This window comes from Myripristis murdjan, chromosome 22, assembly GCF_902150065.1.
Source record: "Myripristis murdjan chromosome 22, fMyrMur1.1, whole genome shotgun sequence".
Lineage (NCBI taxonomy): Eukaryota > Metazoa > Chordata > Actinopteri > Holocentriformes > Holocentridae > Myripristis > Myripristis murdjan.
The window spans coordinates 9848559-9990370 of record NC_044001.1 but is presented as its reverse complement, the minus strand read 5'-3'; the positions used below and the strand labels follow the sequence as shown (position 1 = coordinate 9990370).

The window sequence follows — 141812 nt, the reverse complement described above, 5'->3', positions numbered from 1 at the left end:
GATATAATCAAAAGCTTAACTAGGAACTAAATTCCACCGCTGACCACGCACCACAGTGACCTATAAACTAAACTTACAAGACACAAGCCTTGCTCAAAATACTTCAGACCATGTTACACGTCCAAATCTGTAATTTGACCAAATTATCTGTCTGAGTGTGTATGACAGTGAGGAGAATGAGGGCTCCTCTGGCGTCCACTCTCATCCCTGCTCTCTCTGTAGGAAGACAATTCCTAAGTATTACACGTGGTCGTGAGCAACTTTTAGTCACTTCTGAAAGCCCTCGACCCGGCTAAAACTAGGACTGAGACATAAGGGATTTCTGAGACCTATCAATTCTGATTTTAGAGGGGGAAAAAATCATTAATTACCAATATGGCAGCAGTTATGGTGAATTTTTCAGATGGAATGATAATTGACCTTTTCTATGTGGACTGTGCACTGATTTTGCACCAATATGACTTTCATATGACACCAGTATCTTCACTCTAGCTTCAAAATTTAGCCCGCTACAAATGTGTTTATATCAGTCAACATACACTGACACCAATATGATACTGATATATCTGTGATGGGCCAATACTGTCCGATAATGTCGGCTGACCGATATATTGGTCAGGCACCAGCTAAAACATCATTTTGTTTTTGGGCTGGAAGGCAGACACAAGCTGTTTACAGGTACCAGATAGTGGTGTCAAGAGATTAAAAAAATTGAGAGATTAATTAATTATGATCTGTAATTAATTGATCTAATTAATCTCTTTTTTAATCTCACCTAAAATTGCTGAGAAAAGCCCTGAACTTGAGGTATTTCCCTTTAAATTGATTACATTATTGTAGCAGATCAGTCCGATGCGGGTCGGGGGGACGACCCCTCTTTTTCAAGACCCTTTTTTGGAAAAAAAAAAATAATAATAAAATATATATATATATATATATATATATATATGGACAAAATCTTGTTTGAATAAAAAAGCCACCGGTCGGCATCAGGCGAGCCGGCCGCGGCACCGGGTCTGGTCTGCCGGATCTGACAGGTGAGCGGCGCACACATAGCCTAGCCTACTGCCATATCAATTTTTGTTCATACGCGGCTGCAATGACTGAGCAATGCGGCCATTCGCTGGTAATCGCGGCATCAGGCGAGCCTACCTACTGGTTTACATATGCACAATACATGTGTATTTGCTTAGACCCCCAATATTAGACGAGGGCGTTTTTTCAGGGCATTTTCAATGGAAAAAATATCGTCTTATATTCGGATGAATACGGTAATGTATTAACTTCGATCACGCAACCTTTTCTTCCACCTCCTCTCCTCTCCTCCACAGTCAGACACACACACGAGTCGCGACACCCCCTCCTCAACATGCGCTGCCTGTTTACAACGGACTCGGACTGTTGGGGCGGGTGTTAATCAAAACAAACCAATCATGTCTTGACCTCTTCACAGGTTGCTGGCCTCTGATTGGCCTGGCCTGTCTCTCTGACTTAAAAAAAAAAAAAAAAAAAAAAAGATCAGACTGGTGAGGCCAGCCGGACCGGACCGACAGCTGATTGGCCTGGCCGGCGACCTGTTTAAAAAAAAAAAAAAAAAAAAAAAAAAAAAAAAAGACGGTCAGGCCACCGGGCCAGTGACAGGCCGGCACAAACACAATGACAGCCAATCAATGTCCACTTCAGGGTGTGACTGACCATTGTTTTCCACCCCCAACAATTTAAGCACAGGAAGCCCAACGCCTACAAACCGATTTTATAAAAAGTAAAATTAGAGATTAAAAATTAGATTAACTCGATTAAAAAACATAACGCGCTAAATATGACTGTAATTAATTAATCTCAATTAACGCGATAATTTGACACCACTAGTACCAGAGTTAAATTCAATATGTTTAAAGACATTTTTAGGGTAAACTGTAACAAAAATGAATCCTGGCTTTTCTTATTCAAATAAACATAGCAGCTATAAAGATACACACAAGTGCAAGTTCAAGGTAGGATATTTTAAGTCATTAACCAGATGATTCTATGAACTTTTACTGCAACAGTTTTATTTAGGCTATACTGCAGGATGCTACTGCAAAAAAAAAAAAAAAAAAAAAAAAAAAAAAAAATTAAATTAATAAATTAATAAATTATTAATTAATTTAAAAAATCAAACAACGATGTTTTTCCCTATATAGCTTGGTACAGGTACACAAATAAAAGCATTATTAGGCTCAGTAGGCTGAGTTTTATAGTTTTATCAGAAATGTTCAATCTGATGCAAAAGAATTTGATTAATTTTGACAAAAAGAAATAAGACAGATAAATGAAATTAGATAAAAATATTTATGGTGAATGTGAGACATCATAAATTTCAATTTATTCCGAGAGATTTTAAGATGATCTGAGGGCGTGCAGACTCTCACCTTGTACGTAGGGGCCTTTCTCCGGGTGCTCTCGGACCCTTAGGGAGGCTCTCTTCTTCTGCTCTCCCCGTCTCAGCAGGTCTCGCACGCGCTCATTATAGATCTCCAGGAAGCTGCAGGAACAGGGGGATCATGGGAAATTTTCCTGCATTGAGAAATCAGTCTAGATACAAGGTGGGTATCTTTAAAATGTTGGATTTATAGACCCAGACAGTCACACAAATTGTCAGGCATACAGTACCATCTCACAAATGTGGATGAAACTTTAATGTAATTTCTGCTGTCACAATGTGGGGGAAGATACAATATTGTTTTTCAACATGTGATTATCACAAAGTTGCTAACAGAATTTTGAGAATGCCTCCAGCGTTGATGAAAAGCTCCTGTTGTTGTTTGCACTGCCCTGCGTGTGGTTCCACTGTGTATTGATCTGGCTTTGCTGCAGGAAAGCCAGGTCTGATTTGAATTAAAGCGTCAGGGAAACACTGAAAACCACTGACTGGAAGGAGCAAGGCGATCACACAAAGACAGAGACCGACAGACAAACCCACCGTACCTTATCTCCACTCTGCTCGAGTTCTGTCCTTCAGGAAAAGTGTCTTCAGACCTAAAGAGACCCTGCGAGGACAGGACAAAAGAGTTACTCATCAGACCATATAAATTAAATATTTTATATGACAATTCAGCTCTCAAACACCCAGTGCTGATCTCCATAACCTTCATGCTGAAACACTAGAGTCTCACCTGGCAGATCCTTGGGGTTAAGCCTATGGAGTCCTGAAATGATAAAAACAGAAGAAAAAAACAAGAGAATGAGAGTAAAGCAGGGATTAAATTAAATGACACAGTTCATCCAGCCAGCACAGCAATGGAAATGTGAAAGATGCCATGAAAAATTGGGCCACCGATAATGGAAATACTTTGTTTCACAGAGTGTTTACTTTAACTTACTTGCAGTGCAATGTGGTTTACATTTGTACTTTGTGGAACAGTTTGGATTGCCTACACTGTGCGCAGTGAGATCAATTACTGCCTGAAGAATCGAACGGAATCTACTAAAATATTGTCTGATACCATGTGTTGATTAGGCTTGGGCTGATATCCAAATATATATATATATATATATCACTGAATTTTGCAATACCTGCAGCCATATGCAATATTTTCCCCTTCACCGGCATCTCTCCATCCAAACCTAACCCTCACCCCCACAGACCACCACCCTGCAGTGGTGGGATCATGTGTTGTTTATATCTGAAATACCAATTTTATTGGCGGTGCAACTGTTCAAAAAAATCCAGCCAAATTCCAGTTGTTTTGACACAACGCATCAATATTTGGCATGTATTTATGAACTGAACAACGTGTAATCACGCTACCTAAGATAAATGCTATTTTACCGTTTAGGTTTTATATTGCAGCAATTCATTAGGAGTGTTTCAAGTAGAAACCAATAAACTTTATTAAATGCTTTTTTTTTTGTTGTTGTTGTTGTTTTTTGTGGGTGGCGGGATAATACTGAACATTGAGATATTTTATTTCATGCACAAAATAGGATTTCTAATGCATTAATTAGGGTTAATGCACATGCTATGACATAATGCAGATACTTTTTTAAATATCTGATGCACATATTTTTCTATTTCTTATTTCTTTTTCTGTTTCTTATAATTATACTTATGCTTATATTCTTCTCTTGAGAATTTGAGCTGACCCACTTTCCCCTCTGGGATCAATAAAGTACTGCTGATTCTGATTCTGATTCTGATGGGAGACAATCGCCTGACCCCCTGCTAATGTCACGCCCCGTCTCTCCCCCTCACCGGCGTTCCCATCATGGTGTACGTCTTCCCAGATCCAGTCTGGCCGTAGGCAAACAGGCACACGTTGTAGCCCTCTGAAGCTCCGGCCAGCACCGACACACCCAGGTCCTGGAACACCTGAGGCACATTAAACACAAGCACACACACACACAAGCATGAATACACACCCAAAATCCAAAATACACAAAAAGGCCAAATAAGAGTCGGCTGTGTAGAAGTGGATGGCCACCTATATCGTTATTTTTTTCCCCCAAAATGCCTAGATGATTACACAAAATTCATGAAGATTCAAATATACATGATGAGAGATAACTGTGTGTTACGCAAGTATCATGATTCCCAAAAATCATCTGAATGCTTATTTTGAGGAAAACAGAGTAGGTGTTGTGGTGGGCTGAGGTGTTTACAGTGTGAGCTGATGTCCTTGATCTGATAGACATTGTGCTGCTACATGGGTGCACACTTAAATCAAGGTTTCATTATAACAATAATGTGGCGCCCGGCCAGTGCTGGGGAGGTAATGTTGCTTCCTGCTGAGGTGTTTGGCTAAGGAGCAGCGAGGTCAGCTAATATGCCGCGTAAACACCCAGCAGAGTGCGTGCATGTGTGTGAGTGCGCGTGTGTGCTTGCCACAGGGAGCGTACACACATGAGGGCTGAAGGTGTATGGAAACTTTGTGACTGGGTCAGGAAAATAAACTGCGGTGGTGAAGCTGGAGATTCAGGGGGGGGGGTCGCCGCACAAAGGAATCCACCGCGGCCCCTTGTTTTCCTTCAATCTGTGTGTGTTTCTGAGAGCCAGGGCCCGGGTGCTGTCAGCACCACAGGGGGCGGGGCCAAATCACAACCGCCTACTTGTCAATGAACAGACACATTTTGGATGATGAATAATCAGGATGTATGATATATATTGTTTTATTCTGTTTTTATTCCTTGTTTTATTCTGTTTTAACCCCTGTTTTATTCTATTTTTTGCTATTTGTATTGTAATTCTGTATTGTTTTTATGGTTGTTGTACATTCGGCATCATTGTAAATGAGAGCTTGCTCTCAATGATTCCCCAAATCCAAATAAAGGTTGAATGAACATCATCGGTATCAACTGACAAAGTGAAATAGTGGTATCGGCCCCAAATGAAAATCTTTGCTGATATGCCTAATTATACCTAAATGCTCGATGCTCAATATAATGTGAAAAGCACTGCATTTTATGTCTGCATCAAGAAACAAGCAGGCATAATAAAATACTAACTCCTCTAAAGGAGAGGCTTGCTGTTCTTTGCAGTTAGGTGGAAAAAATATGTTTGTATCAGCACTGATGTCAGCAATCAGTCAAAAGAGTTTGAAAATATCAGCATATCAGATATCAGTAAAAAAAATCCGCTGGTGCATCAGACCTGGGTCATGGGTCCCTGGTGAATGAGATGCATTTCATTGTGTGTGCTCACAAAAGATCTGACTTTAGGTTACGAGTAAGGAATGCAGGGCGGATCATCTTATTGTGATGCATTGGAAATGCATTATTGCCTTGTGCACTCTCGGGTGTCAACTAACGATTATGTTCATTCATTATGGCTTTTTTTTTATTATTCAGTCAATCATTTTGTCAAATATGATGACAAAAGCCCATCAGAAGCTAGCTTAGCCTAAAGTCATGCCTTAAAATTGCTTCCTTAGTCTGACCGGCAGCAGTGTATTCCTGATAGGGGCTGTCATGGTAGCCACAGTTCAATATGACATCAGTACTGCAGCGAAAGACTGGAGTCGATATGCGATTCTATAAATATTTAATGCTTTAGCCACATGTGTGCAAAAGGCTGGACCGCCCTTGATAATTAATATTAACACCTTGCTACACTATTCACATTATCATGGTGATTTATCTGGGTATGTGTGGGTGTTTACAGGTATAGGTGGTGGAAATCATCAATCTCTGTGAATGTTTTCCTGCTTTGTTTCTGACTGGTAACCAAAAAAAACAAAAACCGCCATCAGAACCAGTTCCCACCCAGAGCTAAGGACATGCAAACAGCAACCCAGAAGCTCAGTCCCAGGTAAACACAGGGCTGAAGGGGGGTGTGTGGAGGGGGGGGCAACCTGATCTGGACCAGACCCCAGACACAGCACATTCTCCCCAAAAACCAAAACACACACTGGGATCAGTGAGGGGGGCCCCTCCCTGGCCCCCAGCACCCAGCATTGACCATGGAGCACAAGGAGGAAAGAGGAGGAAGGCTCTCCCTGTATCAGGATCTCCAGGGATCAAATACACAGCACTTTCATCATACCTCCCATGTGTGCCGTGCATGTGTGTGGTGGTGGTGTGAGCTGTGTGTGTGTACAAACCACCGTCAGGAGAACCTAGAACCTGGACCCAGGCCTGTGTATACTCTTGGCTTACAAAACGGTGGGAATGGGTTTAGGTTGGACGTGGTTGAAAGCCCCCGGTCTTGTGAAAGCGCCACAGTTGGGATTCGCTGGTAACACAACGGTCAGCCGGTTGTTCACAGGAGTGTGTGAATCTGTGTGTGTTAATATTCAACAGTCTTGAGATTTCTCCGAGCGAGGTAAAATATTCAGCATTGACGCAGCGGGGTGCAATTCACACAGAGAGGCTGACTTTCTTATCTAACCGCTGTGGCCGATGGATAGAGTAGAAGCCAATGAATTAACCAACACAAAGGGCTGGGAGGGATACATTCAGAATATAATCCGGTTCAGATTACTGGCTGCCTGCTTGACATCTGTATCAGCACTGTAAACCATTCGAAAAGTGAAATTAATAACTTTGGGTTACTTTTATCTGCAGTTAAAAAAGGAGTTTATTTGTATTCATGGACCATCTTTTGTACAACACACACACACACACACACGATTCATTCAGTGCATTTTTGATCAATTCTATCAATTCAGCTGCATCAATCTGCTAAAAGAAGAGCGAATCTTTCCTTATGCAATCAACTACCTTTCATTCACGAGGATCACCGTGCAGCCTAGCCGACCATGTGCAGGCTGCATCCACGTGTCTCTAGTAAAACTGCTGCCATAACAGCTGTCGTACTGAATGACCTTATAAATCGCACAACAGGCGCTGGAGCACGGTCCATATCCAAAAACTTCATTACTCACAGCCGTAGGAATCTGCTATGAGCTTTGCATTTTTATTTAAAATCCTTGATTTTTGCTATTGCTCCAGATAGTAAACATTAAAATTGCCAACAGGCAGACATGTACTTTAACCAAGACACAGTTACAGAAAAAGTTAAGTCAAAGTGGGACTTTTTTCTGTCTTAAATGGATGAATTTAGTGCAGGGGGAATTTTGCAATTATTTCTCAATATGTGGGATTCTCACTTTACATGTCCCGCGTATCCAGTCCAGTGAAAACCAGACCACCAAGTGTTGCCCCCTGCCTCTTGGCTGAATAGCAGCTCAAATACAGACACAAAGAGCCGCAACACCCCTGTCTTGTCCTCATCCTAGGATTCAAAACACAGACAGGAACCCTCTCCTCCCTCAACAGAGAGAATCAATACAGCCCTTGTTAAAGCTGACCCTCTTAAATTCACTCCATGGGGGCTACGACAAGGCTGAGCGTTCCTCTTGCCTTCCTACAAAGAGCAGGAACTTCACTTTAACCATCAGCTCTGTCTGTGAACCTTGCCTCTCTCTGTCTCTCTGTACAGTATCCCCATTGTTCTTGCAATTTTTTTTTTTTTTTTGAAAATCATTTTTATCTGTTTCTTCTTAACAACAGTGTGGAAAATGCATCAGACGACCTCGGACTGAGCACAAACACAAGTGGAAGCGTAAACTTACTTCAGCCACTTGAACGAATTAGGCAGGCACAAGCCTCTTCAGTGCTATACAGGCACTGATAGGCCATATTCAAATTTAAAAAAGGTCCTGTTATATATCATCACTGTCATGTCAAATTAATTCAGCAGAGTACAATTTGTGCCTTTGTACTTTGGCAGTGTTAAAATGGACACAATGGCCCTCCCTGTCACAACCTAGTTTCACAGATTACAGCACCCCACAACACTGGGAGGCATTTGGGGTGAACAAAGCAGGTGAGGTAAGAGGCCGAGTGCATTGTGGGACTGGAAACAGGCTGCAGAATAAAATTAATCAGGAAAAGAAGAGTCCAGAGGCGACAACACTAGTTAGCGACTTTACAGAACTGCAGGCCGGTCGCCTCAAAACATGCTATGGACAGACTAAACACTCTCATCAACAGGAAGGCTCCAGACGGCCTCTGCACGTGTGTGCATAAGTTCGTGTGTGTGTGTGTGTGTGTCGTGTGTGTGTTCGTGTGTGTGTGTCCAACACGTCATGGAGCTGCTCTCGGACCAGCCAACCAGCTCAAAGGAAACAGCATCCAAAACAAAGACAAAGGCCTCCGAGTTCGCGTTCTTCCCTGATAAAGCACAAACCAACAGCTAAACAATGAGAGAGGAAAGCAGAATATAGATTTTATTTTTGGACAGGAAACACAGGTCAAATTCATCAAGTCAAAACTGGGGATGAGGAGGGCAAGAAAAAGAAATGCGGGGTTGGGGGGGCCAGGTTGAGGAAAGGGTCCAGAGTGACTCTACATCTAAAAGAAGTCAAAGTAAAAAGGAGTCTGCAGATGCATTAATTTGGAAATGTGGCTGCAAAAGCATGTAATTTGCTCTTATCACTATGATATCTTCAAAACAAGATACAACAGCAGTCAAAATCAAATTATGATAAAAATTTCAAGGAATACAGCATAAAGCGATGAAAAGGGACAGCAAGCAAAAGTAATTCAGTGACATTTAAATGATTACAGCCATTACAGTTGTATAAAATACATTTTCAGACAAAGTGTGAACATACAGTACTCTTGATCTCACAAAATGTTATCTTTAGAGTCAGATCTCAAAAACTACACCGAAAGGGGCGAGTGCGCCTGCAGCCTGAGTCGGACCAGACCTTTGTGAGGAGAGTGATGTTTAACAAGGAACCAGCTGGTTTTGATGCCAGAGATCTGGCACGTACCAACAATAAATAGCAGAAATCTGAACCGTGATGTGATCCACGTTTATTTTGAATCACAGAAAACATTTTTTCAAAGTGGGTCAACAGAAAAGGAAAAAAAGGGGGTGAGAAAGAGAGGAAGGCAAGAGTGAAAAAGTAATGATGTAATGCCTTTATAATGGGTTAAGTCCTCTAATCATTGGCTGTGGAAAACTTCAGTTGCTGGTGTGGTTTTATGTGGCCTGCTCTACACTCAACCTTGGAGAGGTCTTTATTTATGTGAGTGTGTGTGTGTGTGTGTGTGTGTGTGTGTGTGTGTGTGTGTGTGTGTGATGTCGTCAGGGATGGTGGCTGAAGGCCAGCCAGGCGGAGTGAAGTACTTCGCCACATTTAAAAACATCAGCTCCCCATTGCCTTCACCGGCTTCGACGCAACAAGAAAGACCAAGATTAATTTTCCCTCCACGACCACACTCGCTGGGAGGGCGGCTCCAAGCTGAACGCAAAGAAACACAACAGAAACACAACAAGAACAGAGGAAAAATTAAAGATGCACAATGAGGAAATCTGTTTCACTAACAAAGAAGTGAGTCGCTCTCTTCCAAAGGAGCTTCTCTCTCTCTCTCTCTCTCTCTCTCCTTGTCTATGACCGAGACTGCACAGCTGCAGAAGAGCCGAGGGTCGCTCAGTTCCCGTCCCACGCTTTCCAACTGGGTTAGACAAACACAACAGCTGGGCCCTGAGCAACGCTAAGTACTTTTGTTTAGACAAAGGGAGAAATGCCATTGGAGATTCTTGTCCCGCTTCCTGCGAGGAATCTGTGTTTAAAAGACTCGAAGATGAAAAAGAGAGGATAAGGTGAAGAGTGGATCACACGGTGGGAAGGAGGAGACAGGCAGGGAGAGAGAATCCCCAGCAGAAAGAAGAGATAGAGAGGAAGTTGTCTGGCTGGAGTTCAGCAGCGCTCTCATTTGTCATACTTTGACAGAATTTGTAGGTCAAATTAGCATGGAAGGGCAGAGAGGCGACACGAGTGGGAGGAGGGAGAGCTGGAGCTGCTCTTCATTACTCAAATGGGAGAGAGGGAGAGTGGGAAACAGAGAGAGAGAAACAGAGGAGGGGAGAGTGAAAAAAAGAGGAGCATGCTGGCAGTGCTTCCATTTTTTTGCATATGGTCCAAACCCCCAACTGTTGCTGCAACTGACAGTGGGGCAAAGGCTAGACTTTAAACAAATAAATAAAAGGCGTATATCTGGAGAGGCTTTGGGGTTTGGCTGCTCCTCCCACAAAGCTTGTTAAAGCAGCAACATCAGAGCACTGTGGAGCAAAGCAGAACCGAGTGTCACAGATTTTTTTTTTTTTTTTTATATATATATGGCACACTGGGAATGACTTCCCCAGCCTGCAGACTGACGGGAGCCTATAAGCCACATTAATACGGTGTAGGCTGCATCACTGGGAGATAAACTGGAGAAAACCCTACTACCGCAGCGGATCGTGTGTTATCCCACCTGGGCCTGTGTCACATTGTGGCAGATCTGTGTGTGTGTGTGTCTTATTCGGGGCTACATGTGCGTCGCATTACTGTTGTGCTGAAAAATGTCAGTTTCAAGTTTATTCGTCATACGCGTAAAACAAGAAGTGGTATTGGTGCTTCCTCTCAACACTGTGGCATTAAACAAATAGTTAAGTGCGGTGTCATAGTAACACAACTGCATGTTGTCCCAAACAATATTAAATAGAGAAAAGCAAGCAAATCTCAGAATTTGTGAAGATGTAACCACCAACTGTATATAGTTGATGAACTACATAAATGATTAATAGATTATCAAAACTATAATCCACTAATTTTCTGATTTTCTGATCAACTAATCAGTTAACTGGCTAATCATTTCAGCACTATTCACGACTGATCTCAAATTTCCTGAAAGCCCTGTGGTAAATCCTACTCATCTGGCACTCCATGCATATTAAAACATACATTAAGGATGATTTGCAAATGCTGTATGACCCAGGTCTGATGCAATATGTATAAACTACCGCTTGCAGCATCACATCTGACCGCTTCTGCTATCGTTTTCTATTTGATACTGTTCCTCTCATCCTCTGCCAGAAAGCAGAATCTTTCTATGAATAAATCACAGGTGCTAGACCTGTGCTCCTATGGGCAAGATCTCATGTTTCTGTGCTGATAGCGAGCAGCATGTGGTTTGTTTGGTGTCCTGTGTGCAGTTAATGAGATCCAGGCTGTACTGGAGCTGCAGCTCTCAGTCCAGCCTTGTGTAAAGGAGAGTTAAAAGCTCTGGAGTGTGTGGAGGATTGCTCACATGCACAGCTGCACAGAGAAACTATTCTTCCTCCGTTCTGCAGCACCACTGACACACAGACCCAGAAACACAGAGAGCATAATCAAATCTCGCACTGCATTGACAAAGGCAGAGTGAGAGAGAGAGATAGAGAGACCGAGGAGGAGAAAACGGACAGGGGAGGGAGGAAAAACCCCAGCAAGCTGACGGCAATAAAAACACAGCATTGTGCTCCGAGCTGAATCCTCAGCAGTGACGTCCTTGCGCTGAAATTTAACTGCAAGAAATGACTTAGCGAGGCAGCTGTGAGTTTGGCAGGCGAGAGTCAGGGGACTCCAGAGGCCGGTGGACCCCCTGCCCATTTGCCTCCTCCTCCTCCTCCTCCACCCATGGAATTCACTTCCACACTTTCTCTTCGTCTCTAATCAGCTTCTCTCAGCAACCCCTCTCTCTCTCTACCTAAATTCTATCTTCTTTGTTTCTCTTTCAGTTCTCTTTCATATCTATCCTACTTTCAAAGTCAATAATCATAGTTAAGTGTTTCTGCTGATTAAATAGTGGAAAATACTATGTATTAAACCCCAAATCTAGGCCCAACACAGAGGCTGTGTTTAGACAAAAAGCCCCCCTTCTCTCCTGCATTAACTCAACAGCTGGCTTCCATTATGGATTATAGTTGTGTGTCTACCCGATTGCACAAAACCCTACCTCTCCTCACCTAGCAGAGTCTCACTGCTTTCTCTCTGCTCTACTACTTTCTTCCACAAACTCCTTTTCAGTCCAAAGATCAAAATTGAATCTTACCCTGCAACACAGGCTTATTAAAACACTCTATTTATGTGGGGACCCACCAGCGTCAGGACCGCAACCCAGTTTGGGTGCCAACCTATAGTTAAAGACACCACATTCCCCTGGAATACAGTGTAAGAAAACAGAAGCCTACTGGAGCATCAAGTGTAAACTATCAGTGATGCATGCATGTCTGTAATATAGATAGTATGGAGCAGCCGTGTGGTGGGAGGTACCAGGGCCAGTCTCAGAGGGGCTCTGGGTGTGGTGGGAGAGCACAGGGCTGGAAAAGCAAGAGTTAAGATCCAGTTTCCCCATGTTTCGTTCCGCTACAGGCTCAGATGGTCTCAGTCCCATGAGGGGGGCTGCAGACTATGAAGAAGCCAGGGCAAGTGCCTCTTTGTCTTTTTCTCACAAAAAAAGTATTCTAAAATATATTTAGGAAGAAGAAATCATGAGAAAATCCAGTACTGGAGAAAAACAGTATCAATTTACTGGCTGAAGGAAGCGCTGGAAATATATGTATTTACATGGGCAGTTGCACTTCATAAAAAGGGAAAATAAAATCCATGCAAGGCTCGGTTTCATATATATATATAATAGCATCAAATATCACAATATTTGATGCTTATGAGTGATACTGCAATATTTAAATATGACCATATCCATGCCTGATCCATACTCTCACTCTAGAGTAAGATGAGATAATATGGTTGTAATCAGTGTAACAATACTTATACATTGTTTCTTCACTTAATTATATATCGCAATATGACTCAAATGGCAATGTTAGGTGTGATGTCAAGCAAAACTCTAAATAAAATTTCCGAATTTTGCCAGATTAGAGCAGCAGCACTGCGTCACTAATGCACCATATCCCAAAATCACCATGTTATCACAATATTGTACCAAGAGATGATAAACAGTTTTATTGAAGTATCGCCCCATCCAGCTCTAGAGCAGTCACTTAAATGTAATGTGACCATGTGAAATAAAACAACCAAGAAATTAACACCATCCCCCAGGCAAAATGTTGAAAACTCATGGCTACGGATAACAAATTTGCGGCTAAGACATTTACTCAACTAGACAGGCTCTTTTATATTCCAAGGAGTAATTTGTCTGGTAAAATACTTAAAGTGCCTCTTGAATGTTAAAGTCCACCTGCTCCATTAAGTTGGTTTCCTGCCCTGCCGGTGCTACACAAAACAGATTTTCTGCTGCGTGGCCCTTTTACACCAGGCTCTGTGGCTTCAGATCCCAACTGCACTAGAGCTGCAACAATTAGCCTGGATGAATAATTGAGTCACTGCCAAAGATCACTCAATTAATCATTTTGAGTCAATTTTAAGAATAAAATTTCCAAATTCTCTAATTCCAGCTTCTCAAATGTGAATATTTTCTGGTTTCTTTAATCCTCTGAGACAGTAAACAGTAAAATCTTTGGGTTGTGGACTGCTGGTTGCAACAAAATAAGACATTTGAGGACGTCACCTTGGGGTGTGGGAAATTGTTATAAATATTTTTCACTATTTTCTAACATTTTATGGACCAAGCACCTAAGCCATTAATCGAGGAAATAATCCGGATTAAGTGGGTTATCAGTGAAAATAATGGTTAGTTGCAGCTCTAAACTGCACCGAAAACACAATACACTCTGTTTAATTCAAATGTTTTCTAATGACGTGTGATCACTGACGTGGTCATCTAACCAGATTCTTCATCACTGAGTCAATCTTTTGGCTGCCGAGGCTGAAAAAGAGGTCAGATTTAAATCCAGTGGCAATTCCCTTCATTATTGTCCTTTGTTGTCCCACTTCGCCCACCCCGGATCACCAGAGGAATGTCTGAGGCAACAAGGCCACTCTGACTGGACACAATTCTACCAAAAAGCGAGGCAGTCGAAGCGAGAGAAAAAAAAAAAAAAAAAAAAAAAAACAGGAGAGAGGAAGAAGTGCTGTGTTGTGTGTTGCACTGCGCTGTGCGTAGGCCGTCATCACAGCCCTGTCTTTCTCAAACAAATACAAAGACAGCTCTGAGAGGAGGGGAGTCAGTCGGTAAGGGAGTGGCAGGAGGCGGAAACTCCATGGACAAAGGATGGAAAAAGAGGATCTAATGTAAAACCAAGGATGTGGCTATTGTGCCAAACAAGAAAAATGTGATGGGGACAGAAATTATTAACAACTGGAAGACAATTCAAGTTTGTCTAAAAACAGAACTCCCAATATGAATAGGTTTTTGAGAGATTTCCTGTAATGGAATAAGGCACCACTTCCTCTTGATTTGGGGCCCTTCTCAGCTTCCAGCAACACCCTCCAATCAGAGCAGCACAAAGAGATCTAATCACCCAATCACAGCAGGGACATGAAAGGCAAGCTGACTACAGCCATGCCAGGTCTGAGGCACAGAGACTTCTGGGTAACAGATGGAGCTGATATCATATTCCCTGAGTGGCCATCTGTAAAAAAAAAAAAAAAAAAAAAAAACATAGCACATACTCCCACTTGTTATGGGTTGCCTTCAAGGGCAGCATTTCCCCTGGGCTCCTTTGTTGGCACAGAGGTTATGATTGTCTGGCCAGTCTTTTGATTGGCACGCACACACGGCTTTCACGCAGAAGTGGGCACGGGACATGGCATGACCACGAAAAAAAAAAACGAAAACAAGGTAGTACCACACAATTAGCTGTACATCATCAGCTCCTATTACCTGTTATTTTACAGGAAACAAATCTATCATGTATCTCTAACAAAGTGCATGGAGATTACCTCCTCCTGCGAGGCATAGTGAGGGTCCGCAGGGTCGACCGACCAGTAGCAGTAGTCAAAACCAAACTCTAGAAGCTTCTCCCTCGGGTCCACAGCTCCATCCGTACGTCCATCCAGCTTTAGGGAGACAAGGAGAAAAAACAGGTATGTAAGACATGTACAGTTTATTTATATTCTATCTGCCATGGTGCGCAGAGTCACAACTAAGCTCTTTCCATTCATTAGTAAGTTTCTACTACCGCCGGATCATTATTAGTAACAGTGCATTAACATGAACCGCCCTCCTGTTTACGGCAAGCTGGTTCCAAAAGTCAGCACAGCAGAATTTGGACATGTCTAGGCACAACAGTTGCTGTGGATGGCATTAGCCTCGAACATCTGAGCATCACTTCTGACTCAGTGCATTCAACATTTAGTGCAGAACCGACTTGGCTCTCAGCGGCTCCTGGGCATATAAACACAGCTAACTGGCCAACCCAGTTTGTGAACACTGGAGCGCGTGCCTGTGATCGTGTCTGGTGCCTGCACTGTATTACGGTCGACTGAAGAAGCGACTGTCAGGGGAAAAATTGCCATCTCTTCCTTCACTATAATGGATTTCTCTGTATGACGTCTTGAGGTGATGCCATATCTCCTTTTGGCAAGTTATCCACGGGGATAAGACACATAAACCACCACATAATAAAACAGTCTGAGAGCTGCAACAGGTGTACAGTAGGTGATTCAAGAATAAATTTTTTCCATAATTGCAACATATAAATGAATTATGCAGCACTATCTCACATATAAACACCATCTTCAATACTAATGAAAAAATAATGATGATAATCAGATCTCAACTGATACTGGATTTTTCATGCCAAAGCCAGTAATGATGTTCTGGGGTAAAAATTTAATTATCAAATAGTTAAAATTTTACAGCTGCAAAATTTTAATTCTGCACTTCCATCTGCTCAGCCGGAATACAATATTCAGCCGACTCCTGTGCTACGCACAATATTGTAAAAAAAAAAAAAAAAAAAAAAAAAGGATTGTAATGGACAAATTATTATTTTATTGTTTTTAAATCATGTTATTTATTGCACATCTACTGGCATAGCCTCAGCAGATAATATTGGCCAGCTGATATATTCGTCAGGAAATATTACTATTACCATTATTACCACAACTAATGATTAATTTATTAATCCCCATGGGTAATCCGGGTCCTCTGGTCGTTCTTATGCTTCAGACAAAGCCATGACAATTACCCAATGATGACCCCACTTAATTGTCAACCTCAAATAAACTTTTCTTTTTTCTGATTGGGAAACACTAAGCTCTGGGTATCAGTTTCTCCCAGCCAACTGACTGGCCTGAGAGCATGATTGTTTAGCCCCACAGCACTGTTATGAAACTTGACAATGGCCTTGTAACACCAGGCATTAGCCAAGATCAACACTGGCCACAGGCGATTCTGTAGACCACCACAGCTCCAACCTCTGTTAGCTCTAGGAAGTTATTCTTTATTTTAGTTCCCATTTCACCCTTAACCTCTTTATCGGTTAATATTAAATTCAGTAGGTCTTTATATCCCGTTTCTTGCTTGTTTGTGATCCTCCAGTTTATTGTTCTGTAAAATCCACCCTTTTTACTGTCACAGATCCTCCAAAACTGTCCCACTTTCCATAAATAATTATTCCAGTGGGACCCACAAGAGCCTAGGAGTCTTGATCCCGTTCCCCACCAGACGGAGGCCATATGTGGCTCGTCTCCGTCACATCATTTGTTGCAGCTTTCCTCCTCCCCCTTCCTCTCTCTATGCTGCAGCTTTTAAAGTCCATATGTAAACAAAGCAGCCAATTCTGAAACCATCAAAATGATCAGCAAGGCTCTTAATACAATGTGTTACCAAAACAGGTGGCTAAGTCGAAGTTTTTAAAATGATTTCCAAATGCCCTTTTGTTTCAAGTCTGCATCATCTGTCATCACAAGAGCCGAACATTTTGAGTTATGATGTGATGCAAAATTTGCAGGAGGTGCATTGCATCTACAAATCATTAAACGACTCATCGATGCAATAGACCTGTTGCAAATTTAAAAGTCAGAAGTTACCCACTCAAAAAAGGAGTTATATTTCCAATCGCTGGCACTAGACAAACATTAGCGTTCATTTAAAAAATGGCACAATACTTTTCCCTGAGGAGACTGGTGTAACAGTAACAGGCTGTGCTCAGCATTGCTACACCAAATTGACAGTGGCAGTGCGGCTTCAAAGCTATCTGACAATCCCTGCCACTCAGTCATCTGACAGAGCAGGTTTGTAAATACCTTCTGACAAGGAAAGCATGAGCTCACGAAGCTACGTAGCTCACAGGATAGAATAATCATTTCCAAACGCTCTAAACTTACAACAGAATTTAAAATTGTAATTGCCTCAGTTCCAAAAATAAGCTGTTCACGCGACAAAACAAACGACCCATTCCAGTTAAAACAGCTATGGTCTTGTCACCATTACATTCTTGCTTCAAACAGTCTCCCTGGGATCGTTATTCAACACTAAAGCTTTATCATGAATCTTTTATGAATTTTTGGAAGAAAAAAAATTCCACTGTAAGACTACTTAGAGGAGCTTTAATCTCTTAGTTACTACAGCACAAAGGATTTAGGAGCATTTGAAGTATGTCTGGGCGGATGTATTGATGTTATGTTAATATTCTAATGCATGTCTAGATATCTGCAATTTTAGATACTGTAATACGGCATAAGTCTTGTCTTTTTCTGGTTCTAAAGGCTGCATTACAGAAAATGGAAGCAACTTTTCTGAAGTTATTCAGCTGTTGTAGCTGTTCTATTATTTGCTTCTACCTGCTTGGTGATCATATCTACATTACTAATGACTGTTTTCTAAATTTCCTTGTGTGTATATTGTGAAAGCAGAAATGGTCAGCCCTTCAATATCGTCACAGCAGCGATACTGAGGTATCCAGTCAAAGATACCGTGATATTTGATTTTGATCACCCAGCCCTAACATCTGACGTGTGCGGTAATTGTGTTGCTGTTTACAGTGGTGTGCGTGCCGTGGAGTGTGTCAGTGCATGTGTTTGACAGGGAGGGTCCATCTAAGTGTTTCAGAGGGTGTATGTGTATGTGTGTGTGTGTGTGTGTGTGAGAGCGGGAGAGGGTAGCCTCACCGCACTTATAATAAACAACAGAGGAATCAAACAGGAAAAGGCCGTTTCCAAGACTGTAAACATCCTGTTACTGAGACAGATACCGTATGAGCTCTCCCACTTCACAAGCACCTACACACACACACACACATCGAAAAGACAGACAACGTGTACAACGAAAACACTCACCTTCACATTTCGGATCCTCACAAACTTATCCTCCACCTGCACAGCGAGCCTTCCTCCCTCCGCACTCTCCCTGTGAACAAGAGGAGAACAAACGGTTTTTACTCAGTGAACTAACGAGAGATCCATATTAGGAAGTGTAACCGTGATGAGTGCTGACAAGAGGAGCAGAGCTCAGATTAGGGGAACATGAATGCACGCAGAGGTTATAAAGAAGATCTAAGAGGCACAATCGGTACTGATCAGTGTCTCCAAAAACCAAATGTAAACAAGAGATTTATCAAACGTTTCATTCTGGCGTCAGATACCGCTACATTTTCACTAAATTGCTTTGCTGGCAACAGATGATATATCTTTTTTTGAGCGGTTGTTGTTGTTGTTGGTGTAATTGAGAGGCTTTCCAGACAAATATAGGCTAGTTTCACATGACACGAGACTCTCACATGATGGTCACAACAATGTAATTGTGTGTGTGTGTGTGTGTGTGTGTGAGATCCGTGAAATCGCCGAGGCAAAGTTGTGTGTCGATGGCCACTTTGGATTCAAATGAAAACAGACCCTCACACTCCCTCCACAGAGACGTGCACTGATGAGGCAACTTGGTCCGCTTCCAGAACAAAGTTGAGCTTGTATGTGTGTGTATCAGAGCTTGTGTGTGTGTGTGTGTTCTTGCATGCTTGCTTGTGTGTGCGCGCGGGTTTGTATTAACAAGGTCAAATGTGTGCGCTTCAGCAGCTGGACCAAGCACATCTGATGCAACAGAGTGAAACCGGAGGCAACCACAGCGCGGAGCAGAGTGAGTTTTAATCTCCTGGAGCAATAATCATGACAAACGCAGCCGTGGTGTGCAGCAACACACTGTCTCGCTGTGCTGCGTCTCTGTGGTGGGTATCGGACAGGCGAGGAAACTGTCGTAATCGTCAGCTCTCTCTCGGGCTTCACCATGCGGGACCCATTTTCCCAACCCCAGCAGCGGCCCAACCCAAAACCACAGCCTTCAGTCTCCAACCAGCATGAGGCGGAGGAGCTGTTGGATGGAAAATGGTAAAACCCCTGAAACTCTGGTTTGATACAAACCTAAATAGAGCAATTTCATGATTGGGCTGACATGTTTCTTGCACATGTGGTGGGATGTCTGCGCTCTCTGAGAGGCCCAGGCTGTGCACAGCAGCCTATTGGGGGACTAACACAAAGAGCAGCGTACTTCTATACCAGGCCCTGTGAAAAAAGTGGCTGGCCAGGACTGCTTTAAAATGTTATCTGTGACACAGCAGGTGCTCAGTGAAATTTGTCATAAATCACTTGAGATCCATCAATAGGCATGCAAAAAAAAAAAAAAGAGGAAAGATGGCAAGGCTATCAAAATCAGCATCGGGAAGCGCAGATTTGCATGACAGTTGAACATGAGGTGTAAGATTGTCTTTTGTTATGCAAAACACCAGGAAGAGCAACTGAAAGAATCATTGTGCGGGCATTCATAGTTTGAATAGAGCTTTGTTATGGTACTGTAGTGGCCTCTAGATAAACCAACACTGGATTTTACAGCTCTGTAAAATTGGGGGAACTTTTTTTTTTTTTTTTTTTTCTCCAATGAATGCTTCCCATCAAACGAGAAGGACAGAGACAAAGAAATGAAAACTGAGGCCATGCATCACTATCATAACACATATTTGATTTACAGAGAAAAAGCATGTCAGATGATGTGTATGCTTCATCATTCTGAGCATTTAAAGGGGTTTTGATATAAATAAATTTCATGGTACCCAGCATAAAGTCACCCCCCCTCTCCTATTCCCCCCCTTCCTCTGCGGGACAAAACTGACAGCCACAACTTTGTCATTATTCACCATCTATCCCATTTACAAAAACATCACTCCACAGTGAGTTGGAAGCCAGTTTCAGCCGAGACTTCACTCATGAGAGAAAACATTATCGACGATAAACCCGCAAAAGTCAACATGGGCAGCTCACTGTGTTTGCGTCTGGGATTTCAATGTCAGCGAGCAGCGAGCAGCAAGCCGCAGCCCAATTCCCACGGCTGACAACACTGGCAGCAGGCAGGCGGCTCTGCTTCTCCCTGTAAATATACCCCGCTGTCTATTTACACCAAAACTTCTTGAATGAACTTCACAGAGGGTTTTAAGCCGAGGCTGTAACGTTACCTGGCGCTGAGAGGACGGACTCGAATGGCAACTTTCACGTTTGCCATGATGCGTCTCGGAGGTTTTAACGCGCAGTTCAGCGGACGGTGTTGCGGGCGGGAACTACCCGTGTGCGCACATCGTCTCCGTCTCCTTTGGCATTTTTCTCCGGTAAAACTGGGCGGAATTGGTTTGCCATTCGCCGTTCACGCTGTGTCTTCGCCCCGGCTTGTGCGCCTGGCTGCCCCGCTTCTCCCCCAAACTGTCTCTCCGGAGTGGACGCAAACTTCCTGCTGGGCTCGGAGGGGAGGGGAGGGAGGAGGGGGGTGCCGCTGCTTACTCCTCCCACTGTGGCATATTCAAATAAGTTTTACGTTATTTTTTGAATTTCTCTATAATACAGTGTGAACGCCGATAATTATCTTCTGGGGTGCAACGATATATCGGCAGACTGTCGATATTCACTGATATCAGCTTAAAAAAAAACAATGCTGTTAGTCCAATATTTGGAAGATTGTGATACTGGCACTCCTGTGACTGTTTTAAATACTGCCAAATACTGCCAATACTGAAAAAAAAAAAAAAAAAAAAATGTTGATAATATGTAAATAAACAAACAATTAAATATATGAAGAGTTCATTTGCAAAAACAGATAAAAGCCATTCTTAAAATGAATACACCTTTTTCACTGATACTGCTTGGAGTACACACACGCACACACACACACACACACACACACACACACACACACACACACACACAAAGCATGATTTTGGATAATAAAAATTATGCCAGGCTAAATAAATATATAAAAATAGTAAATTTTAATCAAATTCCAAAAAGTTTAAAAAGGTTTTAATAAATTCAAATGGAGATATCTGTTTTTGCAAATGAGCTCTTCATATAATATATGCATACTTAACTAGATGTGTCGTGTGTCACTGAAATAAATGAGTTTTGTTGGTGGCAGCAGAGGAAAAGTCATGGGGTCGCACAATCACTGGGGCTCTTCCTCTATGGTTGAGATTTTGAAAAGAAAAATAAATTGAATTTGAGTTATTACATTCACAGCCAGGATCTGTGACAAATTTCGGGGTGAATCCATAATATTATATCATGTCATTTTGGGGGTTTACAAATCTCTGAAGACAGCCTGTCTGAAAAACTAAATCTGTTTTGCACTTGCATTTATGTATGAGTCTTACAAAAAATGCTTGTAGCTGATATCTGATTTCGGTATCAGCCTCAAACATTTGTGCATCACCAACTGAGATAAGTCATGGCGATGTCTTATCCTCCAGTTTGTCCATAATAATCAAGTTTTATGTGTTATTGTTATTCGATGATTTTTCTTTGCCATACGCTGGGCTCCTACGGATAACTGTGATGTTTATATTCATGGTCACTTTGTACAACTGGTGTTATGCACTGCTAAAGACAAAGTAAGCTTTTGCAAGAACACATCTTTATTATCATAATTTCACTTTGTGACAACATAAAAACATTTGATTTTTAAAAGCAGCAGAGAGTATAGCACGTTCAACATGAACTGAAAGTATTACAAATGCATTCTTGCATTCATGAGATAAACATGCAGTCGGTCACTAGTGGTGGCGGTCAAAGGCAGTGTGTGTAAAGTGCCACATAAAGTAAAGACATATTTCTCAAAACTAAACGGCACATATTTCATATTATTTTTAGAGCACTGTCTCTTCAACTATGGCTTGTCTGATGGGTCCCCACGTGTCAACTATACCAATATATTTCATGTATGTTATAATGAGCCTAAATCTTGATGTGACACTTAAGTTCATTTAGTTTGAGCCAAGAAATGCAAAAGATCAAAATCTAGGTAGTTAAGACTGTGTGGTCATCCGTGTGTCCCTGGCTACTAATCCTGACTGGCAGGACTGTCTGGCTCCCACTTGCACTTTTACAAAAGAGCAGAGGGTTTTGTGAAGAGCGTCTGTCACATAACAGGTGCAGAACAAAACTGTGAAGCTTACAGAGCCTGATATGTGGTAAATTATGGAACAGCTGTGCAAAAATATCCATTAAAAGAATGATCTGCAACAGTAGGTCACCCTGATCTGTCTCTGCTTTGATCAGCACACTCTTGGCTATGGTATAAAACACTGTGGTGATCAGTCAAAAGATGCCAATGGATCTTGGATATCATTCGTTTGGTCAGGTAGCTCCCTCTACTGTCTGGTGTGAGACCTGCAGCATGTCCATGTGCCTCTGTAGCTCAGGCAGATGCAGGGAGGGGTTGACAGCCTGTGATTGCAGCTGAAACTTTTCAATCAGCTCCTGAAGGAGGAAAATGACAGAGTGAAATGACAAGTAAGCGACATGAGGGAGTAAATTTTAACCCTGCAGCAATTTCAAAAGAAAGCACGATGATGAGTGCAATTAACGAATCAGATGAGTATCCCTCACCGCCGGCAGGGCCAGATTTGACAGCCTCTTCCAATGAGATATCACCTCTTCCTCTGCCAAGAGCCCTCTGTCGACCAGCTGTCTTACCAGGAACAGGTAGTTGTTCCACTGAAAAGGAAAAGGGAGGCACAACACATTCACACATTTTTTTAGTAAAAGTGAATACCACAGAAAACCTCAGAAATTATATAACAAAAGAGAATGCCATGCACAAAACAGTAGCATAATGTATGTCTCAACTACTGTAGGTAAAATCAGGTGACATTACATGAATGTGATTTACAATAAAACTAATTTCTAGACAGACAGTGGTTTGTGATTTTTGTTAATATGACTGCTTTGTTCCATTTTTTCACAGCACTTTGTAGATTGAATAAAACTGCTAAAACGGAAAAGGCTACAAGATGAGAGAAGTACAAAATTCCTAATAGTGTATTAATGATAACAGTAGTGGTGGCAAAAGTATAGATGAATAACTGTACAGTAATAATACAAGAAGTAATTAGATAAGATGAAATTTTAATGACTCCCTGGCTTATCACCAAGTGCCTAGGAGGCATATTTGGTCCAAAGATGAGGATTATAAATCACCGTAAACTGTCTGATGGTGAAATTAACACCATTTTAATCATAAACAAAATTAAAACAAAAGAAAAAAATTTGTGCAAAACAGACATAAGGGACACTTGATCTGTTTTTTTTTTTTTTTTTTTTTTTTTTTTTTGCAAGTGTGTTACGTTTCTGAATGGTAATCAGAAAATTTCCAAACTCTATTCTACACCCTCAATTTATATGATTGGCACAAGACATGCTTAAAGCTATATTACAGAATTTTTACATATAAATAAATGAGCTCACACAATGAAAACCTGTTATCTACCAATACCTTATATTCTGCATTAACGCAAACATTGCAAAGCTGTGGCAACAGTCCCGCACTGGTGCAGAGTTGACCCTTAGTGAGATATGTCACCTCACCTGTACTTGCAGTAGTAGTAGTATGAGTAATAGTTTGTAACAGGATTAGCGGATGTACCTCGGCATCGCTGGCCTTCAGCACGGCGGCGACACTGAGAGGAGTGAAGAGCAGGTGGAGGGGTACAGACCAACAGCAGTCTCTTTCCCACAGATCTGCAAACTGCTTTAGCACTGCTCTGATAGGAGGCTCAGACCCTGAACCAGGATCCTCAGCGACCCCGCCACCTCCCCCATCTCTGCTGCAGTCCTGGACACACAGCGCTGGCAGCTCTGCAGACACTGAGCAGACACACAGAGCAGCTACTCAGTCTAATAGACGGTATATTAACCCAAATGAAGCAGGCTAAATGTGGATTCTAATTAAACAGCGCACAGTAATTTTGCAGCAATCCAACAATAATAATCTAAAAACTAAACACTAGTATTCATAAAGCACTGCTGGGAATTAATCAGCAAGAAACCTACTAATGAAACAGTATTAATAACACCTGAAACAAAACACTACCAAAGTGCAGTGTGCAGTGTCCTAGACTCTTACCCAGTTTGCAGGCCAGTAAAACGGTGGACCGCAGCAACATCTGTTCTGACACTGGGGTTAAGAACTACAAAAGGAGATGAGAGAGGACCAGAGAATAAAGGGGGGTAAAAACCAAAATGATCATATGGAGGCGCTCATTTGATGCACTACTGCACTGTGCATGTCTTTGTGTATGAACTTTGTCATTCTGTGTCAGCTTGTGCCTGGGTCCTCTGCATATTTCCAGAGGCCTCAGATGTAAGATGAACCGTTTGTGAGTTACAGTTAATGGCGTACCTTTCTGCAAACCAGTGTTTCTCCCACTCTCTCCAGCAAAGCGCTGAGCTGAGAGTCTGTTGGCAGCTCCTCGTCAGTCCTGGGGCCGACTGCGATGCTCAACACCTCCTACACAAAACCCAGTGACACTTAAATTAGCAGGTTCTCAGATACACTGCTACTCCATTTTAATTCCCATCATCCACTTTTACTTTAATCAGAGATAACCTTCAAGTGGTACTACTTGTAACTCCTGAACTTGATTTCAATAATTTGTGTAATGCAATCCAATGAGATAATATTGAGCTCTCAAAATCAAGGAAAATGCAAAGTACAACGGATAAAAAAGGTGAAAAAAAGGACTTTGTAGGAAAAGTCCTCATTTCCTGAGTCTACTGCAGAATAATAACCATAAGAACTGTTAAATTCAGGGTAAGTCCCCCTAAATGTGACCTTAGTAACTAAACAGTTAAGACAAATAATAAAACCCTAATTTTAAAATGACCTTAATCTCAATGAGGATGTCGGAGGGCAGTGGGGCAGTGTGTCTGCAGTCTGCAGGGCAGGTGGTCACTTTCTGACATTCCTGTTTTCGCTTTGGGGTGACGGGCTGCTCCTGAGTTGCCAACTCATCTCCGACGCCCTCCACATCCCCCAAGACTGGCGACACTGGGCTAGCCAGGGCCCTCATCACACGGTCAAACCTGCTCTTCCACTCCCGCTTTATTAGCGCTGGCAATGAGAAAAGAGGAGATAACAGAAAACCTCAAGCAAGAAACTTTCACTGCAGTTTCCACCGCCAAATAAGTGTGGATGACAGTCCCACATCTGAAAATGCCCAAATACAGATGCACTTAATCCACACTTAATGAACTCTTACCCTAATACCACTTTGAGGCGGTATTTAGGGATAAATGTATCCCAAAAGTCATAAGCAGTTTGTATGCGGAAATGATTTTATTGGGTCATCGTACTGGGCAAATCCAGTATAAGTTAGTCAAATTTGAACTTTTTTTTTTTTATTAATTATTTATCTTTTTTTGGCTGTTTATTAATGTACTTATTTGTAATTTTTGGGTACCTGATTATGTTTTGCTTCCTAATTGGGCCTTCAATTCACATTTATTTAGAAAATGTATCTTCTTTACGTAACCATGATGGGAAACATTTTCTTTTTGCCAAATGTGCCCCTGTGTGCACTGACCAAACCCTCTAACACCTGCAGTCTCCATGCCTACTTAACCAGGTCCTGGAAATAGACAACCCAAGTGGCTGCTTGGCTAACCACAAAGACCACAAGTAAATATTGCTGCATTGAGCATTTGGGCGTGACATGGCAGCAAATACGCTACAAGCTTGTCAAGTGACCCGCTCCGTCTCTTTCCCATCTACCTGTGATGTTGGCAGAGAGCCAGCTGCAGGCTTTCTCTGTCGCCAGACGTTTAGTGATGTTTTCAGATGTGGTCAGGACCTGCAGAGAGATACAGAGGCATACAGATGTGACATGGCACTCCATCTCAAAGAGGCTTAAAATGTCTGATGGGTTTCTCCTCACTTTCTTAATCAGCTCTGCTGTTTTTGCAGTGTGATTTTATGGGACTTACAGCGGGGGAGGTCTCCTCAGGAAGCAGCATTCTTATGGCTTCAGGACTCTTTTCACTGCAAAATCTGCAGGATTATACGAGAGTGTATGATCAAAGAGAGGAGACTGCCACACAAGTAAAAAACTAATGCGGTGTAGTAAGGAGCATAAAGGAGCAATTTGTATTTTTTATGTTACATTATTAAAAAAAAATAAGTCCTTTCCTAAACATCAAACACTCATTTGTTTATTCATATTGCTTCAGCAATTAGTCTTTCGACATGAACTCGTTACCACCACTCTATTGAATTTATGGATTTGTACTACTAGTAGTCACGGGTGCAAGAAGCTGTTGTACCTGGTGGCTCTTGCCAGAGCCTCCATGCCTGCGTCACACAGCTGAGCGCAGATGGAGTCGTTGAGTTTTGGAGGACTGGACTTTGGCAACTCCAGTCCGTCTCTTAGCATCTTCTCCCCTCTCTCCACCAACTCGCTCACCAGTGTAGCCCTGAGGAACAGCAGCAACAACATTTAGACAAACACACACATGCACACAGACATCTGACTATGGTTGGACATTTCTGAAAATTTCATTAATTGAGTGGTTTGGATGATTCAACATAAACAGTGGACAAAAAGTTACTCCCCTCCTTAGATACACACAAACACCCACCGCTCTGTGATACCTACTTCATATGCTTGACACAGTTGGATCCAACCCTCTCAGCAACAAACTCCACAGTGCGACGCAAAGACGGCGGCTGGTTGTGGAAGAAGGCTTGCTCCAGGTCCACCTTTGCGAAAATTTACACAATCGATTCAAACCCTCACACACAGGCAACTCAATCTCCTTTTCCATCTCTCTCGATTACCTCTCTCTTGACTCACCTGTAGTTTCTGCTGGGACCTGTTAGCGGTCGGCGTGTCCCTGATCTCAGCAGAGGTGGGGGTGATTTTGCGGATAATTCCTCCACTCTTTGCTGTGCTTCCAGACACAAATGCAGCTAGGAGCTTACGGAACTCACCTGGACAGAAAAAAAAAAACAAACAAGGAAAAACTTCTATTCAGATTGTTTGCACTGTCTCACGACACACTGGTGGCAATGTTGTATAGTTTTAAGCTCTGAAATTGAATGTCATTTGAGCTCTTTGACTCCCAAGCTGATCAGATTGGACTATTTGGCCCGCTAGATAATGTTAGAAAATAGAGCCTGAAGCATTATGCACAAGAATACTGAAAAGCACTGCTAATACAACGTCCTTAATTGTAAAATTAATATGCATCGTCTTGGAATGATAACATGTTGCTAAATACTGTTCACTGCCATTTACTGCTGCATCTCAGCAATTCATGAAAACTGATGCGTGAAGGGCATGGAAGTCAACTGGCTTGCTGTGTGCTGTCATGTGAAAATAATTATGAGGATTACAGCCCATCCCGCTCCCTGTAACTTGAGCTGAACAGTGTTTATTCAGATCCCTATTAGCTACTAGAAAGGTAGCAACCATTCTTCTTGGAGTCCACATAAAAACACAAAACATTAACAAACAACATACAGGGACTATTCACACTAAATCACATATACCTCTGACCCAAAACCCAGATCCCCTCCTTCTTTCCCAGTACCGTTCCAGATCTTTTCATGCACACGCAGTGCCTTCGTCCCAAGAAAAACACAACCGCAACAATAACAATGGTAATTCTACCAATAATAATAACATCTATTGTCACTCTCTCAACCCACTAGTCCAGTTGTGAACAGCCACATATCACAAGAGATGAGACATATTACCACAACATGAAACAAAAGAAACCAAAACAAAACACTGTTTTACCAGAGGAAAGGATTGTGTTACTGTCTACACTCAATAAGTATTATTCCAGACTGCGGTTTGCGCTCAAATTTATTGTTTCTTTTTCAACAACTTGTTATGCTAAGCTTTCCAAGGCTAAGTACACAATATTTCCTCCTGCCTGTTCTCCCTCCTGACAAACTGCACCACAGTTCACTTGGAAGAAGATCGAGACCTGCACTCTCAGGTGGCCCTGGTGTGGTTATTTAGATGCTCACATGACTTCAGATTGTGTTTCCACCTGTTCAGCAAAACTAACTGAGTCAGTGCTGCATGGGTCAAATAAACTGCACCACACATGCCAGGTGTGAATGTGCTCTTGTTCCCTGTGGGGAATAAAGAGTAATAAATGTCAGTCAGTGAATATCATCGTCAATGTACTCACCCAGAAAAGGACAGCATGTATAGAGAAGCTGCTGATCCACCAGGGGAATGGAGTCCTTAAGATAAAAAAAAGAAGAGAAATCTCACTATGCACCAAGAACAGCCGGAGGGAATTTTCTGGACAGGTGCCTGTTGAAATTGAAATTTCACTTACAAGTCCCTGAGAACTTGTGCTGCCGTCCTCCAGGTGAGCCACCTCAGTGAAGTCACTGATGAAGAACATGTCTTCAGGAATAACTGGGATCTATAAGACATACAGAGTTAAGTTACTTACATTCATGATACAATTACTGAATTAAAGTTACTTTAGCTGTAACACAAATAATTACACAGGCATTCTAATTTGGATTGGAATAATTGTAAACCATGTAAAACAAATTAAAAGACAAACAGATCAAAACATGAAGCACTTCAAGTCTCACCTGAAAAAGCCAACCCAATACAGCCACCATGAGCACCTTATTCAGGTTACACATTTCTCCACATCGGCCCAGCAGCATTCCCCTGAAAGCACGAAAAAAACAAATTAAACATATCTGTCTGAGAGGGGCAGTGAGAGGGGAAACGGCAATGAAACACAGACAGAATGTGTGTGTGTGTGTCTGAGGCTTTTTACACAAGTTGAACATTTGTTTTAGATTGGCGCATTTCCAAACTTTCCAGGGCGGAAATTGGGTGAAACTGTCCTTCAAATTCACAAATTGGGGGAATAAAAAAATAAATAAATAAATAAAGGTTTTCCACTGAGGATGAAGAACTGTCAGTGAAATCTGTGTGACTCTATATTCCCCACTTAATGGATCAAAAGCATCACATTCTCTAAAATGCATCTCAGTAATTTCATGCTTACATAAACAAAATTCAACAGATTAATTCATTTTCTAAGAGGATAAGAATCTGAAAAATGTCCACACTGGCACCTAAAACCTTTATTTGGCAGTCAAGTCGTCTTCAAAATCAAGTCGTCAGTGGTTAAAAGTTCAACTGGCACATTAAAAAACAAAAAATATAGCTATATTTTATTGTTGAATTAACAATTACGCAATTATTTCTCATCCAGTGACATGAACAGAAGCCAAATGTGGTTGCTAAACAACATATAAATACCAGTATTAGTGGCTGTAACCGATAAGCATATGAATATTGAAGTTAACTGTTATGTCGTCAAAAGTGTGTGTTTATTAGGTAATTTTACAGTGGCTTTAACTGTGGCAGAGCCAATCAGAACTCTCTCGTTTGTGGCTAAAAGAAAAACAAACATTTATTTTAACAAGAAATGGAGCCTTACCTGTAGAGGAGGAGCAGCGTGCCCAGTGCGGTCCTGTAGCACAGCAGCAGAGGACCAGTGAAGTCCAGCATGGAGAGAAACTCCACCAGCCAGGGCACAGTCAGCACGGTGCGCCTCCTCCGCACACAGCTACTCAGAACAGCACACACGTCCAGCACTGGAGCGCTCTGACCGGCGAGGAGAGTGCAAGAGGGGGGTATTTTTAACCAAATAAAAAGCCTGACAACACATACGCACTTACAGTATATCCATAAAATCACACAACAGAGCATACCAGATATGACTCAAATCATGTAAATAAATGTTTGTTTGGCTCCTCATCATCACCAACTGATGCAGCACAGTAACAACTCAACGTATACCCAGTTTGTGAGAGCTTTCACATGTGCTGATCTAAACAATTCAACGTCAGGGAAGGTTTTTACTAGAAAAAAAATGTGCCTACACTGCACAGGTTGTGATGAAATTTCTTTTTCTAATCATAGCAACAGCAGTTTTTTTTTTTTTTTTTTTTTAACACAGAAGAACAGCTAGGTAATTTGGGTGACCTGTAAAGGAAGGAAAAAGCATCACCTATCATTTTTATGAAATTGTTGTATTTTATCAGATCAAAAGAAAGAAAAAAAAAAAAACAGAAAAAACAACGCTATCAGCATTATTTATCGGCCACGCTGCTCTCTAAATACTGACATCGGCTTCTGAAAAACCTGTATCGGTCGACCACTAATTTTCTAGTTTGGTATTTGTCCTACTGAGTGGGACACACAGGATGAGAGTGTAAGAAAGTTTAGGAAATACAAGGAAAGACTATTTCATATGTGACCCTACCTCAGCTGCCCCGATGTGGTAAACTTATCTGTGAATTTCGTGAAAACATTCCTTTAAGACTGGCTTCTCTTGGCTCTATTTGATCCAGGCCTGTGGCATGGTTTATTCACATCCATCCTGTGTTTTCTCACCTTGCTGCGAAGGGCTACGGCAGCCTCCTGTATCTCCCTGGATGGCCTCTCAGACGTTTGGTAAGGCATGAAGGCAATGAATCCCAGAAACTTGGCCAGGAGACGAGCCAGCAGCAGCACGGAGGCGAACCTCTGCTTCTCATCCTGATGGGGAGAGAGAAATGAGACTTTAACCTGAATCCACCATGCCAGTAAGTGTCAAGTGGGATTGGATTCACATGTGAGCACAAAATTTGACCAGGTACGTCTTGGACCACAGAAGGCAAGAGTAACTTTTAAGGACATTCAGTCGAAAGGGGGCGTGGGCTACCACAAGAAGGAACATAATGGCCTACAAATCTACATAACAAAAAGATAGAAAGGTTTATTTTAGTTATCCCAATGAAATTCTTGGTGATTTTACCCTCCGGCACCTCTGGAACTAGGAAGAATTTAGCTGACAGAAATCTGCAAGACTCTGGAATAAGTTGCAAAGGTCCATAATACAGCTGAGTAATGTCTGCATATTCAATGCCCATATACCTGCTGCTCCATGTCCCCGTCTCCCTCCACCTCTCCCTCCCCGATGGCAGCAGCAGGACTCAGGATGGACACCTCATCCAGCTGCAGGAGCTGCTGACACAGGCTGTCCTTCAGGTGCTGGTTCAGCTGGCAGCTGGAACAAAGTGTGTAAGACATTTTAGGTCACACAGGGACAAGATTTAAACACCTCTAACAGGGGGGGAGGTAACGCGCATGAGTGGCCCAGTGATGCCTGTATGTATCTGCGAAATAAGAATTCAGTCTGGATTCAGTCTTGTCTTCAGCTGAAATCACTAATTTGTTTCTAATTTGTTTATTTCTTTGTCATGTTTGTTTGCTGTGATTTTTTTTCATTTCATTTTAATCCAACACTCAAAAGACTTTGCAGCTTTTTGCCAGGTTGTCACTAAGGCTGGATGATTATTGCTAAAATGTGAATCATGATTTTCCATCTAAGAATTGAGATCATGATTCTTACTTTTTCAGTAAAAATATACTGAAAAAAGATATATACAAGACTTTAAACAGACAACATATCAAAGCACTTGACTTAAACTTAAAAGTCACTAGGGATACGTTTAATTTGATTTTTTAAAAAGGCTATATCTACCAACTGGGAAAATACTGCGAACATTAAAGTAAGGCAAATGAAGAGTTACTATGCAAATTATCAGTCAACTTCAGGCCATTGCTTTTGTTGAAAGCATTTTATCCATGTTTTGGGATGAAACCCTTCATGAAATGCTTGATTGGATCCAAACTGGCCTGCCAAGTTAGGCAGATCTTAAGTACATAAATTGTTTAAATGCCCAGTGGCAACAAAATGCTTTTTCGAGACACTGTAGTTGGTGCTATTTGCTTGAAGACTCATCATCTCACCAGCTGGCAATTTGCAGGAAGTCCCTGAAGAACTCCTGGTGTCCTGGGAAAGATGGAGGGGGGCAGGGGCCAACGATACCGTGAGGCTGAATGAGACGTTCCTCTAGACGTTTCAGACGGCCCAGGCTGTCTGCTCCCAGCATGCCGAGCAGGTCAGCATCAGGGGTGTCACCAGGAGAGCTGTTCACACGGGGGCCTTTACACATCTGGACAATGAAAGCAACATTTTAATGCATTTCGGTTCCTTACTATGCTAGACAGAGCATGCACGACGTATAATGCTGGGAAAAACTATGCTAGAAAGATCTACCGAAATGTACCTGAACAAGCTGCTTCAGGAACAGGCGGGCAAAATGGGAATGGTTCCCTGCAGAGTTCAGCTGACTCACCATTGCTCTGAAAAGCAGCCAAGCCCACAAAGCCAAACCTCATAAATAAGATTGATAGACAGATAGATAGACACACACACACAGACAGACAGATCGATCTTGTAGACAGATTCCTATCAAGAAAAATGAGAAAAGCAACTTGAGGCCCAAGCAGAGCTGGTCATTTTTAATGATTTCTATGCTCTGAATAGCTTTCGTGTGCTTTCAATAATGATGCTGCCTATTAAAAAATATGTTGTTGCAAATAGGTCACTGGTATTACCTGATCCTATTACCCAGCACAGCCTCAAAGTTCCACCCAGGTTCCTTGTGAAAGTCCTCCCATTCTCGCAGCGCTTCGTAAAAAATATCTCTGAGAACAAAATAGCAAAATTTCATACGTAATGGATCAGCAGCCATTCTCATTTAGCACTTGGACTCAGCCTGTCTTGCACCCTGGGAAGGATCCAATACTTCTCTGATACTTTGATAAATGTATACCAAGTGGCCATATCAAACTGTTTCAGCTACATTATGTCATATAGATACTTTGAATACTGGAAACATGGCAAGAGGGCAGCTTTTGACGAAAACCAAAACAACAAAAAACAGTATTGCGTTATACCTCTGTTTTTTGAAAGTGTGGAAGGCCTTGTCACTGCTGAAGTTGGACCGATTGTCAGTAGCGGGCTGGAAGGGGACTGAGTGGATGAATGTGGAAACTGAAGGAGACAGCTGGAATGGAAAAAACAACACTGAAAATCTCTCAGTTTAGCAAATAGGGCTGCACTCAGACAATTATGAATTTGACCAAAAAACATTTTTTATTAAGGAACTGAACAGGGCGCAAATGATTCTAATAGGAAATGCAAGAGGAATATGAATTTATCTAACATAAAATATTGATTTTTTGCAGTTTCCTGTATGTTTATTATGCTCTGTTTTGTTGTGTGAAGCTCTTTGTGTTGCATTCAGTTGTATGAAAATTGCCAAACAAATAAAGTGTGTTTGATTGATTGATTTGATTTGTTACCTTGGCTGTGCTGGTGTCCTGGGCCTGAGTCAGGCGCTCCCTAAGAGCCGGAGAGAACAAGGCCACCCTTTCATTCTCTGCCAGCAGACGCAAGGTACACTTGTCCAAATGAGCGATCAACCTGACGATAACAAGACGAGGTTATGAACCAACGCGGAGACAGTCAGAGCACAGGAGAGTCGGTTGATATATGGGATATTTGGGAGCTCATTTATTTGTGTGAGTGGATACATGAGTTTGGAGGACAGAGGAAATGAAACACTCACTGAAACTGATTCTCCAGCACCCTCACTGCAAAATGTACACAGTTGTGTACGGGTCGGAGGTAACCTCTCTCCAGAACATCTGAAAAAGTGAAACAGAACGGCGTCTCCATTGACATTCATTCATTAAGAATCAAAGATGAAATTGGCCACATTTGTCTTGGTAGGCATATGTTATCGGGTAAACTTGGCTTGCTGCACAGGCCTTTGAAAGAGGTATTAACCTGGATTCACCACACACAGACTTTCCTCTTTCTCGGAAGTGGGAGGGGACCAAGATGTCAGCAACTGCATGACAAAGAAAAGCTCCAGGAAAATGTTTGGCACCAGGTTTTCTGCGAGGGATGAAAAAAAAAAAAAAAAAAAACATTTTCATGAACTGGAAGAGGTTTATGTGATCAGAAACCAATGTCATCTTTAAAATGACTTCTTAAACTTACTGACCATTTATCTTAAGGTTTTTTTTCTATATTTATCACTGTCTGAAATGCGATACAGATAAAATAACTTCCTTATCTTACATACTTCATCTTCAAGGTTCTTGGATGAAAGGGGAAACTGTCAGCCAGTTATCTTTTTTTTTGGCACTTTAGCTCCCCCCTGTGATCATTTACCAGAAATGCAGGTGCAGTACAGCTCAGCCAGGAGATCCAGTTCGGAGGCCAAGGTGACTTTGGAGGGCTCAGGACAGACAGTCTGTATGTCTGGTGTAACCTTAGAAGTCGTTCTCAGCCCCGATTTGGTTGGGGTGCACGGCTCCAGAGAGGACGACAGAGGAGAGCAGACCTGCTGGGCACGCTTAGTCCTGAACACAAGCAACTCATGATTATAAAACAGCAGAAACAGAGCTGAAGCTGCAACTGACACTGCAGTGGAAGCAAAAAGAGCACACACTATTAATAATTCATAGGAAAACAATGAAATTTGCCACTGGGAGAAATATACAGAAATTTAAAAGAAGAGAAGAACTGCCATATGGAGTTAGAGTTTTTCACCACTGTCTGAGTCTAGTTTGCAATTTCCCCAGTCGTTTTGCATTGCATGCTGCAAGTAATTATTATTTTTTTCAGCACTGCCATGACATTTTAAAAAATACAATCTTAATGGTGCCAAACCTTGCTTGAAATTAACTACTATCCCAGATAACGAAGAGGCACCGAATTGGAAGAGATAAACATGATGGTAAAATTTCTATGGTGCCATATTTTTCCTGGCAGAGATTTTCATGTCTTCCTGTGAGAATCATGTGCCACTGGAAATCAGGTGAAACAACATCACAGAGGATGTCACTGATTGGTGAAAAGCTGAGGCTATATGTCGTCCACATCAGGAGCCCTGGCTGACACGGTGAAAACGTCACCAAATTTGCAGGCCAGCTCAAATCCACTTACTTCTCCCTCTTCAGCAGCTCCCTCTCTTCCTGCAGGCTTAAGGGACTGCCCGTTATCAGTGACCCCCCTAGGGCCTCTGCTCCTACTGGGGGACTAGAGGGCTTGCTGAATGGGGTGGAGGTGAAACAGGTCTTTGGTTTTGAATGTGGCCGCTCGGCGCTGACCGGTGTCGGGTTTATTCTTCTGGATGGTTTGGCCGTTCTGCAGGATAACGGACAGAGTGAGGGAAATGTGAAATGTGAAAAGAGAACCAAATCAATGCTGACTTCCTATTAACTAATGATGATGCCATGGTCTGTGGGGAAATTTTAACTTCTGGGTGGAACCCACTGGTGCTGTGGCAATACACAGAACATAATGCAACACTCGTATGTAGTAAGTGATGAGCAATATCCTTGCAATATCCTGCCCATACAAACAGGAATAAATAATCTAAAATGGTCTACCTGTGTCTGGTCATACACAGTGAATTATGTTTTGACAGCCTCATCTCAAGATACTTGCACTGTGAAAGCACTGAATAAGGTAACACAAGAGTGTAAAAATACTGAAATAGGCTTCTATAAAAAGTGCAACAGTGACTCACGCAGGTGAAATAGGTGACGACCCAACAGGAGGGAAGTCCTCCAGGTTGTTGAAGTTCAGCTGGCTGACAGTTGGAGGTGAAACCTGTTCGCTCATCTTATTGTACCCCCCTCCTCCTCTACCTGATCTCCTCCCCCCACCTTCCCACCGTCCAGTCTCCTCATTATGGTGTCCCCCACGCCCTCCTCCGTGCCTGCCCTGTCCCCCTATACCCATGCTGCCTCCACTCCTCTTGCGGCCTTTCTGCGACTGCAGGCTGGGGCTGTGCTGGGGCTCTGGAGGGGAAACCATGTAGTCCCCCAGACTGAGTCTCTGGGGGGGACGCCGCTCTGAGCCTGAGGGCCTCGAGGCAGGGCTCCATGCCGAAGTGAAAGAGGGGCTGCTAAAGGCACTAACACCACTCAGGCACTGGGACCCAGAATGGCCGGCAGGATCCCATTCCGCTCCGGGGGACACAGACGGAGCAGGGGAGAACAGCTGGACCCGGCTGGTGCTCCGAGAACCGGCTCCACCTCCAGCAGACCTGCAACCCCTCCGCTCAGTGAAGAAGCCCTGAGACTGAGTGGGAGGCCTGGGGCGGCTGGGGGTCTTGGCAGGCGTGGCAGGGCCATTGGTGAGGGCTTGGCTGCTCTGCTCTCTCAGGAAGTTCAAAAGGAAAGGGACGAATTCTTGTTTCTGGACTGTCACCTTGGGTTCACTGAGTGACAGCGTGTCGCCCTTCTGTTGAAGAGAGAGGCATGGCTGTAGGATGGTTCACTTGTAGCGGGTAGCATTAAACACAAGCTTGCACTGGAAAATTATAAGCGCCGGGTAATGGACCCACGATGCGACCAGTATAATAAATAACCAGGTCAACAAACATTAGAAACCAGGCATGTTTGCAGAGTGTAGCCACTTAGCTAACATTAAGCTGGCGAACATCTGCTGATCTCCACAAAGCTGATCAGGACACATGATGGTCGCACGCAAGCACAGTAACTTACACGAATGTTTTCTTTTCGAGTGCATGATTTCTCTCGTTTTACAGAAAAGTTGTCGACGTAACTTCTGGCCTACAGCTGAGATCACTCCATCCAAGGCGACATTAGCCCAGCTCGCTAGCTTGCTAGCTCAAAGTTTTGTTTACATCACTTGTGAGCGATGTCATCTCGTCTCCCGTGACTTTCAAAGGCAAACGCACACCGAATGTCGCAACCACGTGGCGTTTAGTTACTGAGCACCTACCTCGACATTCCTCAGCCAGTCCAAGGCCTTATTAACGTCCACTTTCTTCAGGAGAAGCGATTCCAAAAGAGCCGCCATTCTGCCCAAGCGCTGCGCGGCTGCAGCACTGGAGGGAAGGGGGCGGAGCCAGCGTGTGCGCAGGCGCGTGTTACCAATGACGTATGAGCGCCGCACATGCATCTCAGAGACCAAATGATAAAACAAAAACAAAAATGACATATCTAACTATATAACGCATAACTGCTGTGGCCTAACACGCACGACCACCACTTAATAACAAACACAAACATACATCAAGAGATATTATATTGTCTGCATGCGGAATGAGTATTTTATTTATAACCAGTTTATAAAAATAAAATACAAAATAATTTTAAACCAACAGAAAAAAAAACACTGTACAAGGCATTGATATGATACAAATGATAGAGTAAACATAAATAATTACAGTTATGTACAATGCAAAAACTTCCACTTGTTACATTCTTTCCTTGAGACTGTACAGTTACATTTCAAAACCAAGACATACGTTACAACACAAAAATAGCAACCATTCAGAAACAAAGCAACAAAATAAAATAAAACAAAACAAAAAAACATCCAACAAAGTCATACTGATGGATGGGCAAATTAGCAACTGTGACAATAAATAATTTCTGTCCAGTATTTATAATTTATAAACAATTAATCCAATGTTATGACATATGACAAGTGTGCCAGTGCACACCAAAGCTTTCATTAGTTTCCACCTTGACTATCAGTTCAAAAAAAGGTTGGTTTGTTCTGTTGGCCTATGGGTATCTGTAGCCACAGCAACCTCACTGGACTATAGATACAGGCAAGCTACTATATACTATATGACACCTTGCTATCAGCAGGCCACTCAGAAAAGTGTCAAAAAATCTCATCTGGAGGGCAACACTAGTACTACAACTACACACCACATTGTGCAATAACAATAAAGAAAACCATGAAGAAATCTGATTATCTTCTCTTTAAAACCAGCAGCACTGTTTAGTGTCTGTGCCTCCCTTTGACTGAAGCTCGTTAGCAAATAAGTTATGGTTTACAATAACGACTTTGCTTAAATAATTACTTTGAACAGGTTACAGGTATATATTAAAAGTCTGCACAACAGCGTTCGGAAGTTGGAAAAGCTTGAAATACCTTGAAATCTGTACGCCTGAAATTGAGAGTTCAAAGAGGAGAATTCAAATATTGATTGCTGGCGACTTATGGAAATCTGCAAGCGCCTGGAAGAAGGCATACAATTATCATACGACCAAATTCTGCACCCGCGACTTCTCACTTTCCACCAGTTTAATCAGTAAATAGTTGACACATTCTCACAGGAAAAAAAAAAAAAAAAACATAAACAGGGAGCTCTCCAATGTAACCGCAGCTTTGCGAGAGCAATACTATCAGTCTAACAGCAGAATCCTGCGTTGATTTCAGTGGTAATTATTGACCACACACACTGACAGGCATGGTGGCACACGCCACTCAAAAACAGAGACAGTTGACAGAAGGCTTGGCTGGCCTAATAGTGGAATGATCTCCAACACAGACAAGGCTCAGTCATCCCTCGCTATGCACAGAGGGGGGGGAGAGGAGACATTAAGGCAGCTGACTGACTGAACACTGTCTGCCTTCAGGATGAGTCATCATAGCTGCTCTGTGAGACTAGCGTAGGTACCTGCAGGATCTGCATGAGTCAAAACAGCACATTTTTACATCTACAAAGCAACGTGCCCATTGAAATCCTAAGCACTCCAACATACTCCAATGTTTATCATATTGCAATTCAAACCACAGTTGCAAAACATATCAAAATACTGGCAATTTGATCTTTTTTTTTGTCCATATGTGCAACCATAACTGACAGTCAGTCTTTCAACCCATGTCGTTTTAAGTGCTTAAAATAAAGCAGTCTATTCCTCTCTTTTTCATGGGATAATTGTTTATGCATTATGTATGCCAGATGGAATTCAGACAGTCGCACCGATCAAAAAATACAGTCCAGAATTTGTAAGCTACACAGTCGTCCAAAGACAAAGTAGGTAGCGCAGAAAACTACTGTTATAGAACAAACGGGAAGAGGACAGCGAGAGAAAATTGAGATTCGGCGGAAAAGAGAGAATATACAGGTTCATAGAAATTAAACTGCTCACCCAACAGGAAAATGAAAATCCCTTTCGGTTTGTAATCTTCACAAGATAAATGGCATGTGATGGTAACTGGTATGCTGCTTTTACTTAAGAGTTTGTTCTGATTTTTTTTTTTTTTTTTTTTTTTGTCTGTATTCTCTGTAGAGCATGCAAAGAGTAGCACTGGAAGCTGGAGTTATTTTACAGTATCTTACAAGCAGAGGAGTGGGAAGAGGAGGTTGTAGAGGAAGGTTTGAGTGAGGAATGTGAAATAAATTAAAGAGTGGTTCTCAAACAATACAATGGTTCTATTGCCATGTGTACAAACATACAGTATGTCATTATTATAAAAGACATTCTCTACCGCAAGAGAAACTGATAAAAAAAAAAAAAATACCCACAGAGGCATGGAACATTTTGGTGTGAGAAATACATATGGCATACGTATCGTCTGACATTAGTTTCTTGAGGTCTGGATTTCACATTTGTTCAACGTTTTATCTGAGAGTCTGACACTGACCTGGCATCACAAGGTCATACAGGACAGCTAAAACTAAACATTTCACTTAAAATATTTCCTTTTGTCTGCACAGATAACAGTTATGCTGACTTCAAGTAAATTGTTCCTCAAATTGTGTTTCATTTACACACATTCTTGCTGCTCCCTTCTTTCCTTAAAAGAATACGGTTAGGATCCAGGTGAGAAGGGCTGTCTTAACCACTGGCACAAATCACTACAGGTCAAGTTTTTTGGCTCCCTTTTTTATAATCACAAAAACACCAAAGCTGCCCAAAGTGCCAAGGCACACGCTGAAACAAACATCTGTGTCTATCATTGCTGATTCAATTGGTTTATAACAAATGTACCTTGTGTTGTTTAGGTTTACAGACACTACTACTAGTGGGAGGACGGAGTTGAGAAACATGTTACATCGATGCACTTCTAAGGACTTCTGACCTGTAATTCAGTCATTCATTCAGTGTGACGTTCAGATTCTCCCTTAGCAACACAGTAGGCACAAGTAGGTGTGTGTCTTCACACACTTTACATGATTGTATAAAGGATCACTTTAGAGTAATCCCCTCCGTTAAACATTGCTAAGCATTAAAATAAATAATATTTTAATAAATACTATTGTACACTTATTCTGGCTGTATGCATTCGCATATAGTATATAAAGTAAAAAGTATACCCTGCCTGCAATCTCCAAATCAAAGCAGAAGAGATAACTGAGTCAACCCCAGGCCAATATTTAATTAAGTAGTGATCAGCTACACTGATATTCCATCAGTATAACAAGTGCATTGATAATGGGGTTGAATGGATTACTATATATCGTGGTGCATCAAAGACTAACAAACAGGGAGCTGATTTATAAGTTCACTGGCTCAACTATTGAGTTACTAGAGTACTTCCTGAATTAGGAAATCACTTTGTGTAGTATTACAGCTGTTCTAGTTTATTCTATAACATGGTAAGCTCTTTAAATTGAATAGCCTGAAATGTCAACATCCCTTGTTTGATTAGGTACCATACAATTAGGCAATTAAATGAGTGAAAAACATAAAAACTGTGCAAATGGAAGGACTGAAGAGAACAGTGTGAGGTGGGGAGACACAGGTGAGGTGCAGACTGACAGGGAAAAAGGGAAACAATTCTTGTCTATTGATACTTGGGCAGGAAGACTCAGGCCTTCATCCTGACTGTGGTCTTCCCCATACTGATTGTAGTCTTCCCATCCTCTGCTGTGGCTGTGGCAGAGCATCCCAGTGGGCAACTATCTGCTCAGCTTGCTGGAGCACTTGCCCTCTCGGCTGCAGCCTTTTCCCCTTGACAGGTGGAAGGGGCCTGTGCGGGCCTGGCGGCTGCAGCAGATCTCCTGATGGTGGGGGTAGGAGCGGCGGGGAGGCGGCGAGCCAGAGAAGCTGGGAGGTGAGCGGCTACGACCCAGGCAGCCGCCTCCCCCGCCGCCACGGTGTTCATAGCGCGAGGGTGAGGAGCTGACGGAGCGTTGCAGGGAGGAGGAGCTGCGCGGGGAGGCGCTGGAGCTGCGGTGGTGGTGGGGCGAGCTTGTCAGACTACAGATGCCCATCCTGGAGCCGCCGTGCTGGGCAGAAGAGCGGTGGTGAAGGGGGGAGCCACGGGAACCATGCATAAGCTGCGCCAGGCAGGTAAGGAGGTCTGAGTCGCTGGTGCTGCCAGCTCGGATGCGGTAACGCCTAAGCCTAGGTGCACAAAGCAAGACAAATTACAAATAAGGCCAAATCATATATTCTTCATCAAAGCGGCTTAATAAAGTGGCTAAATGGCAATATGGGATTTCATGGACACAGTCTTGGCACTGTAAACATGCACTGCAAAAATATGTTGAAACAAAGTAAAATTAGTGACTACTAGAAAGACCCTGATTTCAAGAAAATTCTGGAAACAAGATGATTAGCACTGGAAACACGTGGGTTTATCTCACTCCACAAGCACATTTTCTCACTTGTTTTCAGAAAAACAGGATTTTAAGCTGAATATGAGACTAAATCGCTTATTAATATGGACACTTGCTACTGACTGTTTGTTTATTCACATATGCTGTCTTATGGTCTTTCTGCTTAAAGCAACACAAATGCTTTGGGAACAATAAAGGTCCGCATATCATGTGAAAGCAAGGCAGCTGTTCATCAAGTTACCTGCCCTCCACTGTGGGGCGGCTGGGTGGCTTTCCAGGGGGTGGGCGTGGCAGGAATTGGGCAGCCAGCTGCTCAGGACCAGGGGTGGGATTCACAGGACGAGGGATCCTGCTCTTGCGGGACAAGGGGCTGGAGGAGGAGGAGAGGGAGGGAGCATCGTCTCCTTGGCGGTCAGAGCGAGAGCCCAGGAGGGAATCCTCTTCCTGGGAGCGGTCTGAGGCAGAGGACAGTGGGTCCCTGGGGAGGGAGGCAACCATGGGGCCACGCCTATCGGAGAGGGACGGAGAGGCAGTGGGAGAGGGGACCGGGCCCTGGTGGTTAGCCTTCTTCTGCAAAAGCTTCTCTTTAGCAGAACCTGGAGGAGGGGGCTCCAGCAGACTGGAGGGCTCAAGTACAGGGATACGGCTGTGTCTGCGGTTAGGGTCTTTACGGGGGGCAGCAGGGGAGGAGGAGGCGGGGCCACTGGTCTCCTCCGCAGCCTGGCTCCCTTCCCCCTTCCCCTCCCTTCCTGGCACATGCTGCTGGGGCTGTGAGGAATTGGTAGCGACGCCACAGCCATTCTCAAGGTCTCTCAGCTTGGGGAACGCTCCGTTGCTTAAGTCTCGTTGGCCATTAACGGGGGGAGACAGGTGGCCATTGGCAAACACGGGGCTGCGAGGGGAGTGAGGGGAGCGTGGAGAGGACGGCGAGCGCGGAGAATGGGCGGAGTGCGGTGAAGAAACTCGGCTTGGCACGGGGCTATGGGCTTTAGTGTGGCTGTCACCGTTGACCAGCGTCTCAGCCAGGGGGTCTGTGGGAGTGCCTGGCTGGGTGGGCTCATGATCCTGGGGGGAGTTGACATCTGTGGCGTGTTCCTGGGGCTGCTGAGCCTCAGCATCAGCTTCAGCACGCCTCTCTAACAGGAGGCACTGTGGAGCACTGTCCGATCCTGACTGAGAGGACAGCCCAGAGGGACGCTGAGCCGTCAACTGGAGGGGGAGGGAAAGGAGGAGACACAGGAGCAGAGGAGGGAAGAGAAAGACAAACAGGTGTTACACTAGAAATAAACCACACAACAAAATAGGAGTAATATTCTAATTGTCAACCGCCTGTTGCTGATAGACTACAACATGTCGAGTTGTGCTGTAGTTCTGTAGCAAGAGACGGATACAGATGTGTGAAAAGAGAAGAATTTTATAATATGGGGTATTAAATGGAGATTAGTTTGGCAACAGCATGCAATGCCATAGCTACCATTATCAGACCGACACACACAAGTGCTATGGCAGTGTCAGTCAAGCTGTGAGTACTAAACCGGCAAGTAGGACAGGAAACGTTCACGCAACTTCGCAGGGGGCTTCAACGAAGAGAGGGTGAGAAACAAATAGAGGGAGAGAGAGAGAAAGAGAAAGAGGGAGAAGACAAAGACGATCTGAAACAAAAGAGACCATGCAACCTGTAGTCATGACTCCACATTCCAAACACACATGCCACAATCAGACAAACACACACCCCTAGTCAAGATCACAAGAACACATGTCCACTCCAGAGACAAGGACACATCTGACGCATGCTCTGTCTGGCCTGCACAATGCCCTTCCTGGTTTCTGGTGAGAGGTGCCTGACAACAACACAATTACCAAGCTGACAAAAAAAAACAAAACAAAAGAAGCCAAACAAGAAGCGAACACAAGCAACGTAACAGAACAGAACAGAACAGAACAGAACAGAAAATGACAGCAGCTGACAACTGGCGCATGGCAAGAGAGAGAGAGAGAGAAGAAGAAGAAGAAGCTGAATGGGTGAGGTCGGGGTTCGGTGGTGTCACAGGAGCGTAAGTGGCTCGTCACCTGCTGCAGCTGGGCGCGAGTGATGCGTATGACAGAGGGGAACTTGGTGTTGGCAGCGCCCGCCGGGATGGCAGGCAGTTTCCTGCGGCCGGGCGAGCGGGTGCCGGGGGCGGGGTTTGGCGGTAGTGGTAGGGAGGCGTGGCAGGAGGAGGAGGAGGAGGGGCGCTCCTGCTGTGGCGGCTGATCGGCAGACTGGCTGCGCCTCATACCCGGCGGCTGGCGCTGGTGCAGCGGGTCCGACAGGGTGGTCAGGAGGGTGTGTGGGCTGGGAGAGCGCAGGAGGATGGGGCTGGATGTCCGGACCGCAACCTCCTCAGGCAGGGACGGAGGAGAGGTGGGGAGCTAGGAGAGGGAAGGGAGAGAAGTGGGAGATGGAGAGAGGAGGGGTTGTGAGATAGGTGAGGGGGTGAAAGGGTGGAAGGTGGCGTCATAAGGAAGGACAGGAAGGGTGCAGTGGTGGGTGGCGCAGTGTAGAGTTGTTCAGGACAGGTGTAGTTTGGCCAAAAGAGGACAAAGGGATCAAAAAGACAGTTTTGGGGTGGGAGGGAAGGAGAAGGAGGGGTAGTGGTGGATTAGGGGATGGCAGTGAACATTTCGAACTAAGAAAAAGTAGTTCGGGTGGTAAGGGAGGGTGAGCGTCATTCCTCTTGTACTTAAGTTGCTGTATGCTTTAGGTGAAAGCGGTCTGTGTTGGGACTTCCCTGAGCAGGAATCCAGGCTCAGTGAAAATGTTTGAGTACTGGAGGTTATGGATAGCAAAGGAGCAAACAAATCATTTAATCTAAGGAAACCAAAGCAGATTTCAGAAACAAACCATTTGATTCGTGAAGTAAATAAAAAAATCAACCAAACGCATCGCAAATGAGTGTCTGCAAATCAGACAGAATATGCATGATATCTAATGCAAATCAAAGTGAGTTTTCAAAGCCATAAGCACTCTCTCCTCTTGCCTAAATCTGAGAAAAGCTCTGCAGTTGTGTCAGGAATATCTTTTTTTTTTTTTTTTTTTTTAACAAATACACACAAGCAAAGAAGCGAGCACACATAAAGCGGTAACATTTTGCTTCAAACTACAGCAAGATGCAGCTGGTGGCACTCTAATAGTGGTATGACATTTGCATTGAAGTTCTACAGCTAGAACTCTGACTCTGTGCAGCTTTTTAACTTTGTAAAATGCTGAGTACAGTCAGTATCATGTATGTCATGTCATGAGGTGATGTTCAAATGAAGGGGCTTACCTGAGTGAGAACTCCCTCTGCCAGAGCTTCAGCTGGGCTGGTTGGAGTGATGGGGGGAAGGTTCCCCGCAGGGCTCACACTGAGCTCCAGCCTGTCCACTTTGGCAGTTCCAATAGATGAAGCCAGGGCTTCTTGTTTAGCTTTGCCAGAGCTAGGGCTGGGGCTGCCCTTCTCCCACCCAGGAGACTGTTCCCCTGGCTGGAGCACCTCCGGCTCCTCCTCATCCTCCTCTGAAGGGCTGGTGGTAGCCTTGGCCCCGGGGGAGCCACTGGGCCGCTCCACCATTACCCACTCCCTCGAGTCAACATCGTGCCTGCCAGAGCTCAGGTTAAGGGCCACAAAGCCCCCGCTGCTGGCTGCCCCCTCACCCTGCTCCGGAGAGCCAGGGGACGCTGGCTTAGGAGAGCCACCGCGAGACAGGAACTCCTCATCATAATGCCAGACCCTTTCCGGACGCTCCCCAGCAGGGACGACTTGGCTCTGAGCTACTGGGACCACTGCAACCCCGTCAGCCTCCTTCTCCTGCTGCTGCTGGCCAAACTGCTGCTTTGATGAGCTGGAAAGACAGATTAAATCAGTCAGGTCTCTGTTATATCACAAGGAAAATGGAAGATTGTTGAAGACAGAACGAAGCAGTTGATAAGATCACTGACCAGGCCTCCAGGAAGCGCTCTGGACTGGGCTTGGACTCCAGGCCGAGCCTCCTCTCCAGCTCAAAGCTATGGATGTTGCGGAGTTTTCTCAGCAGGGGACTATCACGGTCTGAGGCCATCACCTCAGAGTGCACTTTGACTGGGGAGCCCAGGCTTGGCCCAGCGTAGGGGCTCTGGTGGCCCTGGTTGTTGCTATGCTCTTCCTCTGTGGCCGCCTGTGGGAACATGTCAATTAGTTTGTGCAAGAGACTTGTTGGACAAACAAGTCAGATTTTTTTTTTTTTTTTTTTTTTTTAGAGATTTTTTTTATTTTTTGGCAATTCTGCTTTAATCAATAGTGATAATAGAGAGAGAAAGGAAAGGCAGGGGGAGAGTGGGGATGACATGCAGCAAAGGGGTTGGCTCAGATTTGGACCTGGGCCTTGTTATGTGGTACAAACTCTGCCAGGTGAGCCAGCACCGGGGCGCCCCATGAACTGGTGAATTTCAGCTGAGGTGTTGAGTTCTTCAGGGTGACAAAACCCTACTAAAATGATACTAATAACTCGAAAGGGAAACTTTACAACAGGTGTCACACAAGTAAAATGCAGTTAGGGCTGCAAGTAATCATTATGTTCATTTTAGGTCAACCTGGTGAATTTATCAGCACTTAGCCTGTAAAATGTCAAAAGTAATGACAGAGGCCAATCTCAAGTTTCCAAAGCCCAAAGTAACACTTAAAATTATTTAGTCAAATCATTTAATGACATGAAACAGAGGAAAGCAGCACTTCGCCACCCTTTGCCAGCTGAAGTTTCACTGAGAAAACACTCATATCTAAAACCTAATGGTCTCTTTTTCTCATGGCACTACTGCCAAGACAATGTGAACACTGAGAGGAAAATTCTGGCCAGACAACATATTTTACTCCTCTATACCTGTGTGTAATTTTCACCACCGATTACAGCACTTGTGGATTTTTTTTTTTTTTTTACAAATCATGTCTGCTCTTTATTGAGCTGTTCTGCATTAAGAAAGGAAGCAAAGGAAGCTATTTTTGTGAAAATGTAACTCAAAGTGTCAGTCTTCACACATTAGCTGTGAATTTTCACACAACGCCCACGCCACTCCTCTGAAATTAAGAAATAACGAGGGATTATCACCACAAATGGGCTGTGATACTGTACAGAGCCTGTACTGTACTGACGTTTCTCTAGCAAGCATCCCAGCCATGCACTATGTGTGTGTGTGTGTGTGTGTGTGTGTTCATGTTTAGCTCACTTTCCACACTGCAGTCCTGATGCGGTTACGGTTGCGGTCCAGCTCCTCCCAGACGTCAGCCTCCTGGTGGCGCAGGGGGAGGACGGGGGAGCCTGGGAGGCGGTCGGGAACGGGGTTGTTCTCCCCGTCGCTGAGCTGCTCATCCTGCAGGACTTCGTCTGTGTTCTCCCTCAGCAGGTCGCCGGGAATCAGAGAGGCATTCGCCATGCTGGAGGGCAAAGAGCACAATCAACATTAATTTGATTGAAAAAAAAACTGTAAAAGGCAGTACCAATAAATAGTCACTGGCAAATGGATCCACCGGCATTCAGAACCCACTAGAACAATTTGAACCAAGGCTGGGGTCAAGTTACTTAATTCATAATATAAAAGGAATGTGCTATTCAATAAACAACATCCATTCTAGGTTTAGAAACTGACTATAAAAACCTCTTTTTCAAAAGCAGTCCAATATTTAAAAAAAAAAAAAAACTACTTCCTGAACTGACTGCCATTCAAAGTGTATTGATCTCAGCCTTGGTTTAAAGAGCTGGTAAAACGCTGTAAACATACGCCATGTGTGCTGGAGTGAGGCGGGTGTGGTGCTGGGGTGTCGTGGCGCTGGCGTTGATGGTCAGGGTGCCATCTGTGCCGGTCCTCTCCCAGTCATAAGGGTCATTCTCTACTACGTTGTAGGTTTTCATGCTGTTGTCAAACACTGACATCAGCAGCTGCGACAAAACGAGATAAATAATGATCATGTATGCAATTTCAGATGACAGAATACACAGAGAAACAGGTTACAACACAAGCAGGTGCCAGAAATATATTCCCCCCGCAAAAGCGCACGTCTCATAGGCGTTTGAGCTCTTCCTCTCTCCGTTACTAGCACACATTTTGTGTTCGAGCAGCAGAAAACGTATCCTATTTAATCATTCCACCAGCGCTTCCTTGCAGAATCAGACAAACTAGGCCTCCTTGATACAGCCTCACACAGATTTCTGTATCACCTGGTAGTCAGGCTTGGTGAAGTAGTCAAGGCTGGAGATGTGGTCCAGAAACACACTGAACTCTGCCGGCAGGTGTTTGAGCATCAGCCGATGGTCGTACGTCTCCTTCAGTTTCCCCACATGCTCCTGAGAAATGAACACACACACACACACACACACAAAATATACACACTTGTTACCTCTCATCACCCACACCACCTAGTCATGGCTGTTTTGTTTCCAGGAGGGACGGAAATCATTGGCTGTCCTTACTTTGTCCTTGATCTTTCTCCATGGCAACTGGCCGACCAGGAACTCCACCAGCATGTAGAAGAGGGACCAGAGGTCGTCGTGACGACCCATCTCCTGCAGAATTGCGTCAGGGTTGAGTTGTTAACATTACAATCGAGCCATCTCTCAGATCAATTACGTCTGATTGTCAGAATGGAGGTTATAAACAAATAACAACGCTGACGTGAGAAAAGTTGTGGGGACCAACTCGTGAATGCTCCCATGTGGGACAGCATCACAGATTACACAAGAGCTGTGGGCGCGGGACAGACACTGACCTTATTCTTGTGCGCGTTGACAGATGCGTAACGGACTGTTCCCCTGAACCCTGCCACTGGCCGGGGCTGGCAAACACAAACACAGACGCAAGAATCAAATGCTACTGCTGATACAGTCTAACGGGCTTATGGCCAGGCCCAAGCTGAATCTGCAGTTTCCGGAAACGTTTTATTTTGTGTGTTTAACATAAGTCATCCGAGGATATTGCAAAATAAAAGAAAAACAAACAGATAATTCACAGACCGACAGCCAAATGTGTCACAGAAATGAAAAAGATCCTCTAAAATCCTCCGTCCATTAGACATTTTTTAACAATACTTGCTCACGTTATGCTGACTATATAACTATACAACAGAAGAGGACACTCACAGGCCGGACCTCCTGGCAAGAGTTGGTGAACTGGCGAGCTAAACCAAAGTCCAGCATGTAGCAGGTTCTGCATGTGCTGGGGAAACGACCCATGGCAAAGTTGGACTGAAGCAGAGACCAAGAAAGAAGGTGAAAACAAAGCAACGGTTGAGAAAACATAAAATGCATTTGACACTAATAAATCCAATCAAATGTTATGAGTATTTACATTAATTTATCCTCAAGGGGATAACTTAATTATATGATGGAAAATAATTTAATACGGCAGTGCAGAAGACAGAAGACATTTACATTCCATTATATCTCAGGCATTTAGCCAACAGTCACATTGAGCCAACTTACAGTTAAGTGCACAGTCAAAAAAAAAAAAGCTAAATTCCTGAATCAGCAACAAACAGCAGCCAATAATAAAGAGTGAAAGGCTCAAAGCAACACTGACCGCGGAAGAGAAATAAAAAATATTCCTGTGTGCCCGGAATATTTATGAGTAACAGAGAAGTGCGAAGTCAGGGAATGGGGAATGGGAAATGCATTTATTTAGTCTCAATTCTCCGTCACACCCAGTTTTGTGGAGACTCACTGGTTTGATGTCGCGGTGCAGGAAGCCGACAGAGTGGATGCTCTCTATGGCCTCCAGGATCTGGCGCCCCAGACGCAGGGTGGTGCTGATGCTGAAGGTTCCCCGGGTCATACTCCTCCTCAGGTCGGCCAGGTTACGGCCCTGGAGGGAGCCCGGGTACAAGATAAGTGCGCACGGGAGCCACAGTCTTGCCTAATTGCATTATTTTTAAGAGCCAATTGGGCTTTCACAATAAAACAAGGCCTTTACTAAGTGAAAATGTACAGCCTGCTGAAGGCCAGCATTTGTCATGTCGCTGGTGTTATTCCCAATGTGCATGTTAGTCCAATAGTCAGCCTATTTATTATTGTCTTACTTGCATGTCAAAACAGTGAAAAAAATGAAATGACAGATCATATGTCCTGCATGGCTGTACTAAAATAGAATTAGAATAAAAAATAATATTATTCTTGTGGAGGGAGGTTGGCTATATAACCCACACTGACCACAATTTAAAATCTCTTATTTCATTGATCAGATTCAGAAAATTTGTGATGATGACTGGGGTATTAAGACCTGAGGGAGTGGATGCAAAAACAGAACCTAAACTGATGCTTTCTGTGGTGCAAAGTAGGCAATATATTTGAATAATCTGCAGCACCTGCATCTCTACACTACCACCACTTTTTATACTGTTTTTTTTTTTTTCCCCTGTCTGATGGTCTATTCTACCATTGCTCCATATATTTGGAGACCAGCTAACTATAGCATATAGTCTTCATTTACATCTGGAGGGCTAAATAAAGCAGGTACATTAATCACATCTTACAGGGAATTTGGGGGATTTTGTTAACTGGCTTCTCCTGATTCAAGTTTTTTTTTTTTGTTTTTTTTTGTGGCTTACTGCTCAACAAGAATAATAATTTAAAACACAGCTGATGATACAGGAAACAAACAAAACTGGGGAAATCTGCTAAGAGTATGCATTAGAGAGGGTGATCAATATAAGCCAAATCCTCAAGCTATATATTTTCCAAAGCACACTGTCTCCTTCCAAAAAGATAAAAAGCCTTTATTAACACATGGTTAGGAATATTAAAAACATAGACCCAGCATGTTGCGGCCACCTGGCCTCCATTAGGGAACCAATGGTGGATGATCTTATTGTAAATAGATAAATGGCCGCTGCAGTTCCAGAAAGCTCTCAAAAAAACAAAAAAACAAAAAAACAAAAACCTAGTGGGATCTTCTGTGGATGCTCCAAAACTAAATTACAGCAAATGCATAAAGATGGTTTGACATGCCACTTCCTACTTCTTGTGTGGAATATGACGCTGAAAATAATACATGTAGTGTGTCTGACATTTCTCGTGTTCATGCTGTTTTTCTCCCTTTACACTCACCTGGAGCTCCATCACCACATAGTTAAAGCGATCATTGCGGCCACATCCCACAAAGCGACACACGTGGTCCTTCCCTGAGAGAGGGAAGAAGCAGAACAAGGGGCTCATGAGAACAGGTGGCTCCTTCACAGACACTGAGCAACATCACTGGCATCATTTTATCATGAGATGCCACATGCTGTATGAATCATGATGACGTGTGTGTGTGTGTGTGTGTGTCCATGTTTCCCCTGCCCTCTCCGGTCACCACAGCTCAGTGCCCGCCCCTCCCTGGAGAGCAGCTTCTCTGTATGACTACCATGCTGATTTATGGATCACAACATCATGCGCACACGTGTGGATGAATGTCTGTGTGTGTGTGTGTGTGTAAGTAGCTGTCTGTGTGTGTCTTGTGGGGACACTGCTGCACTGGCAGGCTGACTGCGGCCACACCCCGGAGCCCTTCAGCACACAGCCAAATAGTGCACAGAAACTAGCCTGCACATTTCCATACAGCAGCACACATGCAAGTAATTACGCTAACAAAACCACTGTGTGGAAGCCCATTGTTTTACCTCATTTCTTTGACGTGTCTTGACTGCATACCTATGTAAATTCATCACCACCAAGAATAATTCTCGCCTCAGGGGTACCATAAGTCAAAATGACCCAATAAAACAATGGAAAACAAATAACAAAACACCCTATTATTAGCAGGATGTGGCCTATTTGCCTCTTTACGAGGCTACGGGTGGATGTTTATTCTTTGAGAGTGGGCGGGTAAGCTGCGTTTGGGGGCTGGGGCTCGGTTCATCTCAGGTTACATCCTCGTTCCCTCAGGAAGCAACAGAACCGTAATGCCTCAGGCCGCAGCCATTAGACAGCAAACATGATCCCAGCCCATTGATTTTCCTCTCAGAGCGAAGAAAGAAAAAGGCAGAGTGGTAAAAAGCCAGGAAGGAGGAGGGGAGGGGAAAGGACAACGTTAAAAAAAAAAAGAGAGAGAGAGAGAGAAGGCAAACAAAATGCCCCCCCGAAGGATCTCTCCTAATTGCTTTGTTGATCCTCTGCCTCTAGTGTGAGAAACTGGGAGTGTCCGGGCATACACGCATATCGCCTACGTCTCCTGTTTCAGTGTCTTGTCACTTTTGTCTGCGTTATGTCAGAGGTCCATCTCAAAAACGCGATCCTTAGACATTACAAGATGAGATGTGAAATACAAAATATCAGCTCTTCCAGGGGGATGATTTTGAACTGCAGAGACTGAATAACCTGAACCGAGCCAAACTGTGATTTGAGATGAGTCAGATGATCTATGTCTGGTCTCAGAGGCAGGGATTACTCTAGCCTGCTAAGGATGCACACAAGCTATCCTTTTTGTTCACCACAAGCAAGTCATTGCTAGGTTTAGCTTGCTCCTCTGTGTGTTTCTGTGGTCTTGTCCTTCCTGGAGCAATCAAAAAACTTTCATCTTCTTGAGGCATTTGTTTTTTGTTTTTTTTTTTCCTGCCGAGAATGCAGACAACACACAGGATGTGCACTTTTGGGACAATCAGTAGCTCACATCATCAAGCCAGTGAGAATCAATCTCAGAAGTGTAACTGAATCCACCGAATCCATTTCGACTCACCCTGGAGCTTCTTGAGCACGGCGACCTCCATCTTCAGCACCTGTTTGGGCTGCTGGGCCGACTCCACCTTCAGCGCCACGCTGGCCCGGGTCAGCTGGTCCAGCGCCTCGTAGATCTCCCCGAACCCACCACCCCCGATCTTCTTCACCTACAGGAAGAGGAAAATGGACAATAGCATGAAAACCTGATGACCCAAACTTGCCTGGACTATTCAAAGAATTTTCAATGACCATCGACATCTTGTTTTGTGAAATTCTCGGATTCAAAATTGGCCTTTTTAGGGGGAAAAAATCAGTGTCCTGTTTGGATAATTTTGTCAAATAAAGATCAGGGCAAATCACCGGGGCAAAGCTCCATCACAGTTTTCTTAAAGATCATGTGAGGTGGATGCCAGAATGAAGCTACGGAGCAAAGATCAATTTGGCTGCTACATTTTAATGAATAAAAAAAAAAAAATCTAGGTTTACCATTCATTTTCAATTTTATTTCATTATTTCATTTTTTTTTTCTGAAATCCACAAATTCTCAAGGATTTTCAAGGCCAATGGAACTATATTTACATATGCATAGGAAGTGTGTATATATGTTGCTGGTGGTGGCAGCCATGTGCTGTCACCATGGCAATGAGGACATCAAGGGGCAAATTCAGTGCACTGTCCCTTTATCCCTTAATGTGATGTCCCATTATCAGTGAGCCATGTACTGTAAAACTGCATTGTTGTTGTGTCTCTGCACTTCTGACAACTAGGAAAAGTCTTATAGTCGCCAATACAGTTCATTCTTGAGTTTAGCAAGCTCTCTGTTTTGCTCTCTCATGTCGAATTGCCCTAATATACTTTTATTCTCACCTCTGAGTACTAGTAGTGCTTTCGTTTCCCATAAGCTCCCATGTGTCCTTCACTGTCCTCAGCATACACAATCTTGTGTCGCACTAAGAGCTAAACTCTGGGATTAGCTGCAGCATTGTTATGTAACTCGCCTTCTTAGTAGACAGGAAGTGGCGCCAGGCTGCCAGTTAGGAATAACAACCTCACATGGCACCGGGGCTGGCACAGCAGTGGGAGACATGGGCCCTGGGGGAACACTGCCGCTGCCTATAGCACACTGCACTGCCACAAATAGCTCTGCAGGCTATTTTAGGATCTTCCTTGCAATGCTGCAGCAGCACTACCTGGACAGAGAGACACGACCCCAAACTGTCCAAGCCACAGGTGAGACGGGAGAAGGACTCACAGGCAGGGAAAGCCATTGTTGGAGGAACAAAGCGAACGTTGTAGTGCGTTGTTATTGGTGGGTCGGGGACGGGGACGAGGACGGGGCAGGCGGCGATGGGGCTGGACGAACACACCGCCCATTGTCACCAAAAGAACACGTCACTTACCACTTTCCATCGTTCCTTGACCACAGCGAGCACACTTAGGATGTCAGCTTGCTCCGCTCCGCCGCTCATCCCGCTGGTGGACCAGGACCGCTGTTCTCAGAGCAACCAAAAGCCTCAGATTGGCCTGGGCATCTGGGCCCTGCAGAAGAACCCTACAGGGGCCCAAGAGAGACACAGACACCGATTGGCTTGACACTGGCTAATTTGCTCTGGATTGTGAAGAAAATGTAAAAAAAAAAAAAAAAAAAGAGGGAGTATCTCCAGTTGTTAGGGAAAGTTAAGCCCCCAGTTTAAGGGCTGGGGGGTTTCTGATACATGGATTTAGCTGCAGCTGCCACACCTGCTACCAAAACAGCTGCTCTGGCTATCCTGACTCACTCTCACTCTCATAATTTGAGTCTAAAATTACAGTGGTATCACTACAGCCTTTGCTTTTTGTGTCAGAAGTGAAGTCCATGTGGCTCCTTGGCTATATTTTAAAGGGCCAATGCTAAGAATGAGGCGCTCTTAAGTCTCATCTTTGCCGTCCCCGCGTCTTCAGAAAACACACAACGTGCTGCACCAGCAATTCTCAACCAAATCAGAGTCACCAGCCCAAATCTTAACTTATAATGAAGTGATGACCCAATATGTAGGAGATATGGACAAAATTAATATCATCCATTTTCTGTTCCTAATCAGGATAACGGGGGGGCTGGAGCGTATCCCAGCATGCACAGGGCGGAGGGCAGGGAAAACGCTCCGAAAAGGCCGCCGGTCCACAAGTCTAAAATTAATATCATGACAATGATAAATTATGTTCATATCGAAATATAACAATATCTGCTAATGTATGCAAAATCAGATATTTAATTGACGTTCATCACACTGAACTGCATGGTAGTAAAAAAATTATAGTAGACAATTGTCAGACAATATTCCCTAATGTGTTTCAGATTTAATTTTGTGAGATAATAATAGGTATTTCATTATTTCACTTTTTTCATTATTTTAGGTATTTTTATCCTTAATTTGGACAAAAGAATGATGTGCAATGATAACCCTATAATTGGTATTTCTGCACAACATGGCTGCAATAAGACAAATAATAACATTCAATTACTGCCCAGTGTAAGATCACTCAATAAAGCAAACATCTTGCAAACATCTATTAAAGAAATCTCTTATACATGGCTCATATGAACCATCTGAATTATTCAGCTGAGTGAGCCACATTTGTATTCACCATCTTCCTTCATTAAAACAGCTTTATTGTGTAATTTGATATTGTTTCCTTGTATTATTTTTGTTAATTTACATAATTATCTAACCCTGTTTATATTTCTGTGTATTAGGAGGAGGTCAGGGCACCTCTTGGCTCCTCCTGAACATTGTTTGTTGTCTATTTTAAATTAAAGTATTGCGTCTGTGTTTTCTTTGCTGTATTGCATGCAATTAAACTAACAATAATAATAAATAAGTGAATCTTAGTCCACTGTCCTAGCAGCACAGCTTGTGATCCACCTCAGGGTCCCAACCCACCTCTTGAAAAACCCACATCCCACAACCCAATGCTACCAAACACAAATGAATGATAAAACATTTCAACAATTCATTTCCAATCTGTTTTTGTCTGCGCTGCATAAAGCTTTCCTCACACAAATAGTAGGCTATTTCTACAACTCGATTCAAACGGAGTTTCCTCTGGAAAAGCTGTGTCTGTGGTCCTTTATTATGCAACAGTCCTGTCATAGATAATCATCTCTCAGGAGAGCACAAGCTGGCAACTTCCTCTTGCCTGGTTTCAAACACACGAAGCAGGCCCGGCAAACCTGACTTTCGATTCATCATTCTGCACGCAGCGCGGCGGCATCTACTGTTATGCAACAAGCCTTCAAAAAGCTATTTGGTTACAGGGCATGATCCTGACATCAAGGAGGCAATCAATCCCATCATGCACCAGGATGAGGTTGCGAGCAACAAGAGGGCAGGCATGGTTAGACTAGATAACAGAGACATGAAACCCGGCACAAGGTTAACGCTCCGGAGCGAGGTGGCCTTGGTGCAGCAGCATCATTCCAACACAGAGATGACAGGAAAGTTTCAAATGAGACCATGACAGCAGCAGCCATTAAGCTTTGTTCACCAGAAAAGTAATAAGGGACACACAGACACACAAAAAAAACAAGGAAATAGTGATTTCCCTTTAGAAATGAATAGAAGCTGCATGTCCAAAAATAAAAGAAAACAGTATAATTTCATTTCTGCATTTACACTAATAAAAAAAAAAAAAACATATTTGGCTGAACTCAAGTGGGAAATATGAAATGGAAGGAAATGTGAAGAATCTTGCCTTCAACCTTGCTTTGTGCCAGCAGCTCTGAAAACAGCTAGACACACCAAAGCTAAATTCACAGCCAGAATCCGGCATGTTTACAGCAGCAAAAGTCTCTCTTTTGCCTGCAGCTCTCCTCAATGTCAGCTGCAAAAAACCAAGTCATATTTTTCACATGTGCAGATAGCATCTGCGGGACCGCACGCCTTTGTAGACAAAGCTAAAGCGAGTGAGAGCCGTGGGATGTCTTGTAAAGAGATGAGTGGAATTTCTGATGATATGCTAATTGGGAATGACATAAAAACATGCAAGCACACTGTGAACGACAAAAAAAGAAACATGCCTTGCAAAATGATTCAAACCCTGGAGATCTGCAACTCGCTGTAAACACTGTGATTAAATAACCTCTGCATCGAGTCCCATGCCAGAACCTCAAGGTCACCCAGCACTCTTGTGTTTTCCCTCAAGAGTTTCATGTGAGAATCTTGTGGGGGGAAATAACCATTTATTTTTTTTCAGACCGTTACGCTGCCATGCGTGAGATGCCCCTTCCAGGCAGAGTTAGACTGAGTAGAGTGAGGTGCATGAAATTCATTAAGGGGATGGTTAGAGGGGAAGCTGCTGTTTATCACACATTTATCCAATAGCTATGTACAGTAATTATATAGTTAAGGTGGGATATGTGTGTGCTTTTGAATGAGGAATAGAGGGAGGGAGAGATGGAAGGAGGGCACTTAGTCAATCAAGTTAGACCTGTACTACAACTGTAAGGTGACACTTTGGGTCAAAACTCTGGTTAGGACAACACTGATTCTTTACCTCCCCCACCCTTTAAAATTGCCTAAGTGGGACAAAATGCAGCAAAATACGACAGGCTACAACCTGCAAGTAATCAGGCTACAGCCACTTCATTGACACACACTTAACTGTACGTCCTATGCAAACACATGCAAAACACACCCCATCGGTTCACACCTCACAGAGAAGCACGGTGCAAATCATAAAAAAAAAAAAAAAAAAAAATGCAAGCAAGAATTAAACCAATCTATGACAGCCAGCTCCTGTTTCATCGTGAATCATGCTTCCTGACCCCAACATCTCCATGGTGACGATGGTGCAGTGCCATTTTCATCTGCTGACTGCAGCTTGTCATCTCCTCTGCCCTTTTGCTAATGCTGGAAACTGCAAGTTTACAGCTCCGGGAAGCATCATGAAACCCCCCGTCCCAGATGATTCCTCTGGCTCCTGCGCTCGAACAAATTTGTACATCCATTTCATCACCATACATATGTGTATATATTGAGGGAAACAGTATTGACTATTTCTGTTGAGAGATGAGTGTGTTTAACTTGTGTGCATGTGCATGAGGACTGCACAGCAACATGCACGTGCTGGCCTGCTCACACACAAACACACACACGGCTCAGCTGAACACAAGTGGGCTAACAAACATCATTAAAGACGAACCTCTGCCCCGTTTCCACTCTAATCTGATCCATTACTTGCTGCCGTGTGTCCCGGTCCGGTTGTAGCCACACAGGGAAGATTTGCTGGACCCCTGCTAGAGATAAAATTAGTGTCTGCTCTGTGTGTACAGGACAAGCCCTGGAGAGGAGCCAGCCCGGGAAGGCCCTACTCTCATCTCTCTCTCTCTCTTTCTCTCCTTCCAACTCCCAGCATGGATGCAAGTGCTAGAGTCAGGAGAAACGTGCAGAAGATAAACTGATGAGGCAGTAAATAAAAAATCTAGACTCATGCCAGTGATTGTGTGCTTTCATAAGGGAGAGATGCTGCAGTCAGTGATGCTGTCACCTCAGGAGCAGTTTTTTTTTGTTTTTTTTTTAAATTCATACTCAAAATAAAATTCAACAGTGCCTCTTTCTAGGTGCAATATGGGGTTCAAGAAACAATAACAAACACCTGTGATGCGTCGCTTTGAATTGAACCTGACAGGTAGCGAGGCTGCAGTGCTGTTTCCAATACATTCAATATGCCAGCTGTCTTGTTAGTCTGCAAAAATCAAAGTATTCTCCTGTGGGACTGGTGGTGGTGGTGGTGGGAGAGCTGTTGCATGGGGAAGTGGTTGCCACAGCGGATTTACCCAGGCGCGTCCACGCACACTGGCCGTCCACAGGCCACGCTAGCTCCCCCCGAGCCTCGGCATGGAGGAGGTTAAGCTCTGGCAACATGCAGAATAACAAACTCCGTGCATGCAGCGGCTCCGTTCGCCGTCCGAGCGGAGGGAGGTAAATATTAAGCCGAGGGGGTCGATGCATCGCACGGCCGCTGCGCCCTTACCTCGGGTCCTTGCTCCCAATCCTTGATCCGAAGAGGAGCCGGGTGTGGTTACAAAAAATCCTCTACGTTTGGAGGCGGTGGCGATAACGTCGAGCGTAATCCCATAGCGAACGGACAGTCCATTGGAAGAGACCGAGGCTGTGGCGCCGGTGATTACAACAAACAAACAAACAAACAAAACAAAACAAAACAACAACAGAGGAGTGGTGAATGTGTTTGTGTATGTGTGTGTGTGTGTGTGAGAGAGAGAGAGAGATCGTCCCTTTTCTCCTTCTCCCTGTCACCTCAGCATCTCTCCCGGCCGCTGCAGATCCGTGACGTGACGCGACTCTCTCCGACGATCAGCCTTCCTGCGCGCGCGCTCACGACGCGATCCCCCCTCGCAACAGCTCGGGCGCGCGCGGCAGGGTCTTTAAAGCTCGCTCGCGGATCACAGCACACGGACGCGCCCTGTATATCGTACACACAATCGTCTCGTCACGTTTTAAGCATCGATTGATTGGTTGATTGATTGATTGATTTTTTTTTAAGACGTGACATTTCGTTGCACGGTGCCTCACGTAGACGTCGTGCCGTGACAGCACGAGACGCCGCACGGACTCAAACCGCAATCGCAGTCATCTGTCTCGCGGCTGAGGATGGGGCCAACCAGCTTGTTTGGAACGCGACCATAGTAGAAAAAAACCCCGACACATCCCGCAAGGACTTCTGGGAGTCGGCACCATGCCAAAGATTGTCTATCTGAAAGATGACGCACACAATAAAAAATAATGATGATAATAATAACATTACACTAAAAGGTTAGATTTTATTCTGTGGAAGAGCAGCAATAATATGAGCTATTGCTAACTGGGAACCAAAGTGTGCCATATCTCTGTAGTCTGTAAATTTGCACATTTTTATTATTTTATTTAATAGGATTTTAATGGTGTTTCGTAAGCAACAAACAGCAATAAAGTCAACTCGCATTGCACGAGCTCTATCAAGTGAATAATGTTTAAGCCTATGAATACTTCTTGTCTTTATTCCTACATCAGAATAAAGCTTGGAGTGTTTGTGATGAATGTTTTATTGCTGATAGAATGAAAGTGTTTGAACAATTTAGAATAATTAATGAATATGATTTTTTTTTTTTAATCTTTTTTTTATTATTATTTTATTTAATCTGTAATCTGTGGATACTGCTGAAAAACTGCGAATTTCCCGCGGGATGAATAAAGTATCTATCTATCTATCTATCTATCTATCTATCTATCTATCTATTGTTGCCATTTTGTGGTCTAGGAAACAATTGTGCATGTCTATTCAATTATTTATTACTTATTAATCACATGCCACGGTGTTTTGGATTGACAGTTTTGACAAGAGGTAAGACAAAGGCAGTAACTGTACTCAGTGATTTAGGAATGAGTCCAACTTTAGGCATTTCAAAAAAAAAAAAAAAAAAAAAAAAAAAAAAGCACAAATAACTTTAGCCTTTTTTCCTCAAAGTGATTTATTTTGTCAATGAATATTATAACTGGCTTAGATTAGCTTGTATGTTAATTTTATAAAATACTGGAAACGGAAATGCTGTCCGAGTGGGAGCTCATAACTTCCTGCCTCTCTCAGATGAGCTGATGACGTCTCCACATCCAACCGGTTAGTGTTGGTAGCTAGCAGGCTAGCAGCTACCTCCTCCTCCTCCTCCTCCACCTCCTCCTCCTCCTCCGCCTCTGGACGGATCTGTGAATGAAGATCGCACCTCAATGCATCTCTCATGGCCGCGATGGAAGCGCCAGCTACGGTCTGAGCCTTAGCTCCTAGTCATGTAGTTAACTCTCCAGCTAGAGCCGTAGTTCATGCTAGTGACTTGTGCTCCGTGCCCTTAGCGTAGTTAGTGTCGGTGTTGCTAGCCTTTTCTGTACGGGACAGCAGCAGCAGCTAGCCCGCTCTCTCGCCACTACAGGAGGATGCTGAAGCTGTTCGGTGCGCTGGTTATCCTTGGACTGGCCCTGGCGTGCATCACCTCCTGGGTGCTGGAAAGCTATGACACGGCTTGGCACCCCAAACGAAACGTCCAACGCCCCAACACCGGCGACGGAGATGGAGATGGAGATGGAGATGAAGCTGAAGCCAAGGGGAGTTTGCCACCATTCCCCGGCGGGGAGCTGAATAACATATTCTGGTTTATACAGGTGAGGTGTTACTCTGCCCTTCTGGCTAGCTGGTTCTCGATTTAATGTGTCAACTTGTGTCAGGTGACTAGAGTCCGTATGCAGTCGCTGTGTCTTCAGCAGACATTGCCTGACCTTGCTATGGGCTTTAATCATCGCTTGAGTATTGGTTGTGTTGCAGGTGTGGTGGGCTTCCACTGAACTGCTGACTGACTGACTGACTGAATGGGGTCACTGACCAACCAGCTGTCAGTGTCAAGAAAAAAAAAAAGGTGGTTGAGAGGGACTATAAGTAGTAGTCAGACTTTGAACTCTGTTGCAACATATTGCCTCTAGTGGAAAGACTGCAGACCAGCCAGATCTGTGTGTTTCTAATGTCTCTCTTTGTATGAATACTGGCATTATACAAGTTAAAAAAAAAAAAAAAAACTTGCTGATCAACTGTGATTCTGCTTTTTATGTGTGCCTCAAGGTGTCTGACATCCATATTAGCCGATTTCGTGACCCGAGACGCATTCCAGATTTTGAAAAGTTCTGCACTGATACCATCACTTCCATCAAACCGGCTCTAGTGCTCGCAACAGGTAATGCACTTGTTGACTTGATTCGGAAAACCATTTTAAGTCATCACTTTGGCTGCATGTGGTCTTGCTAAGAGGGTGGGGCCATCAACTCCCTGCAGCCAAAGCCGTGTTTCTCTTACTTTGCTCGCTGATGCTCTCTGAAATCTCAATATCTGCTTTTCCGCACATGCAGGGGATCTGACGGATGCTAAGACGGAGAGTAAGGTGGGCTCTCTTCAGCATGAGGTGGAGTGGCAGGCCTACCACAACATCCTGAAGAGGTCTCGTGTGATGGAGCGCACGAGGTGGATCGACATCCGTGGAAATCATGGTGACTACTACCGCCACAGCACTTGGCATCCGCACCAGGCGTAATGTTCCCAGACTGGCTGGGGCTGCGCCGAAACATCTGAGAGTAGAAAGTCTATTAGCGTATGGAAAGAACCCATTAACTGTGGTGTATTGTAGCATCGCAGGAAGTCAGCCTCCTCCTCCTCCTTGCAGCTTTCCCCTCTGTTATTTGATCGTGAGCTATTAGATGTGAAATAAGATATCCCCACATTGCAACTGTCCAAAATAAATAAATATGCCACTGAATCCGCAGTTTCTCTGACAGCTATTCCACTATTGTCGCTCGCCGTTGTCGATCGATGTCCTGTCAGTTCATCAGTTTTTCTGTCTTCCGGTAATGACAGACTCGGTTCGATAACAAGAGGATCTGTGTTCCCGGAGTTAAACATGTGCTGTCCCATGGGAGATTCTCCGTGAGACATTATAGTGGCTGGTCATACACAGTGAAGCTCATATCAGTCATCAGTCGCTGCCCTGCTGTTGATCCTCGGCTGCTTGAACGTGCCCCTCCGTGTCATAATTATTTCATTTCCTCCTATAGATGCCTTCAACATATTTTCGCTGGACAGCATCAACAACTACTACAGGTCAGTATCGCAGACATGTGATCAATGCACAGATTGAAATGCCATACAGTGTGATATCAGAGTCTGCTCCTGCATATCAGCCGCTTCGAAGTAGCAGCAAGCTGAGTGTGATAAAGTCAATCAAGACGTCTCTCCTCTGTAGTGGGTTGGTTGCCTGCCTGAGAAACATGAGTAGTAACAGACCTATTTATTGACATTAATCCAAGCTGTCTGAGCTATCTGTGGCCCAGAATAGAACTACGGTCTACCCGGACAGACTGTCTCTCCTGTCTTTTGACACAAATTATGTTTTATGTGCTATTGATGCTGCTCATAACGCTGACTGATTCTTTGTCTTGTTAATTTTCTTAATGTTGTGGTCATCCTCCGTTAGATCGCTCTCCCACACATTCGTCATTCGTTTATTCATGCATTCAATTACCCCAGGGTTCTATTAGGATAGTAGCTACTGGCTCTATCCCAGTCGCAACCGTGTCTTATTGCTTACGTTGACTTATCACATTTCCCTTTAGGAAGTACTCAGCTAATCAGAAAGTGGGTTCTTTCCACTATGTTCACAAAACTCCATTTGGCAACTACTCCTTCATCTGCGCAGATGCCACCCTCACGCCAGGACCCAAGAGGCCGTACAATTTCTTTGGTATTCTCAATCAGGTATGCACGTCTAGTAGCTTCTGCGCTCACGGTGTCACCCAGAAAATCCAGGTGAAATTTATTAAATTGAATAGTGACAAGGTTCACAAAGCAGAAAACCTTTAGAAAACGATTATTAATTTATCCACTTGGTTCTGGTTCATCCCCTGGATGAACACCAAACATGATTTTTTTGCTTAGACTTATTGTTATGAGAGTAGACAAAAGCTTTGTGATTTAATGAAACTTTCCCTTGTAGGGAACCTGAGCTGTTGAATGAGCCAACTGTAATAGGATATAGCAGAGAAAATGGAATATATAATAAGCAAAGGAGTAAATTGGGGTTGTATAAACATATACAGTTTTGTAGTGTTAACTCCAGAATATATAGTGATACACAATGAAATGGTGAATGAATGTTATACATTTTAACTTCCTGTCAACCTGTGTTCCTCTACCAAAACCTTACAGACTCAAATGAACCTGCTGGCCACGTTCAGAGCCGAGAGTCTGAAAAGCAACCAGTCCGTCTGGTTTGGCCACTACACCACCTCCACGATCATCTCCCCCTCTCCGGGAGTTCGCGAGCTGATGAGGTAACAGTCAAGTGGGTGTGGGATCCTGGGCCAGCTTTCACAAACCGGCTTGGGAACTAACTTCACTTTTTTCTGGCCATTGTCCAAAACTTCCTTCCTTTCCCTTGCTTTTGCTTGATCATTTTTTTTTTTTTTTTTTTTTACCAGTAAGCTGGATTTGTCAGAATACAACTTCAAAATGATAACTTGCCAAAAAAGCTGTTAGTGTAGTTAAATACACCAACTAAGTTTCTAGCATTTGACTGGCAACAGATTTTAATCTTATGTTGAGGACTGATGGTCTGATGCACATCCTTGTTATGGCTTGATGGCCATATTCCCTTTTTTTTTCTTTTTTGGCCATCAGAATTATAGCCTGAATGACGTTGGATTTTTGAGGCAGATACCAGTATCAACAGTCAAAATTTCAGACAGTGAAATATTGGCTGATCATTTTTTTATACGCAAAATACATATTTGTTATAAGAAATCGACAAATTTGGTAATCAAAACGTAATAAAAATGCATACTGGAGGATTCATATTTTACAATAAACTGCTGGATCCAGCTGTGATACACCGCACTGCCAACTCACACACTAAACAGAGCCATCAATGGAGTCTGATAGGCAAGCTATTTAATGAACACACTGTCATTACCAGGATAATATAATCAACTCCTTAATTTTGGATACTTGGCCTGTTTTCTATGTGTTTAGCGCTGCTGTTGCCTATCTCTGTGGCCACCTGCACACGCTGGGCGGCCTGATGCCCGTCCTGCACAGCCGACACCCACAGGGCACCCTGGAGCTGGAGCTGGGCGACTGGATGGACAACCGCAGGTAAGGCCAGATCTTTCTCTCGCTTTCCAGCATTCTCTCTTTCGTCTAATTTCTACTGTCTCTCTTTGTATTTTCTCTTTACTCGCAAACACACACATATTGGCCAGCAGTACATAATGCTAGTTGACGTTTCGTTTTCCAGGTACAGAGTTCTTGCCTTCGATCATGACCTGTTGAGTTTCGCCGACCTGAGGTTTGAGCAGTGGCCCGCAGTTCTCATCACCAACCCCAAGGAGGCGCAGTACCTGCACCCCGGGGTGGAGCCGCTGGGTCGAATACGGAGATCAACCCACATCAGGTGTCTGTGCTGTGTGTGTGTGTGTTGTCCCGCACCATAAAACCCTCACCTCCACATCACTCTGTGCTGAACACACACTTTTACTGAGCATAGATTACCAGTCTTCTTATTCTTCTCATGTCCCGTTTATAACCTGATTTTCTTCAACTACATCCATCACAAAGCGCCGTGCCATAAAAATAGATTAAAAACAAACACATGATAGCATTTTCTTGATCAGATTGTAGATATTCTAACGTGCTTTGTTTTGTTTTTTTCCTCTTTTGTCTTCAAAGGATCTTGGCCTTCTCTGAGGCTCCGATCACAGCGGTGCACGTGAGTGTAGATGGTGAATCGTTAGGGAAGGGCCACTCTGCCGGAGGCCCGCTCTACGTGGTGCATTGGGACCCCTCTCTCTACCTCAGTGGACTGCACACCATCAGGGTTAAAGTGGAGGTGGGCATGACATTCGTTCTTCTTCCTCTTACAGAGATAGATTTGCTGAGACTTTGAAAATAATTTGTTTGTGCTCATTAGGCTTTGTTGGTGTTGTTCATTTGTGATTTCGGAGTCACATAAAGGGTTTACAAGCCACAGGAAGAAGGGGTGTTCAGCTCCTCCTATCAATAAAGACCTGAGCTGAAGAAATCCATGTGCAAGCCTCGATGCGACCATTTGTCTCATTTATCGAATCCGCTGTTAATCTCACAGAAAACTAATGACCCAATAATTGCATTACATGTCCTGTGCACAGCTATGTATTCCTTTTGGTTTGGTGTGCCAAATTGGGAATGAACCATTTGATCAGGATGCAAAAAAATGTAAAAAAAAAATAAAAATGAAAATGGGAAGAATGAGAGAGTAGGGAAGTGTGGCTGAAGACTTTTTGTGCGCAGTGATTCATTATTTATGGTAAAATTAATGACTTTTGTGTAGTTCACTTTCTGCTGACTTTATCATCCTTGCCTCTGTGTGTGTGTGTGTGTGTGTTCAGGACGCGGCAGGCCGGTCGACAGTGCGGGAGCAGCAGTTCACTCTAGAGGAGGACCTGACTCCCAGCTTCAGCTTCGTGCAGTCCTTCATCCTCCTCACAGACCACTACATCCTGGGCCGGGTGGCCTTTGTGATCATGATGCTGCTGAATGTCGGCATGCTGCTGCTCTTTAGGTTCCTGCGTGTTCCCTCTGGCAGAGGTCAGCTGTCACACACACACACCTCTCTTCAAACAATTTTCACACATCTAATTTTATTTACATTTACATTACAATTAAACAGATGTTACACTCGCAGTCTGCACAATAGTCTGTCAATAGGTAAACCAAAAGCTGCAGGGTCTTGAGCCAGCCCATGCAGATTCCAAGTCAGTGCGGCTTGCTATAAGTCTTCTGTGATGTGCGTGTAATTATTTAACTTCTGAGAATTATTCGTTCTTATTCACTCATGCGCTCCTCCAGCATCCACAGGGCTCTCCTCTCAAGCGTGCATGTCGCTCCACCTGGTCAGTAAAATGGACGCCTTCTACTACTCTCTTCTGCTGTTCAACGTGTACACTGCCTTAGGTGGGTGAACAACTGCGTCTTAATCTGCCTTGAGCTCACGATGCACCAAACTTGACAGCATCTGTGATTATTATGAAATATTATACCATAAGTATTATATTAAAGGAATACTCCAGTTTTCAAATACACACGATACACTCTGTGCATAAGACAGCTTCAGAGTTGCTGTCAAAGTGTATTTTTTCACTTTGACGGTGCTAGGCTAATGAGTCCCATAGACTTCAAGTCTTTATGCTAAGCTAACACGAAATGATATCCATTGGAACCAAAGCATAATGGTGATAATGGTATCAAACATCTTGTCTCAGTCTGGGTAAGTCGTAAAAAAAAGTTGTTTTGCCCAAAACGCTGAAGTATTCCTGTAAAGATCCTGAAATATTGTAGTAATATGTGTTTGTGGTCTTGTTGGATCAGAAGTTTGTGTAGTCATTTATGATACTAATATGTTATAAGTTTTGAAATATTAATCTAAAAAGTAGTTAAAGTCGTTTTCTTTCCTAAATAAATGGTCTGCTATCTTAAAAATCCTACTTGTTAAAATCAGCCTGTGTCGGTTTCCCTCGTCCTCCTGCAGGTCCGTGGTTCATAGGAGAGCTGATAGACGGCCACAACGGTGCCTGTTTTGCCTTCGGGGTGTTCATCGATGGACACTTCCTGGAAGGCAGTCTCACTTACGTTGTTGGAGTTGTTCAAGTAAGAGGTTTTCAGCATGTCTGCATACGGTATATAAGCTGTGATTGTGATTGTGATCATTACAGTGTCATCTTAACTTAAAAGCACAGTTGGAAACAAATCTATCCCTCCAGATAGTTAATGTGTCCCGACACTCCAGTGCAGTGGGACTGGATTAGTACTGTCTAGTACTGTCAAAAAAATTGCACGTGGAAAAAGTCAATAGCAACAGCTCTTTCCAAAAAAGAACAACACGGATGCCTGGCATAATCAACAGCCCTTGGGACTAAAGGGTTTTGCTGGGAACTATTTCCTGCTGAAGAACATTGGCAACCTGCATCTGTCCGCCCCCAGTGTGTGTGAATTAGAAGCAGATAGACACAGTTTGCTGGTGTTCTTTGGCAGGAAATAGCTCCCATCAAAACTTTTACCAAAAACTTCGCCACATCACACAGAAACTGCCTGGATGGATAGATTGCACCAAGTGGGAAAATGGGAAAATATTCCCTTTTTCTATTTTGGGTGAACTGCTCCTTTAGATTCTCAGAGGTGCAATTATCCACAGCACTTCATTTTAGTGGGCCACAAAATTCATGATAAGTGTGTGATAATTAGCAAGCAATACACTGGAAATTTCTCTGAAATGACGCCCAAATTACATCAAAATTTACTGAAAATCTAAACTTTTACTTTTACTTTGACATTTACAAACACAGTCTGAATATTCCAAATAATGTTGGAGACTGCTTTCATGGTTGAAGTTGATGGTTTTCCTGTAGGACTCCAATGCAACTAAGCTACATTCAAGTTGAACATGTGAAGGCAGTATTAAGTTTTTATGATATTCCAGAAAATGAAATAAAATAAATGAAGTGTTACCCATTTATCTTATTTAACTGTAAAAAAAAAAAAAAAAAAATTACTTGCTCCTCACTCCTTACCTACTTGCTCTCCCTACCAGCTGGTATTCTTCAACATGCCCCTCACTTGTTACCTCTGCTGGAGCCTCCATCACCGTTGCCGCGGCAACACCTTCCGATCCCACTTCCTGCGGCCAGGCTGCCGCTGGCGGACTCTGGTGGTCCACTTCTCCATGCTGCTGCTGCTCACCTGGCAGGCCTACTCCTGCTACTTCCTCCTGGAGACCTACGGCCCCGTGGCCTTTTTCCTGTCTCCGGTTCGCACATGGGCACTAGGGCTCAGCCTGCTATTGGTCTACCGTGCCTGGACAGGCCCCGCCCCTCATCTCCGTGACAACAGCAAGAGCGGCTCTCCCTCTTCTTGACAGTAATTGGACTGCGCCGCCGCCGGTTTCCTTGAGCCTGACTCACAGTTATATATTTTGCCGTCTCTGTCCACCCTGACGCCCTCAGACGATTCTCCCCCCCCTCCACACAGCAAAGCCCTCCTCTCTCTCGCTCTTCCTTCCAAAGCCACTTTATATCACTCACTATCCTGTTTCTAGATAGTATTGTTTATTTAATATGCATGTTCACGTAGAGCACTGGTGAGCACATTTCTGGCCATATTCATAGCAATGTGTACAGTGTCAAAAAAAAAAAAACAGAAAACCTTGGGATACGTTGAGGGTTATATAGCCAATTTCAGCTATGTGAGGACTAGTCCAATGTATGCTGCAGTTGACAGTATAAGTGCTGTATTCTGCTGTGGCTCAAGCTGATTCATTGACTTGAGCTGTAGCACTTTTTGGAAGTGTTGCCTTGGCCACCTGCCACTTCACCACTGCCAAACAAGGAATAAGAAAGATATTACCTTTAACTCTTTCCCCCTCCTAAAAACAATTCATTCACTGACGAAGGCTGGATGTGCCAAACGACCCTCGTTTTTACCTTCCGACGCAAAAATCCTTAGGATGAGAAAGGAGCGCACTTCTCTGTGAGCTTTCCCTCCACAGGCCCACGCCGCCATTGGTGGAGACGTTACGGAAGTCACTTTGCCCAGAGATGGCATACTGTAGGTTATGCAGCCCCGAATGATCATGATCTCATACTCAGCTTACACTCTCTACATATTAATACAGGAAATACACTGCGTCAAACCAGTAGTTCATTCATGTACAAGTAGATAAAGAGTTAAAGCGGAGAAAGAAAGAAAGAAAAAAAAAAAAGAAAAAATCCTTTGCACATAGCTAAACTGCCACTAATCACTGTTCTCGATATTAACATTGGAAGCATCATATCAAACAGAGACATTCACCTTTACCGTAGCCCTGCACATTTTCCCGCGTTTATTTGGTCTTGAGCTGTTGTAATGCCAATTCTGACAAAAGACACAGAGAAGCTGGCCCGAGTTTTCACGCTCCCTCTGACGTCACTATAGAAAGCAGCTGTTTGTCTCTCAGGAATGTGAGCACTTGAACAATAGGCTGGTCCCACTAGTATTTTCAGGAACTGACAATACGACAATGTTTTTATACTCCATATAGTAGCTCAGTGAACTAAACAATGTTGAACAATCCAGATGTGTGGTGGCTTAAAAGACATGAATGTGACATAGCTGTGGTGAAATGAACAGTTTTATTTATTTTTCTTTTTTTTTTTCTGATTGTAAATGTGTGATTGTGTCTTTTTTTTCCCCCCACCTTTTCCTTTATGTGCTGATGTCTCTGCACTGATAGTGATCATCACTGTCCCGGGAGGTTAGACCCTCCCTCGCAAGCAAATCTGGGTCAGAGGTTACCTGCTTTTTTGGAATTCATTTGACAGCTTCGTTCATCAAGTAATTTCTGTCCCGACTATCCAGAATGTAGATCCCTTTTGTGACGCAGCCTGTTGCACTCTACTTCAGCCCTTTTCTTGTCAATAGCAGCTGCAGGTAAGTTAAATCCTGGTATTTCTTTAACCCAGCCGGAGTGCAGAATTGCTCAATGTAGTGATGAATCATAAAAAAAATAAAATAAAAAAAAAAGGAACAAAAATCTCCTTAGACATTGAGCAATAATTTGCATTCTCATTGGAAAAGGGTTAATGAATACAGCGAGGTAACTTTTTTCTTCTCTGCTAAGGCAAGTGTGTACCTTTCCATGCTGTATGAGAGCAGTATCATGTGTATATTTCCAGAATTAAGACAAATACCTTGAATTAAAGCATTTTTTTTATTATTGTTTTGTTTTTGGGAGCAAAACCTGTGTCTAATTATGCTCAGTACCTCCTACAAGTTATGTGATACGTCCACTGGAGGGCAGTATTGGCAGGGTTTGCAAGGTAATAAGGGATGACTGAGCTTACTTTTCTTGTTTGTATGTTTGTTTTTGTGCTTTTTACCTCACTTTAATTTTTCACTTTCAGAATAAGCATGGGAATCTTTTTCTTTGGCGTAAAACCACCAAAAGTTTGTCCTGATGAGTTAAGTTTTACAGTTCATTAATATCATGATCCAAGCTCATTGATAACTATGGTAAGCAAAGAGGCTGTTTATACATTTTTTTAAGTACTGTATGATGGTTGATTGTCCACAAGAAAATGAAATGTCAGCTGTTTTGCTTTGTTATAAATGTTTCTTCCTCCTAATGGTTAACCGCAGTGCGTCTCTGAGAAGCAATATAGTTGATGTACTGGCGTTTACTTGTTCTGCATCCCCTCCCGTTACCATGGTGAAATACATGAATGAAGAGATGATTTTACACCGACCACATCTTTTTATTGTGACAACTGAAATGAGAGCAAACCACGATTTTATTTTATTAATGGTTTATAGTGCTGTGAAATAAACTGTTCATGACAGTAAATCACATTCTCTACATCATAGTCTCTACGTGTCATCATCCCCATCATCATCATCATCATCATTATCACATAACATTTGTATTGCACTTGACTGTGACAAGTCATGTATTTCCAGACATATTATCACAGTACTGGGTCCCCTACTGTCAAAGTGGAGACTTTGCGGTCTGCCAGAAGAAAAACTCTGGGTCAGCATAACAGCAATACATAATATTGTGTAACTCGCTGAGTATAGTGACTACAATAATCCAACCTTGCTCCCATTTGACAAGAGCAACATTTTTTTAAAATTAATAAGTATAAAGATTCAAGACTTTTATAACTTCCAAGCACTCTTCAATGATCATTTTATTATTCCCAAGAACATCATTTCAAAGAATATAATGCAATTTTTCATTAATGGCCTTGAAATGGTAATAAAATATTAATTATTGGCATCAGCAAATCAATGCAATATCTCGTAAGGGTTCATTAACTTCATGTTAATAGTGGTGATACAAAGGCAGCGGTGAGTAGGTTTATTTCCCACGGCATTTAGTGTGAACAGTCTCTACTGGAGCCTACAGTCATTTTCTTCACTCTGATAACTTTATAATTTGCTTGCCAACGTTTCCACCATTCATCATGGAGCAGAACGCCACTGCAAGAAAATGAGAAAATTATTTAACTCCTGCTAAGGATATGCTGGTGCTCTGCCAAGCCAAATAAGAAAAGTGCACATATGATAGAGGCAAATGCTAGACATTTACACACATACCTCCCATATTCTCAATGCCGTTCACCACTGTTTCCAGAACCTAATACAGAGGAAAGAGACATCAGTTCAATGTGTGCAAAAAACAAACAAAAAAACAGACAGGCAACAAGCAGTTTGCAAGTGAAACAGGACACCCACACAGCCACCCACACATCATCACCACCTCCTCCTTACCTTGATTTGGCCTGATTTGACCCACTGGCTGAGCTGGAGAAGCGCAGCCTCCATTTTGTCCATGTAGTTGAGCACCATGAATCGCTCCCGGGTGATGTTCTTGCTTCGCAGAGCTTCCTGTGTCTCTTCGCTGAGGGGCGGAGGGTAAGGCACGTCCTTGTTGTACTGAGAGATCTGCCCGCACAGGATCACGTGGCTGCTGTTGTTCATCTGGAGGAAAGAGCGCCAGCGTCGCATGGGTGAGATCTGACAAGAGGCAGCACACTGGACCACACAGGACTGACAGAAAGCCCTTCTGAATTCACAGCCACCGTTACTCCAACACAACTAGTGTGCAGGCCTAAATAATATAAAACTAGTTCTGCTATCACATCGATTGCGTGATATGAGACTAGATGTCAGTCTGGGAGTTTGAATTTCATGATACGATGAGGTGCAAGTTTTCGTTTCTGAAGTTTAAGTTCAAATGTATTCAGAGTCCTCAATCACTGTTACAGTCTCAGGGGGATTTACACGTCCACGGTTTACAGAAAACAGAACAACACTCCCTGAACTGAACCATCATAGTGGGCAAGAGAAACCTCCCAACGAAACCAAAGAGCCAACAGGGGAGAAAAGGAAGAGGCCCAGCACCGAGTGCAGTGTGGGCGAAAGTGGGCAATAATTAACTCTGATCAAATACAGTAAATTGGTTGGATGATATCAAATCAAAACTAATCAAATCAAGAGCAGAATAAGATGAAAGGCACAAACATCAAACAAGCAGACAAAACAGGATTCGAAGAACAACCTCTATGGCCATCATATCCACATTACTAAAGACTGTTTATTAAAAATATCTTGTGTGAAAATATCTTATGAATAGTCATCCCTACAATATCGTGTCAATACTGATATCAAGGTGTGGGGTTAAATATATTGTGATGTTAATTAGATATGGATAAGGTATATTTGACTTTCTCCACATCACAAAGCTCTAACAGAGGTGTTAACAAATGCACAAAATCGCGGTTTCATATTTGCAAGTGACGCGAGTGTTTTTGGGGAAAATACCTGAGAGAATTTGAAATGACACATGTTTCATTCAAAACCCCCACAGAAAGTGAAAGAAAACCGTTTCAGTTTTGGCCTGCCTGTGTGCAGCCGCAGCATCACTCACTGACACCATGCATACAGTACCTGTGCTATTACAGTGTCGCTGACGGCACCTCCCACGTTGTCGAAGTAAACATCTACGCCATCGGGACAGCACTCCCTCAGCTTGGCGGGAACGTCGTCTCGCCTATAGTTGATGGCTGCGGAGAAGCCCAGGTCTTCCACTAAAGCTCTGCACTTCTCCTCGGAGCCGCAGATGCCGACAACCCTCACGCAGCCGTCCAGCCGGCCTATCTGAGGAAGAACAGGACAAGAAAATAGAATCAGGGGCGGGTTTCGCTTCCTGCCTTGTGATCTGATTAGTATTTATTGCCAGTCATCATGGTTAGCTGGATTAGATGTGTTGCTGAAAGCACGGTTCCCAGAATGCCGCAAATAAACTGCCATCACTTTCTATATGCCACGTATCATCTTTCTTAAATTAAAGCTTCAATGGGCCACGGATCCACATTTGAAGTCATTTTTACTTTAGGAATCCTGATATGAAACGATATTTTGGCTTCGGTTAAGTATTAAATTGCTTCGATGTCATACTCGAACACTGACAAACGTTTCAAAAACATGAATTTAAAGGTGCGGTATGCAAAATTACCGAGGGTCAGTTGAATTGAAGAACTATGGCATTTTATTGTGTGCTTATTCCACATTTTTGTCAGCTGAGTCTAGATGGACCTCACTTCAATTGACCAAATAATTATGTATAGTGTAACTTTAAAATAATGAATGAAATCTGAATAAATGAATTAAATCCTACTGAATTTAACTATTCCTCTTTTTGCTATGGACACCCTGGAAGCCCCTCAAGGATCCCTTGAGGGTCCCAGATCCCACTCTGAAAACCACTGTCCTGGTTCACTCAAATAATTTAGTAGTATTTTTCAAAATTTACAAGATAAATACCTGAAACAAATCAGTCTGAATGGATAAATGTGTGGCAAACGTACATTTTTTTTTTTTTTATAAAAGCTCTAGCCTTATGCTGACATGACCTTAATTGGCGTCTAAGAGACATAAATCCAGAGGTTTCTTTATTTACCTGTCCAGCTATTGATCCACAGGCCCCAGCCGCTCCACTCACCACCATGGTCTGATTGGCCCCTTTTGTCACATGACCTTTCTCCCTCATGCCCAGCAGCGCAGTGAGGCCCGTCATGCCAACTGCACCCAAAAAGTAGGATAAGTGCCCGTCAACCAACTGTGGATCAACCTGCAGTGGACAGATGGTGATGATGAGATGTGTGCATAATATAAGGTAATAATCATTGCATATAATAATATAACATTTACCACTTGTTGAGTGCACTAGGATGGCTGATTTTACACCATGATATTAAAAGTCAATTCCTAACCCCAAGTGTGCATGTGTTTTCTCTATTGAGCTTCACAGGAACACATTCTAGCTTTTCAAACAAATTAGTAAATGCATCTCCCCTTTTTGACTACAGATTTATATCTATTTTTACTGATCTATTTTCTTGTTTTTCTCATGCAGACGACACAGCAATATGCTTCACCTTCTGTAAGATGTTTCCTTTTACAGCACTGTGGGTCTGCCATGGCCAGTTGAATGAAGTGACCACGTCGCCCTCAGAGAAACCACTGCAGCGGCTGGACTTGACCACGCCGACGCCTCCACCATCCACACTCTCCGACAGCTGCCATGGAGTCAGGTACTCCGCACCCGTGTCTTCGTTCATACGGCATCGCTATGGGGCACACAGGTGGACACCGAGGTCTTGTGAGCAGGAGTTAAGTGGAAATGCAGGAGATGGGGGAGTTTTCTGTGGTTTGTGGGGAATCTATCATCTTTGCATCTTTCCACAGCTTAAGAGCAGGAAGTCATAAAAGTCATGGGTTCCTAAGACACCAGATCAGCTGTATGCAAACCACTTATAATTTCTCTGACTGAGCTGTAAGTCTACCTTTTCTAAGCATACTCTCTTCACTAGACCAAATTTGTAAGATGCAGCTCCCTGTGGAAAAGCATCATTATAATATAGATGTGGGATGATATGCTATCTCCCGATTCAATATTATCACAACACTTGGGTGGCGATTCAATATGTATTGTGATTCGATATTAAGATTTATTGCAATTCTTTTAAATTATTCTCTAGTTTGTGGTTGTAAAGTTTCATAAGGCTGTGATTATCCTAAAGGATTATCCTATAGGTCATTTTACACAGTGATGTCAAGTTTCAAAAAAGGGTCTCAATACAATAAAATGGGGGCTAACATCACCACACATGAATCTAATGTGGCTCATTGGATCCACAAGACTCTCAGCTTTCCAGTAAAACTCAGTTCACGCAACTCCAAGACTATGCATGGGATTAGCATAAGGCATGGCTGCAAATGTGAAACCTGTGGGTGCCCAGAGAACCCATTTTCATTCACATATCTTAAGGTCAGAGGTCAAGGGATACCTTTGAAAATGGATGTGCCAAATTTAGCCTACCTTTGGAGCAATATTCAATCCCCTTGCCAACAACCTAGTATGACATGCTTGGCACCGACTGATTCAGGAATGGAAAAATGCTCAAAATGCTAAAGGTTTTCAGGACTGGCTTAAGCATCAATACCATGTAAGGGTCGACAGAGAGGAAAAGCGTCCGGACGAGAACCTCACCGTCCTTCAGGTCAAGGGACAGAGTTGTCTCCTCCAGGCGGAAGTTCTCAGGAACAGGAGCCCCATTTTTACCTGGGGGAACAGGTAAAAATGGGGTCGTCATTCAGGTAATTTGCACGGGCGTACAGACACAACACCAGCACGAAGCGTGACATACCAGGTCGGGAGCTGAGCACGACTCTCTGCACCTGCATCCCCGAAGTGGCTTGTTTCGACACGGGGACCTGGCGACAAACACTCCTGAGGTTTAAAGCGGAAAGCCACCTCGTTAGTGGAAATTTTACTGAGTGGTTGAACCTAAACACGACCAAGAAAAGAAGTCAGCAATTCGCTACAACCACGCTGTGCACTGACTTTTAATGGCAAATGTGTACCGCCTGCACTGTAGGTCAGAAAGATCCAGACCGAAGCGAGATGTTTCTCTCCCACTTCCGTTTTCGGTTTCCATTAGGTAGACCTCATGTCCTCATCAGTCCTCATCAGAGAGCCGATGAGTGTCTCAAATTTGATGCAGCATTTATTTTTCGTGATAGTCAAAGGCTCCGTAAGCTGCTGGAAACGCGGTAAGACCTGGAAATATTTTCAAATTAGTAAATAAAACTGTTTAGCTGGTTTCGCGCATGCGTATTGTTGACATCAATATGGGAAATATCTATTTTTCCAGGCGGTTTAATTCATAGCGGGTTGCATGTCGTAGTTAGTTTGATAGCTGCTATACTGTAATTAAATTCAGGACAGAGATTAAACTGTTAGATACACAGTCTATTATAGCCAAGGTAGGCTATAGCTCTATGTAAACATTACATTATAGGAAACTGTAACTGATACTTTACTACCTATCTATAAATATATATTTGATCATATTTGAAATGCTAAAAGGCCTTTCCTATTACATGGCTTAGTATAATTTAATAATCACGAGGTGCTCGGATTGAATATGTAATAATAACCGCCATTTAACCTTTTTTTCGGTGGAATAGCGAGTTGTAATTGGATGTTTTTTGAGTTTGGCGGTCACATTGCATATAGAATGTTTATTTAAAAAGGAGCCGAAGTTAAATACTGAGCAGTATTGTGCAAATTCAAAGAGGTAATAAATAATTTCCATTACCTATTACAAGATAAATACTTGAGCCACTACAAAATAAAATGCTGTATTTATTTTGCATTTATGCTATAACGTTCTTCATGGATAATTTAATGACGGTAAAGAGGGGAATAGTGATATAAACCATGAATGAAGCGCTATAGAGAATGAAGGATACACACGTTCACATGATGGGGGTTCAAAATTCGTCACGCTGTTCCGGTGTAGCCAGCACGGATTTCCGTAGAGGCTGGAAAGAGCCTCAGTTAGTCATCTTGACATTCATATACTATCTTTGTCTAGGTGCAGTGGAGCCGTTAAAGGCGGCTGCAGCGAATAAGAAACGGGACGCGGCCCCGGTGTTATGTCAATACAACAAGAAGCTCTGCTGCTGTTATTGACCAGATTACGCACAGATTATACTGCACATTTCGGCTTGCAATCGATCATTACCGGATCTATCACCTTCTTTTATCCGCTCTCCCGGCAGTGTGACCCCGCGTAACACCTACAGGCTGCAGCGTCGACTTTTTTCGGATAGCGTTGAAAGTGGAACTGGGAAGTGACGCCTTTGTGGAGGAAATCAGAAAAAAAAAAGTTTATGGGTTGTTTCTGAGTAAAGTCTCCCAACTAGCTGATGTCAGTTCATCTTATCGTTAACGCAGCATTAGCTTCATATGCCAAGCGGGGAAGGAGATGAAGTGAAAATGAAGGTTTGTGTGCGTTAAACATGGACGGACAGAATTTAATGTAAGTACTGCAATAAAATTATGCGTTTACCTCTTGTAGCCATCACAAACCATTGTTAGTGTTTTATTAGTTAGCTAGCTAGAGTTGTGTTGTTCCTGGGCAAGCCAGCTGGGCACTGAAAGCGCCAAAGTAACATTAGCAAGCTAGCGTCTTACTAAAAAAAAAAAAAAAAAAAAAAAAAAAGTAAAAACGAGAAAGTGTGAGGGGAGATACCTAGTATACCACACATGATTCACCCGTAATCTTTCCAGCATACCCACCGTTGTGCACAAAATCCCCCTTACACGATGTGATGATGTAATGATGGCAATATGTTGGATTTTCAGCAATTTAAACAGACTGTTATGAGCTTTAAGGAGATTTTTTTTTAATTATTGCACTTTGACACACACACACACACACACACACACACACACACACACCTCATGGACACATTTCCCTGTGCACACACGGTGTCATGAGAGGCAGACATGTCAGCCTGACCCGGCCTGTAAGTCAGCTGCATCTGTGAATGTTTTCAGGCTTTGCACGTTATTTTGGGGCCAGAGAGAGACAACGGCAGCTCTGCACAGCCTGGCAGCCACATGCTTAGTCATGCCCACTGACATGATAGTGCAATGTTTCCACTTGCATTGTTTAAGTCCAATCATGACCTGTGTTTTATTTTCATTTTATTTGACAAGCTCATATGGATGCACCTCAGTGGCTGTATCGCTGAGATTTCCTTGGTTACAGAATAGACCAGTGGTTACTGTAACATTAGGGTTGTGCAATGGAGAGAATATTTCGAGTTTATGGTTGAGTTTTATGGCTCACTAGTTTCGTTGTTTTATTGTACTCTTCCCCCTTTCATAACCGTGAATAATAAACCACTGGCAAAACTCAAATTCATGCAAATGGACGTGTACGCTTGCCATCAGTGCCTGCCTGTGATCATATTGGGGTGGAGGATTGGAAACACTTGGATTAGTATTAGATATATAGCAAGATGAGTAAACTATGACCTGATCATCAAAACACGTACATAATATTGGTTTCCAGGAAAGCATTTATATGCCCTCCACTGAATTCTTACTTCACTGTGACTCTATTTCCTGCATTATCTGCAATGTAAATGTGTGTCATGATTATGACTGCCAGGCTGAAAAAGTGGCCACACTCTATTCCACCAATGCAAACGTGTTTGAACTGAGTGTAGCTCGGATTACCCCCCTTTTACATCTCCTTGGTCCCGCCGTGTGTCGGAATTTCCCGCATGGACTGAGAGGGATTTTGCTCCGTAAATTACAGCGCCCTCCATGTAAGAGGAAAGCCTTATTTGGGCATGGAAGTGGGTGTGGCGAGCAGGCTACAGGGGGATCACAAGACAGGCCGAGAGAGAGAGAATGAGTGAGTGAGTGTGTGTGTGTTGCTCGATGCACAGCCAAAGGCCGCATTGCTCGTGTGTTTTTGTGCAATCGTAGTGCAATAATGTGCAACAGACAGCGGTGGCATTGCCCCCGCGTTTCTACACATTAGCGCTTCGTTTTCGACCCGGATAGCTGTTGTGTTGTTATGTCCCGCCCGACATCGACCCCCTTTCCTCTTGACTTGGAGAAAAAAAAAATACTAGTGAGGTCAGCAGCATAGCATGAGTCAAACTCGGGGATGTATGCAGTCATCATCACAGGTCTGGATTGGATTGTGCGGGCCTGTCGGGTGCACGGAGCTGCGGCCAGCGCTGTGAGCGGCAGCGTTCATGACCAACACAGTAAGTACCGGAGTGGAAACCGCGGTGCTGCTGACTGTGGAGACTGTGCTGATCGACTGTGCACATTTATTATGGCGACAGTGTGTTGACAAAGTTTGTTTACGTCGCTCGGATAGACCCCGCCGCGCTCACTCGCCTCACATCATCGCTGTCGATTAAACCAATGTGTTGCTAGATGCACTTGTGCAGATGTGTTGCGCGTATTTTGCACCTTAATTGGACGCATTTACGCGTGGAAAGTGGACGGTGTGCGAAGTGTGACGTATCAACCGCGCAGGCAAGTTGGGTCTGTCCACAGCGTTATTATTATTATGTCTTCAACGTGTGCCTTACAGGCAGCATTGTTGGCTTGGTTTGTTGCAATGGGGCATGGCATTAGTGACTGGATAATCCGTTTTCTGCAACAAAGGGTTTCTCGTAAATAGCGCTGAGCTGGCTGGCCACAGGCAGGCAGGCAGGCAGGGGAGAGGAGAGGAAGGGGGTGTCCAGGAAGAGGGCTGTCGTGTAGGACGCAGCATGTTTTGTTGTATGTTTGTTTTTTCTCCGATTTATCCTCCCATGATGGTTTGCCCTCACAACAGGCCGCGTGTGCGTTTATGCCACGGTGTGCGTGTTGGGCGGCACGTCCTGATTTTTATATTAGGAAACGCCGATGGATTAGACGGCTAACTGTGCTTGACATTTATTTTAAGCCAATTTAACGTGTTACTTTGTTTATTGGGTTAAACCCCCAGGCTTGTGTAATGTTGCACTTGTGATACGTCATGATCCCTCACCACAGATAGTGTGGCTGTTATGCACATACACCCTGCATACTGCATGCTCACTTGCTCTCTCTCTTTGTAAACAACTGTTCTGTTCTGCCTCAAAGCTGGGTCATCATGCAAGGAAACCCTACTTTGGTTGCATGCATTGTTTACAGAGGCATCTGAGATTTTGATTGTTTCCCAGGCACTGATAACAGGGCTCAGTTACCATGTTTGTTACCTATCTAGTGTGGTCATTCAAGTTCTTCAGTCAGTGGTGCCCCAAGCTAGTGCAGGATCTGAACAGCTGCAGCTGTCTATTTTAAGATGTGTGTGTGTGTGTGTGTGTGTGTGTGTGTGTGTGTGTGTGTGTGTGTGAGAGAGAGAGAGAGAGAGAGAATGTGTGCATGTGTGTGTTTTACTAGGCCACCAGAGTAAAAGGCGACAATTGTCAGTCACTTCTTAAGTTGTCAGAGATAGACAAAGCCAATTCTGTTGTAGATTATAATATTAATTTATATAATCATCTTGACAGATTGTTTTACATAACTGGAGCCCAGCAGTCAGCCACTATGCTGATCCTGATGATTCCTGCACTGGGGGATCTGCTGTCTTTCTGTTTAGACTGACTGATGCAAAAAACTAACAAGATGTGCATCTTGTTAGTTTTTTGCATGGACCAAGGGTTAAAATTGCAACAAAAACACAGAGAGACTGTGTGCTTCTGAAGACTTAGCACAATGTGTTGTGTCAAAATCTGCTCTGAATCTCGGACATCAGACAATATTTTTGATGATAGTAATGAGCTTCCATGGCAATAAATTATGATCCCGTAGAAGCTATCAAGGCTTGCAAGGCCATTTCAACTTGGCCCTGTTTAGTGCTCTTTTTTTCCTGCTGTTTTTTCCCTGCGTTTTCCTTGCAGAGATTGTTTCATCATGACTCATGCTTGCTCACTTTCAGTTGTCCTTCCCTTTTGAGGATGCACACATGGTTCAAAGGGCATGGATTCCCTGTTTTCACCACTGATGAGTCAGTCAGAGGCTGTTGTAAAAGGAGTGATTTCAGTCACATTTAACCTACCATGTGTTTGATCGGCTCGGCGGGAAAGAGAACTTCCTGTCTGTTAGAAATCAGTAGAAGTCAGACGGGCTACGACAATCTTATCAGTGTCCAGTGAGCCTCAAGATTTTTTTCAGTGCGTGTACTTTAGGTGTTTCAGTGCTGCCTTCATGGCTGGGTGTGCCACAAATGTGGTGCAGTAATATCCTGTAGTGTCACTTTCAGGAACTATTGATTTAGGCATTTCTGTTAACTACCACTCAAGCCCTAAGGACCTTTTAATACGTGTGCTTGCCTGCATGCAGGTCCTTATCCCTGTGTCATGTGAGCTTAGCTAATAATGACACAGCTTAGTCCCTCCCCTCCCCTCTTCTATTCTCCCACCCGATACCTTTCAGTGGAGGTCTATTGTTGAAAAGGCACACAGCAGGTTTTTACATTGCTGAGGCGGGGCTGATAATGAGTCCCCCCTGCGGGTACCTCTTTAGTCTGATGGCTCCATGCTTGACCCCTCTCTCTTTTTCTCTGTACAGGGTGTCACCCATGAATGAGCAAAGCACGTGGACTCCTTCAACCCTGCTCACCCCAAGCCAGCAACCAGAGAGAAGGTCACAAAGAACAGCAAAAGGGAAGAGAACATCACATTTTTTTACCTGGCCGCTGCTCTTACGGTTTTCCATGTAGTTTTGCTGTATTACATCACGACGGGTACCCTGTCCATGGGTATACCCAATCACATTTAAAATTTTTGGATTGATCACTTAAGTGAATACACACACTGGGACTTTGAAAGTTGCTGGGTTTGTTGGGCAGAGTAGCGTATTGTCCACAGAGCATACTACTCCCAGTCCCACCAAAAAATATTCACCTGGGTGTGTTTATTCATGCTCGCGATGAGTGTACCAGCCCAGCAGAAACCCAGCACCAAAAGAACAGGCAAGCGCATTACATTTTTCAGCGATCAAACTATAGCGATGAAGGAGACTTCTCAACACCCTGAGGGTTCCTACTATCTTCTTGGAGGCACTGCCTCAGATCCTGGACAGAGCGAGGCTGCTAGCACCGTGTCCTCCAACCCAGAGGGCCCTCACATGTACCTCAACTCAGTCATCTTCAGCCCAGATAAGGGTGACCAGAGCAGGGGTCATTATCAGCAGACTGTGCCCATGAAATGGGCCCACCAGGAGTCCAGTCAGCAGCAGCCATCGCAGTCCCAGCAGCAGAGAGCTGCTACCTGGACCACCATGGCCAACTGGGGACAGAACTTTGCTAACTACATAGGAGTTAATGTGACTGACTCAAGGCCCCAGACTGCCTTTGTGAAGCCAATGCATGAGACCTCTGGTTTACAGCCGCAGCCCCCTAGCAGGGCTGCAGACAAGCAGCCACTGGGGGCCAATCCTGTGGAGGAAGCCTACAGGGACATCGCTAAAGCTCGGGGTCTAGAGTGGGAACAGCAACAGCAGTCCCAGGCCTTTCAGCAGACCCTGAAACCAGGGGCACTGAACACCCAGCAGCACAGCACGTCCAACCCAGGGGGTAGCTCAGTCTTGCAGCCTTTCCAGTTGGCCTTTGGCCAGCCCAAGCAGCACCTAACAGGCTACTACCAGACCTTTCAAGGCAGCCGGCCAACTTTACCCAACCTAAACTATTCAGCACAGACAAAACCCCCACACCAGTTGCAGCAACTGCAACAACAGAAGCAAGAGCAAATACAGTGCCAGCAACAGCAACAACAGCATCACATACTCCAGCAGCAACACCATCAAATGCAGCAACAGCAGATCCTTCAACATCAACATGCACAACAACAGCTACAGCAGCAGCAGCAACAAATACAGCACGAGCAGCAGCAACAAAAGATACAGCAACAGCAACAACAGCAGCAGCAAATACAACAGCAGCAACAGCTCCAGATTCAGCAGCAAATGCAACATCAGCAGTTGCAACAACAAAACCCTCATGTGCTTGACTATTACCCCAGTGCACAAAATGCACACCCTCACCCACATCCGCAGCCTGTGGTAGTACACTCCCAGGAGTCCTCTGCACCAGTTCCCCCAAAGATCCAGGAACCAGTTATCCAGGACATTACTCCAGAACCCCAGCAGCCCACGGACCCTTTGCAGCCCCCTCTCCAGCCTCTGCCCCTGCCCCAGTCGCAGCCCCTCACACAGCTCCAGTCCCAACCCCAGCCTCGCAGATCTAGGCGGCTGTCCAAAGAGGGCGGCGCGCCATCGGACAACCCTTTCCTCATCACTTCGGATCAGGCGGTGCCGGGGCCACAGGGCTCCCAAAACGGGGCCCGGGACATTCAAGCGGCCCCGACAGGCGTCATCCAGAGCACGCGCAGGAAACGCAGGGTCTCACAAGAGGTTAACCTGGAGACACTCGCTCAGACAGCCTTGGAAATGAAATCTCTTCCATCACATGTTGTTAAGGTAAGCAACCGGTTTGTCCTTGTGGCTCAGGGTCAGTTTAAGTAGTTATAGATCTGTCACATGTTCTTCTTCCTTTCTCTTGCTTTCATTTTCTTTCTCACCTGTTTCTTTTCTCGTCTCTTTCCCTCCATCTCTCTTATTCTCTCACTTGTCTTTGAACTTTTCCCTCTCAAGGAAAAGAGGAATACCACAGAAATGATGAGACTGTCATGAGTGCAGATGATTGTATGGCAGCTTATATCTAAACTTGTCGTTGGAAGCCGAAAGCTGTTTTCTAAATTGAGAATATCTTGGTGGCAGCTAAAAATCTATTTTGCTCGTGTTATCACGGGGTATAATTGCAGTGGGATTTTTTTCCCCACACAAGAGCAAAAACTGGAACAAACAGCCCAATGCATCTGCCAGGCAAACTGTGCCAAAACTTGTGTTGTTTGTGAATAACACTTTGCTGGAAGAAATGCTGAATATAATCAACGCCCTGTGAACTGTACAGCTCTGCCTCCCAGTCTATAACTATCTCAAGAATTGACATTGCAAACGTTACCACAGGGTTAATACACAGGTTATGAAGGGCATGGTATATATTTCATCTTATGAGAAGTTTTAAAATTAAGATCTTACATGATTTTTTTTATTTGCACTTACTCATCTTGATGTGTTCTTGATATTTTGCAACATTTCCCATTGCTAAACAGTGTGTTGCTCAGCATGGCTATACCTTGGGCTTGCTTCATGGGTTTTCGATCATACAGACAGTGTGGTGGTTACATGCCTATACACCTCCCCCCATCAGAGAAGTGAAACTCCAGCCCCCAGCCCTACCCCCTCTCTCTATACATGGGAGGGGTGCGGGGTTGCCCTGCCTGCAGTGCTCAGCAGAATATCTCTCTCCTGCTCTGGTGTAGGGGCTGGAGTTTTCCACCAGGAATAATGAACATGGATCCAGCATAACCACACTCATCTGTGCCTGTCTGCCTGTGAAGATGCATCACAAAGTGACAGTGTGCCTGTGTCCCCGTTTGCTCTGTGATGTGGTCTAGATGGCCTCAAAGTTTCTCTTAAAGATGATCATTACTCCAAAGCACACAGGCCCATTCATTATGGTTTCTCAAAGCAAAAATGCAAGGAATGTATTTGTGGACCGTTCCATTGACATGCACATCAGATCTGTAACAGAAGTGCTATATTTGACAGGAAAATATCAGAGTGCAGAATCATAAAACAATTCTTGGTCTGGTGAAGCTGCTTGTCCTCCCCTGAAATTGCTCAGAAAACAGCTAAGAAACATTCATAATTGTATAGGGGTTTTCATTTGTTATTTTTAGGTTGACTTAGACCTTAGACCTTAGTCACAGCAGTTAATTTTCTGTGTGGTACCTGTCTTTTATAAATACTGCAAGTTTCAGTCTTAGTTTTAATGTGGAATCGAAATATCTTTTTAACACTGCATTTAATTAATGACTTAATTTTAGGCACTTGTGCTTTCTCGTTCCTTATCTGAGGTGACTGGTGACGTTGCAGTGTTTCTAATATATCTGGCGCCCTGATATATTAACAGCCGCCCACATACATTTTTGTCTTAGATTTATTTTAGGTGACAAGGTGTATTAAGCTCTCTAGCTAAGCTGCAAGCAGTGACAGTTGTTAGGGAACTACAATGACGATAATTCATTACACCGATTGTGTACAGTATGGTATTGTTTGGTGCCCGGTGATAGACTTGATGTATTTTCAGGAGGTAACCCACATGTAATTAGCTGCGTTTTGTTTTCCTTTACCAGACTAGCAATAATCAAACGGGAGTCTAACTATTAACAACACAAACATCCCTCCAGTCCCCTATTTTAATAGACCAAACAGAGGAATTGAGCATGCTTTCCTTTTTTTCACCCTCATTTATATTACCTGCAGTACGTTGTGTGTAACATGAAACATACTATCCCCCATCTTTGTTAGGAGCCCCACAGGCCGTGGAGCCCCACAGAGCCAGAGGGTCTGAACGCCAAGCGGCCCCGGGACGACAGCCTTCTTCCACTTGTCATACCCGTGTCTGTTCCAGTGAGGAGGCCGGACCCCTCCTCCCCAGACAGGGAAGAGGCGGCACTGGGCTCCGGCTGGCCTCAGAGGCCCGCCAACCCCCAGGACCTTGGCCGCACCGACCACAAGCCCTCAGTCATTGTCACCAGGCGACGCTCACTCAGGAACTCCTTATCAGAGAGCTCAGAGCAGGTGGGTGCACTCCATCCTTGCTGCTCTGGTTATGTTTTACATCTTAAAGTAAGAGCGAGGTTAAGTGTCCTTGTCTTTTTTTAACCTCTGTCAATATTATGAATTCGATACTGATTGTGAAATACAAAATAATACCTCTTTCAAACCTTTAATGGAAACATAATTCCTTTAACTGATCTTCTGTGCAGTGTTATCACAGGCCATTTGCTTTAAGTAGAATTAGTTGATGCTCCATTAAGTTCTTAATAAATGTATCCTCAAAGTAGAAAAAATAGCTTCCATCATAAAATCAGACATAATTAAACTATGTGATAATTAAATAACTTAAATTTTGTAACTTCAAGCCAATACAATGAGATCATACAGCACCAGGATTTCAGGATTTTTTTTTTTTTAAACTACACAGCCTGAGTTGGCAAGTTGGCGTTGCCATTTCAGAGAGACTATCCTGTACCCCAAAAGTGCCAGACTCTGTCTCTCAATATCCCACAAATCCATCATTTGGAAAAATGCTGAGGAAAATTCTTCATTGCTACCAACTCCTGGGGCGCTGCTTTGCGGTGGACCCTGCACTCTTACCTCCGTTAGAAGGTGGGGGTGCTGTTGAAAATGTATGGGCGGGATTATAGGCCGTGGCTCCACTGTCTTGTTCAGTCCGTTTTATTGTCTGTTTAATAATCACGTCCACTCTAAATTCCATCCTTTAAATCCCTGCGTGTCTGCCCCTCTTCTACCGCCCCCTCTCCCTACCCCCCACCAAACCCCTTCATGTCCGTGCCTCCCCTGCCCCCATTCCAGCCCTCCACGCTTTCTCCCCTTCTCTCTTTCAGTTCGGGGGGATTTAGTGAACTGGTTGCCCTGTCCCAGATCAGGCAGATTATCAGGGTTTAGCTGTGCTGCTGTACAGCACTGCTAACCTGTGCATTATGTACAATACTGTTCAGGGTTGGGGTGCCTCACTCTCTCTCTCTAGGATTTTATCTGCATAAACAACCCATGGAAGGCCAACTTAGCAGTGTGTGTGCATGTGCGTGCATGTGTATCTGTTGGTTACTGACTGTATAATGTATAGGTATGTGCCAAATTAGTAAAATAGTCTACTAATCGGTTGACAAGGTTTATGTGACATACACACACCCCCACCCCCACCTAAGTTCTCTAAACCCGCCTGTTTTATTAAGTTTCATAATTCATCTAAACTATGTTATCATCCAGAAAATGAATCATACACCAAGGCTGCAGGTTTGTGGTCAACATGAGCACAAAGTTAGAAACAGACCAAAGACAGCTTCTGCATTTCTTTTTGGCATTTTTCTATTAATTGGAGAAGAAATTGACTAAACCTTCATTTTTTAAGATGCCAAGACACTTATTAATTCTTAAGCCTAATCATAACACACCTTATTTTTAAATACATATGATAACAATAATTTTCTTCTGACCGAATAGTCGACTAATCATTTAGACTTCACATCTATAATAATGTACTATAAAGCTGCTGTCTCATAACTGTGCCTCAAAGGTCTACAGTGTCTTTGCTTTTCAACAACATTTTGTACAACAAAACGTTTCACCCGCTGGCCACAGTGGTTTCTGTACAACAGAGTTCATCAGGCACATCCAGTTTTTTGCAAGACATAATATATGATTTTTGGAATAAGTAGGAATTTCCAAGTTATGGTTGATCACCTGCCAAAGTGGCAGATAGAGAAGACAGTCATCACATCAAGGAGAGACACTGTTGATGAATCTGTCCCTGCCTTTTACTGTCTTTCCTCAGAATGGCGGAACAGAGGGCGAGAAAGACGATGACAGCAAAAAGTCCAAGCGGCGGCCGCGGCCTGAGCCACTCTTCATCCCACCGCCTAAACCTGGCTCATTCATCGCCCCGCCCGTCTACTCGAGCATCACGCCCTACCAGAGCCACCTGCGTTCCCCTGTTCGCCTTGCAGACAGCGCCCTCACCATGCCCCCCTACACCCCTCCTCCGATCCTCAGCCCTGTCCGCGAGGGCTCAGGCCTGTACTTCTCCACCTTCCTGTCCTCTGCTGCGGCCGCCGCAGCCAGCGGCCAGGGCCTGCCTCCACCTGCCACCCCCAAATCAGCCACACGCAGCCTGCTGCGCTCTAGTAAGTCCAAAAAGCCACTTTTGTGAACAAGTTTGAATTGTTCATTTGCTTGACCTTAGCAGCTCTAGACTGTGGAAGTTGAATCATGCAGCACTGAACAGAAGTCTTGTACTTGTAATAAGCATCTGTTGTACTGTGTAACTGGAGCCCTAAATTAATGACTCATCTTATGGCATGCAAGTATTGTAATTGTAATAAACACATAAAATTAGTTTTTTATTAGCTCTTCCACATCAAAATAGACCTCTTTGATAATCTGCAGTGATAATTATACTCAGTAGAGTTTATTTTGTTGTTGTGCTGCTCTTTTAGATAGCTGCGACATAACACCACCGGTTCTGTCGGCTATGAGCGAGGCCACTCCAGTCAGCATCGAGCCGTGAGTACTCCCCACTCCACATTGTGAAACTGTCTAGATTAATAAACGGGTGGGTTCAGGGTTTGCGTGTCATTTCAGATAAACGATATGGCTACCCAAAGGCATGCAGTAGCATTGCAGAGCGATACTTACAGTAGTTCTGCAATCAATTATTCAAACCATAACACTCGGATGAAACTTGAAATGTCTTAAAAGGAGTCGTGGTCATGGATGCATGTCATAGGCTTTGAAATTCTAAACCCACCCTTTAAAGGAGCACTCCCCTCAGCCTCTGTTACCGCTGGAATCTCTTGCCCTGTCATCGACTCCTAGCTCAAGTGCTAACACCGTTGCCTTCTGATGTCACTGCGAAGTCTGTAGATTTGCATCAAGTCTGTCTGTCTGTAAAGGTGCATCCTGGTCCAGGGTATTAGCAGTAAAGTGAAAGCCTCAAAGCTGTTTCAGTCTTAATGGCAGTTATCACATGAGTATTCTGTGGCTGTCCTCTCTGTAGTCAGGCTTGAATGCCCTTAACTGAATAACGGAGGTAACCTGGTTTTGGTTTGACGCATGTAAATGATATAACTAACAGAATAACCCCCCCAGGTAAGCTCCTATTCTTCTAGGGGAATTCTCAAGTTAGCCGGGCAGCTGCCATATTTTACAGGTTAATGTGGAAACAAACTTCTTTCACTTCTGGTTTTCACTCACTGGTGTAAATGAAACACGCGGTGGTGAGCCGTGCTTGCAGTTACTTCTGGGATCATGATTTCTTTATGCTGGTATTACAAGTAACCTACTATTACTCAATTGAAGAAGGGTGGGGGAGCTGGCAGCTGGACCTTTCCAGACTTTTTTGCAGACAGACCGTTCTAGCTGTGGGCAGAGACAGAAATATTCTCTTAATTGGTTTATTCGCGGAAAAAGGGTATCACAAGTACATGCGAACAGCTTAACCCAAATAAGACCTTTTAACCGAGCATAGGCTAAGAGCCAAGTCGCTCTGTATGTGTAAACGGAGCTGCTCATAGTTTGGAAGTTGAAAAATGCAGAAAAGAGGGGAAGCAGCTATTGCTATGAAAGGAAAGAGAGGCTCCTTTGGGTCTGACCTAGCAAGCGTCAGTGAAGTTTTTTTTTTTCTTAAACGATAAAGATGGGGGGTTGGGAGGAGCCGGGATGCATTGTGGGAGCTGCTCGTTGACTGGTACCAGCTGCTCAGCAGTCAGTCGGGGACAAGGCAGCAAGGCCCTCTATAAATCAGGCTTTCAGCTGAGCCTGCCGCACTCTCAAACATGCACCAGCCATAGCAGCTCAACTTTCAGCAGCCCACCCACCCTGAGGGAGACTGCCAGAATACACACATATACTCAGCTGGAAACACTGCAGGCCCGTTGGAGAGGGAAAGGCAGAGGGAGGGGACATCCATGATTGTCTGTCAGCATGATGCAACATGATTTCCACTACTTTAGCACTGAGACTTCTGGTTTCCATCCGCATGCCATGGCGAAAACCAGATATCGCTTATGCTAATCAGAGCAGTTTAAGATTCACATGCATCTGAATCCGATAAGCGAACGATTGCATGCATCAATTCACTTATCAGTCTTTCTCTTTGACCATGACCTTTGTCAGCCACTAGGGTTGGGTTACATTCACTTTGAGTTCAGCCAATTTAAATAGTGCATGCACAATTTGAAAGACATTTGCAATATGTGCATTAAGCTGATGCCGCTGTCCAGAGGAGAGAGTATTGAGCTTAAATTCCTCGATCAGCAAATTTACAAGCACTACATGGATTGCAATTGTCAGAGCCGCACTGCCTCTACAGTACTCCAGTGACTATTGAATGATCATGTGACAAAGAAAAGCCAGAAATAGAAACAAAATATGAGCTTTGAAACGCAAGAATAATGTTGTCCTTTAAAGCCAAATGATATGTGCTGGACTGTATTTGAAGCACTTGAGAAACGCACCAACAGAGGTTCTCTAAATTTTAAATCGATCTGGTTCAAACTGAGCTGACTCCGGCACTTTCCCCCCCTCACATCAATGCCCTGTCCCCCAGACGGATAAATATTGGGTCGCGGTACCAGGCGGAGGTGCCGGAGCTGAGGCAGCGTTCAGCAGTGGAGCTGGATCAGCACCGGGCCGAGCTGGTCTGGACTCCACTGAACGAGTTGGAGGCACAGCCCAACTTCAAGGAGAAAGGTAAGACCAGACTTTTTTTTTTTTTTTTTTCAAGGAATGTCACGTAATACACTGACAGTTTGCAGCAGTGTAAAACTAACATGGTCTTTTGTTTAAACAGACAGCCCTGTCTGAAAAACCTAACCCGTTCTGCGCCTGCATTTGTGCTACAGCCCTTACAAACATGCATATTGGTATTGGTGATTATGGATGGAAAGATACCAATATGCATATCGGATATCAGTATTGACCTCAAGAAAATATTATTCCAGTCCTCTTTCAGATAACTAAGATGCTGTTTGCTTAATGTGGACACTCATAGCCCCGTTGTAAAAAGCTGAAAGTCTGTTCTGTCGACTCATATTCATCCATTTATGATGAGCAGTATTCTCTCTGTAGGTTAATCAACAGCTGTAAAGACTGGCTTAGTCGTCGCCGAGTCTGACTCTCCGCAGTGTTAACAGTGAAATCATCAAAACCTCATTTCCTTGTTTGTGAAAGCACAACCTCTGCTGTTGTGATTGCATTGGAGAGCAAATAGATTTTTTTTTATGCAGTCATTGTCAGAATGCTGCAAATACAATACTGCGGATGTCTCAAGCAGCAAGTCGTTTCTCCATTTTTTTTAATTTTTTTTTTTTTTTCAATTTTCCATTTCGCATTGTGATTATGAATATGAAGCCTGGTGCGTCCATCCCCAGATAGCAGTGCACTGTTTATCGCATTAATCAGTTCTGATCTAATTATTGGTATTTTCTTGCTCCGTGTCTGTTTTCCTCTCTTGCAGTGGAGGACCTCATGCACCTGGCCTGCTCCAGTGTGCTGTGTGGAGGAGGCACCAACCAGGAGTTAGCCCTGCATTGTCTGTACGAGTGCAAGGGAGATATCATGGTGAGCAGCCCAGGATGACCGCATGTTGACTCACAGGAGTTTGCCGTGACCCGTAGAGACTGAATGTACAAAACAGGCATTCCCATTCAACTATGTTTATACATCTTCTATATAAAACGATCACACCCACAGCATTCATACAAATTGAGTTACAGTGAAAATTTAAAGGAGATTATAGTGGGTTATAAGAGGATAACAAGTAGCTTAACTCATGATCACTTTTACAAAGTACATTCTGTATGATTTTCAGATATTGGGTGAGAAACTTGGATGGATTAAACAAAATATCAGGTCTCATAACTTATTTTAATGCTGTCATGGATATCAAGAAAGACATAATGCATGGACAGTGCATAAGTAGCCATCGTGGCTGTAGCAGAGAAGGTAAATGTCCTGATCTGAACCTTTTGTCATTACAGCGGAAGTGACTAATTTATTGATTGTCACTATGCTCTGAACTGAAACTCTGTGGTATTGTGAGATGACTGAGATTGTAGAAAACTGTAGGTAGTTCGTCAGCAGTGGAGTTGACAAGTGATGCCACTGTTAAGAGCTGAGCAACCGCACAAGCCCACTTTTGACAGGCCCGTTGTGAAGCAGGCGTGCTGCACGGGGGCTACAGGAGGCCACGGCTTGAATTTTTTTTTTTAAATCATTGGATATTCACAACGCAGTTCCCATCTCACTCCCATTCAGACAGTGTGGAGCAGTGGTCAGGGCTTTATCCAAGATTTCTTTGAGGACACCATGTGGACTGCACTGTATTCCAGTGCTCCTCATTCTACTGCAATTATAAATTTTAATGAACGCTTACAGGCTAAGAGGCTAACATGTGCTGTTTGTAGCTTTTCTCTCAGGTCAGTTGCCAGGTCGAAATGCAAGGCACAAATACACACATAGCTCTTTTCTCATATGCTTTTTGTTTTTATATGGCACAGCAGATGAGCCGTGTTATCCTTCGTGTTATATAAAAGCATATTATGCCGCCGTTCCTGCAAATCCATATTTATTATGAGTGTAGACGTCTTGATTTATGTTTGAGACTGCTGTTTGTCTGCGCACCTGTACCTGCATGCTTTTTGTTTGCTGCTGGGTAATTATATTCACAAATATGCATTAAACAGGTGGGTAAAAAAAAAAAAATGAATTCTGCAGAATTCACAGACATGGACATGCACAGTCATGCACTTCTGAAGTACAGGTCTAATTTATTTCACTGTTCCTTTCTTACCCTCTTTGCTTTCAGTTGCATTGTTCAGTGCCTTGTTGCATCACCTTGATACCCATAATCTCAGCAAGGCTTGTTTTTAAGTTGTAGTTTGGCTTTTATAAATTGCCACAAAATGTTGGCCTACAAGCCAATGAAGCGCAGATCACCAGGTGTTAGTCAGAACAAGTATTTGATCAATGAAATTGCTTGCATAAAGCTGTTACATAAATTGGTCGTACAAAAAAAAACAAAAACATCTGCCTTCTCTCAAATGAAACATGGCTGACCATGACAAATATCAATCTGACACTGATTCAGTTTAACAAAAAGAACAACATGCTCTGTGTTGGATGCGGGAGCATCGGGCCAAACAGCAGACACCCATAAACTGGCATGAGGCAGCATTTCAAGCACCACTTTCCTGACCACATCACTGCCATGGCAATAATAGCAAAGTATGCAGTCTGATGCAATATCATTTGACTGAATAAAACACACTTCAGCGCTCGAAGAGATGGAGTAGTGGCTGCAGAGGGCTGCTGTGATATTTAGAGAAAAACAAAATAGTGATTGCAACCCAGCCTAAATGTTTCCAAACATTTAAAACACATGAATGTACTTAAACCAGCATTCGGGATAATGACTAACATGAATCCTTTGATAAAATAACCACACAGATTTTTTTTTTTTGTCTCATTGGATGAACAGTGTTTTTGAAATTACCTCCCCATATAGCCTTCAACTTAACCAGTGATCACTGACCTTAGATCAGTACTTGAATTCATGAACGAAACATAAGCTCCCCCCTCACTCTAAAGCCTCATGCAAAATAACAATAAACAGTCCGGTTGCTTTTGTGGTTGTAGTGGTGGAGATTTCAGGCCCTAGCGACCAGCACTGGTCCAATGTTGTCAAGGAAACCAAGGGGGGAGGAGGGAGGGAGGAGGGGAGACTGTCAAAGCACCCACTCGCTGCAGCAGTCAGGTTCATCGCTGTCTTGTAGCACTCGTATACTCAGACACACTCACTTCTCCAAGAGCGCAAAGTTTACTCTTTCTCTAACAATACCGGTGAGGGCATTCTCGACCGGTATTATGATCATGACATAATGCAGCAAGGTAGCGAGTACGTGCAGGAAAATGAAGGAGGACGGTTAGCTTGCTCCCTGGTTACCTGTAGATCGCTAAGCAGCTGATTCATACGTTGGCCAAGGTGCATTTTACGGGCTTTTAAAGCACATTTGGAGCGCCTACTAGACCAAGAGTCAGATTGCTTGGCAGGAGTTACCCACTGTATAAAAGCCTCATAACAGGATCATTGCAGTGCAGCTAATGTACTTTTTTTTTTTTTTTTTTTTTTTTTTTTTTTTTGGTTTAAAGTGATGGTTACACGCTTGTGCTTGTTTCCCAGGGTGCACTGTCCCTCCTGATGCTGAAGAACCCCATTTTCTCCAAGTCCCATCATCTGTCAAACTACCACTACTCAGGTTGGTCATGCAAATACCAATAGCGAGACCTGGAGCCAGTGATATTTGCATGTAATTGTTAGTGTGACAGTACAAGATGGGTGGGATTTACATAGGGCTGGGCAATATGTCAATATCATATTGATATTGTGATATGAGAGTCGGTATCATTTGGATTCGGGCATTATAATATTGTGCAACGGCCTAAATATCGATTTTTACGTGTTTTTAAAGGCCTCATTACAGTAAAGTGATGCAGTTTTCTGAACTTACTGTTTCAGCCGCTCTGTTATTTGCTTTTACCTGCTTGGTCATCATATCCACATTATTAACAATTGTTTTTCTCAAATCTTGTGAGTGAAAAGCACCAATAGTCGTCCCTATAATATCATCGCACTATGCATATGGAGGTATTCGCTCAACTATATTGCTTTCCTGCACCAGAGTGGTATAAGGTTATCAATTACAGAAAAATATATGAAATTGGCTATATATATAGTTGAGTGTGACTATTATAACTTTCTGGCGCCAGTTGAATTGCCTTATGCGGTAAACCCCACCCAGCCGGTACAGAAAGAAGGTTAAAACAGATGCTAAGAGTTAGCTGAAAATCCTGTTTGCCTCAGGTCTGATACTTATTTCTTTTGAAGTTGATGTGTGTGTGTGTGTGTGTGTGTGTGTGTGTGTGTGTGTGTGTGTGTGTGTGTGTGTGTGTGTGTGTGTGTGTGTGTGTGTGTGTGTGTGTGTGTGTGTGTGTGTGTGTGTGTGTGTGTGTGTGTGTGTATTTGCACCAGCCCGTACCCATGTGTGTGCAGTCGTATTGGTTGGTCTGTGTGGGACTTTGCAAGCCCCCTGCTCTGCCCCTAAACAACAGCAGCTGCGGTAGTGAGAGTGTCGTGTTGGGGGACACAGGGAGGAAAGGCTGCGGTCGGATCGGGTGGTGGGGGTTGGGTGGTGAGGACTGTGGAAGATTGTCAGGGTCACTGTGATGAGGGATGCAGAGGATGGAGGGGGTTTACAGCATGTGGTTAATCCCAAGCAGAAGACAGGAGAGCCATTGTTTATCCAGTGTGTGTGTGTGTGTGTGTGTGTGTGTGTGTGTGTGTCAGGGGGTGGGGCGGACCTAGACTGGGGTCTCCACACACCAGGAAAATAGTAGAGAAGAGGATACTTTGAGTGGTCAAGTGTTTAACTAACTGTACCGCTGACTTCTCCATCTTTCTTTCACTTTCTCTCCTGCTCTCCTTTTTCTTTTCCAACTCACTCTACCTCTCCCTCTCTCTCTCTCTCTCTCTCTCTTTCTACCTGTCTTCCTCTGTCTCTCTCTCCCTCTGCCTTCCTCCCTCAGGGTCGGACAGCTGGACGGCAGCTGAGAGACGCCACTTCAACAAAGGCATCGCTGCCTACAAGAAAGACTTCTTCATGGTGCAGAAACTGGTATGTGTGTGTGGCTGCACATCAAAGGAGGAGAAAATAGAAACTATTGATTCTCGTGGTTGTTAGCTAAGCAAGGCAACATAATGGAGCTGCTGTTCAAACTGATGTAGAAATAGTAAGATAAATGGGGGGGAAAGCGAAGTTTCAAAGACAGATGACACAAATGTTAAATTAACACCAATGCATTAGTGCTCAGCTGTGGGGTTGCTCGTTTGATTCCCAGTATTGACAGTGTCTAACCATGTGATAACAGTAAAGACATGCAATTTTCTGAGCTTATTAGAAAATTCTAGTTGTTTTATTATTTGCTTCTACCAGGTTGTTCATCATAGCCACATTATTAATGAGTATTTATCAAAAATGCCTTAGCACCTATATTGTCGTAATATCAATATTGGTATTCAGTCAAAGATGAAGTGATATTTGATTTTGTCCATATCACACAGCCATAGCTCCAAGCACAAGTGCTGAAAACTACACAACATCAGCTAAAAAGCTATGATGCTGCTCAGTGGGAAAGTTACTGGCAGTGTGTCACTATGGTTTTATCTGTCCTTGTAAAAATTAACTCCTGCGTATGCAGAGTGTGCACTTGATAAAGTTTTGGCCGGGCAGCGGGGGGGAAAGACAATGCAGGGGGAAATACAGTCATACTGGAACATTGTTTCCTTCTGGGTTCATGACGTGCTGTTTCTCAGTCAAATATTGTCTTTGTGTGAGAGCCTGGAACTGTTTGGTATTTTTTCTTTTTGCAAACCTCCTCACTGACGTCAAAACATGTCAAGAGTTTTATCCAGTTGATGGCAGCCAACAGAGGAACGGGATTTAAAGTTGATTAATGAAGACTGTTTTAGTCTGTCCTGTGTTAATTATACTGAGTATCTGCGATGTAGTCTCTCTTTGTTCAGCAGGACTGTGCTTGGTACTTGGCAGCTCCTAGGCGTGAAAAACAGGAGCTCTCATGCTCAACAAACCCTCCCTCAGTATGAGACAAGTTAACAAACAAAATAACTCCATTAAACTGAGGTGTGTCCGTGGTCCACAGGTGAGCACCAAGACGGTTGCACAGTGTGTGGAGTTTTACTACACCTATAAGAAGCACGTCAAAATCGGCCGCAACGGGACCCTGATCTACGGGGAGGCGGAGCCACTGGAGAGCAAGACCACTGAGGAGGAGCTGGACCACAAGGTCAGACAAGTTCATTATTCGCATCTCACGAAATACTAATAGCACCGAACACTTAAATAATTCAAACATGCTTCTAGTTTAAAGGAATTTAATGTATCTACATAGCAGCAACAGATGCAACAAGATGTTATATTGTTGCCGCACAGACACATTAGTTAGGGATGATGTACAGCAAGCTGGTCATTTCTGCAAAATACGTCTCAACACGGTGAATCAAAACTGTAGTGCAAAGTGCATTCCATCCCGACCTATTACACAGACACTTACCAAGCACATAAATCATTTGATGCAAATATTGATTTAAAATTTTGCTATTACCGTCTAAAATGATACACAAGCTTCTGCCAAAAAAAAAAAAAAGAGTCCAGCAGGACCGTCCACAATAACCAAGGAGCAACATCTTGGCACCAGGAGTCGCGAGTAAATTTGAATTTGAAATCAGCAACATGAAATGGACTTCTCCACCGCAGAGCGATACGATCAGATGTCAAACAGCAGTCTGTTATATAAATCAGCAGACTTTTATTCAGAGATAACAGACCCCAGAGTGCCTGCACTGGCCTATCAGAACTGAGGATGCAACAAAGCTGTGTGATAAATAGGCTCTATTAAATATGAAATGGGTCTGAGAAGAGAGCCGCCTACCACCACCACCTGTGGTTGTCATGGTGGCTCGCAGAACAAAGGCACATAACATGTACTTGAGATATTGTAAGTCTGAATCTGCCTCTTGATCTTGATCCGCATGCCTCCCCCTCTTCTGTGTTTCCTCCGTCTACCATATAATAAAGAATACGTTTTATCAAAACCGAGGTTAACGTAAGATGCATTCTGGAAGGATTCATATATAAAAAAAATAATAAAAAAAAAAAGTTATGAAGGCCAGAAGATATGGTGGGAAAAGAAAAACATGAGTTCAGTTATTTTGAATGTGACTCATGATTTTAGTGGGAGTCTTCATTTTTGCATCATAATTTTTGTTTTCAATGAAGATTTTATTAAAATGCAGTGATTTTTTTTTTTTTTTTTTTTTTTTTTTTTTTTTTTGCTGCGGTGTGCACCCAACAAACATGTTTTGGATAATACAGTTATGTAGGCCACAGCACCTCTGCAGCACCTCAGTACTTCATTTATGATATTTTGTCAGCATTTTACCGTCATCAAACAATTGCTGCTGCTGCGATTTGGATATTAGCCACGACCATATTGGGATTTTGATAGTATTTTGATAAGCTCTGTTTTAGTCGTGTGTCATCCCAGTGCTTCAGTGTTTGCTGCACCGCAGAGCTTTTGAAATTGCTGTGTAGTTTGGACATCACAAAGTGCAGCATTGTGGTTTTTTAATTTCCTTACTCGAGGTTTGTGTCTCACTGAAGTTGCGCAGTTACTCGTGGTGCACTTGTTTGGCCCAAAGACCGTCAGCAAGAGCAGATGAGTAAACAGGGTTGGACACAATGTGATTTGAGAAATGTCCACCAGATGTTTAGCCGAGAACTTAAAATACGACTGTGTGGATACGCATCAGGAATGTGATTCAGCCGCGGTTAGATTTGCGATATCTTGGTGATTATGTTTTCGTCTCCTTGGGCCAGCAGGGCTCTCAGAGACTGGAGCCACGGAAGGAGGAGGAGGACTGTAGGAAGTGGGAGGTGCCGGCCGACAGGAAACAGGACGTCAGCCCCGCCAGGGTGACACACACACTGCAGTCCACTGAGAACGTGAGTGTGAAATGGATTACCAGCGCTGCATGGGAAATGAACGAGGGCAGGAATAAATTGAAAGAGTGGATTAGAGGATGAATGGTTGGATATTTTGTTCTTGTGTCACACCGCGCACGCAGCTCAGCCCGTCAGGGTTAATAAGACATAGATGACTTAAGTCTGTACTCAGTGTTCAACAGGGTGTTAAGGATTGTCGTTGGCTTGTTCTCGAGCTAAGGTGTTGCATCTTAAAATACTCAAGAACCAATGTATGGGAGGAGTTATACTCCAATACACCACATATTTATTTTGGCAACAAATTTATTGACTGAAGTTTATTATTATTATTATTTCTAAAATGTAGGTAGTCAAAATCTAGGTAGTCAAAGTGTTATCATTTTTTTGTCTCCTACTTGGTCCAAACTGCCTGTTATCACTATCATATTTGATGCTGTCAGTGAAACACTGGATGTATCATCATGGAACAGCACCTCTCAATACCTCTCATGTTCTGGGTTGCAACCTTTGTCGGCTTCATCAGGCTTGACAAATTTGCCCTTTTGAACTCTGCGGGGATGACAGGATGTCCCGATGGAGAGGTCATGGGTTTGCTGCCCTCTGCTGGCCGTACAGCACACGAGCTATTTTGGCTGATGACCGCCTTTCTTGGTTGTGTAACCTCAATGTGTCTGTCAGTAAACAATGACTGTGCAAGAAAACTTCCAGCCTCGTTATTCGTGCTGCGTGGAGCCGTTCAGCTCCATAACAAGTTGTTGACAGAAGGAGCAGCCTGCATGCTTCGTTTTTGGATTTGTTTCATTGTGTCCTGAATTGTATGGTCAGTCTGTTTTCATAGTGCAACAGGAGCCTTGCAGGTTGTAGGTTTTAAGTGTTGATTTGTCTTTTTTATCAATAGTGTATCTGCATATTTATGTTAACCAGAACATGTTTGGAGGGTTTACAAGCATAAAGTGATGCATTATAGACATCTAGTAAGTGCTAGTGTCTGTTTGTTATTTTAAATGTGTTGCTTTCTCTCTCTCTCTCATTGGCTATGCAAAGTGTTCTCTAATATTAAGATACACTTAACATTTTACATTTCCATTGTGCATGCAGACTGGGACGGTCCTGATCCTGAAAGGCCAGGAGGACGTAGGCGGGGATCAGCCTCTGTCCCGGGTCATCCACCCCCCTCAGCCGCCCCCTCCCACCTCCACCTCGAAACCACGCAACGATGGCAACACACGCAAGACCGGCCCATCAACAGGCAACAAAAATCTCGCTGGCCAGGAGGGAGAGTTCCCCTGCAAGAAATGTGGCAGGTCAGTGTTCAGAAAGGTCACATCACTCCACTAAGAGCCAAGTTTACTGCCGTCCCGTTGGGGACGTTGGCGCGGGTCTGTTTGCTTATGCAAAGCAAAGATACACTCACAGTTGCCTGTGTTAAATAAGGGGCCTTAGTTTGAACGAGTGATTTAAGATGTAGCTGTTTTGCAGGAGGATATTGATTAGGCTATTATTTAATTTATTTGGAAGCCATTAATGGTTGCAGATGCAGCAGCTATTCCTCCCAGGTCCACACTTGACATTAAAAATAGTACGCACAAATTCACACAGGCTATTGCTATTGTAACAGACACGTCCCTGTGGACTAGGTGTTGGTAAATAGTGTCTCATGGCGTGTGTTTGAACAGGAAAGAATCAAACAGCCCTGACATGCTTTGATTAAATAACTAGCTGTCCCATGGCAACGCCAAGCCTGTTATTGCCAGCTGTATCCTAGCAACTGAAACACAGAGTGGATATGGCACATCGTGCCCCTACTCAATTCACCTCTACCCAGCGACTGTGAGCAAGATCTGCGAATGCCCCTTCCTCACTTAGCACCCTAATAAATGCATCAGCCACCACCACCACCTGCAGATACTAGTAAAATAGATAGTAATATTAAAGACACTACAACCAGGACTCCTACGCAGGTCTGAAAACTCAACTCCAGAATTTAAAGTTGAAAATGTGTAGTTCAAGTAAGATTTCCCAAAAATTCAGTGAAAGTTAATGTTGTTCAGTCTCTTTAAAAACTGATTCACTCACTGTATGCGGCTGTAGTCCTGTCGCAATTTCACATATCGTGATATTTGTTGTGGTGAGTTATGATACTGATTTATATTTAGTAATATGGCTTAGTTGACAGTCATTATCCAACCCCCTTTTTATCATAGATCATAATGAACCTATAGCACATTTTTTTAATTTGGAGCGAGCTGCACAGCCAAGTTTTATTCAAACCTTCAGAGCTTTATTTCAAATTCTAGTGGAAATCCCAAGGTTTCCAAAGATCAGCCAAATATATCCTGCTGCATTACAGGTAAATTTGGATAAAATGATGCGCAAGACATGTAGATATTTTCTGTTTGAAGTAATGGACCAGAATAAAACAATGGCAACTTGAGTTTGAACATTCTGCTAAATATAAGTGTGATGTAGCTTCAGTGAAGTGCAGCAGCCACCAGAGACAGAGTTTGTTTATGGCATTGTCATGCAATATGAAAAAAAAAATCTAACTTTTAAGCTACTTAAAGGGAAATTTAAGGGAAAAAAGAATAAAGTGTTCAAGTGGTTAAGGTCTAGAAAAGTATGGATATACAGTTAAGTATGTCAAATAAGTTTGGCTACATATTTTTAGCATCTGATTTTTACTGTAGGTTTACTAAATAAATTAATTTTTTTGTTCAATATATCACAACTCAATTTGGAAGAAACTTTGCAGCAAAGGAAAGCTTATTTTTGCCCTCCTCTCTACTTGGTAAAGGATTTTCTACAAGGTGAAGAGCCGCAGTGCCCACATGAAGAGCCACGCCGAGCAGGAGAAGAAGGCCGCCGCGCTGCGCCAGAAGGAGGCCGAGGAGCGAGCGGCGGCGAAGGCTGCAGCCGAGGCCGCCGCCATTCTGGCCGCGCGCCAGCACAACGGCACGCGGCAGGTCGCCGGGGACAGCACCAACGATGACTCGTCAGACGGGGAGGACGAGGACGACGAGGACTGGAAGTAAGACGGAGGCTGCACACCAGAGACTGAATTCAGAGCAGCCGGTGGCCTCGCGCGCCCCCGGCTGTTCTCCTGCCACATGTCCCGTCTGACGCTGTCCAGCATGGCTCACAGACAAACCCTGTGGACTCGGGGAAACGAGCCTCCCACAAACTGCTTTTTGTACATTTTGTGGAACAACAGGACTTCCCAGCTTGGCACATTCAGGGACAGATTTACTCCCGTGTACGCGTTTCGGTGTGAATGTGTGGACCCGCGTGGGTGGGAGTGTGCGCCGCCGTGGGAGTGTGTGTGCACGCTTTCCCAAAACTCGCCATCCACACCCCCCTTTAACTCTGCCTGAAAAGCTACTCAAGAGTTACCTCTCTTGGTCACAGGGCTCCATAATATCAAAGCCATGCCGCTACCCTCGGCCCTGTCCCGCTTCCCACGTCGGGCCGCGATCCCTCAGCACTTTTTTTTCTCAAGTCTCGCCCCGCTTCAGCTGACAGGATCCCTTTATCTCCCAGCGAGGCGCCGCACGCCCGTTTAGCACGCCGCGAGAATCACAAGACATTTGGCGATATGAACACTGCGGTGTCGAAACTGACAGCAGGGGAAGGCTGGCGAGGCGAACGGGGGAGGGAGGGAGGGAGGGGGGTCACGCTGTCAGTGTTTTCTGCTTGTGAGGAGTCTGGTAGTTTATGACAGACGGACAGATAAATAGATGGACGGCTGGACGGACGGATGGATGGATGGTGCGTGCGTGCGAATCGGCCTCTGTTGGTTGCTCTTTTCCACTCAAGGCTGTCAAAAGCTTAACTCAGACGCATGACGTGCACCAAATGGGTTCCCTTGTCCTGAGCACTGTTCGTTTGGGCTTTAGTTCTGTGAATCCCCCTCTCCCGCCCCCCCTCATGTCACTTTTTATAGCTCCCCATTTGTTCCTCACTGTTGATGCCTTGGATGTTTTGATGCTTCTTATCTTGAAAATGACAATCAAATTTTACACTGTTGTTGTTTTTTTTTTCCTTTCTTTCTTTCTTTTTTTTTTTTTTTTTTTTTTTTTACATATGCAGGTAACTGTTACCTTTTCCTGCCTGTGTATCTATATATAGTTGTTGCTGTTTTGTGAATATTCTTGTTGTTGATGTTCTTGATTATTATTATTATTATTATTATTATTATTATAACAACAACCTGGTTTTGGCTGCAATTTAAATTGGAGCGCTTATTTTTTTTTTTCATTTGTCTATAGCTTTTTATTTAAAAAAACAAAACAAAACAGTTAATGCTCCTTGCTGCCTGTTTATAACTGTGAGATTTTGAAAGCCAGAGTCGAAGAAAAAAAAAAAACAAAAAAAAAAACAAAAACAACAAGAGGTAGAAATGTATGTGCAATAGAACAAGTTGACCCATGTTATGGTCCCAGATTTCTCTCTCTCTCTCTCTCCCTTTTCTTCCAGCCCCCCCCCCCCCCCCTCCCTCCTCCTCCTCCTCTTCCTCCTCCCGGTGTCGTCCTTCGGCCTGACCGCTCTGGATGCCTGGCTGTCAACCCCGTAACTGATAGCAGGCACCGAGCCGCACTGCTGAAACCGTAGGCCTCCGTAGACACACACACACACACACGGCAAAGTGGAGGAGAAAACAAACTAAAATGAAAAGCAAAATGAAGATGGGCGTTTCAGGCGGCCGTTAAACCACACGTGCGCAACTTTTACACTTTTGATACCAACAGGAATTCGCGTGTGTGAGTGTGTTAACTTGCACCTCTCGTTGACCTTGGTGGCTCCGTGGCATCGCAGGGTGCTGACTTTAGATAGACGCTGTTATATGCCAGTTATCAGCATCTTAAAAAAAAAAAAAAAGAAAAGAAAAGAAAAGAAAGATAGAAAGAAAGAAAATTGAGTATTTTCCCTAGAATGTGAATCTTGGCTGCATGAAAAAAATCGAAACAGCATTTAGACCATCAGGTGACACGAAAACTTCACCTTAAAATATAAATAATAAAGTCACCTTGAAACTACACTAGATCCAAAAAAAAAGAATAAATAATATGTCTGAAGAAAATAAAACTTGAATGTCCGTCTTAGGAATCTTTATTATAACAGCAGGGGACAGAATTGATATTCGATAAAAAGTGAAACGTCTCTGATGAGTTCAGTATTAGACAAAGTGATGTCAGTCTCGCCCTGCCGTGTGTGTGTGTGTGTGTGTGTGTGTGCGGTCGCCTTTTCTGTTTTTCATGTACTGATAGGAGGAACTGAATTGGTCTATTGAAACAGCACATTTTTATGTATCTGTATCTCTGTTCCTTCGGCCCAGAGCCAGATTCTGTCGCCATAGCAACAAATGGTTTAAATGGTTATTTTCTTTTTAAAGGACAACTACAGTAGGGAGTTGGGGAGTAGGGGAGGGACTGTTCCAGTTACTCCACAAGTTAAACCTGGGTCTATGCACAGACTGTGTGTGTGTGTGTAGGTGTGCATGTGTGAGTGAGTGAGTGTGTGTGTGCGTGTGAGTGTGTGTGTGTGAGACTGGGTAGGCGGTTGAGGAGTGTGAGCGTGCTTTGAGGTCAAATGTTTAAATGTCAGCCAATCGAGGGGGGGGGGAGAAAAAAGTTTTGCAGACTGTTCACATTTTTGTTAATTTATATTTCCTTGTCACGAGATTGTTGCAGGGCATTGTCGTAAAATGGTTTTCATTGCTGTAAAACAGAATTTCGGATGAAATTGAGGCCATGCCACGAGCACACAGCTGTAAACCTTCCTCGTTTCATCCCGTCAGTTAAGGGAATTTGGGAAATTTAAAAAAAAAAAAAGGTTTATTTAGCTAAAAGATTAGAAAAATATATATGAATGAAATTCTATGTTTGCATACTTTCTATGCTATTTTCCTATGGGGTTCACACTAAATGATGAAAACAGAAAGGAATCTCAAGTGCTTTTTACTACAATGTAACTTATTTGTTTCAATTTGATTTTTACCACCTGTGTTTTTAGTAATGATTTATGAAGCACTGTATATTAAAGTTTTACAATATTCATGAGATTGCAGCTGGTGTCTTTGATTTTTGGAGGCGTCTCGTGAATTTACGGTGAGCGAGCAGGCAGAAAAAGTCAGCGTCCTGCTCTTGCTGAGCTTCAGCTGCAAAGACGATGATGGCGCTGCAGCTGGTACCTGAAGTGGTTATTTCTCTGAGCTCCACAAGGGGGCAGCATTGTGTCAGCAGACAGGGCAGGACAGTATTACCTACCATGTGCAGAGGAGAGCACAGAAACCCCTCCGTTAGTGGCTGTGAAGGGTCTTGCGCTCAGATGTGGTCGCTGTGCCGGAGTCTCCAACTTCTGCTTGCAGTTTGGCTTCAGTGGTTTGATGGTTTGAGGGTGTGCCTTTTCCTATTTATCAACTTTATACCATAAGTGTAAATTTACATGGATAATTTTGTGGCTGAATCTGAGGTTCTGCGCCTGGTAAATTGTTCCATGTGTCCTGAATCCCCCATATGTTTTCGTACTTTTTCATTCATACATCTCCACTTCACATGTGCACATGCTGAAACGGTGATGCATGCGCCTGCATAATCTTTGCAGTGTCCTATTAATTTGCTGCCGTAACAGCCCAGTTTCTCCAAAGGGATCTGTTAAAGATACATTAGGCAAAATCCAAAACAATTCTTGATCAGTGCTCCCAAAATATTTATTTCCTCATCATGTTTTTTTGATGTTTCAACAGCAACTCTTCATCACGCTCGTATCCCCCATGCATCTGAATGAGACCAAATACAGGCTCCACCCAGTCTGACTCGGCTGTGTTGAGCTGAGGGTGCCAAAATTTGTCAATTTCGTCTGTAATAAGTCATCTCGACCAGTATTCAAACATCCACAATAAGAGACAGATGCATAAATCCAACAGATATAGCATATTTCATTGTCTGCAGGCCAAAGTACAATGCAGAAACACTGCATCTTATTTAAAACAATTCAATTTCTTACATATTTTGTGGTTGAAACGTTGTATATGCATATCTCAAATCACCAGCAGAATATGAGGATGTGAGAGTTTTTTATGCCAACACACTTGGGAAATAGGCCATTAGGTTGTAAGTACGGTATGTCCTCGTAAAGATTTTAGTGTAAGAAAAATTTCAACACAACAGAGAGGAACATCCCATTCTCCCTAATTGCGAGCCTATGAATTTGACTTTTCTGCCTAGACTGAAGTGATGTAGATTGAAACTTCAGATCAAAATACAAAGCGTGTCATTAAAAAACAAAGCGGAGAGTGAGCGCTTTGTCCACAGAAAGCTGGATTCGTTAGTGCCAGATCTTTTGCCTCCCCTCATCCCTCGGGTATCATTTGGTGCGAAGCCATCCCAAGCCAGCTGGGTCGGTGAACACAAGCAAGCTGCATGCAGTTTACTGACGTCATGACACACATTTCAGGGCACTGACGTTCGAACTGGAGCTGACAACATGCAAAGTTGCCAAGTGTAGCTTTACAGTTTCACGTTAAGTATCTGATTTGGACCTGGCACTCGACAGGGAGTTACATGAGTGATCGTCAGTGCTGGACTCCCGCCGGCGTGTATCTGTTTTGCATTACTGTTGCAAGAGCCTTCAATACATTGTTCCCATTGTGATTTGATGCAGACCTGTCACCGGATTTTGTTCTCCCGTGTGTGGTTTTGTTCTCTTTGGTGTGCAAGAACAGCAGGGAAGCAGTGCAGAAAATGTAAAAAGAGGGACTTCTAAAGCAGCTTTGTGTGTGCATGTGTATGTGTGTGTGTGTCACCGTGACAGTGTAACTCGGTGAAGCTGTAACTGCAGCCTGGTAGGATGTGACAGTGGAGATAAAGTGATGAGGGGAACTGCCAACTCCCACCAGCACCAGGGCCAGCAGCAGGGCATTATGGGAAAAGCAAACAAGAACAGCATGCGGCTCAGATGTGTCCTCGCGCTTTCTTTTCTGCCTGTTCCAAACCGTGGGAGGAGAGAGGAGGACGAAGACAAATAGGAGAAGAAGGAGAGGAGGAGGGATGAAAGGAAGGGTATGATTCTGAATACAAGAACACTTTTTTTTTTTTTTTTTTGTCTGGTTATGTTACAGCTGGAGCAAATCAGAGATCAGAGCAAGGCTTCAGATGATTTCAATGGGAAATCGTGAATGGCGGTGCTGCATGAAAGCCCGTTCGCATTCATCTTTCTGTGTCGTTTTCATTTAATCCGTGAAAGTGCAAGAGTTGGAAATATTGCAGTCGCGCTTTACATGTTAAAAACACTTCACCAAAGACATTCTCCCTCCTTCCTAATACCTTATATTTGCTTCGGTATTGCCGAGCATTCATCAGTGAGACGACAAAGCCTACAGGTTATTTATCATGACCCCCACCATGCCATCATCCCGTCTCCAAACCCACCACAGACGACAGGTTTTGAGAGAGGGACTCACAAATGTGGCCAGGTGCTCGGCATGGGAACATGAGAGCACGCAGGAGTGAGAGAGAGGAAATCAACGTCTGCATTTCTTTGCCATCACTCACTCTCACAGGCACACAAACTCATCATCAGTGGTGGGAAAAAGCACTCAAATCCTTTACTTAAGTAAGTAAAAGTTGCAATACAATGATGCACAAACCCACCAGATGAAGTCCTGCTTTCAAAATGTCACTTCGGTAAAATATATAAGCAGTATAAAAGCAGTTATTGCGAAGAAATATGCCTTTTAGAGCATTAAATTATTGATGCATTAAGCGGTGGGAAATATTTTAATGTTCCATACACTGTTATAAGTTTACAATCTTGCAAAGTGTCAGATTTTATGTTAAATCTTATTCTGCAAAATGAGTGTAGATACATTTAGTGCAGTAAAAAGTACCCAGTCTCACAAAATGGAAAAGCTCATGTAAAGTGCCAGTGCTTCCAAACTGGACCAAACGACAGTGCTTTTCCAAGTCTGCCCACCATCGTTGTCATTATCTTTATTCCCAGTGAAATAAGTGAAGACGTATGATATTTCTGCGAATTCTGGCCGCTATGTCTGCAGGACGCGGCTGCTACACAGGGGCTGCATTTAAGTTGTAACTTAATGACGCACACTTAGAGATAATTGCACAAGTTTCACAAGAGGGAAGCTGAAGGGGGTGTAAATGTGTTTCAAACAAACTGCGCTAATGTTGGTGTCCAAGGTTTAATTGCAGTCTAATAAGGAGGTCCTTGTTAACGCCGCCAGAAGTCAAATTGGAGGGGAGAGCTGTTTGCCAGGCTCTTAGCCTCTGGCACAAACAGGGGGAAAAAAATTATCTATACACCAACACAATGTTTTTTCCTGATTTTTTTTTTTTTTTTTAAGGGAATCCAGACTCAGGTTGGAAGGCCTCGCCACCTCATTATCTACCCCAATGCAGAGGCTTCCTCCTGGGCTTGGAGTCACTGATGAATCCCCTCTCTATGTGGTTTAGGGGGAGCTGGCTGGGGCACAGATGCTTATGGCAGCGGCTCACCAGGGCAATCCTCTTCTCTCCACACACTCTATCCTTATTAGCGATTACAACGCCAGAGGGCCTATTTATACACATCTGCTGAGAGGAGAGGGGGGCGCCGGCGCACTGGAAACAGATGCATCCAGCAGCCGTAATCATCCACAGCCCAGTCCCCGTCAAATTGGATGGGAGGGAAGATGGAGAAAGAGGCAGGGAGTGAGGTATGAACGGAGGGAGGGGCAGAAAGGGACAGAAGGAGTTAATGAAAGGACAGAGGGAGGGAAGGAGACAAGGAAGGAAAGTGGGAAAGGGATGTAGGGAGGCAGACAGAGACCATGAGGGAGGGTATGTGAAGTGGGAGTCTCTGAACACAGCCATGCATTTTCAATTACAGAAATGAGGACCAGATTCTACTCGGTAACCGCCACTGCTCTCATCCCTCAAACGCTTCACCGGTTATCCGCCACAAATGAAACTCTGCCGGAGCCTCTCAATTGATATGTTTAGCGAGACTCCATCAGGGGACTGCATGGGGAATACTTCACGGAGTTGAAGGCTCCCCCCCCCGCCCCCCGTGTTGCCGTCTCTCAAAGCGAGCGGTCCCATAAGGCATGTTTGAGAATTTCACACACTGCTCTTTATTTGGCCCAAGTGGGATCGGTGATGATGGTGGGAGTGTGGTGGAGTCTGTTACTGCAAACTCACACAAGAGCATGTGAGGAGATTCACTCCAGAGAGAGATATTCATCATTTGGAAAAAAAAAGTGACACCTGCTCTCGCAAAATGTTTGAAGTCTTCATTGGAAGAAACGGTAACACTTTTGCAAACTGGAGCCTTCAAATTTTTTGAATACCGAACCGTGAACTTTGAGCTGATGATTTTTGTCCTGATATGGATACATGATGTTTTAGAATTGAGCTTTTCTTGTATTTTCTAACATGAATCCAGTGAGGTTTACATGTAGCTTACAAATTAATGCAGCACGGCCGTTCCTCACCAAAATCTGCCCTTCCTGGATAAATGTCAGATAACTGAATTAACCATCAGACCTATAAAGCTGTTTCTTCATCACAGTCCTTCTGCAAGTGAATGCATTTATGTACATTGGTGATGTTGTGTGAAAACCCCATATCTCTGATTTTGAGGATTTTCATGGCCATTTACTGTATGCTGTTCTGGCACAGGGACATTTGAAGAAAAAAAGGAGAAACATGATCATTTCAAAAATGTGTAGTTACCATTTCGTGACAACTGTGATGAACATGACTTTTACGTCACTTTTCCTGCAAAGCTGACATTGCATGGCAAGTTTTAATTAGCACAGGTTTTAACAATTGTCATAAAGAATCTCGTATATCACTTTCAATGAAAAGTTTATGTCGGGCATGTCACGGTTATGACAGCTGGAGATTAGCCAAGACACTATATATACCTGCCGTAAACATGACACAGCAGGCAAACCTACAGATATTTGCTCGTGTTTAGGTGCCGTCCTGCTGGTGACTGAAGTCTGACAGTGCAATGACATTTACTGACATTTATGAAGAATCCTAATTGTACCACTGTAGCTGAGGTCATGGAAAATGCTCATAACGCTGCCACAAGACACAGTCGTAACAGCGTAATTGTACAAATTGTACTATTATATTTGAGGGCCAGGGCAATGTTCTTTACATTGATTGTATAACAGCCGATGTCAAAATTTAGGCATGAACGGCACTTACTGTTTCAGCAGTTATTTTAGCACAACACCAAATTGCTGTTGTTTTGCAGTCACAAGATCTCACATCAGAGTTGAGCTTCTGTTCCTTTGTGTTTGATACACTGTAGTTAACACTCGATAACCAGTGTCTGCACTCAAGTGGGTTTTCATGCTGAGATCAAGAGCTCCAGTCTGCTGTTCCAAGACCAGCAAGCAGATACTACAACACCACCACATGCCTGTAAGTTTGCCTGTGCCTGTGTCATGTTTATGACAGGTTGTTTCACTTTAGTATGGAGACTGACTTTTATTTAACGGTGTCTTTTAAATCTTGTTTTTATATCTTAATATTTTACTTTGCTCTAATTTGTGTCCTTTAAATCTTTTTTTTATGTCTTCTTAAATTTTATGTAAGGCACTTTGAATGGCCTTGTCTTTAAAAGGTGCTATGCAAATAAACTTTCCCTGCCTTGTGGTGCCTTGGCTAACCTTAAGTTGTCTTACCATGACTTGCCAGACATCAACTTTTCATTGAAAAAGACGTAAGAGATCACTTATGACAGTTGTCATAACCTTGGCTAATGTCAAGTTGTCATGACAGAGACATCCCAGGCGGTGTCAGCTTTGCAGGGAAAGTGACATAATTGAGCTAATGACACTTTCTGACAACAGTCATAAATATTCAGTAATGCTCATGACAGCTGTCACAACAGGGTAATGACAGTGTTTGGTCAGTCAGAACACCCCTTCAAAGAAAGTGCTACCAAATGTATTGTGGATGTGCTGAAAAAGAGGCTTTTATGAGCTCTTCTGTTAAAAAAGACCTGAATGTTTTATGATCCTGGAACATCCGGTGTTTTCACAGAGGAGTGAAACCTGAAAGTGAAAACTGTTAAGTTGCAAGAGATGCAACTGCGACTCTCCGGCCCACAAATCATTCAGTTAAGTTCCTGGGAGTGTGCAGTCTGGCAACATGGCCCTCATGATGGTTCCAGCTGGAAATGACCATTTAAGAATACAGCCAAAAAAATAAAAATACCTTCTGTCCCTGAACTCGATGACAAACAGCATGTTATTATGTTCTGCATCCTCTCCCTGGCACCTACTAATTTCACTTTGGGTGATTTTTGATCGAAGTGATGATTTAAACATGCAAGAGCCGGTTTCTTGTTGTGAGTTAAAACTTATATTAAAGGAGCTTCTTGCAGACTCAGCAAGGTGTTGGCTATGCTTTGTTTCTAGCAGTTTGGCCTATGAGGTTATAGTGACTGAATGATGGACCCTTGCATTTTTGAATGCTTTTAACATCACCTTTTTATTCAATTTTGATTGAGGTTTTTTTTTTTTTTTTTTTTTTTTTGCTGTTGTACATATTCTAAGTGGTATTGTCCCAAGTTGTTTGCAGTATCACATTCAGGCAAGAAAGTAACTGTGTATTTGAGTTTGATGAGTCAGTACTTGGACAATTACTGCTTTGACTGAATTACTGAGCTCAAAATCTTTCACATAACCGGTTTGATAATTGGCTTTTAAACAATCAAAGTATCTATTTAACTTCTCTCTGTTACACTATGAAATTAAAGTCACAGGTTTGGGAGCTCAGGCATCCTACAAACGTCAGCTGTGAGTGGACCACGCATGCAGACTGTGCAACGGCGAAATTAGTTTCATAAACAGACATGGGAAAATTTTAAGTGGTCCACTTTGAAATGTCGAAGCTTGTAGCGAAGATAGACGTTCAAATTAATAACGAGCTATGCTGGCAACACCGGACGTGTGTTTTCTATTGCATGTTGGAACCGAGAGGCTTTACTGTACATGACGTCTATGGCTTTGCACATCTGATACAGTTTAAAGAATTCCTTATAATGCTCAAGGAGATTAAATAGCCTTTCCATTCTCCGGTGGTGTTTGTGCTCTCTCGCTTATTGTACATTTTACTGAGAGGAACTGAGAAATATCCTGTCGTAAAAGCAGGAAGGCCAGGCATGTTGCCTGCTGTGGTAATCGTCCTGAGTGAACTCTTATGGGGCCTGCAGCTCGGCTTGCCCAAGAGTTCATGAGTCCGCTCTTCTCATAACTGTGGCGCCTCATTTACATTGACATTTACATTATATCCTCAGTATTTACCAGACACTGCAATAAGCACAGCAGTAGAATAAGCCTAAATTCCTAGTATATCAACATTCACATTCAGTAATGAGTGGGAATGAAATGAAACTATAGCAAGGGTTAGTTTCACTGTTTCCTTGCAACAGCTATGTGACAGAAAAATTAAAGGTCAGGAGAAATGTAAGAAACGTTTTTCACAATAAGGTTCACAAAATATCAAAAAATGTGAACAAACTCTGAAACACCAACCAACTTAAGGTTATGGAAAAGGTTAAGAATGGGCAGCTAAACCTTTGGTTCAGTGAGGAAAACAGCCTTGGCTAAGGTTAAGGAAAGGTTTCAGTCATGGTTGAGAAAAATCACACAGACAAAAAAAAAAAAAAAAAAAAAAAAAAAAGCTGAAAAGGAAGCCTGCACTCATAGTCGATTTTTTTAACCTAATTTGGGATTTACTTTCCAGAGCTGAAGGCAGTTGCAAACATGCATTTCACACCCTTATTTTCCATCGTGCTTTTTCAGCGCTGAGTGAGTGCAGCGAGATGCACAGCGAAGTCGGGTGGTCTGGGTCACAGCTTGTTATGAGCATCCCATATTTTTGACAGCATCCCTGGCTCAAGAGCTGCCTCACATGTCACTCTGCAGATGGGGTAAATCAAGCTGGCCTGGCACATAATCCCCAGCGAGGTTTAGGTGAGTTATAATAGCTGGAAGACACTTGTGCGCTGATTTTCCAGCCATTAATGGGTTTATGAGGCTCATTTTACAGCCTCATGGCTGATGGCCACTGATTCATGCTGACACAGCAGCTCCTTGTTGGCAATTTATTCTGACTTTCCTGTCTTCATCCTTGACAGAAAAAATGGCAACAGTTTGCTGTAAGTGCAGAGTAAATCAAGCTAAGTGCTTTACAGGCTTGGTTACGCTGTGCATTATGCTTTAAGGTTATCGTCATTATGTTGCATTATACTACACAATATACATAATGAATCGGTTAGGTGTTGAGAAGCTGTGAAAACTTGCAGTGTTACCGTAAAGTGTTCAGCCCCCATAGTGCCTTTCCTCGCTAATATATTTTTCTGTACTTATTTATAGTTCTAATGCACTCGTAATGCGTTTAGGATGATTTCACATCACAAGTACCAGAATCGTCTATCACTTACACCATCTAACTGCACCGTTCCTGCAGGTTTCACTCAGAAAATTTGGGTGTGTCCTAATGGCAGTTGGGGCATTTCCTGTGCTGAGTGAGAGAAAAAGCTGCATTCTGCTGCTAAAACGAGAGCGATCATTATTAGAACAAAAAAAAAAAAAAAAATCTAAACACAAGCCACCAGACTGTGTAAAAATATTCTGACTCAAACATTCCTTCATCCCACCCCCCCTTTTTTTTCTCCACAACCTAATAAGTGAAGTTGTGCAGGAGTTATTTGACATTTGGCTCACGGCACCATCCCACTATCTATTCAGGCTCCAGATCATGGAATCTATTTGCATGCTGTTTATTCGCATGCGTTGTTTATTTGATCTGCATAGTTGTGTGTGTGTGTGTGTGTATGTCTGTATTTGGTGAATATTCAAACAAAGGGAGCAGCTGAGTGAAAGCTAAAGTATCAACCGTTGCTATACGGATACCCTCTTCTCTGTCCCCTGCCTCATCAGTCGGGCATGCATCAGCGTCTGCAGCCCTGGCAGAGGCTCGTGTGACAGTGAGGGTCTTTGTTGCCGAGAAAAGGGCGAGACAGAGAGCGAGACAGAGGGACAGGCAGGGTGCGAGCGGCTCTGGGTGTCTGTTGGGTCTTGTTTGTGTCTGTTACCACGGCAACCGGCGGGCCTATGACGGCAGAGGGATGGAAGGTAGGCGGCTGCCGGCGGTGTGAGTGTGAGTGGACCGCGGAGATGAGGGTGGCTCTGCACAGGAAATTATGGCAGCGGAGCCCAGAATACCCAAGAGGAAGGATCTGGTGGATCTGCTACATCTCACAGTTGCCTCCCTTTCACCACAGCTGCTCCAAAACCTGGCATCCCACAACCCACACTGCACATACTGCGGTCCTGTTGGGCTCAGTGGGTAAAGCATGGCACTAGAACGGCCAGGGTTAAAGGAGCAGTTCAAACAAATATGAAAACTTGAGGAGAAGTCAATTGGTACCACTTTTAAAAATTTTAAAAATGGCAATAAAATTACCATCACCTCTTCCTAAGCTAAACTGTCGCATCCTAAGTAGCATCCTTTGTCTTTTAATAACAAAACCAGTTCATGCAAATGTGCGCGCCCGAGCCAGCAGCCTTCTCCAAGACAGCCGGGAGTGGAGACACAAGGCCTCGGTGCACACTGGTGGAAACTGTTTTGCTGTCAAAGGGCTGTGCTGAAGATCTGCAGCCAAGTCACAGTCTAAACACAGTTTCTGTTTCACTCATAATGTGATTGTATGGGTTCAAAAGATTTGGATCATGCTGCATGAGCTGTATGGAGTCATTTCGCTGTCTTTTTTTTTTTTTATTTGAACTCTTTGAACTTGCTCTAGCTACCTCCCCGTGTGGTGTACGGCCAAGTCATTTGAGCCGCATTTAAACGGGCATGGGGATAAGTTGATAAGACAAATTTGTCAGGTTTTGGGTGAGCTGTTCATTCCTTCCCGTGAGGTTCATTCCCACTGAAATGCAATGTAATAATAAAAGTGTATGCACTCATGGCATGATTTGGATTAATGTGTCCCCCAACTGGCCTGCTGCTACTGTGTTGCCTGCTGTCAGCTGAAATCATTTTGATTCCAGTTAAGAAAATTCCCTGTCCTACAGGCTCTTCAAAGCTTTTCAGAAATAACTGAAAATAAATAAACGACCGTCAGTGACCGTCAGCTGTTTCTCTTATTTTATGAGGTGGAGATATGATCTGTTTTGACCAGACAAGCAGCACTGGGTCAATCTGTTATACACAGCTATATAACACCCATATCACCAGAGATTATAATCTTTATATCATTTAATCTCACCACTTTATGTGATAAACCATGAGGGAAGACACTGTGACAACACAGAGCTCACGGGTTTGAGCGCTTCGGTACGAGCCGCACTTAAACGCGAAAAATATCATTTGCTTCAGTTTCAGCGGCGCATGCATATCATTTTGAACAGAGAGAGTGTTCAACCAAAAATTCTTGTATGTGATGGGTCTAAACGGATTAGGGATGACTGATTCGATTACACAGTGTGGCACCACACTAACAATGTAAGCCACTTGAATGTCATCAACAGGAATTTCTGTAATTCATGGATAATGTTAAAGACTGTGGAAAAAAGGAAAAAAACAACAAAAATGAGAAAGAGAATGACACAAACTTTAAAAAGTGTTTAATCAGAATGTCCATATAAGTGCAGGAAAAGACATGAGGCCATGAGCTTAATCACTAGTGGGAATACATGATAACCATCTGTGTGTCTTGATGCTGATATGCCCCCTAACAAAACAAGCACTTGGAAAAAAAAATGCCTCTGGAGAAGTATGCAGTTTGGTAGCTGGTCTTTGGTTGTAGGGATGTTGGCTTCTTGAATGAAGTCTCCGGGCAGGATATTATTTTGGGGCCTGAGCATGAAGAACAAAGCACAAAACACACATCAACATCGATTCTCAGCATGAATTTGCTTAGATATCACTGTCAGAGTGTATAGTGGTGGAATTACAACTTCAACCAAAATGAATGACACGTACTGTAAACTCTACCTGTGTAAGTCTACTTGAAAGTGTGGCACTCAGTTCCACCACGTCCGAATCCTAGGCAGCAGAGAGAGAGAGAGAGAGAGAGAGAGAGAGAGAGAGAGGAAAGGGAGAGTTACATCACTACTTACATTTGCACTAAGTTTAGACATTAAGCTTCAAGTGGAAATGAGAATAACGGAACCAAAACAATGGAAACTCCCGTGTTCCCTGACCCCGGCAACCACCAGCCCTTCCTAAAATCATCTGATGAACTCAGCATGGAAACAGTGAAACCTGCTATTTTAACAACACAAGTCCAAATCTGGCACTGAATTTCAACTACTCCCTTCATTCAACATGTCTTAAAAAATTAAAACCGGACTGATAATGCAATAGCTGGTTTACTGAGAGTATGACCCTCCAAGATGATGGTGTACACTTTGATAAGACCATTTATGACCTAAAAACACACTTTTTTTTTTTTTTTTTTTTTTTATCATTTTAAGTGCATATTATAGGTTTAAGCCTCGGATATTGTGGCTGATGAAAAGACAGAAGTGATGTTTTCCCATTAAAGAAACAGGATTCCAGCAATGTGTGAGTCCAAATAAAAAATAAAAATAAAAATAAAAAAATCTCTGATATTTCTTTAACAGATTTAACACAATAACTTACCTTTAGGTCCAAACTCTGCAGAATAGCAGGGCTTGTGACAGTATGGCTTGCCACCATGCTGTAAGAACAAGCAGCTGTATTAGCACTACTGAAAAAATCCAAGCATTAACACCATGCAAGTCAATATAATATAATATTTTACAATAATAACAGATTTATTTGTCATTTGGAGGCGGTCCCACAAATTATCTGTACATTAACTCGACAATATTCCTAATTTGAATTTGTATTGTCTGGGTATGCACCCTGCAGCTGTTTGATTATTATTATTATCTAACATCACAAAACCACTTTGTGCATTGTCTGTGTGTCGTAATCGGCTGTACATTATTCAGAAGCAGCAGCGTGTAATTATCAGGTGTCTCACCTCTGCGTGTGACCCTGCTGACAGCGTCTTGTTGCATTTCTCGCACTTCAGGCAGGGTCTGTGCCAGTCCTTGCCCAGTGAGGTCACCCTCTCAGCTGCCAAGCACATCAGAGGACATGATTAATAACCACAGCCTGTACAGTGAACTTCCTGCACATCCGTACAAAGAGTGATATTGTGGTCTGCAGATGCAAATGCAAATAATCATTAAAAAAAAAAAGGGTTCAAGCAAGTTCAAGGGTGAATAAACACGTACAGCTGAAAATCTTGGCTGATAAGGGTGCATTTACTGTGCTGCAGTCAGACCAGCAACATCCTGTCATTGTAGATAAGTTCAGTAACATTGTTTGGGTGCGGTTCTTGTGGAAGAGGAGGACCGAGAGTCGCTGAGGAATTTGCCCTCCTCCAGTATCATAAAGCTCAATAAAGAGTGTCTTTATCTGCAGGGTTGATTTCCACGTACACCCATCAGGAGGATTGTAAAACTGGGGTGGAATGCTCCAATCTTCTGTTTCAAGGTTTTATAACAGGAGATGTTCAAGAGCTTGGACGGCTGCTGACTGTCCAGATGCATCCCATGATCACAAGGGAGACCAGGCCAAAAATCTGCAAGCAATGTGCACTGAGAGTTGCTTGGACACATGAGGCCAGAGAGGCCGACTCCCAAGGAGAAGGGCAATAGGAAATGCTGATACGAGAAAAGTAGCTCTGAGATCTTTCCTGTTGAACTTCTGTTGTAAATTAGGTGCAAAAAAAATATGATTACTGTGCAATTCAAACATTATACAGTACATTTGTGCCAGGGGTCACATGGCTTTTGGCAGAAACCTGTTTTACAAACAGCAGGAAAATAAAATATCAAAATTCTAAATTGAGGCCTCTCTCTCTCCCTCACACACTTCAGACCTGTGAGGATTAGGCAAACAGTCCCTGATATATGAAACATGTTTTACTCCTCATTTTTTACAGTGGAGATGTACACTTGTTAGCCCCCCTTATGAAATTAGACAAATTCTTGATTTCTCCATGGAAATGAACATTGACAACAAGTGTTTATAGTGTATTTGTTTCCAAAATAACAAAGACAAAATGTCCGCTAAACTTGATTAGGGTATTTTATTGATACACTGAGTTGAAACAAGAAAGGGCAAAAATGAGACATCCAAAATTATTAGCCCCCTGGCCATTAATAGTCAATAGCGTACCCTTTCTGAGCCACAACTGAACACAACCTCTTAGAGTAGTTCTTTACTAGGTTGGCACAGGTCTCTTGAGGGATTTTGGCCCCTTCTTCCATTGGGGTTTCCAAGCATGGACATTCACTTTGAGCACCCACCACAGATTCTCAATAGGATTGAGGTCTGGGCTTTGTGTGGGCCACTCCAGGACCTTGGTTTTGGTATCCTTCAGGAACTGTTGGACCAATTTCGATGTATGCTTTGGGTCATTGTCTTGTTGGAAGACCCAGCGACGACCTAAGGCTAGACTACGAGCAGATTTCTGCATATTATCCCTCAAAATTTCAGCATAATTTTCTTTTTTCATGATGCCATGCATCCGAACAAGGCTCCCTGTGCCTGAGGCTGCAAAACAGCCCCACAGCATGATGCTCCCACCACCATGTTTAACTGTGGGAACTGTGTTGTTAGGGTTGAAGGCCTCTCCCTTTCTTCGCCAAACATAAGCAACATCCATGTGCCCAAACAGTTCCAGTTTAGTCTCATCAGACCAAACCACAGACTTCCAAAACTCATCTTTACCTTTCAAATATTCATGTGCAAACCTCAGTCTGGCTTTGATGTGCCGCTCTTTGAGTAAAGGGGTTCTTCTGGGACGATGGCACTGAAACCCACCATGATGGAGAGCCCTCACAACTGCGTTCCTTGAAATGTCAACTCCAGAAGAGGGCAGGTCAGCAACAGTCATCTGGGCAGATGTCCGGGGCTTCTTGCTGACATCTCTGACTATTGTCCTCTCTAGAGTTCTAGAAATCTTGCGCTTACGACCACATCCAGGTTTGTTTCTTACAGAATTTGTCTCCTTGTGCTTGGCAATGATGCAACGTACAGCGGTTCTAGACACTGTGAAATGCTTGGAAATGGCAGTATAGCCTCCCCCCTTATCATGAGCCTCCACTATCTTCTTTCTGAGTTCAGGATTGATTTCCTTTGTCTTTGGCATGGTGAGTAAAAGTAGTCCCTCTCAATAATGTGTTCAAGTGCCCTGTTCCTAGGAGTTCTTTTATGCTGATTGAATGCTCAGGTGTTCTTAGGAAGCCAATTGACTGCACAGGTGTGGTTTGAAAGCTGATTGGTTAATTAGGTGTGTTTTGAAAGCAAAAATTCACATGGGGGGGTAATATTATTGACCACCCCACTATGGGGGCTATTATTTTTGACGAAATAGCACTGGTGAATGTTTGATTATATCAAATTTTATCAACGCTGCAAACATTGGGAAGAATTTTAGGAAAATGTTCCATAATTCCAGGGGGGCTAATAATTTTGGCCTCAACTGTAACCCATTTGAACTGCTGCTCTGACAGTTTTTACAGAGTTTTCTTGTTTTCGGCTTGCTTGTCAGCAGTGATAAACTCGCCCCAAAAACCACAATGAATAAGGTAAGAAAGCAACATAGAGCTGCATGGTAGAGTGAGGTAGACAGTGAATTGCAGTGAGAGACCACTGTACTGAGAGAGAGAGAGAGAGATGGGTGAGCGACGTTGACAGTGAATGGAGACAGAGTGGTACCCCAAAGCAACCACAAGAGGCAAGTGCGCACAAAACGTGAAGGCTGATAGGCGCGGTAGTTTCTGAGAATAGTTGCGGACACACACACACAAACACACACACAGAGGAGTTAAAAAATATCTCTGACTACAGTGTGGTGCTCAACCTGGCGGAAATATCAAATAACTCTTGCTTCAGATGTATTTCTTCAACAAGAGGCAAACTCTCCTTCTCTAAAAACACAGCGTCCACCATATCACCATAATCATAATCAGGATGTGAAACATTTCCTTGATGGCTGAGCTGATCTGACATGAGAAGTGATTACGAAACACAAAGTGGGACGCAGACGGTTGTGCAGAGCAGGGTCAGAGTCTCACGCCAGCTGGCTCAGAAATTTCAGTAGACTGTATCAGGACTTGGAATGCAGTCCTGGCCGAGGCCGCTCTGCACTAATTACTACACTTGACTTCAAATAACAGGCCATCGGAGTGAGGAAATAGCTGGCTGTCCACTAACCTGCTCTGCGCCAAACAGTAAGAGCATTAGGTGCGAGGTTAAGCTCTCCATTAACCAATCCAAATTCATTCTTTGGAGTCATTTATTCTCTTTATTCAAATAAAGACGTCTACCACCTGCTTTTGCATACATAGATGCAATAATGTATGCTTTTGCGTATGGACTGTTTAATTAATCTGATCTTATGGTGACAAATGAATTGTGGCGAAGGGGGCATGAGCGACAGAGGAATAAGCTGGTCTGTTCTCTCCATCAGCTAAAGCCGACCGGAGCATAATGGAGTCAGTCCAACATACACACACAAATCTGAATGGAAAAACACTAGGCGGAAAACACACAGTCAACTATCCACTGCATTCCCTCCCAAAAATGATTCATGGAAATGTTGCATAACATTTTTTTCATTCTCAAAAAAATAATTAAAAATGCAGCCTGGAGCATTTAGAATAGTACAGTCAATGACCTGAAATACGGTGACATCCTCCACAAGGGGCAGCCAACTGATGAACTCGATGAACTTTGAGTTCTTGAGATATTCTGGACAAAACATGAACCTTGATCAAGATGAAGATCATTTCTGCCTGAGGGAATGCATATTATGAAGATTTTCAAGGCTGATTTGCGGTTTCCCTCCCTGATTTCAAGAGAAAGGACGACTTCTGATGTCTCCATCTTCAACTCTCTCTCTCTCTCTCGCTCTGCACTGTCTTTTGATCTCTTCTCTCTGTTTTCAAGTAAGCGGTCCTGCAGCAGCATACATGAGCGCCTGCAGAGTTTCCAGTGAGCGTATTCAGGGTTTTTTTTTTCTTTATTTCACTGTCTTCTGCCCTCAGTCTCTTTGGATTTGGACCACGTTCACCCTCCATCACTCAGGGAGGCAGGCAGGCGGTAGGCGGAAGGCAGCGGTAGCATGATTGCTTCCATCTGAGAGCTTTAGTTACATCAAGACAGATGAGACGAAAGAGAGGGTGGCAAAGAGGGAGGGAGGGAGGAGCTGTGAGGTGTGATGGAGAAGATCAAGCAGTGGCAGATTGCTGCAGTGTGGAGGGGTGAGACAAATTACATGGATCAGGTTAGAGTAATACAACAGGTTTCCGAGAGCTTGGTGAGCAATTACCAGCCTTACTGTGGCCGTCTGGACGAGAGACCTTTTGAATGCTGATGAAGTTTTGTGACTGGACTGTGGCCATAGCATCATTATCCCCTGAATTAAGCAACATATTCAAGTAATAAACATCTATTATCATTTACCAGTGAAAGGGAACTGACAACACATAGTTAAGATAGTTAAGGAAAATAAATTGTGTTTTTTTTTTCCCCCCTCTATTTTTAATCGCAGCCATTTCAGACAAAAGTACATTCTAGCGCCGTTTTAAACAACATTGCTTGCTTTGGCTGAAAGGGGAAAGTTTATCCACGAGAAAGGAAGAGTGGAAAGGATGGCTCCCCAGTCGCAGCGTCAATTTATCTGGCTGACAGTCCAAAGACTGAGCAGAGAAAAGACTTTGTATTCAGCCGCTGTGCATCTCCAGACAAGATTTACCCTGCTCTGCGACGGAGCTGCAGACAATGTGGCAAACGGATTACAGTGTGGATAACACCCTGTCACACCCTCCCTCTCCTTTCCTCCCCAGAGGCAGTCACTGGTCCTTCTTTTATGGTTCTTCATAAGAAAAGACCTACAGGACTGCACAGGAAGGATGGAAACATAATTCTGGACCTGCTCCCTCTCCTCCACCTTGTCGTTTTTCATGTGGCTCATCACTCGTGGAGGAGTGGGCAAGAGCAACTCCTAATGGAGGCACAGATGTAAAACTCTGAACTAACTTTGCCCTTGGATTAAAAAAAATAAATAAATAAAATAAAAAAAAAATAAATTAAAAAAACATGTACAGTGCACCAGAAACTACATACATAAATACATACAAATGGTTATACAAACAGCTATACAGACAGACAGACAGACAGATAGATAGATAGATAGATAGATAGATAGATAGATAGATAGATAGATAGATAGACAAAATAAGCAAGTAATAAAAACATCTACTGTCCAGTGCTTGCAAAATGCATTAGCCATAATCTTTCAAAATATGATAATCCAAATTCTACTTCTTTTTTCCCCCTCATATTCGATGACGTGAAAATATTGCCTGATTCACGACAGCGTTGTTTTATGTTTTTATTATTCATGTATCAGGAACTAGAGCCATGTGTGACCCACAGAGTAACAGCAACTCTGCAGTTCCTGAAAAACGAGCATTTGAACGCAACGTTATATTTCTGATATGAGCCTGATCAGGAGGACAGGACCGCTGTTCATTCCTGAAAGTTAATAAATAAATAAATAAAATAACTGACTAATGATGATCAAATATGCCAAGGGAAGGGGAAACTTACCAAAGTAAACTTCCTTCGCGCACTTGGGGCACTTGGGCATTTTTGCAGTTGTCTGTGGTAAATTATCCTTAGATGAACTGTTACAAGAGGCAGCTTCACCGGCCCACCTGTTGACTGTGACCACGCCTTGCGCTGAAGTGCAGATGTGCGCTGGTTCCTCTATTTATACCGCTCAGGAAATAGTTGCGCTCACTGAAACTTTTTTTTTTTTCTCTTTTCTTTCGACTAGAGGGAGAGGCTTCAGTGCGATTGTGTTGCCTCTGTGTGTGTGTGTGTGTGTGTGTGTGTGTGTGTGTGTCTACATTACTTTCTTAAGCTGCATGCACCCAAAAGAGATACATTTTTAGATATTTTTTAAATTTTTTTATTTTACACTTTTTATTTGATCACATACCTACATGACTGATCTATAATAATGAATGAAACCTAAATCTGAAATCGGTTTTTATTTTATGTTGTTTTATTTTTTTTTACTGCCAGTTAGATACTTCAATATGGACACTGTTCAGAGCTGAGAGATGAGGCTGGAGTGCCACAGGAAATTTTACTACCTGCATTTCCAGGTTGTGATGCAAGATCCACCTTTGAACTTTTCAACAAGGCACATCAGTCATCCCGCTCGTGTGTTTTTTTACCCTTTGTCTTCTGGGTTTGTTTTGCTGACATCATAGTGTGTGAACGCAACTCGGCTCAACACCACACCCACTAACAGCAGCACACACACACACACACACACACACACACACACACACACACACACACACACACACACACACGCAAGTCAAGGCAGTGCATCACCACTGTACTTGGTCTTGATTGGTTCTCAGATAAATCAGAGCAAGTGGTGCTGTACAGGGTGCAGTTTTGACATTAAGTCAAGTTAATCAAATGAAATAAAATCAAGTTAAAGGTAACACTCGGATGCACATGCAACTTTAACACATGCTTGCTGAAACTAGTAGAAAAAAGAAAGATGCAGCCAAATGCACATAGTCTTGTCCATGTTTACTTATTGCCTCATGTTGGGACAAAACAGCTTGTCAGTTTTCAAATTCATTCAATAATTACCCCTTTAACTAACCCTCATCTATATGCAAAGCATCATGGAAAACATTATATATGAGTGTATTCAAAAAGTGAGAAATTAGTAAGAGGAGGCATTAATATAATTTGCATTTGTGAGAGAGAAAAATTAAAAAATCAGACATGAGGCATCATATAAAATATGTGCAGAATAATGTGTGCAGCTGGACACGCCTTTTCAGCTGGGCACATGATATTTAGTTCAGTAATTATCGGGATGTGTCTTGTGCTCTGCTGTTCTCTTTAATCTTCACAACTCCTTCAAAATGGCCCAGTGGAAAACAATGAAACAATGAATTATTAATAGCCCCGTACCAAAGCTCTTATTTTGCTCTCCCCTCCAGTCCTAATACCGCTTGGCAGCTTCATTTCACGCCTCCCCAGAATTCAACACAGAGGACAGCTGCAGAACTGGCTGGGGGAAAAAAAGAGGATTGTGTGATCGATCATAAGAGCCGCACATAATTGCTCTAGCATCACAGGAAGATCCACTATTCCTTACTGCTTGTGATGTTGGCGACTGAAGAATTTCTGCAAAAATAGGATATGTAACACTGATGTGATCTGTGCTGTGATCGTACATTATTAACGTTCGGATATGCCCTGTAATGATCTGAAATATAATACATGACCTGGCCACTGAATGTCAAGCTAATCTACCTAATGAATAATCTAATTCAAGACATGATCAGAGGTGTTGGTGACTGAGGACACACACACACATCTGCTGACAAGGCCTTTAGGGAGTCAACAACAGTGGCTGGTGCTGGTGCTGCGGTGTTTTGTAGAGCTTTGAAACCTTCAGAAAAGCGCCACCCGATTAAAACTGATGATGATGTGTTGCATTTTTATTACGATTATTTGATCGTGAACTTTGCTCATTTGATTGCCACTGCTTTGGTTGATTTTTTTTTTTTTTTGTGTGTGTAACTCAGCACCCTTGTAAATGAGCCTTCTGCCTTCAAGGTGTTCGAATAAAAGTTATATCATCATTTTTGTTTTACAGCTATCGTTATTATACTTTATGCCGCCTCTTGAAATATAATGATCTCATCAAGCAGCTTAGCAACCATAAATCAAACCGTGCCCTATCTGCTGTTTGTTAGATACAAAGTGTGACTGTCTGCTTGTGATTGCAGCGTGATGTCATCAGAAGTCTCTCTCTCTCTCTCTCTCTCTCTCTCTCTCTCTTTTTTTTTTTTTTTTTTTTTTTTTTTTTCATTCAACCCACTGGGTGTAATCATTACAGCATTGGCTGATCACACCCAAAGTCCAGGGAACACATTCTGCAAGGGGACTTTGGACCCTGACCGTTTAAAAAAAGGTTTTGTTGATTTTTAACCTGTGTGTGAGTGTGAGTGTGAGTGTGAGTGTGAGTGTGTGTGTGCGTGTGTGTGTGTGTGTGTGTGTGTGTGTGTGTGTGTGTGTGTGTGTGTGTAGGGTAAACCTTCACCATAACAAACATCTCCCTGTTTTCCTCCACAGCTGACTTACCTCAGAGAGATAGCCAACTCTGTAATGATCCCTTAATGAAATCACCATGGCAACCAAACAAAGAGCTCTTGATAGGCTGATTGTTTAATGATAAAACACAGACCTGTGGTCATTTTGCTCAGAATGAACAGGGGAGGGGTTTTCTGGTATCTCAGTATATTGCTTTTACTTTCTAGCTTCCTTGCTCTTGTTTACCTACAGTAACATTCTGACATTTTCATTATAAAATTTAATCTTCATATTTGGCGTCATTCTATCGTGGACATATCCCAGCAGTGATTCAGACTATACAGTACCCAGTTCATGAACGTTTTTTTTTTTTTTTATTGTTATTATTATGTTTTTTATTTTATTTTTGGCTTGTAGCATGACATGTGAAGCACAGAATGTCATCTACAGACACTCACACCTCATCAATAAAAAATCCAGTCCCCACCCACTGTTTTGCTGATATGTGATCTCTGGGAGTACAAAAACACACGCACAAAGGATTAAGGCCAAAGTAAACAAGGATCTTGCAGGTTACCTCTTAAGCTTTTGGTTTTAAGCCTTTTCTGCCATATATGGCACTGCAGAGGTTGGGTTTATACCTTGTGGGAAAATATAATGACAATGATAGACCAGAAATATTAAAGACACACTTTAATGACGTCGTATGGTTCACTCTGACTGGCTGATTTACCAGCAGGTCTTCTTGCTGACTGGTGGGGGATCTCCAGAGTCCTTGGGATGAGTGGGCTGCCTTGTAATTTGCTGGGTGGGACGGTTTCCATTAGATCAGGGATGCCAAGCAGCTCTGCCCACAGCGGCTTAATCAGAGAGCTAATCTCTCCCAGCCAGGTCTCCCTGCCACCCAGGTGGCCGGGGATGGAGGGGCTGGTGATGTGTGTGTGTGTGTGTGTGTGTGTGTGGAGGGGTCTCGTCCCAGTCCCAGCCGGTGAGGTTGACCTGTGTCTTAATTACATCTCCCAGTGATCAGCCATCATCCCGTAAATAAGGGAAGAATAACATGGAAATATCATCTGCATCACCCAACACACACACACCAATGCACTACTATGTGTAGACAATGATGCAGGCCTGCATGTGTACACACACACACACACACACACACACACACACACACTCACACAACACACACGTACTACTTCCGCTGATTGGGGTTTTACTTGTACAAACTTGTGCAATTTCTCCGAAAGAGAGAGTTACAATGGCGTTACAAATAATCATACTTGGTGATGCCAAAGAGAAACAGTTTTTCAAAAGCGGTTCACTGGCAAACCTCGAAGGCAAAGAAGGAACTAGGATCACCTCATAAAAAAAATGATGTCATTCTTTTCATTGATTCATGACTATGGCTTTTCTTTAGCTCACATAGAAAGTCACAAGTATGGCTCATTTGAACAAACGGTGTTAAATGTGCATGTAAAATTGTAGACGGTCGACTGAAATGAGGATCTTTAGACTTCACTGGCAAAATTGTGAAATAAGTTCATAATGAATCAGCGAGTCTGGCTGATATTGAGAGCCATGTTGTCGCATTAATTCAATGATTTCTGACATTTGAGTTGAATGAGCCCTCACTGCAGTCGACCTTGGGCAAGTTGGCATAGTGCATCTTTAACTACCAGACAACCTACTGTAAATAAACTGCATTTCATAGTAAGAAGCAAGAAAAATAGACTGAGTAATATTAGTTACTGGTCTGCAGCTCTGCCATCACGCTCCACTCATAAGCTCACCGTTGAAAATGGATCACTGAGGCACTACAGAACCAGCAGAGACTCAGACAAGGTTTTTTTTTTTTTCTTTTAAACTCCAACCATCCACAGCGGCATTTTGCTCTTGTCATGTTCCTGTTCACGCAGACTTTATCTGATCCCTCAGCCTGCATGAGGCTTCCTGTGAGGCAGCCGAGCCATGACTGCAGCTGGTAAGGGCAATAAAGGTGCAGCCTCACAGAAAAAGAAATAGATAAGTGAGGGAGGGATCAACAAGATGACAGAGATATTGCAGAATATTGCTGGTATCATCTATTTTTTTTTATTGTCTTGGGAACATTTGATAGGTAATTAGTTACAGGGCTGCTCAAACCTTAGTAAAACATGTTACTAAGTCAATATTATAACTGGAACATGCAAAAATGTCCATAAATATTGTTTAAAAAATATTTATTTATTTGTAACTGTTGGGTAACCTTTTTTTTTTTTTTAGAATGTTGTACATAATTTATGTTATGTTACACCTAAAAGAAAATGTTCTACTGCCCAGGTAAGGTAACACAACAGAGTGAAAATTATCTCATTAAAATTTCTGTTTTTTGTTTGTTTGTTTGTTTGTTTGTTTGTTTTAGCTATATTTTGGTGCAGCTTCGCCTCTGAAAAGCGTTTGTGCAACTTAAACTCCAATTTGCAGTTGGGAAATAAAGTGACCCCTCAGCGACTGGCAGTCTGATCTTTTGGTTTTCTTTTAAAAACTTTTAGAGTATCTGGCAGGTGACGATGTTCACTTTCTGTAACAGTAATATACCTTTCATGGATCAAGTATGGGCATTAACGGGAAAATTAAGCAGTTCATAATGAAAAGTTTGTTTTTGGAAGTGTAAATTTCCTGCTGACATTCAGACGGGCCCTGTTTTAATTAGCTGGAGGACCATGGGAGAAAGTCTGTTACTCACATGCATGAAAATGACTGTGTCTGGTAAAGAATTACGTAACTACTAATGAGACTAATACATTTACTGTCAAGAATCTGAAAATAATCTGGGCTCCACTTGTTTCTTTCTGAACCGCCATTTTCTGGGTTTTCTGGTATTTATGGGTGTACTGTAATTATACACAGTGATGGATCAGGGTCCAAACGTCGGGGTGAGAGAGTACAGCGCAGCACAAGCAAACAGAGTCTGTTTTTAGGAAATCTGAGAGAAAAGCAAAACACGTAGTGACTTGATGTAGGTCATTACTGTTGCAAATCTGTCAGACTTATACCAAGAAGAATAAGACGGGGCTGGGGCTGCAGGGCGACACGCTGCAGCGAGGAGCGCAGCCAGTCAGAGGAGTACACTGTGTCCCCTCCACAGTGAAGCACATGCTATCACTAACGGATACTGAGTCATAGGGGAACTGTTGCAGTTTCACATGCAACTCAGTTACACACATTTACACTCACATGTGCAGAATTTAAAGGAAGAGTTCACCCAAAGTGCAAAAAAAAAAAAAAAAAAAAGGATATTTTCCCACTAAACTCTTGTGCAATCGATCCACCCAGATAATTTCTGTGATTTGGTGAGGTTTCCAGTCTGCTATGACCTTCCAAGTCTCCTGGCACTCAAAACCATTGCAGTCAAAAAATTGCATGTGACAAATCCACATCTCTTGGGGATGAACAGTTTGCCGGTGTGGACTAACAGGAACTAAAAAAAAAAAAACTCTTCACTCTGGAGGGCTGTCGATTAAGTTGGATATCTGTGTCAATGTTTTAGGAGTGAGCTGTCGCTGTTGTGTTTTTAACAAGTAAATATGTAAAGTTTTGCACACCATAAAAGAATACCCGTCCAGCCCCATTGTACTGGGCTGAAGGGGAAACCCTGTTAAATCACACAGAAATTTATCTGGGGGGATTATTCACCCTATAGGGGCAAGTGGAACGTAAGTTTTGGGTGAACTGTTCCTTTAAAGTTTGGATACTCTTTATGTGGCAGACATGCGCTCACCGCTTACACATATACTCCCTGTCTCTCTCTCTCTGTGTGTCTCTCTCTCTCTCTCTCACACACACACACACACACACACACACACACACACACACTGTCCAGGTTTTTCTAGGGTCGGCTGCTATCGCTGCTCCCCTTTGATGCTCCCATTACCTCACACTTCAGATAAAGTTTCCTGTGATCTGGGCTGAATGGGAAACTCTGAAACATCAGTGCTTTGTTGTGGTTGTTAGGGTGATTAATGGTTACTAGGGTGATTAGCTGTCTCCAGATCAGAGGTAGTCCTGATTGGACATGCGCTGCAAGCACCTGTGATGTCAATCAGTGCTGTAATGACGCCTCCCTCATCAGAGGAGGAAACCTCTTGCGCGCTCTCCTCCTAAACCACTCACCAAACCAAACACGCTCCGTCAGCTTTGCCAGGACGATGACTACATATGCCGACTGAGCATGTGTTTTTTTTTTTTTTTTAAATGAGGGAGTATGGGTCAATTGAAAAAGTGGAGTGGCACACACCCTAACATAATTATTTATTGCTTAAAAATAAAACAAATTATGACTTATTTGATTGAAAAATGCATTAATTACAATTTTACAGATAGGAGCTTATACAACAGGAATTACGACATGCTGTATGATGTACTGCATACAGTATGAATGCTCTCTGTCTTTATTGTTTGTATTCATATAAATTTTCCTATATTGCCTTCAAACATCACCGTCACGTCTTTTGCTGACGTATTTGTAGAGTCATTTGTCAAACAGCACATCATCTGAGGGGCGTTATTCAGCTTTCATCTCGCTGTTTTCCTTCAGAGGAGTTATAGTTCACTTGTTTGAACATGCATGCCCTTTACAGCTATAGGATTTGTGAAAAGATCCACTCAGCGCCTCGTCTGATGAAGATGGGAGGGAAGGAGTGGACGCCGTAATCACAAGTGTTGTAACAACTCGGTGAAAGTTGCATGGTGCAAATGATCCCAGGAGGGAAGATGTCCAGAATTCATTTTCAGCATTTTCACTGAAAAAAAATAACCGACTTAACAAGCATTTTAGCTTCACATTCACTCTTAAAACAAGTGGAAAACTCTGTCAGGGGATGAGATGCTCTTACTTGAGTCCACTGCCTATAAACGTCTGCTGAATTTTCTTGAATCAAGGGTTGTTTTCTTATTCTGCCTTGTTTCAACAAATTTATACATATTACCAGATAAATTCCTGAAACAGGTCAAATTGCATTGTAAACAAGTCGGATTATCTCATCCTTCTGGTAGATTTTTTGCATATTTTTCAATTAAAACAAGATTTTAACACAGAAGACGAGGTTAAATGACTTGTTAAGACAGAGATTTGCAGTGTTCCTGGTGATGCTCGTTCATTGATTTCCAGGAGTTGACCTTCACATCCACCCCACCTGTGTGTGTAACCATATATTTGAGCCAGATTTCTTTTCTCTATAGACTCAGGTTTTCTGTTTTGTCCTTTTCTTCTCCGGTTGTGCAGTCGCACCTAAACATTCCAGAGCCCGTCTGCAAGAAGTCAGAGATGGGAGACAAGTTTAAGCTGTGTTTGACTTGGATGCCTTTCAGTCGTGGCCTACAGTCAAAACAAATGCGGACATGCACGCGCGCGCGCACACACACACATGCATGTACAAACTTAACACTGACGGGCCAAGAAAAGGTCAGGCTTTTGAATCTTCATGGGAATCATATGTTTGTTGAGGGAGGAGAGAAAGCCCCAAAAAGGACACTGTCAACAATCAAGAGGAGAATGTGAGGAGAATGCAGACGTTTCACATAAAAAGGGATCCCATGAAAATCAGTCACACCAGGCGAGTTCAGAGCAGCTATTTAAACCCACTGCCCTTCGCTAAAGCGGTGTCATTACAACAAGACTCAGTCGGAGTTGGGCGCAGATCTGGCAGCAGCTCAACTATTTTGCAGGAAAGAAAAAAAAAGAAAAAAAAGCTCAAACAAATAAACAGTGTGTCTAAAACGGCAATTTCCTTAGCAACTGGTAATTATTTATCAGAGGTTTGCGTCCGCTGCCATGGCAACCAGTAGTTCCTCAATAACAGGAAATGAAGAAGCAGCATGTGTGGCGCTATGAGTGTCATTTCCTCTCAGAGACATTGAAGAAAGGTCCTTAAGACAGATTTACTTATAAAGCACCTTCAATAAAACAGGCTTGTGACAAATATCAGTACAAAGACATAAATCTATGGCTATAACAATTATGGAAACAAATCAGAGAGAGAGCACATCAATAATATTTCTGTCAGCACATCTTTCAGTATATATTATGCATCTATGACTGAAGGTGAACAGGAAATAAAACTGAAAGTTGAGTTAGGGATCACAGCGGTGCACTAAATCGAACTTCTCTGACACTTTTTGTCACAATTTGGTTAACACTTGGATCCGGGCTGCACGGAATCGAGGTACGACCGCGAGTGAAAGTACAAGTTTATTTAGAGCCCTTAATCAGCGCAATGAAATGCAGGTAGCGAGCCTGAGAAAACGGAATCAATCATGGTGATTTCCTACAATAAATCGTGGCGTGAAATTTAAACGCGCGCTCAAACGAGAGGCGAAGCCCGCCGCCCGGACACACTGGATGAAATATCTCGCCCATGAGCGCCTGTATATCATCAACATCTGGATTTTGCCACTGCAATGTTAAGCCTCACAGTTTCACCCCCCCGCCCCCCCACCCTGAGCCCCACTCTGAGCCCCACTCTGAGCCCTTGCAGTGTTGTCATATTTAGAGCCCCTGGATTTGCTGTACATACAAGCCCGTTCACGGTGCTGTGGCCTACTTCACATGCCGTTCCAGTAATCTGTTATCTGCCCGAGACAGAAACTTCATATTTCACTCTTTCACTACATGGCTCGTTTTCCTGGATCGCTCCGGCAGCTCTGTGTGCAGGTTTCTTCCAGAGGGTCTGCTGTTGTCTCCGTCTCTGCTTGCTGACAGGGAGTGCCTTGCGATAAACCGGCTTTATGCTCCTTGTCAACGTACTCGTGTCAAGCCGGCGGATCCTCGTGACGCGATGATGCTGCAATGGCAGACCCCTGATCACCTGTTTGTCACTCAGCCAGAGGCCTCACTGCGAAAAAACACAACATCCTACCTGCTCCTCCATGTGTGCATGCCTCGCTCTTTTTCAAAACTGTTTCGCTCTTGCAGCCCCGCCTAAAAGTCACTGTCGGAAGCAGCTGAGCTGGAGGTTGTTAGCTCGATGGCCACGCGGCAGAAAGCCATACTGATTGAAATTACGGGGTATTAAATTCTCAAGTGCATGACTCCCATTTTCCACAATCAGACAATCACTTTGTAGTGTAAAAATAGCTCTGAGATGTGAGGTGGGATAACAGTTTGAATGAAAGCATAGCAGAGCAAGTCCCAGGATCCACTCATGATGCTTTAACGGCTTTTACTGGCCCTTGTTGCATAATCGGTTTGGTTGCATTTTCTTTTGCCTGTTGCAAACTACAATGGCTTTGATATTTTGCCTCTCTCTTATGACAATAATTTTATTCTTTGTACTTATTCCCTTTCCCCCAAATTCCCCATCAAGAATCATTCAACCTTTATCTTGGCTGTCGTTGCAAACAAAAATTCGTTCTTACTTGCCTGTTTGGATGTATAATTTCATTTTACGACACCATCGCTGAAAAAAAAAAATGTATATGTACCTCATAAGCACCACAGGCAGAGCAGGCTGTTATTTACCTTAGCCCTTTAAAACGGGTTGACACAGCACCTCTCCACTGACACTGATAAATCATCAACAAAGACAGAAGAAATGTGTAATGACCGACTGTGTTGCATTAATATTTATTCTTTGTTTGAGTTGGAGCGAGTTTCCTCCAGCACTCCAGCGAGCAATCAAAAGGCACAATCCCACTTTTGTTCCCCTGCCCTCTTTTACGTCCATTGCGTACATACAGTAAATCAAATCTCTCCTCTTTGCCTCACTGTGTCTCCCATTCGCTGTGAGCACAAACCAGAAGCCCGGCGAGCGAATATCCTCGCCATAGATCAACCTACTTCTCACAACGAGGTGTCAAATATCTCCTACGCATGACGCCATATTTTACCACCTGTCGACAATCTCACAGTTGTTCAAGTCTTTCCCACTTGCGCCCCAAAAACCTGATTATGTTAGGATTTCTGCTCATTATGAGCTTATTTTTGGCTGTGATGCCGACTCATGCTGCTTTATTGCCGCGCCACCGGGCCTATTTCAGGCAAGAGAAGGCCCTTAGAGAGATTTATGTTTTTCTTGAACATAAATGGCAGCACATTAACACAAAACACAGAATTTCTATTTGCTTTATCAAAAGCAATTTGTCAGTTTTTAGGACCCGAATGGCTCTAGTCTCACCTCGTTGTAGACTTGGCGTGATCAGGGCTACGTCTGAAGGCACTTTCCCAAAAAGCGCTCTCAATTTTGCTTTCTTTTCTCTTTTTTTGGCGTTTATATGATTTATATTAGGTTGTCACATGGGTGGACTGCATCTCTGCTTTGACTAGCCCAACAAAAGGTGGTTCATAAATCCTTCTTGAGCAGCTTTTGGCTACACTTCCCATGTCCAAGATCTATTTCTGTGCCAAGGCTGGATTTCAGGAGCAGACTCCCTGGAGAAAACTCGGATCTCTGTGTGTTTCTGCCATGGAAACCAAAGTTTTTGAAATTGAGTTTGAAAGTGGACATCAGGCCTCTGCATGAACAACTACCGTCTCTTTTATTTTTGTTGTTGTGAGACCGACTAAAATCCCTTTCTGTTTCTGTTTCTGAGCCTTCTTCCGAGGTAATTGCGGCTACTGCAGAAAATACATTACCTCATGCTGATTGAGGATTAAAGCTGCCTCATGAATGCTTTACTGCACCGTAATGAGGAGTAATCGCATACACATGCTCACGAGGTTAGCAGGTTTCCAGAACAGGTCTGGAGGCGGATCCCACCGTTCGGAGGGCCTGCCTTATCCATCGCTCCTAACCGGCAGTTTTTTTTTTTTTTTCGCTGCACGGCGGTTTTCTTTTGATTCTTTTAAAAGCTTCATGGTTGCTTTCAAACTCGGCTAAATCCACATTTACATCGTGAGTAACACTGTGAGTAATCACTGACCAAAAGCTTGGAATGGTTACGTTTTAGTCTTGTATATGCCACATAAATCCCACCTCAAATCAGTCACTGGGCTAATAGTTTAATAACTGCAGCAGGAAACTACAAGCTTGTCTTCTGTTTCTTCTCATGCGAGGGACAGGGTGACCAGCCATGGACCGTAAATTTACCCCCAGGCTCATTAATCAATAATAGACCAAAACATAAAGGCACATGATTTAGCAGACTGGGGTGAGATTGCTAAGTGTTGATAAGCGAGCAACATCAAATAAACCCGATAAGTGGGATGGAAGTACGTACAACTCAACGAAGCAACGAATTATTGCAGGCATGTGGTTGGGCCGCTATCTTGAGGTAAACATGTGATGTAATGGAATTTTCTATTTTGATTTTAATTATGAGCGAACAAAAATGAGGCCGTTTGCATGCACACGAAGCCTAATGAACCAGAAATGCATGGCGGCTGCTATTAAAATCGTTAATGGTGCTCCTCAACAGTTTTTCATCCTGAGGGAGAGCTTAGAGGTATTTGGTTTCCTGAACTCCGTCTTCTCTCTGTAAGAATTGTTTGATGTGCCGTAAAGTCTTTTTATTCTCTCTTACACACCGTCTGTCACGCCCAAAAAAAAAAAACGTGAAAGCTGTTTTTTGGGAAAAACCCGCCGTGTGCTCGGTGCACGAGGAAAGCTCACTGAGAGGATGGAAAAAAAAAAAAAAGAACCGAAATAGGCCTCATGATATTCTCTGCGTCAAAGTCACGGTGCTGCTGGAGAAGCCATCAGCCTTTCCCTTGGACAGAAACTGTAAATGGCACCGAACATCAAATTGCAGTCGCAGACCGCTGATCGTTTCTGTTCGACTCTCACAGGGCATGGCTGTGTTTCCATAAGAACAGCAGGAAAACGCTGCTTAATCTTTTTTATACAAATGGTTTTGGAGACTTGGATAAAGGTTTCAGGGTGTGACTTGTATTATTATTGGCTAAAACTGATCATAATTAGGGCTATTAAAGCTTTTTTTTTATGCCTTTTTTTTTGGCTTGTATTGTATGCGGTTTGAGTAACTTCACTTAAAATCACTTCTCGTTTTTCCTTTGTTTTAGAGGTTTCCTTTATTCCTATGAGCTCGCTGGTTTGTGTGATTTGTCATGTTTGTATCCTATTTGTACTGATCCTACTGGCTAACTTTTATGTGTTTATGAGTGCATTGATACGACTGCACTCAATACTTGATGATCTTATTAATAGTATTTTAGAGTTTTTGATATATTATGGTGCATTATTTTTATTTACATTGTGAATGCATTGTATTTCTTAAGTGACTTTATTAGTCTGTCACTGTCAGCTACATGAGAATTCACGATTAGATGTACTGACATGATGATTCATTTAATAATTCATGTTTTTGTGTGTGTGTGTGTGTGTGTGTGGGTGGGGTGTCATATAGGTCTGCTTGATCACGTCCTTTTGCGTCCGTGCACTCAAACCTGATCAAGTGACCCAAAATTCAGTGTTTGTAGCTGCTTCCATGTGGGTAAATGTATTATCTCATCGGACTTTATGTTGGGAGCGTGTGGCTTCTCTCATGTGCGTTTATGGTGAGAAGAAGACTCTTAATTTATGGCTGAACTTTTACTTTGACAGTCCGTTCCTTTGTCATTCTATACAATCCCACATCAGGGGGATGATGCTCCAGTTGTGGCTGTTTTTATAGACCCTTCATCCTAATGAAACACACACAGTTTCAAAGGTTTTTATGGACACTTGAAATGTGGCTCAGACTGTGTGTTTTGCATGCTGTTGCTCGTTGCAGAGGTACCATTACCAAAACTACGGTGGGTGGTCACTTCTGTGGTCTCCTGTTTATGATTGCTGTTGTTCTAGATAAACGCTGCCCATTAAGTGTGGCAGAGCTCTGGTAAAGACCACTAAATCAGGAACGGGTTATGAAATGTGGGATTACGTGCAGTAATAAGAAACATGCGCATGAGGATAATACTGTGTGCAATGAAAAATATACAGTAAAAACATGTGTGCGAGTCCCGTAGTGTGTTTTCTTTGTCACGAGGCCTCAGATGTGAGGCCGTTAGCCATCAAGCTGACGGGACGCAGGCCAGTGGACCACCGAGACTCGACTCCAGCCCGCCAAAACCGTTCCCCTCTCTGTACTTTCCCTCTTTCTTCAGCTCCCTCCGGGTAAAGATAGCATTATTTCCAAGTCGGCGCTGGAGATTATCGAAGTGCCGTATGTGATGTGGTTCTGCTCTGACAGCTCTGCAGGACTCCTGTGTTTCAGCAAGGAGTCTGTTGGACACTGAGCAGAGCACCTGATATTAAAATGTTTTTTTTATAGCAGGTACGGATGCAAATGATTGATTTCGACAAACCCCTAATGTGCAAATGAATCCATTATGCTGTTTTTTTTTCTCTGGTCTATAAATATCCAGGGACGGTTGACGAGGCATGCATGCTCTTTCTCATTAATGACACATTCACCGTTCACACACAATCACGCTGTCATACAACATTTGTGAGCCACTTGTGTGTTTTCCAGCGTCTGATTTCTATTGTTGGCTATTGAGCAGCTTCACAAAAGCAAATGCAGATTGAACGTCTTGTTTAAAGGCACCTTGGTGATTGTTGCCGAAGGAAGGGGAAATAGTTTCGCTCTCATTTTGCCTCTCTCAAGACTCCAGCTGGTTGAGAATTCAAACTGGCAACCTTCCCATCAGAAAACAGCTTCCTCAACATTTCAGCTCCATTTGCCCCTGTAAATAGCACATCGCTTCCCAGCTGCAACATACAATACGATACAACTTGCCGAAACACCCATGCATAACATGACAGTTATAGAGAAATTCACTGAGTAATATCTGCTAAAATCATCACACTCCTGAAAGGATTTTCCTGAAACCAGAGAGTGTATTTTTTGGGGCAAACCACACACTTTCCTGCTGGAGGGAACCGTACAATCCTGTGGTTTTCCTTGATCATTTTCTGCTTGGATCAAATCAAGAGAGGGTTTTTGTGGTGGTGGGGGGGATTTTGAGCCACATATCTGGCAACACGGCCTGTCCCGCTGTGCTCCAGCGGCTAACAAGGCATCCCGTAATCAAGTGCTAATAACATGTTATTTCTATAAGAGGTCAGAATCCTCAGACATGTTTGGATGTAGTATCAGCGTTCATCTAGATAAAAAGCCGCGTCTAATGTGGTTGATTCTCCGTCCTGGATCTCCTGTGTTTAAAATCCCTGCAGTTTTCAGACAGCTAACTCCCTCTCCACAGTAGTTTTTCACTGCAAGATGCTCCCCAAATGATAAAAAAAAAAAAAAAAAGTAAGAGATGTTCGAAATAACTTGGAATGCTGCTCGTCTGAGAACTTGGGTCTCCTTGGAAACCGCCTCCCCACAACACAAACAGGCCCTGATTTCCTCACCAGGCAAATAAAAGGCCAACACAGAGAAAATGTTTTCCCAAGTGATAGGCGCTGAAGGGCCCGTATCGTGGGCTCTTCCAGCATGTGGGAACACAGTCTGACCACTGAAGAATTCTGTGTAATAATCTCAGAGCAGCAGCTGGGATCTTTGCAGGGCTGGTGTGCCGAACGGGGATTGTGCCAGTGCCCCCCCCCCTTTTTTCCTGCGTTTGAGATTTGTTCTGGTTTATGTTTCATCTGGGATCTGGTGTTATTTGCCATCGCCGCGGGGAGAGCGACGATGTTAAAGCACAGACTACTTACCTTCTGAAAAATACAGGAAAAAGGTCACTGCTGAGAATGCTAATTACCACTTTTTTCTCTAGAGAGACTTGAGTGTGATGGTGCAAAAAAAAAAAAAAAAAAAGCCTGCATGGCAAGTGTGAGAGCTTGTCAACCTTGTCTCAGTAGGGATTGTCTCTTTGCCACTTTTGTCTCTGTGTCTATCATCTCTTCTCATTGACATTCCTCTCATCTCTCGTCCTCCTCCGCGAGTGACTAGAAACTGCCTCCAGTGCTTTAGTTCAGAGCCCCTCTTCACTTGTTTTCCATGCCGGCCTGGCAGCGCGCACACAGGGTCCATTGTACGACGAAGAAGCCGTGTCCATTTTGCCAGTTGCTCCACCAGGAGGGAAGGTGCCGTGACATCATCGGGTGTGGCAAGAGTCCTGCTGTACTTACATAACCATGTAAACCAAAAATGGCCACTCTCTCTGTCGATCGGTTCTTGCTTGAGGTGAAATTCATGGCTCAAATCCTGTCCTCCTGTTCAAAGTGTACGCCTAATGATAACCATGTCTGACTGACAGCACCTCCAGGCTGCAGATGAAGTCATCCTTTTAGCTTAACACCCCGATTTGTAGACTAAATAAAAGGTAAGTAATAGGTGGTTTTTGGCACCGTATCAGATGACTGATCACAGGCAGATATTCAGTCCCAGCTGACCACACCGGCTATAAGTCGGAACATTCGTATGAAATGTATTTTCGGTTGCAGAAACACACACATTTAAACATATCCATGGTTTGCAGAAACATAAAACGGGATGCCAACATTTTTTTCCTGGCGACCACACTGAGTCATATATACTTCCCTTCCCAAGGCTTCGCTGCTGGATTAGCGATGCTGAATGACACTAAATACAAGAAAGCTCTTGTGTGTTTTTGATGGCTAATAGCTAGCTATACTTAATCCAAATTATTGTCATTGAAGATGGAGAGGAAGGCTATAGTTACCTAATATTACTACTACTTCATAAAATTAATTAGTTAATTCTGTGTACCTCTACTGGCTTGCTTATGTATTTTTTTTAATGTCTCTGCACTTACAGTTTTTTTCAATCGCTTTACCTCCTCTGTCAACTCAGAAACCCTGGTATCAAAACAGTTAATCCATAGGCCTAATGAGAGGCACACTTCCCAAAATAACACATTTTGTTTGCAAAAGGCTCTTACCATGGCAAAACATTTCAGACATGCAGCAAAAGCACATTTTTTCACCGCCCAATACAACTTGCAGTCAGGTCAGTAAATCCAGCCACTCACTCACTTCATACTCAACACCAAAATGCAGCACACCCTTTTTAGTCTGTGCAGGTTCAACCTTACTTTTTTCCTGTGTGTACTGCAGTCATATTTTTGACAATTTACATAGTTACATATTGTAAAGCAAGTAGCAAAGTCCAATATTTCCCTCAAACAACTCAACTTCTGCCCAAATGAGTAGATTCCTTCAATCAGCTCTACTGTACTGTAACACGGCTGACAACAGAATACAAAACACAGCTGTCAGTTTGAACAAGGTTCTCCTGTGAGCTACACATTCAAATGTGAACTTACAGTAAAGAATTGCATCCAAACTCACAAAGACTTTGAAGTGAACTTGTACTGTATTGATGGCAAAAACTGAAATACGGTAAGTCACATACAGTATTACACAGAAAAACTCAAAGGAGTTGAGAAAAAAAAATACAGAATACAATTTATAGGCCCCTTTTCTGTAGGTGCATCCTGATTGATTGGTGAATGGTGATTTGTGGAAAGGGTAGTGATGCAGGTGCGCTAGTGGTTTCACAGTGATGCAGGTTATTTCTATCAGCTGTGAGCAGATGTTTTGCTTTTGACTACCATAGTGATGTCAATGGAGTCAGGGCCATGTAAATGACACAAGTGAGACGTGTTGTGCAAAAGAGTGTGAAAAATGTGTGAATCCAATGAAAAGGTATGAACACATTTGCAAAAGAAAACTTCTGCTGTGGTTTGGAGGTGAAGATGACGATCCCAGTTTCATTATACTGGAAAAAGTGAATGAAAAAAACTGTAATCGTGTATACAGAGGCTGTAAGTTTAAGCAGTATTTATTTAAAGACTGGAGTAAATGTTTTGCAGTGTCACAAGTGGAACCACTCAGTAAAATCAAATTTTATTCATGTCAAATAGAAAGAAAAAAAAACTGGAAACATTAAAATTTAGTTGGATTTTTGGAGTGTGTTGAAAAGACGAATAAATTTGTACTTAACCTCAATGATATGTGTTGAACCTATCTGAGATAATTATGATTGTATTATACTGAATGGCTGCATCTGTGGTCCAAACACCCTGTACAGGATGGAATTGGAATCATAACACACAGCACTGAAGAAGACCAGTGTGACAAAAAGATGTTGTCCCTTTTTAGAATAATATTCAGCCAGTCAAGTGTGACCCCAGTCTATAAATAAACATTTGATTTAAGGATGCTGCAAACCTGGGACCAACTCCTAAGACAGCTTTGAGCTTTCCAACGGGCTGAATAAGTAAAAACTAAAGAAAAACACACTAAAAGGTGAATGGACTGCCAATTTTCTATCGAAAAGGACGTGACTCTCAGGGCCATAACATTTTCCATATTAATTTGGAGACCCTTATTATTCTTTCCCTCACTCAACTTTGATCCGGAACCAGCCTTTGAATAACCCTGTAGGTATGTATGTTGAATTAAGATGTGCCGTGGAAATCTCAGGGAGGACCTGCAGTAAGTGCAGAAAAACAGGAAAGGGTGACAAAAGAGGGAAAAGAGTCAGGACAGACGTGATGATGAGAGGCCGACTGTTCCACATGATCAGCTCAGCAGCTGCTTCCTGCAGTCGGCGGGGTGTGGCCGCTCAACATTATGTAACTCCATCAGTAAACACACTAAGCAAATTTTAAAAAATGAGACCGGGCACTAGCTGCGTCCACATTCAGAGTTTCTGTTTGGTTCAGATATTGCGGGAAGAATAGACAGGAGGGTCAAAAGGGAAACGATACACAGGCTGAGCGGAAATCAAGCAAAACATGGATGGCGCTGCAGGCTAGGATGCAATTTCATTCAAACAAGAGCTTAAAAAAAAAAAAGCATCTTTTGATTAGTAGCACTAATTCAAACACCAGATCCTTCTGCAGAACTGTTTTTTTAGAATATCACTCCTAGCTGTATCCTCTTGATTTTGCAGGAGAAAAGCAGACTTATCTCATCCTCTGACCAGGTCCACCTCCACAGAGCAGATAAAGACAGCGGAAAGCTGTGCTGTTGCTCTTGGAGTTGCAACCAAAGGGAACGTCAGTGCATTCAGCTCGCCTCGTTAACTAATCTACAGTATAATGTGCTTTCGTGGCCTGTGAAAGCCAGGGGTCAGCCAAACCAGCACTCATCCCTGCTGTCTACGCCACGGGCCCCGCTCACCCAAGCCATGTTTTATCACAGCTTTGACACAAATAGGTGTGAGATAACCTGAAAAGGCAGCTGGTCGCTTTGAGTTATAGATATCTGCGCATAATAGAACTCCCCAACCAAAAGCATGATAAAAATCCCTTCATCACAGGCTGGACAGACCCTGAGGGACCAGTGGGAGAGAGGGATACAGAGGATTCAGAGCGTAGGAGAGAAAAGGGAGGGAAGGTCTTGGCTCTGAGCCTGGACAGTGGCAGCTTGCCATGGTTTCATGTCTCTCTGCTACTCTCATCAATTTGAAACAGCAGACAGCCCACCTGTGCGGAGTGATTATGTACTGTTCATGTGGGGCAGCGGGGGCAGTGGGTCCACAATGGAGAGAGAGAAGGAGAGAGAGAGACATTTTGCAGAGTTCAGAGTTTGGGCTGTCAGGGTAGCAAGGAGGTTCTGGAGGTCTACTTTTCCGCATTTGCGCTGCAACAAGATCCCCATCTGTCTGTGGTCAATCAGGTCTGACATATCAGAGCTACAGGGAGGATGTTATGAGCAGTGGAGGGTGGAGCTGGATGAGTACGCTATGATCCAACGATCACATCTGCTCCTATCCAGTAACATCTCAGATTCTTTCTTAACAGTGCAAGTAAACAGGAATTAGTTGGAATTCGTTGATTTTGAAGTCGAAGCGCATCTGTGGGTCAAATCAGGAACACCATCAGGGACAGGAGGGTGACGGGGGGTAAAAATACAAATATGATAAAGGACTGTCACTGCAATGAGGATGACAAAGATGGCCAGACCACTGCTGTTTAATAAAGATGATGCAAGCACAACTGGTTTTGATTCAATGAATAAAAATCTACCAGCACTCATGCATGTCCTTAGAAACAGTTTTAATTTAAAGATGCATGATGCAAAATTGTCAAGCATTCATTAATTCCACAGTTTTGTCCGTTGAGCCAAGAAATCCTCTCTTTAATCGATCCTTGGAAATATTGCATACTGCACCTTTAATGCATCGGCAGCACTATTAGAAACAATGAGTTTCAGCACCCTCTCCAGCATTTGAATGAACAAAGAGGAAGTGATCTGCTATAAAGAGCACAGGTGCAAGCAATCCCAAAATATGCCAAAAATGTCCAAAATTTTTGGCGGCGATTTGGATTAATTGTTTCCACTGATCGCTTCAGGCGCCTCACCTGTGCTCTTGTTAAATAGGTCTCCTCCTTTTTGGTCATTCACACACTAATGGTGAATGATGCGCGCTTAAAGGCATCAGTTTGTAATGGAGCTGCTGTCACTTCTATCACAGAATTAACCACAATAGAGGAGCTGATATAACTCTGATATAAGTGCCTGCATGGAAACCTGGCTTGGATGTCACTGTGATGGAAAGTGGGGTATGTCAATAGGGTCATTAATTGGGTGCCTCCCATCCGAGATATTCTGCGAAGTTAGACTCATGGCTCGAGCGATGGCTATTGGAAAACTCATAACTGTAACCGTATTGTGAATTTGTAATGGTTAGCACTAGTCCCTATAATCACTGCAGATCAGTAAGCTTTAGGAAACGAGGAATCTAATTAGTATGAGGCGCCTCAATAATTCATTCAGCCTGCTTGAATGTGCCAAAGAAATGAGCGAACTTCAACATCAACAAAAGCAGTATTTCATCAATAAAACATGATCAACAAAGGGAGTGTATATCTATGTTAGTGTTACATCAATAAAAGACAGTAATAAAGGAAGTACTCCATCAGCAATGGGAGTGATCTGTCCACAAAAGAGAGTATTCTGCGAATTAAAAAGA

At 43.2% G+C, this 141812-nt stretch overlaps 7 protein-coding genes and 1 long non-coding RNA gene across 18 annotated transcripts in view; 3 read left to right on the top strand and 5 right to left on the bottom strand.

Annotated features, from left to right (window-relative positions):
- stard9 (StAR-related lipid transfer (START) domain containing 9) overlaps positions 1–20838 on the bottom strand; it is a 44647-nt gene extending 23809 nt beyond the window's left edge. For both annotated transcript variants that reach the window (XM_030044512.1, XM_030044513.1), the window contains exons 1-7: positions 20600–20838; positions 18441–18510; positions 15099–15215; positions 4235–4351; positions 3156–3188; positions 2968–3029; positions 2412–2524 (exon numbers count right to left, since the gene is read on the bottom strand). In XM_030044512.1, the coding sequence (XP_029900372.1) occupies positions 2412–2524; positions 2968–3029; positions 3156–3188; positions 4235–4351; positions 15099–15215; positions 18441–18510; positions 20600–20646 (559 nt within the window). In that variant the 5' untranslated portion in view covers positions 20647–20838. The remainder of the gene's footprint in view (positions 1–2411; positions 2525–2967; positions 3030–3155; positions 3189–4234; positions 4352–15098; positions 15216–18440; positions 18511–20599) is intronic.
- Positions 20839–22022: 1184 nt separating this feature from the next.
- cdan1 (codanin 1) lies at positions 22023–37247 on the bottom strand. Its single transcript, XM_030045067.1, has 28 exons — positions 37122–37247; positions 35899–36617; positions 35313–35513; positions 34536–34726; positions 34146–34256; positions 33925–34003; positions 33659–33779; positions 33251–33360; positions 32909–32998; positions 32578–32653; positions 32258–32463; positions 31379–31511; positions 30857–31000; positions 29898–30064; positions 29032–29113; positions 28764–28853; positions 28611–28665; positions 27260–27396; positions 27062–27165; positions 26730–26879; positions 26394–26457; positions 26182–26260; positions 25295–25521; positions 24811–24918; positions 24535–24598; positions 24055–24275; positions 23019–23126; positions 22023–22889 (listed from the first exon to the last, which is right to left on the bottom strand). The coding sequence occupies exons 1-28, from the start codon at positions 37197–37199 to the stop codon at positions 22767–22769; spliced, it is 4038 nt and encodes a 1345-aa protein (XP_029900927.1). The 5' UTR covers positions 37200–37247; the 3' UTR covers positions 22023–22766.
- A 187-nt stretch (positions 37248–37434) lies between these two features.
- Positions 37435–59078, bottom strand: ttbk2a (tau tubulin kinase 2a). 3 transcript variants are annotated; one of them, XM_030082036.1, is made up of 16 exons: positions 58402–59078; positions 53790–53941; positions 52409–52556; positions 50800–50873; positions 49418–49558; positions 48838–48942; positions 48468–48533; positions 48172–48264; positions 47920–48045; positions 47483–47640; positions 46931–47138; positions 45671–45885; positions 45018–45573; positions 43780–44121; positions 41951–42918; positions 37435–41494 (listed from the first exon to the last, which is right to left on the bottom strand). In XM_030082036.1, exons 2-16 carry the CDS (start codon positions 53856–53858, stop codon positions 41047–41049), a joined length of 3717 nt encoding a protein of 1238 aa, XP_029937896.1. In that variant the 5' UTR covers positions 53859–53941; positions 58402–59078; the 3' UTR covers positions 37435–41046. The 3 variants fall into 3 exon arrangements, with proteins under 3 accessions (XP_029937896.1, XP_029937895.1, XP_029937897.1); XM_030082035.1 differs by lacking the exon at positions 58402–59078 and having other exon boundaries at positions 53790–54135; XM_030082037.1 differs by lacking the exons at positions 43780–44121; positions 58402–59078 and having other exon boundaries at positions 53790–54135.
- On the top strand, positions 53423–55197 carry LOC115380812 (uncharacterized). Its single transcript, XR_003930367.1, has 2 exons — positions 53423–53619; positions 54471–55197. It is a non-coding gene; the product is annotated as an uncharacterized LOC115380812 (long non-coding RNA).
- A 951-nt stretch (positions 59079–60029) lies between the features above and the next one.
- On the top strand, positions 60030–69736 carry tmem62 (transmembrane protein 62). Its single transcript, XM_030045172.1, has 14 exons — positions 60030–60187; positions 60350–60578; positions 61030–61141; positions 61314–61451; positions 62013–62058; positions 62571–62712; positions 63163–63287; positions 63985–64107; positions 64250–64405; positions 64681–64840; positions 65379–65577; positions 65839–65943; positions 66518–66636; positions 67577–69736. Exons 1-14 carry the CDS (start codon positions 60150–60152, stop codon positions 67898–67900), a joined length of 2016 nt encoding a protein of 671 aa, XP_029901032.1. The 5' UTR covers positions 60030–60149; the 3' UTR covers positions 67901–69736.
- A 517-nt stretch (positions 69737–70253) lies between these two features.
- Positions 70254–76684, bottom strand: ptgr2 (prostaglandin reductase 2). 3 transcript variants are annotated; one of them, XM_030045173.1, is made up of 9 exons: positions 76617–76684; positions 75234–75316; positions 75030–75148; positions 73962–74153; positions 73484–73654; positions 72472–72681; positions 71293–71502; positions 71119–71158; positions 70254–71001 (listed from the first exon to the last, which is right to left on the bottom strand). In XM_030045173.1, exons 2-9 carry the CDS (start codon positions 75268–75270, stop codon positions 70937–70939), a joined length of 1044 nt encoding a protein of 347 aa, XP_029901033.1. In that variant the 5' UTR covers positions 75271–75316; positions 76617–76684; the 3' UTR covers positions 70254–70936. The 3 variants fall into 3 exon arrangements, with proteins under 3 accessions (XP_029901033.1, XP_029901034.1, XP_029901035.1); XM_030045174.1 differs by having other exon boundaries at positions 76629–76684; XM_030045175.1 differs by lacking the exon at positions 76617–76684 and adding an exon at positions 75431–75449.
- mideasb (mitotic deacetylase associated SANT domain protein b) lies at positions 75062–103781 on the top strand. Of its 6 annotated transcripts, none has more exons than XM_030045168.1 (13): positions 75062–75183; positions 81005–82912; positions 84869–85141; positions 86922–87270; positions 87583–87649; positions 89694–89836; positions 90603–90706; positions 93327–93402; positions 94730–94818; positions 95864–96007; positions 97600–97725; positions 98824–99029; positions 100520–103781. In XM_030045168.1, exons 2-13 carry the CDS (start codon positions 81356–81358, stop codon positions 100755–100757), a joined length of 3372 nt encoding a protein of 1123 aa, XP_029901028.1. In that variant the 5' UTR covers positions 75062–75183; positions 81005–81355; the 3' UTR covers positions 100758–103781. The 6 variants fall into 6 exon arrangements, with proteins under 6 accessions (XP_029901028.1, XP_029901026.1, XP_029901031.1 ...); XM_030045166.1 differs by lacking the exon at positions 75062–75183 and adding an exon at positions 76500–76913; XM_030045170.1 differs by lacking the exon at positions 75062–75183 and adding an exon at positions 76501–76913 and having other exon boundaries at positions 97603–97725.
- A 10603-nt stretch (positions 103782–114384) lies between these two features.
- Positions 114385–121568, bottom strand: crip1 (cysteine-rich protein 1). Its single transcript, XM_030045176.1, has 5 exons — positions 121416–121568; positions 115768–115862; positions 115401–115458; positions 114750–114800; positions 114385–114611 (listed from the first exon to the last, which is right to left on the bottom strand). Exons 1-4 carry the CDS (start codon positions 121453–121455, stop codon positions 114760–114762), a joined length of 234 nt encoding a protein of 77 aa, XP_029901036.1. The 5' UTR covers positions 121456–121568; the 3' UTR covers positions 114385–114611; positions 114750–114759.
- Positions 121569–141812: the final 20244 nt, after the last annotated feature.

What these genes read in the sequence shown, in the direction of transcription:
- cdan1 (XM_030045067.1), bottom strand. Translation starts at nt 37,199, where the DNA reads ATGGCGGCTCTTTTGGAATCGCTTCTCCTGAAGAAAGTGGACGTTAAT. An exon ending in TCCTGAAGCAGCTTGTTCAG is followed by an intron (nt 32,464 to 32,577) that starts GTACATTTCGGT and finishes TTCATTGTCCAG; the next exon opens with ATGTGTAAAGGCCCCCGTGT. An exon ending in ACATCCTCATTGAGATTAAG is followed by an intron (nt 24,919 to 25,294) that starts GTCATTTTAAAA and finishes GGTTTTGTGTAG; the next exon opens with GAGGTGTTGAGCATCGCAGT.
- ttbk2a (XM_030082036.1), bottom strand. Translation starts at nt 53,858, where the DNA reads ATGAGCGGCGGAGCGGAGCAAGCTGACATCCTAAGTGTGCTCGCTGTG. An exon ending in TGCACCGCGACATCAAACCA is followed by an intron (nt 48,943 to 49,417) that starts GTGAGTCTCCAC and finishes TCTCTGCTTCAG; the next exon opens with TCCAACTTTGCCATGGGTCG. An exon ending in CTCACTCCAGCACACATGGC is followed by an intron (nt 47,139 to 47,482) that starts GTATGTTTACAG and finishes TTTGCCCTCCAG; the next exon opens with CATGGCGAATGCCTCTCTGA.
- tmem62 (XM_030045172.1), top strand. Translation starts at nt 60,150, where the DNA reads ATGCATCTCTCATGGCCGCGATGGAAGCGCCAGCTACG. An exon ending in TCTTTGGTATTCTCAATCAG is followed by an intron (nt 62,713 to 63,162) that starts GTATGCACGTCT and finishes AAAACCTTACAG; the next exon opens with ACTCAAATGAACCTGCTGGC. An exon ending in ACGTTGTTGGAGTTGTTCAA is followed by an intron (nt 66,637 to 67,576) that starts GTAAGAGGTTTT and finishes TCTCCCTACCAG; the next exon opens with CTGGTATTCTTCAACATGCC.
- ptgr2 (XM_030045173.1), bottom strand. Translation starts at nt 75,270, where the DNA reads ATGCAGGTGCAGAGAGTCGTGCTCAGCTCCCGACCTG. An exon ending in AAGGAAACATCTTACAGAAG is followed by an intron (nt 73,655 to 73,961) that starts GTGAAGCATATT and finishes TGTCCACTGCAG; the next exon opens with GTTGATCCACAGTTGGTTGA. An exon ending in CGGCATTGAGAATATGGGAG is followed by an intron (nt 71,002 to 71,118) that starts GTATGTGTGTAA and finishes ATTTTCTTGCAG; the next exon opens with TGGCGTTCTGCTCCATGATG.
- mideasb (XM_030045168.1), top strand. Translation starts at nt 81,356, where the DNA reads ATGCTCGCGATGAGTGTACCAGCCCAGCAGAAACCCAGCACCAAAAGA. An exon ending in AGTGCAAGGGAGATATCATG is followed by an intron (nt 90,707 to 93,326) that starts GTGAGCAGCCCA and finishes CTTGTTTCCCAG; the next exon opens with GGTGCACTGTCCCTCCTGAT. An exon ending in CCCTGCAAGAAATGTGGCAG is followed by an intron (nt 99,030 to 100,519) that starts GTCAGTGTTCAG and finishes TACTTGGTAAAG; the next exon opens with GATTTTCTACAAGGTGAAGA.
- crip1 (XM_030045176.1), bottom strand. Translation starts at nt 121,455, where the DNA reads ATGCCCAAGTGCCCCAAGTGCGCGAAGGAAGTTTACTTTG. An exon ending in CGCGAAGGAAGTTTACTTTG is followed by an intron (nt 115,863 to 121,415) that starts GTAAGTTTCCCC and finishes TGTGCTTGGCAG; the next exon opens with CTGAGAGGGTGACCTCACTG. An exon ending in CAGCAGGGTCACACGCAGAG is followed by an intron (nt 115,459 to 115,767) that starts GTGAGACACCTG and finishes TTGTTCTTACAG; the next exon opens with CATGGTGGCAAGCCATACTG.